This window comes from Phoenix dactylifera, chromosome 3 (genome assembly GCF_051530095.1).
Source record: "Phoenix dactylifera cultivar Ajwa chromosome 3, Ajwa_hap1_PhDact_Kaust_v1.1, whole genome shotgun sequence".
Taxonomy (NCBI): domain Eukaryota; kingdom Viridiplantae; phylum Streptophyta; class Magnoliopsida; order Arecales; family Arecaceae; genus Phoenix; species Phoenix dactylifera.
This window is the reverse complement of record NC_143192.1, coordinates 6,886,270-7,005,702: the sequence shown is the minus strand read 5'-3', so window position 1 is coordinate 7,005,702 and position 119,433 is coordinate 6,886,270. Positions and strand designations below refer to the sequence as shown.

At 37.2% G+C, this 119,433-nt stretch overlaps 7 protein-coding genes, 2 long non-coding RNA genes and 1 pseudogene across 21 annotated transcripts; 5 read left to right on the top strand and 5 right to left on the bottom strand.

Annotated features, from left to right (window-relative positions):
* Positions 1 to 5,495: 5,495 nt before the first annotated feature.
* LOC103704926 (putative protein phosphatase 2C 47) lies at positions 5,496 to 8,931 on the top strand. Of its 2 annotated transcripts, none has more exons than XM_008788441.5 (4): positions 5,496 to 6,650; positions 6,759 to 6,950; positions 7,207 to 7,412; positions 8,181 to 8,931. In XM_008788441.5, the coding sequence occupies exons 1-4, from the start codon at positions 6,447 to 6,449 to the stop codon at positions 8,740 to 8,742; spliced, it is 1,164 nt and encodes a 387-aa protein (XP_008786663.2). In that variant the 5' UTR covers positions 5,496 to 6,446; the 3' UTR covers positions 8,743 to 8,931. The 2 variants fall into 2 exon arrangements, with proteins under 2 accessions (XP_008786663.2, XP_008786664.2); XM_008788442.5 differs by having other exon boundaries at positions 5,633 to 6,614.
* Positions 8,932 to 12,282: 3,351 nt separating this feature from the next.
* Positions 12,283 to 38,313, bottom strand: EMB2762 (CCAAT-binding factor). 6 transcript variants are annotated; one of them, XM_088717609.1, is made up of 15 exons: positions 37,736 to 38,313; positions 37,291 to 37,383; positions 36,050 to 36,123; positions 33,360 to 33,421; positions 33,224 to 33,284; positions 29,334 to 29,431; positions 24,699 to 24,787; positions 23,426 to 23,527; positions 22,733 to 22,791; positions 22,467 to 22,641; positions 20,320 to 20,493; positions 17,033 to 17,192; positions 13,696 to 13,753; positions 13,331 to 13,436; positions 12,283 to 12,685 (listed from the first exon to the last, which is right to left on the bottom strand). In XM_088717609.1, exons 1-15 carry the CDS (start codon positions 38,159 to 38,161, stop codon positions 12,479 to 12,481), a joined length of 1,944 nt encoding a protein of 647 aa, XP_088573735.1. In that variant the 5' UTR covers positions 38,162 to 38,313; the 3' UTR covers positions 12,283 to 12,478. The 6 variants fall into 6 exon arrangements, with proteins under 6 accessions (XP_088573735.1, XP_088573736.1, XP_088573737.1 ...); XM_088717610.2 differs by having other exon boundaries at positions 29,334 to 29,434; positions 33,224 to 33,272; positions 37,736 to 38,230; XM_088717611.2 differs by having other exon boundaries at positions 33,224 to 33,272; positions 37,736 to 38,229.
* Positions 38,314 to 40,854: 2,541 nt separating this feature from the next.
* Positions 40,855 to 49,444, bottom strand: LOC103721738 (serine hydroxymethyltransferase, mitochondrial). The gene is made up of 16 exons (XM_008812056.5): positions 49,063 to 49,444; positions 48,899 to 48,949; positions 48,629 to 48,715; positions 48,229 to 48,350; positions 47,953 to 48,029; positions 46,944 to 47,068; positions 45,888 to 45,980; positions 45,432 to 45,524; positions 45,119 to 45,316; positions 44,892 to 44,996; positions 42,709 to 42,774; positions 42,360 to 42,437; positions 41,992 to 42,103; positions 41,800 to 41,910; positions 41,516 to 41,690; positions 40,855 to 41,050 (listed from the first exon to the last, which is right to left on the bottom strand). The coding sequence occupies exons 1-15, from the start codon at positions 49,147 to 49,149 to the stop codon at positions 41,539 to 41,541; spliced, it is 1,557 nt and encodes a 518-aa protein (XP_008810278.1). The 5' UTR covers positions 49,150 to 49,444; the 3' UTR covers positions 40,855 to 41,050; positions 41,516 to 41,538.
* Positions 49,445 to 51,695: 2,251 nt separating this feature from the next.
* LOC103721743 (Pentatricopeptide repeat (PPR) superfamily protein) lies at positions 51,696 to 57,164 on the top strand. 3 transcript variants are annotated; one of them, XR_003388457.3, is made up of 2 exons: positions 51,696 to 52,326; positions 56,394 to 57,164. XR_003388457.3 is itself a non-coding variant. In XM_088717599.1 (2 exons), the coding sequence occupies exon 1, from the start codon at positions 53,040 to 53,042 to the stop codon at positions 55,038 to 55,040; it is 2,001 nt and encodes a 666-aa protein (XP_088573725.1). In that variant the 5' UTR covers positions 52,991 to 53,039; the 3' UTR covers positions 55,041 to 55,562; positions 56,394 to 57,164. The 3 variants fall into 3 exon arrangements, 1 of the variants encoding a protein (XP_088573725.1); XR_015976081.1 differs by having other exon boundaries at positions 56,324 to 57,164; XM_088717599.1 differs by lacking the exon at positions 51,696 to 52,326 and adding an exon at positions 52,991 to 55,562.
* A 5,992-nt stretch (positions 57,165 to 63,156) lies between these two features.
* On the top strand, positions 63,157 to 64,664 carry LOC103721737 (uncharacterized). The gene is made up of 2 exons (XR_606347.5): positions 63,157 to 63,541; positions 64,052 to 64,664. It is a non-coding gene; the product is annotated as an uncharacterized LOC103721737 (long non-coding RNA).
* LOC103721742 (uncharacterized protein At4g15970-like) lies at positions 63,382 to 81,447 on the bottom strand. 3 transcript variants are annotated; one of them, XR_015976080.2, is made up of 5 exons: positions 81,184 to 81,447; positions 76,102 to 76,467; positions 68,200 to 68,681; positions 67,943 to 68,046; positions 63,382 to 67,311 (listed from the first exon to the last, which is right to left on the bottom strand). XR_015976080.2 is itself a non-coding variant. In XM_088717598.2 (3 exons), the coding sequence occupies exons 1-3, from the start codon at positions 78,170 to 78,172 to the stop codon at positions 68,196 to 68,198; spliced, it is 1,170 nt and encodes a 389-aa protein (XP_088573724.1). In that variant the 5' UTR covers positions 78,173 to 78,298. The 3 variants fall into 3 exon arrangements, 1 of the variants encoding a protein (XP_088573724.1); XR_015976079.2 differs by lacking the exon at positions 81,184 to 81,447 and adding an exon at positions 77,855 to 78,559; XM_088717598.2 differs by lacking the exons at positions 63,382 to 67,311; positions 67,943 to 68,046; positions 81,184 to 81,447 and adding an exon at positions 77,855 to 78,298 and having other exon boundaries at positions 68,196 to 68,681.
* A 1,087-nt stretch (positions 81,448 to 82,534) lies between these two features.
* On the bottom strand, positions 82,535 to 84,331 carry LOC148714219 (uncharacterized). Its single transcript, XR_015976078.2, has 3 exons — positions 83,859 to 84,331; positions 83,667 to 83,755; positions 82,535 to 83,140 (listed from the first exon to the last, which is right to left on the bottom strand). It is a non-coding gene; the product is annotated as an uncharacterized LOC148714219 (long non-coding RNA).
* Positions 84,332 to 84,698: 367 nt separating this feature from the next.
* On the bottom strand, positions 84,699 to 86,912 carry LOC120112593 (zinc finger BED domain-containing protein RICESLEEPER 2-like). The gene is made up of 4 exons (XM_089929365.1): positions 86,853 to 86,912; positions 85,212 to 86,564; positions 84,871 to 85,120; positions 84,699 to 84,772 (listed from the first exon to the last, which is right to left on the bottom strand). The coding sequence occupies exons 1-4, from the start codon at positions 86,910 to 86,912 to the stop codon at positions 84,699 to 84,701; spliced, it is 1,737 nt and encodes a 578-aa protein (XP_089785491.1).
* Positions 86,913 to 89,113: 2,201 nt separating this feature from the next.
* LOC148714218 (uncharacterized) lies at positions 89,114 to 90,310 on the top strand (annotated as a pseudogene).
* A 4,027-nt stretch (positions 90,311 to 94,337) lies between these two features.
* On the top strand, positions 94,338 to 112,177 carry LOC103718148 (uncharacterized). Of its 3 annotated transcripts, none has more exons than XR_015976076.2 (8): positions 94,338 to 94,636; positions 98,257 to 98,303; positions 103,031 to 103,187; positions 103,351 to 103,549; positions 107,852 to 107,981; positions 110,675 to 110,851; positions 111,243 to 111,600; positions 111,910 to 112,177. XR_015976076.2 is itself a non-coding variant. In XM_008806829.5 (8 exons), exons 1-7 carry the CDS (start codon positions 94,435 to 94,437, stop codon positions 111,399 to 111,401), a joined length of 1,071 nt encoding a protein of 356 aa, XP_008805051.3. In that variant the 5' UTR covers positions 94,338 to 94,434; the 3' UTR covers positions 111,402 to 111,405; positions 111,910 to 112,045. The 3 variants fall into 3 exon arrangements, 2 of the variants coding, with proteins under 2 accessions (XP_008805051.3, XP_008805048.3); XM_008806829.5 differs by having other exon boundaries at positions 111,243 to 111,405; positions 111,910 to 112,045; XM_008806826.5 differs by lacking the exon at positions 111,910 to 112,177 and having other exon boundaries at positions 111,243 to 111,809.
* The last annotated feature ends 7,256 nt before the right edge of the window (positions 112,178 to 119,433 follow it).

Here is a 119,433-nt window from a genome sequence, read left to right as displayed (position 1 = left end):
TTTTTTCAGCCAGATATGAGTACTCCTATACGTTAGATAAATAATTAAATTTAATTGTTATTCCATGAAAAGATAGAAACAGGATAAATATATTTTTGACAATTAAAATTGTATTTTAGATTTATAAATGAAAAAATAAACTAGAAGATCCCAATGATCTTACGCTACCTCTCACAACTAGAGTGCATATATTTCAAGAATATTGTGAGAACAATCATATGTTACCACATGCAAAGGCTAGTTAAAATACTAGATCTTAGCATGTAAATTATATAAAATGAAATATATAGTAAATGGTTGTGATGTAACATTACGGGAGTGGGATTCTTGCACTAGAGAGGTAACACGAAAAGCTTGATATTGAATCGAGGCATTGCAAGTATAATGTATAACAATAATAACTTTCCTTCAGGAAAAAAAAAAAAAGTATTCTAATGTACAAGTCTTCTGTGTATAAAACCTTAAAACCTCTCTCCCCCTATAAAGAAATTGTTTTCATATTCCGAAATCTATGATATCTACGGTCTGCTGAAACCGACGGTGAGAGCCAAAACCAGCCCTAAATAGCTTAGAATCGGTCCAAACAAGCCAGTTTCGTGCGGAACCGATTCTCCCTACCTTCTTCTCTTTTCACGTGGTGGAAAGGTCCTAAGCCTTTTCAAGCCTTTCTTCACCATTTCTTCAAACCCCCCTTGGGCCAAAACACACGTTGATTTTGACGATTCAAAGAGAATTCAATCACAAACAAAGTATGCTTCTCCGCCCCTAGTTCATTTCCTCTTTTTTTTCAACACCGAAAAATTTTGGGAGTTTGGCATGATTTCATGATATGTTTTAAATTTCTACACAATCCCACTATTTTTTTTAATTTTTAGATTATATAATTTTAAATTAAAAATATATTTTTGAATCAAAAATTTAAAAAAATAAAATAAAATTTGAAAAATACTATAAAATTAGAAGCTTATATATGGGCATTTAAATTTAATATCCATTATTTAAATTTTGATACGATCATATACATAGTAGTCTAGATCTAAATTTAAAAAGAATTAAGAAATAAATAGCATTTAATGCATATCCATAGGCTTAAAAAAATATATATATAGCATCCATGGTAGGTTTCTATATGAAACTAAGCTCAAATTAATTTTTTAAAATATTTGTATTAAAAACTATTTTTAAATTTAAAAAATAATTAAAAATATATACTTAATTCAAAAAATATGAAAAAGTTAGTAGTATGTATTATATATTTCAAAAGTATTTTTTGAAGTAAAAAATATTTTTTTTCTGAATTTATAATATTTTAATATATTTTTAAATTTAAAAATATTAAAATTATATAAATAAATAAAAAAATATGAAAAAATTTATACTATGTACTAGATAAGTCAAATGTTAAATTTTCTAAAGTAAAAAAATTTTATCATAACAAAATTTTACTATTTTTAAATAATTATAAAGTGACATGCTTGATAAATCTGCCAAAATGGAACCATTGAGAAAAAAGGACCCATCGAGGAAAGCACTGGTTAGAATCATGGGCAAATGTACTTGGGTCGGTACCACTGGAAGTACAACTGGTGCAACACAGATTTCAAAGAAAAAGAGTAATCAAGTTGAAGTCGTATATAGCTGGTGGTTATTTTGACATATTTGTGTGTAGAAAATGCCCACAGAAAATCCGACAGCTGATGAAGAAATACTTCACTGATTTTAGAGCAGCAAAAGAGAGAGTTACCAAGAAGAAGGTGGAGGTAGACCGTCGAGCAGCAGGGCCACCTTTCTATCACTCTAGAGAGTTAGAAGAGGTGTTCGATCCAGATGACGAGGAGGCACAAATCAGGGCTACCATTCAGGCGAGCTTGGATAATCAGTAGCAGAATGATGAGATGGGTAGGCATAGGGCTCAATTTGGGCCCACACATTATGAGTCAAGCTTTGGTTCTGTGACCAGCACGACAGATCTAGAGTTCATAAAGATATATTCAGTTAGGGAGGTTATTAATAGAGGTGGTAACTGTATTGCATCTATGCTAAAAGCTTTTGGTAGCCAAAAGAAGTCCTACAAGGAGATTCTATCATGAGCCACCATCCATGATTTGAATCAACATATCTTCTCCAGCAAAGATTCGAAGCAGTAAAGGGTTGACACCATGCTGAAAAAAGAATAAGAAAAAGGATATGTAGCGAGCTATTAGATTCTGGTTTTACTTCAGCCACATCTTGGTTTCACTTTAGCCACATACTATAGGTTTGTCATTTCCTCCATACAGGGTACCGATCTTGGTGTAGATCTTCCAGGACCGAAGGACATCTATAGTGAACTTCTTGACAACAATAAGAAGAAGCTACATAATTGGATTGCCTCATGCAAAAGCAAGTGGCCCACATATTGACTGATAGTGATATGCGATGGTTGGACTAGTCTTACTAGGCGGAGCATTATCAACTTCTTGACATACTGTAATACGAAGATTTTCTTTCAGAAGTCATTTGATGCTTCCAATCAGGTGCACACACCGTGTATGTCTTTAGATTGATGGAGAAGGTGATTAATCAGGTAGAGAGGAGAATATCGTGCATGCCATTACTAATAATGGACCACAATATAAGGCCACTGGAGAGAACTTGATGGAGTGGCGGCCACATATTTTTTGGATCTTATGTGCTCCATAGTGTATCGACCTCATGTTCATAGACATTGCAAAGATTCATAGGTTGCAGTAGATAGTAGAGACAACCCAAACCATCACGAGATATATTTATAACCATACATATGTCCTATCACTGATGAGGATGTATGTAGGAGAAGAGATCTTGAGGCTAGGTTCGAGACGGTTTGTTACTAACTACGTTGTACTTGATAGCCTCCTTGAGAGGAAAGCAGCCCTACGTTATATGTTTGTTAGTACTGAGTGGCAAAAAATAGATTTGTGAGAGCCAGTATTGAGGAAAGCATTGTGGATGACTTGGTGACGAGGCAAAAATTCTAGCAACGGGTCAAGAAGATAATGAAGGATATTAAGCCATTGTACTAAGTTTTTCAGGTCGTGGACAGTGAGAGGTACCCCCAAATGGGCTTTTTGTATCATATGATGAAGAGGATAAAGAATCAAATCAGGGAGACAGATTTGGCACATGCCCAGGAGTATATCGATATCATTGAGCGGTTGTGGGACTACTAGATGAGTAGAGGTTATATCTAGTAGGTAAGTAAGAACATTAAAAATTAGATTGTTTCTGTACTTGTACATTTTACTAAAATAATTATGAACTCTATTTGCAGCTTACTACCCGAACTCGAGGTTCTAGTATACTATACCAGAAATCGATATGGATGACGAACTTCTGGTCGTTCTATGTAATGTGATTTACAAGGTGGAGCCTGACCCAGAAGTTGTGGCTCGAGTTCTAGAAGAGATAAGTTAGCTTAAGTGACATGTATAAGTTAACTTGTATCTTCAATGATTAACATATTACAACACGGTTCTTCTAACATATGAAAATATTTAGAGAGGACACTAATAACTTTGGAGTTTCGGCAACTATCATAAATAAGAAAAGTATGAATCTAGGTATATTACATATCAACGATAACTATTATCTAACGTTAGATAGTTACTAATTTGATACTATCTTATATATAATTTTTTCAATATTTTTTGTAGTTGAATGGTGAATTCATTTTGGTTGTATGTGAGAAATCTTAAACAGTTAGCTATCCAGATTCTCTTCCAAGCAGTCATCTCAGGTAGATGTGAGTGCAACTGGTCCACCTTCGCCCTTATCTACAGTAAGCAGCGAAACCATCTGACACAGAAGCATCTCAACAACCTTATATATGTTCACTACAATCTGAGGTTAAGGCTGAACTGTATTCAGGAAGAAGTGAAAATGAAGTACATGGATATGATCCACAATACTTTTGTTAATAATGAGGATGATCCTATGATCAAATAGCTTATCGGCCAGCAGTAGAGGCCAGAGCTTGATGAGCTAGGATCGCCTCCGCGACTAGCCAGTTTGTAACTAGTGAGGCTAGGATGGATGAAGGGCAATAGAAAGATCGCAACATTCCACTCATCTTTCCAACTTATCAACCATAGCCACAGGGGTCACTGGGTAGCCAGTCATCACATGAGTCCTTGTCTGGGACGTCCTCCTAAAGATATGATCGAGAGTTACTTAACGAGGCCAACCACGCTACTCAATCGACTCAGGCAAGAGAGCGACATCTATCTTTCAGCATAGCCAAACTAAGAGAGGCACGAAGGGTAAACAAGCAGCTACTCAATATAGCAAAAAGAAAAAAAAAAAAGATAGTTGCATCCCTAATGAAGAGTGTGAAGGAGAAGTCAGTTTACTTAGATTTGGACACTAGAAAGAGCAACGATGACACTTCCGGTGGTCATACTGGACTTGAAGGGAGTAGAGGATATAAGGCCACTGTTTATGTTGAGCTGAAAGTTGAGAATAAAAATATCTCTCAATCTAGTAAAAAAAAATCATATATCAATATACCATAATATATTATATCAATATTATATATCTATTATATTATATTGATATTGTATATTTTATATTTATGATATATATTATATTATAATATATTATTAATTATATTATTGTCATATTCTTATTTAATAATAATTTTAAATTATAGTAAAAATATATTATTTCTCTTTTATATTTATATAATGAAAGTATTTAATATATTACTTCTATTTGATTTATTTTCCTAATCAAAATAATTATTAATATTAAGAATAATATATTATTTGTATAAATAAAAAAATATTATTTATTTAATAATAATTAATATATTTTTATAGAATTGATAATTTATAGGACTAATAAATATATTTTTTGAGAATATATCAGGGGTAGTTTTGATATTATATGGTGAGTGATCTTAGATTTTCATGAAATACCAAACCAGTTACTCGTGGATATCTAGAAATGTTTAATCACTGGAGCATAGCATACCAAACATGATGATCTTAAATCATGAAAGATCAAATTACATCGAAATAAGGATTATGGTGATCTAGGATCACCTCGGTAATCCTATTTGGGTCATCAAATACTACCTAAATTTTAGCCCAAGATTACTGCTCTGGATGATCTTGGATACGATATTATTCCATTATTAGGTTTGGTGGTAATTTGAGAAGTAAGGATGATTTGGGATTGCTGTAGGATCATCATTGTATAATCAAATATGGTGATCTTATTATCTTTATTCATATCAATCTTAATTTTACGGCTCTAAAAGTTTTTTTCTTTTTCTATCTACCACTTCGAGCAATATCATCATGTCATCCTCCCGGGCCTCTCCAAACGACCGCAACCTCAAATTTGCCCAAAGAGGATAAACGGAAATATCCAAACCGTCCAAATCCCCCGACAATGATGCGATCCGACGGCTGGGGATCCCCAGCGGCACAAATCCGCGAAGCCTAACCGTCATCCAGTCAACAACCCCCATCGAGCCACTACCCGATCGAAACGTGTCCCTTCCCCGATCCTCCCTCCGAGGGAGCGAACCAGGGGACCTGCGATCGCTTGTCGCCTACGCCCTGTTATAAATAGCAGGCAGTTTCCTCCCTCTTTCCCTCTTTTCCTTGGAAGTTGTGGCAATTTTTGGCCCCTTCTCCGATTCTTTTGGGGATTTTCTTTCTCCTCTCCAGATTCAGAAGTATTTTAGGAAAACGGGACTAAGGCAAGTGCTATGTATTGTTGATTCTTTTGGAACGAGAGAGCTTTTGCCGTTTAATTGGAATTATTAGGGTTTGCTTTCAAGAATTTGTGAAAAATTCGGATTTTGTAGGTTCTGTTTTGAATTACCTAGGTTATGCTGTTTAGATCCGTCAATGCTTTACATTTGCGCAAAAGAGTTGGGATTTTGGTGAACTCTGTTGTAATATTTATAGGATTGTAGAGGAATTGGGTTGGGGGTCTTGTTAAGGGAATGTTGGTAGTCTTTTGGGAAGCAGATTTCATCTGAGGTGTTGGGTGTTTGGTGAAAGATCCAATCTTTCGTTCCTTGGAAACATTGAGATCTTTTGGGGCTTGGGTATTATGGGATTTCTTGAAGGTTGGTGAGAGGTGGAGGATTGTAGAGGGTTAAGAACCGTCTAATTTAGTTGCGTTTTGTTGGGATTTGGATCTTGATACCCTAGAAGAACCAGAGTATTTATGACTTTGTAGCTTGCAAAGAATTCGTGCGACGCAGATTGCTTCATTTGTTTGGATTAAGTTTCTTTGGAACATTTCATTTTCTGGAACCTTGTGCGTGTTGGTTGGATTTAAGATTCTGAAGCTTGGCACATTATTGGGGGATAGTAAATAAACTTGTGGAACGGTTTCTTGAGGAAGGATTGAATTACGCTGTAGGTTTTGATAGCCAAGGGTGGTGGATTGATGTTTTGGGAAGGAAGATGGCGGCCAGCGCTGAATTCTCACTGACTTTCGCAATGTTAGAAGGAAGGTATGGAAGCAAGGAAAATGGATCTTCTGCAGGTGCTGAAGATCCTGAGACTGTGGAGGGCATGAAGGAATCGAAAGCTGGAAAACCACCTAGACATCTTTCAGCTATCCGGCATTGTGTGAGCACCACCCGCCTCGCTGATTCCTCTGATTTCGTATGTTTTCTTGATGGTTTTTATGCCATTCGAATGTTCTGCTTATATATGTATATATGCATCTTCTTGTGGTATTGAGAATTACTATGAACTCTTTTATTGTTGTAGGATTTGGTGGCGAGGCTGGGCTTGACATCTCCACCACAAGGGCAGTCTGGTTTCTTGCCTGTGTTTCGGTCTGGAAGCTGCTCTGAGATGGGGCCGAAATCATACATGGAGGATGAGCACATCTGCATAGATAATTTAGTTGAGCATCTTGGAGACCCTCCAGATTTCCCATCACCGGGTGCTTTTTATGGGGTGCGGTACTTTCTTGTGGAATTCAAGTTTATACAATATCAAATATTATATGCTTTTTGATACATATGATGAGTTAGTCAAAGCTTGCTGAATGCTGGCATTGGGTTTATTATTCTGTAATTGTTATATAGAAGTAAAATATATTATCCTTTCTTGTGAATAATTGCGTCTAAGGATGCTTACGACTAATACAAGTTTATGATTTGAGAGAGAGAGATTTGGTCCGTTGCTGAGATAAAGCTGCTAATATATGCAGGTATTTGATGGCCATGGTGGTACGGATGCAGCATCATTTGTTCGAAAGAACCTTCTCAAATTTATAATTGAGGACAATCATTTCCCCACTTTTGTGGAAAAGGCAGTAAAGAGCGCATTTATGAGAGCTGATCATGCATTTGCTGATTCCTGTTCTCTTGATCACTCCTCTGGAACCACAGCTTTGACAGCCCTTATTTTTGGAAGGTTAAATTGTCAATTTCTTCATACTACCTTCTAATTTTTGTTTTTTGCTGCTAAGATTTATTGAAGTCGACATATATGGAGAAATGTGTTCATGATTTCACCTTTATTATTTTATAAAGGTGTTACTCTTAATTAAACTGAAGCTGCATTATTTTTCATTATTTTTCGGTGTGATAGTTAATTGTCGCTTTTATCATATTAGATTTGTGAAGGAGCTACTCCGGTAACCTTCCTTAATTGTTCATCATTTATCTGAAAAGAAGGAAAAAGATGTTTAAGAGATCAATGCATGGGAAGATACAAAATTGGCTAATGATTCATACTTCTATTGAGAAAAGCTAAAAATCTGAAAGATATCAAACCCATCAGAACCCAGAAATACAAATAATGTAAATGTAGTCATCTTTTATAGTTATTTGTTAGGACACTTATGTTGATAGCTAATGTTATCTATGCTACTTAATAATTATATCCAAGTAGTCAGTTTTCTAAGGAATCATAGTTAATTGAAGGTCAGAAAGTTGAAAGGTTCTGCAATCTGTATCAGAGATCAGGGCATTCCAGTTTTCTTTATCAGCAATCTAATTTGCATACAACAATGAATTCTTAATTTGAGTGCAGGTTAGAATAAAATTGTTGCATTGCTTATTGCTGCAACCAGCAACTTAAGCTTAATACTTCATTGCTTTAAATTCATTAATTCACTTAAAATTCTTAAATGAAGACACTAAGTTGTCTTTAAAATTCATAATATTATTTGCTCTGCAGGACTATGCTTATTGCAAATGCAGGTGACTGCCGGGCTGTATTAGGGAAGCGTGGACGAGCAGTTGAACTTTCCAGGGATCATAAACCCAACTGCAACAGCGAAAGACTTAGAATCGAGAGACTTGGTGGCATGATCTATGATGGGTATTTGAATGGTCAGCTATCTGTAGCGAGGGCTCTTGGTGATTGGCACATGAAGGGGTCAAAAGGTTCTGCCTCTGCCTGCCCCTTGAGCGCTGAACCGGAGCTGCAGGAGACAACCCTCACCGAGGAAGATGAATTCGTAATACTGGGCTGTGATGGTCTTTGGGACGTGATGAGCAGTCAGTGTGCAGTCACGATGGCCAGGAAAGAGCTCATGATCCACAATGATCCTGAGAGGTGTTCAAGAGAGCTAGTTCGGGAGGCACTCAAGCGCAACAGTTGTGACAATCTAACTGTGGTGGTTGTTTGCTTTTCATCCGATCCGCCCCCTCGCATTGAAATCCCCAGATCACGAGTACGGAGAAGCATATCATTGGAGGGACTGCATGTCCTCAAGGGGGCTTTGGATAGCAATTGATGTCAGGTTCATTATTTGGAGATCTGTAGCTTGTAAACAAGTTGGGGTCTTAAAAAATTTTGGCTGGAAAATAAATTGCAATAGGTAGAAGCAATTTTTCTTCTTTTCTGAGGGTGTAGGTCAGTCTTGTACATTTGAGATTAAATTATTTGTTCCAATGGGAAACATTTGATTGTTTCTTGTGTAGCTCATCAGATTTTTCTTTAACATTCCAAAATTTACAGCTGTTTGAGTGCTTCATACCCTAACCTCTCATGTCAGTATCTACTTTTGTGTGCTCACACTGGAAGAAGCCAATAGCTGAAAGAGCCAAACTATTATGCTTTAGTCATATGAAGCATCCAGATTACCTTCCCTTCTGCGTACATGTGGTTCCACTAGACTGGGACGTCGCCCCTCGGATCGCGACCCAGGTCAGGCGGGGCCGCCCGCCATGCTTCTCTTCTTTTCGAGATTTGGCTGTTGAGCCATCTAAACTTGAAAGGACCAATGATCAGATAGAAAGATTTGCAGTCTTTTTCACTTCATAGCAGACTTCAGAGACAGCCATATCTTTTAAAAGATAGGATGCCACCTGAAAGGGGCCTGAGCCTTTCTTTCAATCAAGCTAGTTCAACAATGGGTCATCTTACCTCTAGCATTGGATTATCTCCAGTGCCCTGAGTTGGTTCGAGTGATTTTGTTATACAAATTAGGTTAGTGGAAATTTTATATATGAATCAACATTCTTCCATCAATTTCATATGACTCAAATTCTCATGTGGTGTAAGATGCTGAAGTTCTGAAATCAATCACAATTTTTCACTTTATTGTATCTATTCTGTGTTCTATTTGGCATGGATGCAGTGGTAATGCATGTTATTCAAAGCCAATTAAAGGAATGGGTTAATACAAGCGAGTTCTCTTAATCATTAATAAAACAAAACAAAGTTCAGCCATCCACTTGTGTCCAAAGCTTGAAAAGCAGGAGCAATTACTTAAACAAGTACACCTAATTTTTCCCCCTTTCCAAAGGTGGGTAATTGATTGAACCATGACTCCAAGAAAACGACCTCAATTAGTTTCATCGGGAGAACTCTCATCCTAAGCCAACTGCTGCTGGTAGAAATTTATATTTGCAAGTGGCAATTTCGAGGCATATATAAACTATACAAACCTCCAAACAGGTGAAGACTAAAAGAGGCTAGGTTTGACTAATTCATTCCATTGCAATTAATAATTATACTTTGATAAAAGACAAGGAAATAATGACAACAAGCCACTAATCTCTAATGCTGGTAGGGAAATAATGGAGCTTTTCATTTTTACGTAGTCTTTGAAGATATATTGGGTTGATAAGTTTTGGATTCAGCATTGAACCGTGTCCATGAACTCAATTATATGGCGGTGATTGTGTGCATTATCAATTTTGAAGAGGCTAGAAAAGTTAGAGCAGTTGAAGGAAGAATCCTATCAGCCACGCATTGCTTTAACATGGTTCAGATGCACTAAAAACATTGAAAGTATAACCATATGGGCATATTTCAGATTTAGCCTTGAGGTTACGCTCATGCACCTATAATTGTGGATAAGATATGCATTACAAGATAGTTAATTATGTCTTATGTTCTTATATATATATATATATATATAGTCCAGAGCAGCCACGGTTGCTGTAGCTTATCCGCTCAACCGAAGGGGGAGAAGAAACAAAGGATCACGATCCCTATTCTCTGTTTCGATCCCTTTATCGTGCTTTGGATCAAAGACTGAAGTCAATTGGGCTTGGCGGCTTTAATTTAAGATAGGCTTAATTAGGCTGGTCTCACACTTTTATTCTTAGGGCACTACAAGACCTGTTATAAGATTATAATGCCAATAAAATAGAGGTCCTTCTAAATGTCCCCCCCCCCCCCCCCCCCCCCCCCAAAAAAAAAAAAAAACAGAATTACGCCCGAGCTTTTTTATATCCTGGTAGGTGTGGGTTGTTCATGATATTTTTTTCTTGGGTTGTGCATGCATAGCCCTTCAGCTCAACGAGAAACAACTCGGTGCCTCTAGATGAGGCGTGGTTGATTGAACCTAGTTTTCTTTTTGTTCCGTGCTGGAAAGGAAAAGGAATATAATTAGAATGTTTGCACCATGAGCCCGTTTGACAGTACTGCAGGTCGCAGGGGTATTATCTTTCAAACTTTTCTTGGTATAATCTTTAATAAAAAATTACTTATTATTTGATAATTGTATTTCAGAACCAAATCAAAAAAAAAAGCTTTTAGTATAAAATAATAATAATAATAATAGATATTACTTAATACTTTTAATTTATAAAGTATTCTTAATATATACATTATTAATTTTAAATAATAAATAATAAATTTATTTTAAAATTATAAAATATTTATAATATTATATAGTAATAATATTAGTATTATACAATAATAAAATATTGCTATTTTACCATATTATAAAAGTACTATATTATAATGTTACTATAGTATAATAACCTTATAGTGTTATAGTTTGATTTTTATAATTAACAATGTCGGATGATTAAAATATAATATTATCATAAAACATCATAGAAAATAATATAATTGTATAAATATCATTATATTATATTATATTATAAAATCAAAAACTGTTATTATAAAGTTTTTAGCTTATAAAATTATTTTTTAAAGAATGTTGTTGCCTGGAGTTAAACTCGTATTTCAAATAGAGCTACTGCCAAAGCTACAAATTAAAGCTGTCTTAATAGACGACTTCTTTTTTTTTTCTTTTTTTTTAGCTTTTCAGAAAGCTAAAGGGCTGTTTCAAAATTTTTACTGAATATATCAAAATCACCCAATAGAGCCCTTGACCCTGTGAGATGCATTTTTCCAATCCTCCAAAAACAACACCAAACAGGGTAGGCGTACAAGGAGGATCATCACTGGTGCTGGTCGGTAGCATATTAGTAAACATGTTGCTATAGAAGCATAAATAAATCCTTCTAACCTACAGTTCCTCCTAACAGGTCAGTCCACTCTGGGAAAGGTTTTCTTTATCACCTTTCAGAGTTCTTCACCTTTGAGTTCCACCATCCCTCCCAAATTCCCTACCCTGCCCATTTAGGCTCTCAGCCAAACCCACCCCATGCCTGAGGAACCTTGATATTTTTATCAGGGATAATTAAGGAGCCAAGCATACCTAGAGATGCCGCTGCTCATTTTCAGACCCCTTACCTCTCATTCAAATGCAAGACCTAGCTTATATGATGTATCATGTAATTTCAGGCGTCTGGGAGTTCCTTCTTGTTTCAATCACTTACATGAGCTCCTCTTTTGCTACTCTTGTTGTCACTATGAGTGGGTTTTCCTGTTTATATAATGTAACTATCATACTGTGTAATGTTCCTTTGTATGCAATATGGCTTCAACTAATTTTCACCCCAAAAAAAAAAAAAAAATTGCGAGACCAATCTTGGTTTTTCATTGTGAAGTGAGCCATATTTCGCTTATTTTCGTGCCCAAAAAAACGAAGAAAGAAACTGCTTTCTTTTTATACCAAAAGAATAAAGGCTGGAAAAACATGACTGAATAAAATTATAATTGGCGATATTTAGCTACAAAATTTAATGGTAACTCAGATTTGTAGCCTCAATTACAAGACTAAAAACCAAAAAATTATAAAATCAAAGTGTATGCTCATAAACTCCATTTACGCTTGATACCTCTCAAATTGAATTCGCTTAAAAATGACGAGACTTCTATCTGAATCATGGGCTTTCTATCCTTGGCCTCTTCACATGCTCGCGGTCATCCTTCTCGACTATGTTTGACCCCCCAATTTCTTTAGTTTCACTTTCTAGTTTCTCATTATGCTGATCTCCAAATGTCCATCCTGCAAAATCTGAATCCCAAAACAGGGAGGTTGGAGTAGCTTTATAGAATGCAAGCGGGACCTGTTTTATCCGTCGCCGGACCTGCAGGTTACAAAAGTTTGGTAGATTTGAGACTGATAGTCCTTTCCACTCAAGATTAGAAAATTCCAAAATAACTGCAATCAAGAAAAATAATTGGCCGAGATATTTCACTAGACATTTTCTGAAAAACATTTAGTCTTGCTGGCTCTATAGTAATTTGAAATATAGAGTTGATTTGAGGTATTTCAAATCTACATGCAATATGCAAGAAATGTTTCAAAAAGTATTGACTAATTAAATGACTGAGATCCCTCGTAGTGCCTAACTGATATGCAGTTACTTCATGCTTAGAAATATGTAATAAAGCTCATAAAAACAAACATTTTAAAATTAAAGGTAGCTCACTAGAAATTCCATTAAAAAAAAAAATGAGAATGAAGCAGAAAGCCAGGTATCCAGGGCTTCAGGCTTTTTTGGGGGCCTCTTGGTTATGCATCATGTGGTCCCATATAAGGTGGGCCTGGTAAATTCACAATAACAAACATACATTTTAAAATTAAAGGTAGCTCATTAGAAATTCCAAAAGAAAAATATAATAGAGAAGGTTGAGAAGGAGGCAGAAAGCCAGGGATCCGGGCAGGCCCTGTCCTTAAATTGGAAGCAAGAAAATAAACAACTATACTTTTCCACGCATGAGCAGCTGACCTCATCTCTAAATACTGTAGCATAGGAACCAGAACTGAAATCTGCCACTGTGACCTCAGAAGTTTTGGCCCTCACTGTCAGATCATTCTCAAGCGATGCAACAAACCTGTTGACAAAGTTAATATCAAAAACCAGTTAATATTTGAGCATATGACAGGTAGCGAAAGAAGAGAGTAATGCTTAAGGGTCTTTCGGTGTCATCCATTGCAGTGTGGCTCTTTTCCACTGGCTAGGGCTTAACCAGTCCCTAACCTGAAAAGTGGGCCCTGTCATGACTGGCCAATAGGTAGGTGCCACATCCTCCAATGCGAATGTGACCGCAGAATGCAACAAGTATTTTCATAAAGAAGATAAGGCTTCTTTACCTGGAGACTGCTGGGGAGTAATGATGGCGGAGAGTTTCAATTTCCCACAAAGAACTTCCTGCAGCATATGGAAATCTCAAGTCCATCATATGATACAAAATTACAAATATGGTGTAAAAAGAACACAATCAATGCATCTTGAGTTTTCTGGGAGGAAGAAATATTATGACAGCCATGTTGAAACTGAATCTGCTAGAGAAAAGATGCCTAATGAACTGTACTCTTCAGACAGTGCATTTAAATAGGGTTTGTGTTTAACAGAAATTCAATGAGCTGATTCTGATGGTCATCATCAGAAAAGAAATGCCTAGTTGCAAAGTAGGTCAACTGAGTATGAAACAGCCAAAGCAATTTAAATTATAATGTCCAACAAAAACAATTTACAAAGGTGAGTCAAATTTTTGAAGGCATTACTTCCTGTTAAAACCATTGAAAATAGAAACCTTCAACTTTTTGTAGGTAACATGAAATTTTTTTCATATCGATAAATCTGTCAGCTGCATGACATGAGTAACCTGCACATGATTTCTTTTGGAGGTTCTTTTAGAAAGTATTCATTCAGAATATCTATGAAACGACACCATAAGAAGAAAACAGTTAAACAGTGCTACTCTTAAAAAAGCAGGCATTTACTAAATTTCTAGGGAGGCAAGGATCCTTAGACCAAAAACACAAGAATGCAAAATGTCATTTGTTTTAAAGGCTAACATATAAAGGAAAGAAAATTCCCTCCCCCTCATTTTTTGAGGTGTTGAAGAAGTATCATGAGTTTTCTCGAGAAGGTGGTGCGAGAGGCTATAGATGACTACCAAAACTTAAGAATAGAGAAGTATAGGAAAGCTATAAGATGGCTAACAATGAAGTTAAAAAGGCAGTGCAAGAGGCTAGATTCAAAGCATATAAAGAGTTATATTGCAAGTTAAAAACTAAGATGGAAGAAAGATATCTACAAGATTGCAGGACTAAGAAAGGAAAATTAGAGACTTGACTCATATTAAATGCATCAAAAATGAAAATCAAAAAATTTTAGTTAAGAAGGACAAGATCAAGGAAGACGGCGGAGTTATGTTGATAACATATTCAATGAAAATTATGTAAACATTTTAGGATGCCTTACTAGTTCAATTGAGAATAGAAATGTTAAATACATGTAGAATTACAGTATGTGGTAATGGAGGCTATGAAAAAAGATGAAAATCGAAAAAGCAGTTGGACTGATAGAATCTATATTGAGGTTTGGAAGTTTTTAGGTGATGTAGAGTAACTTGGTTGACTAATTTGTTTAATAAGACCAAAAAAATATCCAATGAATAAAGAGCACTATAGTACTGATTTATAAGAATAAATGATTGAGCACAAATTATGGTGTGACAAAAATATTAGAGAATCAATTCGATATTAAGCCAGAAAGGTTGACTATGGAAGCCATTTTTCTCCTTCAAAAATTAATAAAGAAATATAGAGAAAACAGACAAGATCTTCATATGGTTTTTATTGACTTAGAGAAAACATATCATATAGTCTATAGAGAAGTCTTATGGTGGGTATTAGAAAAAATGAGTATCCGTTAGTTATATTAATGTGACTGATGAACATGTATAATGGAATGATTACTAAGTGAGAACTATCAAACATAATACTAGCAAGTTTTCAATCATGATAGGTTTTATAACCAAGATCTGCTCTAAATTATTGTTTTTTTTGCACTAGTTATGAATAAGTTCACTAGGCATATTCAGGATGGTATTCCTTAGTGCAAGCTATTTACAGATGATATTATCTTAGTGGATGAAACTAATGTTAGGTTAATCGTAAGTTAGAACTATGGAGGAGTGCATCAGAATCTAAAGGTTTTAGGTTAAGTAGGAGAAAGACAAAATACATGGAGTACAGTTTTAGTAAAATTAAAATTTGAGATGAAGGTAGAGTATAGTTGAGGATCATGAAGTTCCTAAAAGTGCTCATTTTTTTATATTTAGAATCAATTATTTATAAGAGGAGATTGAAGATGATGTTATCCAGAGGATTAAAGCAAGGCAGGTAAAATGGAGAAGTGCGACTAAGATATTAAGTGATCATATGATACATGCCAAGTTAAAAAGAAAATTTTATAGGATAGACATACAAGCAGCTATACTTTATGGTACAGATTGCTAGGCAAATGGAAAACATGTGCGCAGATGAGTGTGGTTGGAATGACAATGTTTAGATGGATGTGGTAATAAAAGAAAAGATAATAATAAGAAATAAAGTCATTTGTAAAAAGGTCGATGTAGCACCGAGGACAAACTGAGAGGACGACTTAGCTGGTTTGGACATGTACAATGTACGTCGAAGGAGACACCAATATGAAAAAATGATTTAATACATGTAAAAAAACAAGACGGTAGAGGTAGACCCAAAATCATAAAAGATGTAGTAAGGAAGGACTTGATATCGCTACATCTTTCAGAAAGTATGCTCCTAAATAGAGCGAAATAGAGGAAAAGAATTCATATAGCCAAGCCCAACAAGTTTGGGGTTAAGGCTTAGTTGAGTTGTGTTGAAGCAAGGTTCGCCGTACCAGTACCGAACCCCGTACCGGTGCCACACTAGCATAGGCGTACCGAGTGTCAGTACGGTACGGTATGCGGTACGCTAGACGTACCGACACTAGCGTACTGATACCGGTATCCATCGGTACAGGTATGGTACGCCCGGTACTGACCGGTACAGCATACCATAGTGTTGAGGACTTGAGGTATTGTAGCAATCATAGTCATGCATTTTACACGTTAATAGGGCATATGTATTTCGTGCTTTTATAGAAGGAACTAATTATAAGTATTTGTTATTGATGGTTACAATGCCTAACATGGACAAAATATATTATATTGCAAGTTTCCATATGAATAAAAAAGTAAGTTGTTAAGGTTGACAAGCACATAACCATGCAATACTCTGGTCTAAATCTGAGAAAGGAACTAAATCAAAAAAAAGATGAGGCTTCAGAATTTTTTATGAAGTTTGGCCAGTGAAAAAAGATTCTGGTAAAGTGTCATGTTCATACAAAATAAGTAGCCAAAAAGGAACTAAAAGAGGCTCCAGAATATCTATCTCGAAGGTCAACTTCTTTCTTTTTTTGCCCCTTAAAAATGTCATATTTAACACAGAGTTTTGACACATGCTTCATAGCTGTACATTAAAACATAACCTACCATTGGATTTCATAGTATAAGGATCATTGCATTTTGTTAAGTTTTGCTACTAAAAGATGAATTATCTATTAATTAACTTAATGAGACGTATACATTCCCTTAACCAATATATGCATCAGTATCCCGAGGAAGAAACTTACGCATGGCATTAGACTTGGCAGGGTCACTCTCTTCGCTCTTAAATGGATCAACACCAAGTTTCTTGTTGTGCATAGCAGCACCAGCATCAGACTCCTTTGCATCATCACCTGACTGCGTACCTCCCACAGAAGTATCTCTGTCAGTTACATCATCAACCAACTGCATGAACACCAAAGTAAACTTGTACTTAGGAAAAAGGATTAGAAAGCTTCGCTAGATTGAAAAGGTAAAATGATAAATTTTGGGTATATTTTTATGCATTACTTAGGATATAAATACATAAGTTGGAACAATAAAAGCTGTAAGTATTTAACAAGTCATCAAATCTTCAGCCCAAAGCATTCTAGAGAGTGCAACCATGCTCAAATAATCCATGTAATGATGCAGATGCATAAACTGCAAGTTATATGTGCTGAAACATGTGTATTTTGTTTCCTCATTTTGCAGTTTACTAGAAACCACAAATTGATATGTTAGTATATGGACAAGCTAGAGGACAGCTGTATGGCACTATCATAGATTTTAAGAACTTTATGAATAAGATTGTGTTAGCACAATTCATCTATCTTCTACTTTTTGCATAGTTGCGGATTAACAGCCCAGAAGGTCAGTAATGCCAACGAGGTCCAAAATAGAATGATGCAGATTGTAAATTTTGTTTCTTATAAGAAAGACTGCACCACTTGTTAATTATTAAGGAATTCAGACAAGGAGTTTCAATAAGGAGAGATGTGCAATTAAGTAGCAATTGTTAGTAACTTTCATATTCTTTTCATTGGAAAATATAACAAAAAAAAACATCTTCCAGCAAGCAAATATAGATACCAACCTACAAGAAACAAGGATTTAATATTGTTTTCACATGATTTCATATCTTTTGACCACAATACATGTGTTACAGCTGCTAATGGCTTTTATTTTCTTTTTCTCCTTTTACCCTACATAAAACATTAATGTTGAAATGTTAAAAGTTTGAGCCTTTGTTTGTTAATAAACTCTTTTAATAAATTCAATGAGTGCTTTCCTTTCACCATACTTAATTGAATATCAAAAGCAGAATATGTTATACTGTTATAAGGCTTCTAAAACTCTGTTCTGATAGATCTTATCCATGTCACACATACATGGAAAGGTAAACTAAAGGTTGACTTGTTTTCCGTCAGGGGACTCAAATGAAAAATTACCAAGGAGCACCATTCTTAAAATTTGTTTCAAGAGTGTTACTTACTATTTCCTACAATCTTGCTCATTCAAATGGGGCTAGTAAGACAAAGCAAACAAATGATTAAACTTGTAGATCATATTAGTCAAGTAGTGCTACCAACACATAATCTACGATCTCCCATGGGTTTGTTTGTGATTTACCAGTAAAAGCCACTTCTGCGAAGAATGGAAGGGTTTCATTTGGCTAACAGATACGTGCAACATCATATAAACCATCAGTTACAAACCAACATTGGTGTATCTAGATACAATGGCCCGGATGTTGGCAAAATTTAGCTCAATCCATCACACAAGTTTTGAAAGAGGTTATTGTCCACATTATTCCATAGCTAAGCAAGCAGATGGAGCACAACATGAGAAAGTATTTCCACAAAATTATGAAAATACGAAGTATATCGTTTTTCTGAACAATTTATATATGCATGGAGCTATATTGCTCAACAAGACCAACTTACAAATCTGTCCTATCAGAAACGTTGACTTAAAGACCCCAACATATGCATAGTCAAGAGGTCTCCAAAACATATAATTTTCTTGTGTATAGGCATTTTACTCGTGGAAGATTATATCAATGGCTTAGGTTCCCAGTTTGTAACCTATTTTGAGTTTGAAATTGTGTAAAATCCTTCTCCCACCGTGTCTATGTATAATAAGCCCCAAATGAAGTATTTAATTTTTCAGTCTACCTAATCAACTTAGGTGTTCTTTCGTCCTATTTCAGGAAAATTCAGCTATTTCATACAAAAACTGGTTTAACTACAAATTTTTACTTTCATCCCGAAAAATTAACTACTTTGTTTTCTTTTCGCCCGACATCTATACATTTTAAAATAATTATTTTGGTTGCTTTCTGAGAACATTGGATTTTGACTAATGAAAGAGCTATGAAACAGATTTTGAGGTTAAAGAAATGCCAACAACTTCCTTATCTGTTACCTTAGATTTTCATGCTTATCACACTTTTATCAATACTTGCATTTTTCCTTCACTTCAATGATTTATACTTTTAACTAATTCAAACTTATAATGATAGAAACTCTATGGATGGACAAAACCTATTGTAAAAGGCTGTTCATATGGACAAAAGTCACAAAACCATATGATTATGGTCCCCAACCAAAGAAGATTCAGAGGTATGGTACAATTGTTTATTCACCATGCCTATCATACTTAAAATTATGGTCCCCTATCAACAAAATTTAGTTTTTATCAATATAAACTTAAAATGTTGAAAGTTGAAACTATATGAATGGTCAAAGCATGGTCTGTTGTGCCAGTACCGAACACCGGACCGGTTGTCTGGCGACATGGGTCGGTACGGGCCCGCGCCATGCTGTGTCGGGCCTGTACCGACACAATAGAGGAGGCGGGGGAGAGGGCGAACGGGAGAGAGGAAAAGAGAGATAGAGAGAAGAGGGTGAAGGTGGCAAAGCCGGCAGAGGCCGGCGGAGGCCGACGCCCAGGAAGGAGGAGGTCGCAGATCGGTCCCATGTTTCGAATGAAACAGAGGTCCTGCCGCTTTTTAATTTCACAATTTTTAAGTGAAGTCAGCAAGCGATTTGCTGACTTCACTTAAAAATTGCAAAAAATTTTAGCTTTCGGACCCCTGTTTCGAACAAAACAGCAGAACGGCCGTGGGCTTCGCCTACTGCCCGAAAGCCGGCCTCCGCCACCCTCCCTCCCTCCCCTGCTCACTCTCTTTTCCTCTTTTTCCTTCTCCTTTTCTCCCTTTGACAACGAGTTTCGTTTCTGTTGCCGGAACTATCCCGGTCCACCGCCATAACGACTCGGTACGACTAAAACTACCCGGTTCGAGATAGTTCTGCCGACCCTAAGTCAAAGCCTACCAGACAAGGTATTTATATGGAGAAAACCCACTAGGTTATGGTCCCAATCAGACGTAAGTTCTGTAAAAAGCAATCTTATACTTTTATTTGAATCAAAGCACGATAATACACAATAACAAAACTTTCAGAAAAAAATAATATAAGAAAAATCGAGGATGAAAATGTTTTTGCTGGAGTAGGGGAGTTCGAGAGGGTAAGATTTCAGCAAGAGGTACCTGATGAACTAGAAAGTTAATGGAAGGATGCCTTCTCAGTAGATTGTGAATTACAGCAATAATAATTAGTGCTCCTGATGGTGGCACTGAAAGAGACAATCTACTCAATTTCTTCACAAATGCAGCAGCAATATATGCTGGAAGATATGCGGACTTCAAACAAGTATCAAGGAGCTACAAAGATTAACAAGTACCAGGTTAGAAAAAGATACTAACAGAATGCCACATAACATTGCAAAAGAATGAAACAGTAATTAAGGAAACAGTTAGATCTCTATCTGTAATTCTAGAAAACTATCCAAATTTATTTTACTAAGAACTACACTCATATATACAAAAAAGAATAACATGGTTATCAAAACTTTGATTGGATTTTCAAAGATTTTGCCATTAAAATGGCTTGGTCAAATAACTGATATATCTAGGTCATGATCATATCGCCGTAACCACAAAATTCCCTACTCTCAACAAATTTTAACTCCAAATTATCGGACTGGAACCTTGCCAGTCTCTTTAACAAATTCAGTAATGTAGCATATTGTCCTCATGGTTAGTCAAATAGCTTGATAAAAAATGGTACCAAAATTTAAGAACTACCTAGAAAGAGGTATAATGATGAAATGATTATCTTTTACATATCATTGGAGAAATGTTAGGAGACGGAGATCATGGAGGCTCATGGACCCAATGTTGGCGGGTTTTAAAAATTAAAAGACCTCGAGAGGTCTTGTTTTCAATCTATCAGGAATTGGGCAACAATCACCTGCCTTCTCCCTCTCACACTCAATCTCTCTATCTCTCCCCCTCCTGCACTATCTTCTCCATCGATTCCACTAAATCCGGCAAGAACTTCCAAAACAAGCCCTAAGTGTTTTCTTATTCAAAATTGTTTTCTTTTAAGAGACCCGCTTCCCATATTAGCAACCAAATCCACTCCCACACTTGCATCCACTTCAGGTATCAAAGGTTTGGATTGTGAAGCATAAAAAAGATACCTGATTTTGATGCTAATACTTGATTTTGATACTAAGGCTTGCAAAGTTTGCTGTCTCGGTATCAGACTATATTGGTATCATCCTGATAGAGTGTCAATATGTCCGACATGGGGGTCGGTTCGGTATATTGAAACTCAATACGCCCCCTAGTCTTGGTTCAATATTAGTATGGAATGATACATCCAGTACGGGATGGTACGCACTGGCATAGCAAACCTTGAAGGCTAGTGAATAAAAACAGGAAATGAAAACCATACCAAGATATTGCATTATTGGTGTATTGAGATTCAATACCCCCCCCCCCCCCCCCCTCATATCGACCCCAGTATGGTCCGGCCAATTCACACCAAGTTTAAACCAGCCGGTTCTGGCTAGTTCCAGGCCGTTTCGCACCAGCAAGGTCTGGTTCGGACCTTTTTCAGGCGGTTCGGGACCGATTCCGGCCGATTCGAAACCGAATCCAAAGGCTGAACTGACCCGGGTCGCCATTAGGTCGACTTGGTACAGGCAGTTCGGCATTCCTTGATATATGTATGAATGTATGTATGTGTGTGTATATATATATATATGTATGTATGTATGTACGTATGTATTGTATGTATATATGTATGTATGTATACATATATGTATCTATAGATATATGTATATATATATATATGTATGTATGTATATACATATATCTATGTATGCGTATATATGTATAAATGTGTATATGTGTATATATGTGTGTGTGTATATATCTATATATCTGTGTATATATATATATAGATAGACACACACACACATATATATATACATATGTATATGTATATCTATATATATAATTGCCAAATGTCAGCCAATTCTTATTAGATTAAGAGAAAATTTTCCTCTAAAATTCTTGTTTCAATAACTCCAACAAATTATAAATCCATCAAAAGTGAAATAGCTAAACCTACTGCTAACATCTATAGAAGTAATCAAACATGCGAATATGCAAACTAAGAAAACACCCTACTATGTGTCAACTAGAAAGAAAAAATTCTCTCTGGTGAGACGGAAAATAATATTTTAACAAATCACTAGAGAAATGAGCTCCTTAAAAGTGATTTTAAGACATTTATCATTGTAAGATAAGTGCTATCAATACTGTGGTGCTTTGATGTAACTTACTTGGAAAAACACTGCCCGATGCTTTGCCATAAAAACAGCTGGTGTCAATAACGCATAAAGCTTTTCATAAAATTTGGGATACTCCAAACCATGTTGTGTCATAAGAATAAAGAGACCGCTTAGTGCCATTACACTAATAACACCCCCTATGTCGTATGACCTAGTTAAAAAATCACTGAACATAGTTGGAAAATACAAGGTCAGGCTCCTATCAAGTATGCAAACTGATTTACTTAACTGAAAACGAGGGCTTCAGCACTACTTACCTTAGTATAGCAGGATTTGTCATATAAGGTATTACGATCTGATGAAGTGAAACAAGAACCTGAATATATAGATATGGAGGTTAAATGAGGAAACTAAAGTTACAAGAGAAAAATGAACTGAGAAAATATAAATTTAAGAAGTCCATGAGCAAATATTATAACAAAAGACCATTTTAAGCTCAACAAAATCAGAGTAACATTGACAAAAGATAGTAGAAGAACAAACATGTTCTTGCTTCAAACAGATCCAACCGGAATCTAAACCCAAATAACCTAACCTAATCTACAATATATCAAGCAAGTTGAATCCATGAGTTTGCCATTTTTTCTAGCAAAACTGCCATTTGTTTTTAAGTAGAACTTATGTGAAGAAAGAAAAACCATGTCCAATTGTTGAACTACCTCTAACAAATTTAGTTTTTAGTATTTACATCTTCCAAACTATATCGCACCAGACTCACTTAACTTGTCAATAATTTTAAATAATTTGTTTCTCAACATGCATTTGCATGTGATCATGTACCAGTAGTTAAAAAAGGTCCTGGTTACACTTTCTATATTAGAATCAATCACCTAGTTTCATAATTTACCCTGGCAGTAAATGACTAAAATGATAAGAAAAGATCATACAGATTATAGAATAATGAAAATGACATTAAAGAGCAAAGTGACATGAATTTAATAAAAGAATACCTCCTTGTACACATCGAGAGGAAGCTCTAGTTTAAGAAAGGATATCCATGCTTTGGTGAATTTTAACTTGAGTTTTTTGGTGATATGACTTGTAGATGAGACCTGAAAAACATTAAAGCAATAGCCAATTAGAAAAATGGGCAGGACTGGTAAGCACCAAACATAGAACTTATGAGGGAGATCCGAAGCATTTAAGAAACTTTAGCAATGATCAGAAGATAAAAGAATCACATGCAAAATATATGTTGCATGCAGTTATACAATTCTTTTATTTCTCTCCTTTTACTTAGGCATCTAACTTCTTAGGGAACCACCGTCCCAAGAATCGAACCTAGAACCACCTCCATGTGGCTTGGGGAGGAGCATGACCACTTGGTAATTGCCCAATTTGCAAATTGTTAATTTACTTAGTAGCATGTAATCCTCAATCTCTCAAGGACATATTTCAAATTCATATGAGTCATGTTTCTGTTTGTTGATATGGCAGAACAAAGGTTAGTTAAAAGGTGCTCCTAGAAACTAAGGTGAACAAAGTAAAGGGACCTGTGGGTGAACCTTTCATGGTTTCAAATTTAACCAAACATCCCTGATAACTTAACATTTTACAAACAATATTTGAAAAATAATTAACAGAAAAATGGTGATAAACCTAAGTACCTAACCAACATTCACAAAACTGTTCATCACAGTGACTTGAGAAGATCAATGACCACAGGATGCTCATAATGTAATTACATTTAACTTTTTACTCAAGCTTTTCAAAACAAGCTTAAGTGTTCTCATCATTAATAATATCTAGATTAATGAGAACAATGTATTTCTAGTAGCTAGAGATATCTAGATAGATAAAATATGATACTATAGACATAACTAATCCATAGCAAGGACATTGTTTGGCTTTACTTTGCTATTTGTGGTAAGGATCAGATTTAAGGAACATAACAAAATGCAACCATTTTTGTTTGTGGGTGTGAGAGAGGAGAACAAAGAAAATTTTTGCTGTGATTCTTGAAAAAAATGAATCTGTCTTTCATTATACTTTGTGCTTATATATTTAATATGCACATCAAAAATAGTCTATATCATCAATTGTTTTCTTAATGTCAAAATGGTAAACAACAAACATGTAGTGGTATCCTTGTACAAAAATTTTTCAAGTCTTCTTGTTTGTTCTACCAAAATAAAGGTATCTCTATAAATGTAAAAACCACAGACATAATTTAAGATTTAACAAGATTTTGAGATAGATATGGAGTAAACATAACAAACTTACCTCATTATTTGTGTTCTCTGAGTTTCGGCATTTTGCATCCACAACCATTTCATAGGAAGACACCTTTCCTGCTTCCTTTGATGAAAGACCTACAATTATGTCAAAAGTTGGAAAGGTCATCAAGAGACATAACTTAAACTAATCCTACAAAAGTAGCAAACTCAATAAAAGCACACATATGAATGTTCAATGTAGCGTTTGGATGCAAGTTCTTAGTCTGTTTGATTCCTTTGTTTTACGCAAATAAGATTTTATAAAACTTAGATCACTATTCTTTTCTTTAAATTGTATGTTCGGCTAGATGGTAAATCAAATATTAAGTCAAACAAGTGTCTTATTAGCCCAATTTTGGGGTTTTTGGGATATCTCCAAACTTCCATCCCCTCCTCTCCACTTCATCCACCCCTCCTCTCCCATCTCTTCTTCCTCCCCCTCCTTGTGTGCCTCTTCCCATCAGTCTTGCTCCCCATTCCCCACCCTAAACAATCCTCTTTTCCACCATTCTCACCCTAATATTCCTCTCCTCCCACATTTTTACCTAGCTCTTCCATCTGTCCTCTCATCTTCTTTCACTTCCTCTTGTTCTAGTCCTCCCATCAATAACATATAAACAAAAGTCTTTGAAAACCTAATTTTTCATATCAAACAGGTTTTCAAAATTAATTTTCATAAACTGACATCAAAGCAGACCCTACAATTTGGATGTTAGACTAGATTTTGAGATTACAATACTTAAGCACCAAAACCAAACAATTACAAAAGAACCATAGACATAAGACTATTTACAGAAGAACTAACTATAGTCTATAGGCACAACAATTAGAATCAATTACAAGAATATCCATAGAAGTTTCAATCAAACTATATATGATTTCTTTATTCTAAACATAAGAGGAATGATAAATAAATACCAACGTAAGTAGCCACTGAAAACAAGCTGAGTTTGTGTCCCAAGTCCAACATAAGGTTTTACCATTTCAGCTAGGATTTATAACCCATTAAGTTAGGATGCACCTAGCCCAAGCTAATACCTTAGTTTAGCTGGTAGAGAAGTTCTAAAGGATCAAATTATAACACTTTAGTACCTGGAGGTGAAACCTAAATCTTCAAGGAAAGGGAAGAAAAAGTAGAAAGAAAGATGAGAGCAAGGATAGAGAAGGAAAAGCCTATTTTCACTCAATTTTCACCATCAAATCACCACATCAGTTTGTATTACTTTTCATGACATAGCCATCCTACTTTGAGCTCAAGAAATAAGCAACCGAAGGACTAATAAGATAAGCAGAGACAGAGACATGACCCAGGCAGCTGGATACATTTTATTCACTTTCTTCTATCTTCTACGTTTGCACTTCTTTTTTAATCTTTTCTCCTTATTTTTCTCTCTTCTTCTTCTTTTCCTCGCCTCCTATCATTACAGCCTAGCGTGACCAATAAGATAAGCAGAGACAGAGACATGACCCAGGCAGCTGGACTACACTGTTACATTTTATTCCTTTTCTTCTATCTTCTACTTTTGCACTTCCTTTTAAATTATTTCTCCTCATCTTTCTCTCATCTTCTTCTTTTCCTCACCTCCTATCATTACAGCCTAGCGTTCCAAACCACACAGCATAACTGTACATTGTCGGCACTTAATGTTACGTAACATTGAATAATATATTACAGAAAGAGCTACAATATTCCTCTTTCTCTAATTAATACTGGCACTCATTGTCTGCATATGTTCCACTCTCCAATATTTGGATACCTTTCTTCGCATTCACAAAATGAATTTACCTAATGTTGCATTTGTCCTTGACATACATAAATTTGTTCGTCTAATGAGCAATTCAACCAATCTTTTTTCACTGTCATAAGGAAGAATAAGTAAAGTTAGAACTGCCAGCCAAACGATGATGAGAATGTGGCATGACAGATGAAACTGCTGGATAGCTAAAAGACCTTACCCCTATAAATACCATTTCGAACACTGGCTACCTAGCCTCCCTAGTAAAGGATTTCCCTCACATTATTTTAGATACAAACCTACAACAACTACAAGAGGCAAGGCTGATAGTTGTCATCCGAACAGAGGCTTCCTAGAGAGCATAAAAAAGGACATCCCAGTGCACGAGACTTCCCCTACTATGTTGGAGACAGTCATATGTACGCAGCCTTATGCTTGCATGCGGAGAGATTGTTTTCATGCTTCAAACCAGTGATACCTAGGTCACAATAGAGCAACCTTACCGTTGCACCAAGACCCACTCTCAGCTTTCCTAGAGAGCTTCAATTGTCCTTCCAGAAAAACTGCTAGTTCCCTACGTGAGTCCATATTTCAGTTTTATGCACGCTTAAAAATATGAATATGATATTCTCCTTTTGTATGTAAAACATCCACCAAAGGGCACTGACATGGCTTAAGATTCAAACCGACCGTCCAGGATAAAGCTAACAAAGTTACTTGGATACAGCAAAGATGGCTCTCTTGATCCTGAGGATTCTGCAATAGAATCATCCCACAATTTTCATCTGATGGGGAACAAATATGAACCAGCAAATCTTTTCTCATATCTAAAAGCCAGACAACTAGGAGAGAACCACTAGTTGTTCTGAAAGCAATTCATCTTTCCTGATGCAACATACAACTCTCAGTAAGTGACCTACCTTCAGTCTAAACTTGGATACAGAAGCAATCTTTCATTCCTCAACTTGCAAAGTGAACTAAGATTTAAGAACAGAAACATGAGCGTACTATTGCAGAGAAGTATGCTAGCATGCAAATGCTCCTTCCTGCATGCTGATGTATTTGTGTTTATAGTATGTGCAATGCTAATTAGGATTAAAAGCTGAAACATATGAGTTAATGATACCATATCACACAGAACCACAAATTATGATCAGGTGAAATCATGTAGATCACATTCCACAATAGCAGGAGATGCTACAATAATAATTTTTGGTTAGCTAAATCAGTATCAAGAGAAGATCAACTTAAGCATCTACAGAAGCAAACTGAGTACTATTTGACATGATATTCAGAAAAAGTCAACAATCATTCTAAAGAATATTGTGGATACCTATACTTTAGCTTTCTATCCAAAGGAAAGCTTGACAAGCTTATTAGTTTCGGTGCTACCACAAATCCTAATCCTAACGATAATAAAAGCAGCTATATTTCCCAACTTTTCAAATCCCATAATAACCCTAATTAGGTTTCTCCTTTAGAAATTTAAATCATGATATATGTTTATACAAAAGGATCCTAACCTGGCTGCACTCTATGTAGCAGTCCAAGAAGGAAACTATCCTTAATTGGGATTTCCATGACACCATACATAGTAAGATTCCAATGTCCACCAAAATCCAAAATCATAAAGATTATTGGTCATACCAAAACTTAAGCCAATTGGATCAAGAACTTCAATATACCATATAAACCTTAAACAATTTCATGACAAAGGCATATTTGCACCGCCTATATGTTGAAATCATTTTAAAATTTATTCTGTATCCAAAATCTTTAGTAGTAGCCACATGCATTTTAACTATTTACCAAGAAAAGAACCAGAGTTCTTCCAAGAAAATGGAGAACATGAAACACTGAAATCTTAAGCCTGTAGAACAAATGATTCCAAAGTAAGTAATAATTCTTGCATGAACACTTCAGATGAAAATGGAAATGGAAAAATAAAAACTTCATGGTTCAACAAAGAAAAGGCAACTTGTATAGAACAGATCTGTTTTATCTTTAGATCCACATAACAGCCTCCATTGTAGAACATGTTAATGGTAAAATAATATTCCTTTTTTGACACTTATAAAATTTGTAGCATTTGAGTTATCTAGAATACACCAAATGCATAAGTGGTTGTACATATAAGAGAAATAACATAATTACAAAAGGGGGCAGCACACCTTATAACAACTACTAGGTTAATCTTTTATATCTTCTCTGCCATTAATAAATAGGATTTGAAAATAACCAAAAATAATAACGAAAGCAAATATTTATCTTTGCTGCTTCCCAAATAATAAATGAATAAAATCTAATACCCGGTAGGCAGCCAAATATCAAGGCAACCCAAAAACAATAAACTCTACAATCTAATAAATATAAGGAGACATTTCAGAAAAGTAGTTCTACATAAAAAAAGGTATCCCAATGCATCTCCTTCCAATGTGGGTCTAGAAGAGTCAGATGTACACTGACTTAATTAGCATACAGAGAGGTTGTTTCCATGTTTTGAACCCATGATACCCAAGTCATCATGGAGTAACTTTACCATGGTGCCAAGACCCACCTCAAAAAGTTGTAGATATCATGCAAAAATGAAACATGCCATATCAACTAATATATTTAAGTAATCATTTAACAATATTCGTACTAATACATAAATCAATCTCGATCTGCTAATTTATCCATGATAAAAAAGATTAAGATGAGTGCCTAGACAAGCCCAGCAACATGGGTACGGCAGTCTTCTTTTAAAACATCAAACTTCAAAATATGAAATTGTTCAGTAGAAAGTATAAATTGTGCCTTCTGAATTTAATAGAAAAAAGTAGAGTATATAAAATCCTAGCATGAGGAACTTAAAATGATTACACTACCAATACTCTAAAATAAAATAAAGAGAAGTTAATGCTCACCTGACTGACTCCACATCTCGTAACCTGGTTCTTTATCAACTTCTAAAGGAGGGACACTCAATAAAATGTTGTACATAATGTGAATAGCAACATCTGTTCTGCTACACAAAAGTAATAATGAGAAAACGAGAGTATTAGGAATTGGGAACTGGAGCATGCAATATGTCAATGGCTTCTGCCTAATACATTAAACAATATCAACAGTTCCTTATCTGAAATCATGAAAGAGCAGATACAAAATAGAAGCAATATGCAAAACATAAGCAGCTTGTTAATCAGTCAATTTACACATTATATGTGAAAACTCTCCACATGCGGTTTGTTGCAGACTGACTCTAACACTTCAAAGCAACCAAATATCAAACATTAAATCGGAAGAATCACAATGCCCTCCTCAAATAGAAAGCTTCCCTTTACCCTTTGATGTGCAAAACTGCGAACAATCATCAATTTAGAACAGTACATGGTCACAGCCACCAACCAAATGCCAGCAGGTGCAGTCAAAAGGATATAATAAGAACCATTCATGAGTGGTTGAATGAGGATCGCCATATCTGAAACACCCAGCGTATTATCCTAAGTCTGCTATATCTAAATTCTGAGACTCTAGGCCCTTGACAATGGTAAGAAAAGGAAAACTTCTGCCGGCCTTAAAGGCGCAACCAGGTAACCTAAAATGTTGTAATTTCAGATCTGAGCTACTTAAAGGGGAAAAGATCATACACACTAAAACAAGGGAAAGAGATAGGAGAAGGAAGAGAAAAGAGAAAGAGAAGTCGCAAAATAAGAGAAGCCAAGCAACCCCTGCTCAATTTAATGTTATTAATATAAACATATCAAACGTATTGAAGGGATGTCTAGACCAGTCCACAGAAGTATGTCATTAGGATTAGTATCACTATATTTTAAGAATCATACTAGGGTTATTTTTGGGTGCCAAATTTCAGCAATTAAATGAATGGTTAAGGGATGAAGAAAGGAATTGAACATATTAGATTGGATTTTCTGGACTCAATGCCATTGAAAGGCCCCCTATCTGCCACATGTATAAACCAGGAAACGAAATATCCAAAAGGAGGTCTTATACAGATAACTTATATGATGGACCATCAAAGCTCAAAAAGGCTGATGCACCAAAAGCTATATTGGAGTAAGCCTGATAGAAGATACCTCAAGCATTATGTGAAGATCAACAGGTGTAATGGAACACACTTTGCATGACCATCATACCACCAATATCATCCTATAGAGGCATATAAGGTGACACTTGACTTAAGTGTCCAACAGACTCAAATTTTGAAGGTTATGACAAGCCACGGTGAAAAAAGCAGTTTTGTGCACATTAGTCCAAAAGGAAACTTCATAAGCATCAACACAAATAGAATTTTCAGATGAAACTACTTCCATTGCATCTGGCATTGAGCTAGCTTTCAAAACATCTTGAATCTCCCAAATCAAAGGTTTGATGAGGAAGTTTTGACTGATTTATGAAAAGCTATCAAAGTTGACAGTTCCAAATATTTTACAAAATGTCATTCCATGAATCATTAACTAAAAGAAAATTTTCCAATATTTTTAGAAATTTTTTTGAATTTATCGCTTCTACAAATTCTTGTTAGATAAGTTAGAAGTCCTAGAAGACCTAGAATACTATTTTTTTTATACTTTCTCTTTATTTTCTTAGATTGGTTGTATCCTATGATTACTAAGAAAGCCATGTAATCCCTCACTCAGGAACCAATCATTGAAATTAATAAAATTTTCTTTGAGACTCTTCTAAATTCTTGTAGAGGCGAGAACATGGTATGTGGTACCAATACTGGCACACATATTGGTTGGCGGGCAGTACCGAATAGTACTGTGTCATGCCGATCCGTGGCAAATCGATAATGGGGGAGCCAACGAGGGAGAGGGAGAGGGAAAAAGAGAGAGGTAGGGAGAGGGGGAAAAGGAGGGGGGAGAGAGAGAGGTGGAGGGAGGTGGAAAGACGGCTGAAAGCCCTTGGTTCCCCTATTTCGAATGAAACAGGGGCAGGGGGCCATTTTCTATTTTCTGGTTTTTGATAGGAAGAGAGAGAGAGAGAGAGAGAGAGCGCGAGGGAGGCGGAGAGAGAGGGAGGGGGAGAGAGGGAGGGAGTGTGAAGGGAGGGAGAGAGGGAGAAGTGTGAAGGGAGGGAGAGGGAGAGGGAAGGGGGGAGAGACGCGAAGAGAGGTAAGCGAAGGGCCAGAAGCCCCCGATTTCCCCTGTTTTGAACAAAACAAGGGTCGGGGACCCTTTTTTTTATTTTTTTGGTTTCAAAATGGAGTCAGCAAGTGCTTCCGGGATCCGAGGGCTTCTAGTCCTGCATCCACTTCTCTCTCTCTCCTCCCTCTCCCTCTCTCTCCCTCCCTTCCTCCCTCTCCCTCCCTCTCTCCCCCTCACTCTTTTTTCCTCTCTCTTCCCTTTCCCCTGTTTCGCCAAATTTCTCAAACCGAGGGGTAAAACCATACTAGTTCGCCCCTAATATAGCTCGTTACGCCCAAACCGGATGGTTTAGGGTGGTATAGCATTCCTTGGGTGAGAGGCTAAGAAGCCATAGTGTGAAGCCATGGTTCGAGATGAGATACTAGTGCTGGTCTGGATTCCTCTATTGACCATGAAAAGATTGAGGTGAGAGGCCAAAAGTTCAGCAGGAAGAGAAGATGCGAGGTCTTCTAGTTACCTTTAGTCTTTAGATTAATCAATTCTTTTGCTTCTATTTTTGGCCACAACGCGGCACGTTGTGGCATTTTTGGCAACCGGTTCGGTCCGGTCCGAACCGGACCAGGCGCCGACCGGTACGGCCCCGGTACCAGTTCAGTGATCTTTGTACAGTACTAAACCGATAAGGTACCAATGTTGGTACTTTATACCTTGAACAAAAGTTTTATAAGTGGTTATTTTCTCACCAATGTCACTAGGCAACTGAATTGGAGAAGAAGCAAGATAATGGTAACTTTCTTTTGAGATAGAAGGATAAATAAGCATTAATAAGCCAATAATAAGATAGTCAATCGAATACTTGGAAAGAATTTCAATGAAGGAAAGAGATAGCTTTAAATGAAAGGAGTTGTATTCATCTCTAGCCCATAAATAAGCAAAAAAGTTATATGAAAAGGCACCCTATTGTCCAAAAGTAGTCTACTCTGTAGTTAAGAACACCTGCCTTTGATTTCTATGGTTTTGAAGGATAATTTGATCTAACAATAGACAGATACCTCGTATTGTAATTTTAACTCGACTGATGGTGACATAATTTTCTTATTATTTTTACCCGCAATGGTACATTAGGTGGTTATTATGGTCAAAAATGTCAATTCAGTTATTAGAAGAATAGTTAAAAGTTCTCAGGTGATCATATGTTTGGTCATTTTTCCTAGACAATCACATTCTTATATAATTCATATCACATGGTACAAGAGTGTCCAATTCATCATCTGCCCTATAACACTCCATATACCATCTGATAAAGAAGGAAAAGATCAATCATTAAAAGCACCAAACACAGCAATTCTGTTTGTAGCTTTAACTCTTAAATAAGCATCAACTAGAGAATTATAAGGCTGATCACACACACTTAGAGAAACCACATTGTAAACATGAAACAAATGTCCATACCCCTCAGAAAAGAACATAACCATTAAAAAATGAATCAACATTCATAGGTTGGCAAAGAACACCAAGTGCATAAAATTCAAATTAAGCCAGCTTTAAGTTCAAAATTTAACATTTGATCATAGATAAAACTGATCGGTGATTTAGACTATAATTATTATGTGCAGAGATGCATGAAAACAGCAATAATATGAGAGACATGCAGTTAACACATTATCCAAAGCTATCTAATCCCCTCTTTAAAGTTTGAAGCTTACCTTGCTCTTGATAGCTCTTCATCATTGTTCAAATTCATTTTTCCAGACTCTTTTAAAAGTTCTAATACAAAAAGTTAATCAGAACGAATCTTAAGAAAATAACTAATTGCAAAAAATAATAAGGTCAAATAATTACCGAATGAATTTTTTGACACAAAGTTCTTGGCAATCTTATCCAAGCTTGTATAGGTGAAGTAACTGCAATGGAAGAAAAAAAAAAGAAATACTAAGATGACAAGAAATCACCTTCATCACATAGATTAACAACATGATAGGAGATGCAAGTGGCACTGCATAGTGCATAGGCTTTACAAAAAGGGAAAAACAGAAGTTGAAGATCTTGACTTTGTACATCTATATGTATTTAGGTTGGAAACATGATATCAAATGACAAGATCAAAAGAAATATTAATATGAGCACTTCAAAAGGACAACTTATCAAAATCTTACAGTTTCAGATGTCAAATAAAAAAGAAAGAAGAATTACCTAAAAATGCATGAGCTACAAAATCTCACAAAAATGAAATAATAGCCATAGTTGTCAAAAAGCCTAGGTAACCCCAGGTGCCTCCAACACCCTAGGCGATAATACAGGAAATTAGGCAATTGCCCAATTGACAGACATTGCACAAAATTCACAAAATAAATGTATTTCTTATTGATCAAAAACTTGCACTGCCTTCAAGAAACTACCCATATTACATGACACAAGGATGACCATTAAGAAAGCTTTTTCATCATAGTTTAGTATTATTACTTGTGCAAAACTTATAAAATAAAACACTGTTTTGCAGATGATAGAGCACACATTCTCTATTGGATGTGGATATGGGTTCAAATCCCATAGAAAACACTACAAAATGAAAATCAATCAAGTGCAACTAAGTACACATTATGAAAAGCAAATGCCTAAAATAGTCAATGTTTCCACCAAAAATAGTCTTTTATTCATCTCTTTGTATCTACAAAAGGCGAGCAAAGAAACATCCGAGCCTTTGGATTGACTTGGATGACCTGGCACCATGACAGAAGCTTCGCACATATCATTGAGCATCATTGGAGTTTGTCGAGTTTTGGGTCTAAGTATCATTGTTTTTTTAATTATAGTTTCTGTTTCAGTCCATGGCTGAATTTAATGACTAGTTTAGTCGCGTCTTATTAAAGAGTCAAGAAGGCATTTTAGGAATTAAATAACGGGTGGATTAGCAGCATATCATGATCAATAAAGCTAAAGTACATGCCTTTTAAGGTTTCTTTATTTTAGGGTTTTAATAAGCATTGTATACAAAACTTTTTCATCAACAAATTCAAGGTTCTTTTACTTTTCTCGGCCTGTGAGGCATGAAATGTGGGTGTCAGGCCCTAGGGAGTGATTCCATATCATACTGGTGTGAGATTTACTTTCTCTTCTTCTTCCTTCTCAATAATGTTCCTTTTAAAACTTCTTTGTTTTAGGGTTTTTATGGACATGGTACGCAGAATTTTTCATCCATGAAATCAAGGTTCTCTTTCTCCTTTCTCTACAGGTGAGGCATGAAATATGGGTGTGAGGCTCTAAGGAGTGATTCCCTACTGAACAGGTGTGATATTGGTTTGTTTTCTCTTCTTCCTTCTCAATAATATCTCCTCGTTGTATTTCTTTTTTTTTTCTTTTCTTCATTTTCTCCATATTACAACAAAAAGCAATCACCCTTCTAGTCTTGCTGTCATTCCCTTATAGCAATCACTTTGCAACTATCAATCAACACCTACTTCAGACTTTGATCAGTCCAAAACCTGATCTATGTGTTCCAATCAGATCTGCAACTTCTGAAGACCTGACAGCCCTCCTTCTTTGGTTATGGAAAAACTTGCAGTAAATCAGCAAATCATAAGCCTAGTCCTTGGAGTGCATCAATTCTGGCTATAACTAAAAAGAAAGTCTTGAATCTTGGGCTGTTGTACGCAATCTACGAGCAAGAAACAGAAACAGACTGGATCTAGACAGCGATTGCAGCATATTCACCTATGCGACCAAAGATTCATTGCTTTGCATCCTTCAAAGAATTCTGTAACTTTCAACAGTTTTGTAGCAAGATCATATACTTTAATTGAGAAAAGCAATTGTTCGAATCTGATTTCAGCAAGTGGCATTTAGGCATCTATATCAAGCATCTTCTTTGCATTAAAATAGGTTGTAATTAGTGTCATAAGCATAGTAGTTTCTTAATTTTAATTTCAGATTGCTGTTTAGTGTCGCATAGTATCATATTTTCAGACATTGACAAGGTTTGCAATCTCAATAACGGATCCTATACCATTACCATCTTAGTACAGTATTGGTATGCCTAGTATGGAGGTCGGTTCAGCGTACTAATACTCAGTACATCCCCATACTGCGTACTAAATCAATACAGTATGCCTGCCAGGCCTGGTACAGTGTACCATGTCCACAGAATTTAAATTTACATAAGTTTGGGTTAGTGTTTATCACATTTGTTTGGCATCATTTATTTGGTTCCCTAAGGTTGTCCTATGTCAATTAGCCACCACCATTATCATTAGCTACTGTATCTGTTGATAACACTTAAGTTTCCATGTAACATATTCAATGAAAATTTCCACAAAACAAATATTTGGCAAAAGCCATTCAATTCAATTTTTGTAAGGGAAATAGACTACTGCGTCTGTATTTGGTGACTACATTGCACTAATTCGTACCTAACTACAATCTTCTAAAAATGTCCAAATGAATTATGATAGAATAAAGCAAGTTAAAGCCCGCATTCTATACACGATCCACTAATACAAAATCTAGCAATACTGCAAAAAGAAAATATAACATACCGTACATCTATGTACTTGAAATACTTGGCTGCAAGCAATTCTAGCAATGGATCAACAGGAGATGTAGCATAAACCTACAATCAAATGAAAATATAAGAATTTAAAATGAGAAAAAACTTATCGGTAAGCTAACTGAACAATCAATGAATTGAGCAATATAGGACAGATCAAAATATGCAAACAAAATGATTCTACTATTTTACCACATGATTGTAAACTTAAAATAAGCACAAAGTTTTTGATTATTACATTCTACATGACATCCACTAGCTCTTGGGAATCATTCCAATTGACTACAATTTGATATTTATTCCCTTTAGAGTAAAGCTTACTCCTACTTGTTGATTTCAATGGCCATTTTATATTAAGTACCTGACGGACTTGCACACAATTGTGTAGAAAATAGAAATAAGTTTGTACTAAAAAAGGCAGAGCTATGTGGAAAACACTGGCTTAAGATACATTACTGGAGAGATAGTATCCCGTTATTGATTTTGAACTCGAGAGAAGTAGATACTCTTTCCTCATAAGAGGTGATTATGTGAAATATATACACACACATATATAAATACATATATATATACACATATATATTCACTTCAATCAAATATCCCAATTGGAAGGTAATGGTAACCAATAATATTGCATGAAACAATAGGGAACTAAAGATACAAAAAAGTACGCTTTTTCTACTTAGTGTGCAGCCGGAAATCTGGGGTGAGAGCGCAAGCACAATTGGGGAATAGAAATATATGGCTAACACAAGATGCTCCTAGGACCATATAGTAATGAAAAGGTAAATATTCAGATCAGTTAGTATTTTTCAACCATAAAATTAATACCATTCTATTGACACAGATTTTAAAGCAAAGCATGTATGAGTGTTCAACTTTTCAGTATATAGTTCGTCCAGCTCTTTAAAAAGAATTGTTCTTGTGAGTGTGATGGTCAATGTCATTTTGTCATATATTTGAAAATGGGTAACTCTATGTACACAGGTACGAGGTTAACGGTTGGTTTATCACATACAACAATCCAACACAGCTCTTGCAATCTAATCCATGCAACACTTAAAAGAACGATACGCGAGCTAGAGACCTTCATGTTACTTTAGAAATTTAGTGACAGAAAACCATCCATGTAACTAGGAGAACATTCATCAGATAATTACAACAATTCATCAATATGTGCACCATAATCATTAACATATATAGTAGAACAATGAGCGGCAAAAAACTTACAATGTTATTAAGAAACCTATGGTAAATAGCAGACTGAAACCTCCCCTCCTTTCCCAGCTTCACAAAATCCATTATTGCATCCAAAGCAACATCCTGAAATGCATACATCCGTCAAAACACTATCAACTCTCATGATTCACTGCTCCTAAAAGAACAGATATACCAACATTATTTTGCTTTCCAATAAACTACCATTGACGATGTTTTAAAAAAAAAAGAAAAAGTTAGAAAGGTGAAAAAATAATCATAACAGCGATCAATCTGTGGCCCTAATATGTTCCAAATTGACATGACAGCTCAAAATTAATTGACATGCACAAGGTTAGTAATAAACAGCCGCAATTTTATTCGTTTTCTTTCAAGTAGAAGTAACACTTCTCCATAACATAGAATCAACAGGCCACTAAGGGTGCAAACTTTATAAAATCCAGGCAAAAGGACTTACTTTGAGAGCATCCGCAGATTGGTCCGAGACGGCAATCTCGATCAGGGAGTTCACGAACTCATCAAACCTTTCTCGTAGCCACGTCCTGAACACCGACTCCGTATCCTTGTCCTCCCCAACACCTCCAGAAGCAACCGTCTTCGAACGAGATATAGCAGAAGAGGAAGGGATTTCGGGGAGGAGAGGGACGAAGAAGGATTGGAGGGAAATGAGGGACTCCAGGGAGAAATCGAGGGAGGAGGAAGTTGTGAGGAAGGAGAGGAGGATGGGGAGGTTGTTGATGTGGGCTCTGGAGGAGAGCAGCTGGTGGCCGAGGGTTTTGAGGTCCTCAAGGGTTAGGGCATCTCCCGTCTCCTTTCTCTTCTTCTCCTTCTTCTTCGCCTTCTGTTGGCTTTGCTGCGGCTTCTTCGCCGGAAGAGAAGCCATGGCCGGAGGGCGCGTGCAAGTTCTCAAGGGCTGGAGAAGAGAGAGGGAAGAAAGACGGAGGCTTTCAGCTCGTTATTTATAGGGTAGAGGGAGAGGGTTTTGCTGCGAGGGTTGTGACTTGTGAGGCAAACGAATTAAAATAGTTCGAGCCCGATCGAGTCTTGGTCCGGCTCGAAATCTCTTCAAGCTCAGTTCATTTAGTTTCAAATCGAGCCTGAACCGAGCTTAAACGGAGCTGAGCTCGATGGACAGCCTTGGCTATCTAAATTCTTATTTGATGGACTTAGGATCTTTAAGTGACTATTATAGCTCATGAGCCATTAGATCCTCATCTGACGGTTGAAATATAAATTTACCCTGAGAAAAGCAACATGGCATTGTTATAGTTTGTCTTATTATAAAATGCGTTCAAAAAAATATAAACAATAGACAAAGTTATACATAAATAATCAATATATATTGTATTTTTGTTTTTATTGATATATTAATTATTTATAATTTAGTCTACTGATTTTTTTTATTGAGCTTAATCAAGCCAAACATGATTTAATAGGGCATAGTTTACATGTTGCTAATGTTAATTGATGGTTTCTAGAATTTGCCAATAATTATATAAAATAATGATTTTAAAAATTAATAACAAGATAAATTAGAAAAATAAATAGAAAGGAGGGCGCACCAAGAACGGGGCGTATGGAAATAATATTTTAAGAATGAATTTTGTTTTGTTGTACAAGTTCACTACAAGATTGTCTCTGAGGTACAATGAATCCGACGCAACCCAAAGTCTCCTTTGATGAGCATGACCATATAGAAGGCCGATATAATGGACTCCATAGATTTGTTCGAGAAAGAGAGTAAGAAAGGCTTAAGAAAAAATTGAAAAGGAGAAAGGAAATAGAATGAAAAAATAAACCAAGAAAAAGCTAGTGGAGGCCTATCCCTCGGCATGGTAGCACAAGGCTTATTTCAAATATGTTGCGTTTGAGACCTAGCACCTAGAACCTTTTATAGGCTCAGTCCAGGTAACCATCGAAGAGATCCATAAAAGTACTCATTATATATATATATATATATATATATATATATATATATATATATATATATATATATATATATATATATATATATATATGTATGTATGTATGTATGTATTATATTGTTGTAGTTCAAATTTGGCCCGAGGGTGACCACGCCGGAGGAGTCGGAGGAGCCGTCGGTGGTTGAAAAAAGAAGACGAGGGCCACTTCCTGCGCGACGGCGGCGAATCTGCACAAAGTCTCACCGATGTTTCCGGTGAGGGCCCTCCGATGATCAAGTTAGAGTGGGATAAATTTGGTCCAGCCAAAAAGTTCCTTAGAAGTTACCTAATCGAGCTATTTATAGTCCCGGTGGAGAGGCCCAGGTATGGCCGGAGTAGTCATAGTACCGTCCTTTGACTGTTGAGAGCCAACTATCGAAGCGTAGCATAGTGGTGCTATAATGTACGGCCACGTAGGAGGGCGCACGCACGCACATGGGTGCGGTTGTTGGTGAGGTCGAGCCCGTTGAGAGGTCACATCATGCGTTTGGTGAGGTCGGCTAGACGGATGTGGGGGTAGCTCGGCTCCCTGGGTTCCGAGGTATGCTCAGTGAAGTGCCTCGAACTCGAGGATCGAGGCGCACTACTAAGTAGGCGCCCCGAGCTTGGTTAGGACGAGTCGGCGAATATTGGAAGCATCCCGAATTTGGTCGGGAGAGTCGACAAATATCTGAAGCTGATGGAGCTTTTAGCGGAGTCCGAAACTGAGCTGGTTCTGGGCCGGCTGAGGATTCAACCGAACGGTATTGGCGTTTATTGGGCCAAAACTGGGCGGCCTTTTAGCTGTGTGCTGGACGATTCACTTCGCCCCCCATCATATATATTATGAGTACTTTCTTTGTCAAAAAGTGGAAAATCTTCCTGTCCGTTCCTTATTGATGGTAACACATGAAAATTTACCTTAACCTATTTCCAACTAAGAATCCCGACGACTCTAATCCCCCCGCATCTGTTCTCACACCGTACTGATAATATCTCAATGGATGAAGAAAGCTTGATGGGTGTTCCCATTGTTTCATCAAAAAGCCTGCAGCAATAACGTATGCATCAATTGCTCCTTTACGATCATGTAAATATTGTACGTCCACTGCCACAACATCTAGATGACGAAAGAACAGGTCCCTGTTTCCAGGGATCTTGGTAGCATTCAAACTCAAGATGCAGAGTAATTCAAAAATCTTTGTTCCAACATTAGTGATAATAATTGAAAACATAAGGCTATGCACTTTCTATGCTCATAATCTTATGACACAACCCAGCTTTAAAAATGAGAAAAAGAGGACAAGCCTACCTGACACCACAATGAGAACCTCTTACAGCTTTTTTTCAGTGTGAAGAACGTTTATAGTTGACTCTTAAATTAATATATCTATCTTCTTTACAGTGATATAATTAACGGCAAGATTGCGTTATCACCACACATTATAATAATTATACATCTAGCAAGAACTTCACAACAAAGGAAAAAAGAGAAGAAAAACCTAGGTTGAGACTGTGCAGTTGGCTACCTCATGATAGCTCATCATTCCAGACTCGGATGCTATTGACTATTCAATAGAATCACAAGTGGAGACTGATAAAAAGAAAATCAGCAAGGGAGCCACATGCCTACTTGAGCAAGAATGCATGGTAATTCTTCCAGATCAGCGCATCAGGCAATATATAATATACACTTAAACAAGAGTCAATGCCAAGGTCTCACAATCTTATAAAATGGAAGCTGCAGTTTTCATACATCTGATATTTCTTTATAAGTATCATCTCATTGACCTCCATACTTAACTCCAAGCCTCAGCAGCTACTGTTTCCTGCACAAAGAGCACAATTACATCTCATGTAAGTCCTATACATATACTAGATTATGTTTTAGATCAAAGCTTTCATGTCTATGCAGTAAGGCAGGAGTTCTGACGAGAGAGAACAGAGCAAAGTAGAAGCTATTGAACTCCTGATACATAAAGAACTAGATACTTTGACCTTAAGATGCCTGACAAGTTTTCTTGTCTAACAAGCAGGTATATGAAACAAAAGGCTTGATGATTCACAATATAATGGTTTCAACATTTGAAACATATTTCTTTTGAGGAAGCAATTGATGCATATTATATATTCAAGCATGAGAAATATAATCGTGATGGAGGCAAAGGGTACCAGGGTAAGATGCTTAGCAAAGTTCCACTAAACGTAATACTGAGATGCCGTAAAAACAGATGAGAGGGGAAACGAAATGGTGTTGCAATTTGACAGTTCAAATATGGTTCCAATAATTGTACCTCTTCACTATAATTGGTCTTCCTTAGCCCTTGTACTTCATTGTCTCTTTCTCAAATCCAATTGTTGGGAACTGCTTCGCATACTCCTCCACCTCATGGCGGAGCTTTGCAATCTCGGACTGGACATTAGCATCTGTCTGAATGGTGGCTAGGAAGTCCTTTAGCTTTGACCCACCTAATTTGGAAAAAAAACGCATGATATATGCTCCAGACATCAGTAAATTCTCAAGAAAGACACAGAATTATCCAAAACATACTGAAAGAAAAAGAAAAGATTGATGAACCTTTGGTTTCAGCCTTAATCTTTAGTGCTATTTTAACAGCAGTATCAAAAAAGTCAGCGACTTTCGCAAAGTCCTCTTCAACAAATCCTCTTGATGTCAGGGCTGGTGTTCCTGAACCAGAAGAAAGGGGCTCATCAGAAAATATCAACCGACCTAGCATCATGAGAATATACATAGTGATAAAGCCTGTACCCATCCTGATGCCTCCAGGAACCATGGCAGATACATCACCAGGAACTGTGTTTTTATTAGCTGCAATATGAACCAATTCCAACACCTTTTCAACTCTAGACCCATCAATTCCCTGTAGAAATACTTTAGAAGTTAAAATGATTGTTTGTTCACAATTAATAGTTATGGCTGGCCCACAGTTAAGCATCAAGTAGTGTGAGAAAGTAGTATATTCACCACTAGTGAATCAAAGGAAAATGACCCTTTTAAATATAAACAACACGATGTATAATCAGACATATCAGAAGAAGTCTGAAATTCTAAATACAGTATGTGTTGGAATGCTGATAAAATATGCAGTGGAAGAAACAAATATATTTCCTTGTTACCTTGTTCTTCAGATTTACCAACACTAAATGGTTTTCTGTTCCACCAGAGACAAGCTCATATCCTTTCTCAACCAAGCACTGCAAGATCATGTCACTTCGCTAGTTAGATATAGCCTTAAAAGATAATTAAATTGGAGTCCCGATACGAACTCTGATAGTTAAGAAAATGTCATGAACATGAAACAATGCTTTTTGAAAATAAATCAAGGTTAATGTAAAACTTAGTTCCGAACCATAAATTTATGAATAAAACATTCCTAGCATGAGTGACAGCCAAGCTATCATGAGTCACATGTAGGAAACAGCTTGAAACTAAGGTTAGAAAATAACAAAAAAATGGAAGCTATACCTGAGCAAATTTTGAACAGTTACTGAGGACTTGCTCTTGATAGGCTCTGTACTCTGGAGTCATTGCCTGCAGTTGTTCAAGTGAAAAAAAAAGGAACAGACAAAGTTCAAGAAAAGTAGAAGTGGATACATAACTAGTTTATTATCTCTCATGTCACCGATAAGAAACTGAAACACATAATGAGAAGACATACTCTGCTCATTAATAAACTACCAATGAACTCAATATAACACTAAAACATGTTCTAATTTACATATTCTTGACATCTTCCCAGTTCATTCCAAGTCTAGGGCAACAGCCAGTGCTTTCCCTTTTGCATGAGATTTAAACTGTGTAACCAAGAACTGCAAACTGGCCCTTAAGTTTCATGCAGAGTCCCTCTCTTTCTAAAAGTTATCTTGAGCAAGTAATTGACACCCATTCTGAGAGGGTTGAAATCGAGTTGAAATAGTAAAATGATCCGAAACTTTAGGACGACACTTTGACAATCCCATGGTGAAGGGAAGAGGATGATTCTTTAGGTTAATGCTTCTTGTTAAAGGTTAATCTGTAAAGACTCTCAGACATATGAACCACCTAAAACACAATCTAGGTGTCTGATTTCGCGAAAAATATTTACTGTATTGCACTTTTTCCTTGATTTTTCTTTTCTCTTCAGATCTGATGACTCAGATTCCCCAGGAAGGTCTAACCTTTTTCAGCATTCATGCAAGTACCAGCTTTTGGTTCCTCGCAGGTAATAATAAGCTTCTTGCCCTTGCAGACATAAATAGCTGAAACACCAAATTTTCATAAATAAAACTTTGCTCCCCCAGGAGTTCTGCTTAGCAGCGTCTTAAAATGTGGCACATACTATTGCATATGCACCCACATATGCATATGCAGTCCTTTGACGGCACCGTATTGCCCATATGAAGTACTATATGCAATCATACTGCATATGGACTAAAAAGGCAGCGCACTTAGCCTTGCACAATCATTTATGTGGCCTGCTTAATATCGTGCCGCTTCATATTGGAGCCCAATTAGCATTCTAGAGCTACATATACAACCCACTCTTATGAGGGCAGTGGGCCCATGTAGGTGAAGCAGATTTAAGTTGATGGATGGGTTTGATATGGTCTTAGATAAGCCTGATACAGTACTAGTAGTGCTAAGATGCCATAATATAATTAATGCTATGTGTTAATTGTTATTGTTGTTGACATTGCTATTATCCATCCATAAAAATTACTGTCAACATTATTGTTTTCATTATACATAATGTATTATATTATTTTTAAATATTTTAAAAAAAGTAACTGCATATGCATTATGCGGTCCTTTGACTGCCCTGCATACACCAGCCGCTTCTTAAAACACCATTCTTTAGTGAATCTAGGATTTTTTAAGCGAGTCTTATTATAACATAAGGTGCATGCCAGATTTCTGGATCATATTCTTGACATATGTGCATGAGTTTACATACCTTTCAAGTGAGATGGATCATATAAATGAGGTGTAAAAAAATTTGACCTAGGATGGTTATCTAAAGAAATCTGGTTGGATCATGCTCCAGTAAATTACAAATGGCAACAACAGGTAACTTTCGGAAGACTGTAATTCAGGGAAGCCCACAAATTTGATGGACGTTAAAAGACATGTAGTTCTTACTGGATGTCTGAGGAAATCATATCACCTGACCAGTTTAAAAAAAAAAAGTATTTGATGTGAAGTATAATGGTCAACCTTGGTAAAGAGTTAACCTAAAAATAATGCTTAAATAGTTAAACTTACATAGTTAACCAAGTCGTACATCTTTATTTACGAGAGTGATCCCAAAGAGAGAAATGCTAAAATGGCTCATTTAGAGACTTGAGTAACAAGTCTTAATGCTAGTCATGTGTTATGATGACTTGCTCGGCATGACAATGATTTAAGGCAAGTATAATTGGACAGCTTTCAGAAAATGCCAATTATATCTGAAACTTTATCATAAAATATAGTGTGACAAAGAAAGACATAAATTTTGACATCAACATGCTGGCTGATTGCCAACAAATAGTAAGTCAACAAGGAAACTTTCACGATGAGCTAACCAACTAAAATATAATATTACTGATTCTTTTTGCTCTCTTTTATGTTTGTACTGAAGACCTTAAACTAAACTAAATGAAAGAAAAGTTTTCATCAAGTATGCTAACCTGTTTGAGTGCAACAGCTAAGCCAGTAATTGTATGATTGTGTGGGCCACCTTGAAGTCCAGGGAAGACAGCTGCATTGATTTTATCTTCGAAATCATACAAAACCTAGAAAATACAGTCATAAAAATTATCATGGTTATTCCACCTCTAACTTGAGGAGCATCCATAACAGTTATAGTGAAGAAGGAACAGCTTCCAAAAAGTGTCTGCTATTGAATTTTACTTACCTCTTGCCCTTGTTTGTTTATCTCTTTCACCCCCTTCCTGAAAAAGATCATGGCTCCACGTGGTCCACGGAGTGACTTGTGAGTGGTAGTAGTCACTACATCTGCATACTCAAAAGGAGATGGAATAACACCACCTGCAACAAGCCCGCTGATGTGGGCCATATCAGCCAAAAGGATAGCTTTCTGCTTATTGCATATCTGTTAATTCCACCAATTAAAACCACCATGAAATTACAGCAACCCACATCAGGAGAAAGACTACATCTACTCAAGTCTTATTGACAGGTGAGAGAGGGAGAGGATAAGAACTTGCCTTTCGGATGCGTGCGTAATCATAGAGGCGTGCATATGCACTAGCTCCAGCAACAATTAATTTTGGCCTAAAGAGAGCAGCACTTTTCTCCAACTGCAGGAATATATATATATATATATGAGCAGATACTTATTGTATCAAATGGAAATCTTAAAAGAAATCTGCATTTTAAGAGGCTTTACAAAACCTAACTTCACTTCAAGCAACTGAATGTCAGATGTAACTAAACAGAGTAACTACTGATAGAATCATTTTGAAAGTTGTCTAGCACAAGTAGCAAAATGCAAAATGGCTATAATTTCAAGCTTTTAACTAAGATAACTTTATTAGGAAGAAATTTATTTCTGCACTAGGACAAGTCCATGCAATTAATACAGCCAGAATTCAATTCAAAAAGCAAGAGTTGGGTAAGGAAATGGTGAAAATGAGTTAGAAGAAGAAACCTAAAGCAGTCACCTGATCATAGTCAATGTATCCAGTGCTCTCATTCAACCTATATGGCATTGTCTCAAAGAAAATTGATACAGCAGATATCTTCTTGGTATCAGTCTGCATAAATTTAACAAATAGATTGAATAGAAGGTTCTAAAATATTTTAAAATAAAATAGAACTCAGACTGGCTCAGATCTTTAATACACAATCAGAAGAAAAGAATCCAGTTGTTTAAATACATTTCCTGGTGCTAACACACCACATAACTAAAATTTTGCAAAAACAAAAGCTTGCAGATATCATTGCATCTATGAATCATATATAGCGAGCAAACCAGAGAACATTCATTCAGATGTTCATGAAAAGCAACGCATAATTAGCTGTCTAGGGGTAATTAATATAGCTCCATGTCATTAGCCTAGAGACAGGTGATAGTTTGCATGATAGGTTCACTTTCAAGAGCATCCAAAGTTCCAAACACTCAAGCGTACATCATACGTTTCATTCAAACTGTAGTTGACATGCAGCACATTCTTCCCAGTTTTCATGTTATTTAGAATACCTGTATAATTTTTTTGGGTTATGCCACACACTCCTTATAACAGGATTTCAAAAAGACGTTATTTTCATCCTTCATATTCATGTGCAGGTTCAACAAACACATTCTTGCCAAGGAAATACATTTCCACATAAATGCACATAATCACACTCAAAAAACAATGCATTACTTCTGGTTTAGATAAACACAAACCCATGCCTATATGAGGAATGATGATGTGGCATTCTTTCCCCTGCAACAGGATCCTCACAAATACATTGATCGAAAGAGTAATCATGCTAGGACATTTTACATCTTATCCTCTTTTTGCTAATGCATACGACCCAATAAACATATGTCAAAAACATCATGCTACAAAACAGAATTTTTTATCAACTACCAGAACATCCACCAGATTGTGAACACATGCAATATGATGTGAAAAATTAGAATGAACTTACTGCTCAGTAATGACCAAGCAAGGGTAAGTGGTACCAATAATAGTAGCTGAAAGAAGATTTTGCAATAGAGTTCAATAAACCTGGTAGCCATGTGAAAGATGTCCGCCATGAGGAAGATCCAGTGCCATTATTCTCTCATGTGGCTTCAAAAGTGCAGTATATACTTGAAAGTTAGAAGGAGACCCAGAGAGGGACTGCACATTTACTGCAAGATGCAAGGGAACAACATAATGTGCAGACTGAATAAAAGTATGCCAAAAGCAGAATCAAGATTTTCTTTCTTCTTTTTCATTACAAAAAGCTTTCCAAAAGACAATATTAGAAGGCAACCTAACATCTCTTCATTGGAACCAGGGTTGCAAAAGGATACAAGGACAAATTACAAGTACTATGAACTGGGCAGTGCTCTAGTGGTCACAACAATTCTTCCCTGGGGGAGTTTTTGAGCCTTGAATGTGCATCACCAAACATCTTGACCAAGTTAATTTACTTTAAACAGTCTTCCCTCCATAGTTCAGTGACAAAGTAATAATAGGATATGACTTTGTATTGTATAGTTCCAGATATAAGAGCAATTGACTTAATTTCTACAATTAAACAATACAACTATGACAAAAACTAAAATGAGAACAAAGTCTGTATCATGATATTCTCATCAGTTTTTAACCATCGGATAGATTTTCATTAGGCAAAGAGGACAAAGCAGCAATGTACTCTTTCTAACTTACTCTGGTTTTCATCAAAGAGATAAAATAACAGCACATAATTGCAAGCTAAGAGACCTTCACATATGGACGAAATGCAATCATATATGAAAGAGAGGCAAATTATGCGTATACATGAAAGTGCAACCACATATAGTACAGTAAGTAATGAGATTCCAAAAGTACATAAAAAAATTAAAGTTAGGAGATGGAACTAATCAGTGGTCATTGCATGCAGCTGTATGGAATCCAGCCTCAATCTTTGGCAACAGCTATAAAAGTGACTCCCATTTGAAAATATGGATGGTTGCATGTTGCAATAATGCAAGATATAAAATATTAAATTCTTTGAGCGAAAGTAGCAATAGATTAACATGGATGTTACCTCCCCATTTTGCTGGGTCTAAACCGAAAACTTCCAGGGCACGTTTCTGACACAGTGATTCTGCCATGTCGATGTATCTGGAATGATGCGAGCAAAGTAATTCTATCAGAGAGAGTGAAAAAGAATCAAAAAGCAGACTAGGCTTTTCTTTATTGCTCTTCCTTTTTTTTTGAGATATATATATATATATACACACACACACACTTGTGAAACGATAGAAAGATGAAATAGCGTTTTAATAAAGAGTGCTGAGAGGAAAACAGAACCAAATCTTACTCGTTTCCACCATAGTATCTTGCTCCAGGATACCCCTCACTGTATTTGTTAGTCATGACAGATCCTACTGCTTGCATCACCGACACCGATGTGAAATTCTCAGAAGGGATGAGCTCAAGCCCCTTTTGACAACATTGAAATTTTAAAATCATCCGTAAGTTGCTGCGATCCAGACTAATAATGGCCAAATCAAGTTCTCGCAAAAGAGACAAACTATACGTGCTATAATTAGTGTCTTATTTTTTCTTTCTTTCAATTTTGCAGAAAAGAAAAGCACAAACATAACTCTTTAATTTTCTATTGCCAGTGCATCTCATTGTACAAGAAAATGACACCAAGAAGAGAAAAAAAAAAGGGAAAGGGGAAGGGAGCGAGCCAGAGAGAGGGGGGGTAAGAGTACCTTCCACTGCCTGGCTTTCTCGAGCTCGATGATATTGAAAACATCCGGATCGACAGCCTCCAGTGGAGCATTCAGCTGCTTCGGCCACTGCAGATCCAAAAAAAAAATAAACTTAGGAATCAAATAACAGATCGGAAGGGGGAATTGGATGAATCCCAACGAGAAAGATCCAAACCAAAGACGAGATCCCCTCCCTTATTAGTTATAACTCTCCCAAAACCAAATAAATCATCTATCAGACTAGAGGCTCCTAGATGCATAGATTCGTACCGTGACGCGGGATCTCTCCTTGTCGTAGACATCCTCGCTCGGCAGCGTCGACTGATTTCCAAAAGAAAAGCGAATTAGTAGCACCGAGATAGAAAGACAGAGCTCACAATCCGTTTGACGAATGAACGGATTGAGAAATGGGATCGGAAAGGAGGAGTACCGACCATGTAGTAAAGCGAGCTCCGCGCGAGAGAAGGCTGCCTCCTCACGGCGGAGGAAGACAGCCGCCGGAGCGCCGTCGCCATTGCCATCTCCTTCTCCTCTTCCTCCTCTTTTCTCCGCCTCGAGAGGGATGGGGGTGGGTGGCTCCTTCTCTTCGCTCGCTCGAATAAGCCGGGCCTCCTTTTCGAAGAAAGACCGCGGGCGGTTGGTGGGCGAGGAAATGGGAGGCGAACCTAAACCAATATAATAGTAATTAATTAATTAAAGGAATGAAGTTAAAAAGGAGATGGGAGGCTGGCGATCTCTGTGGTCAGGGACGAGATAGGGTGCGAGTGGAGCGGCTGCGATGTGGATGAGACACCACATCCCAAAGTCGCAGTCCCCGCCTCATATATTGCAAGCTGCTGCAGTTTTATTTATTTATCTCCCTCAGTGATGATATTATTAATTTATGATGCAACTGGGACCATACGTCGGTTACCGAGTCCACGTCGCTAACTACTTGGATTTGGTGGCATCGCATGGTGCCTTTTTTTTTTTTTTTTTTTTTTTTTTTTTTGTTGCTAATGCGAGAGGGGGTAGGGGGGAGGAAGGGACAAGCCCACCCCCGCGTAGCAGCCCCCACTGGGCCCCCGCCCCGCCAGGAGAATGTTCGATGCGGGCAGAAATGGCCGTATGTTGGGCACCCCGACCGGTTTTACTCATACCCTCCCCACCCGTGGGCCCGGCTCAGCTACTCCTCTGAGCTCTGGCTCGAGTCCCACGTGTGAGTACGTCACACCCGGCACCACCCCGGCTACTAGCGGTTCAAGAGCGGTCCTACACCACAAGTCCAAGCAGTGGCCAAAGTAGTGAGCTTCGGTCCACAATTTAATCGTCGCCGCAGCGATTCGAACTTGAGACCTTGTGGTTAGAATTGCTGCCCAGTACCACTAGGCTACCACCTTCTTTCGCGGCATCAACGGTGATCGCTTGAAGGTCCATGCGCAGGGATTGCTTTAAGAGCTGTGCTAAATATGATCCAACGGTTAAAATCTAAGCTTTCGATTTGTCCGATAGATGTTGTTCACTGGACATTATCATTTCCATGTGAGGTTTCTGCAATGAGGGATTCATTGCATCAACGGTTGTGAGTAGATTACTTAAGCTATGTTTAGGATTGCTATTAGAAGTAGAGTTTTTGAAAAATAGCGCTTTTAAGAGTAGATTTTTATTGAAAATTATTTGTTATTTGATAGCTATATTTGTAAAGAGTTATCAAACTTTAAAATATCTTTAGTAACCAAAATAAGAAGTGCTTTTGATATGAAAGACTAATAAAGGATATAACATAGTATTGCATAGTAGAGTATAATATAATATAATATTATACACTATTATATATTAAAATATTATTATTTTGTATATTATTATTATAATATAGTATAATATAATATTGAATACTACACCATAATAATATAACATAATATGACATGATATAGTAATATAGTATTAATAGTACAAAATTAGTACAATGTAATATAATATTATTATAATTATAACATATAATATAATATAATGATATTGTAATATAATACAACAATATAATATAATATAATATAACAGATTAGAATCTAATCTAATAATAGATTATATTATATTATTATTACATATTATTATATATACTTAATAGTAATATAATATAATATAATATAATATATTATCATTTATATTATTAATCGTATATTATAATATCATTATAATAAAATAAAATTATGATTGTAATAATAGATATACGTCCATATATATATATATATATATAAATGTACAAATACACACACACACACACACACACATATATATATATATGGACACACACATATATAAATATTATTACTATTATTAGTGTTATTAGTATTATTATTTTTAGTATTATTAATATTATTAGCCATATTACTATTATTAGTATTATTAATATTATTGCTATTATTAGTATTATTACTACTTTTAGTATTATTACTATTATTAGTATTATTACTGTTATTAATATTATTGCTATTATTAGTATTATTACTACTTTTAGTATTATTACTATTATTAGTATTATTACTATTATTAGTATTATGACGATTATTAATATTTTTACTATTTTTAGTATTGTTACTATTTTTAGTTTTAAGATTATTAATATAATTACTATTTATAGTATTATGACTATTTTTAGTATTATTACTATTTTTAATAATTTTACTATTTTTAGTATTATTACTATTATTAGTACTATTATTATTATTATTTGTATTATTACAATAATTAGTACTACTACTATTATTAGTATTATTAATATTTTAAAATTATTACTATTATTATTATTATTATTTATATTATTATTATTATTACTATTAGTATTATTAATGTTATTAGTACTGTTACTATTATTAGTACTATTATTATTATTTATACATCATGGATGTTTGAAGTTTTAGATTTTTTGAAAGATAGAAAATATATATCTACAATTTCCATTACACCAAGGCTAAAACAATTAAACAGATCTAAATGAAATTACAACTTGCCCATGTACAAACAACATGAAATGGCTTAAAACTAATAAGACCGCAAATGGCTCGGTTGTCTCGTGACTCGACCTGACCCGTTTTTAAGGACCTATAGGACCAAGTCAAGATCTCAAATTGGACGCGTTCCATTTTTTGGTTCAGGTCTAGGTTTACTAAATCTCGACCTGATCGGATCCGACCTATTATTTTTTGGGTCGATTTTGGATTGTTTACCCAACGATTCGATCCGACCTAATCCAAACCCGGATTCGACTAATCATAGTCTGTGCTCGATCTGCCGGTTCACTAGGAATCAGATGGCTTGGATCTCGTGTCCTCAGTCGAAGAGCTGAATAGGGGGGAATGAGACAACTCCTCTCATCCGGTTCTTCCAGGAAGAGCTGCTTCTCCTTCTCCTCCTTCGCCCCTGCTATCTCCCTTTCAACCACAACTTCTGGCTTGGGAAAGGTGAGATCCCTCTCCTAACTTTTTGATTGATTAATTTATCTCCCTGACCGCCTGCTCTGTCACAACCACCCTTCGCCGCCATGATTCTCTCTCCTCGATCCCACCTCCTTGGCTTGAATGTACTCCGAGATGCTTGCTGCTCGCCGAAGACTCCCGGTCGCCGCCAACTCCCTCTACAATAAGCTTCCTTGGTAACAACGACGACTCTCCTCCAACAGTACGCTTAGGGTTTCGGCAGCACGACGGCGATCAGCTTCTTTGGTAATGCCCTGCCAATTCCTTCTTGTCGAATTACTTGTAGATTTGTACTTCTTTTTTTCCTATGTTTGTTCCTCGAATTCGATTTGCCTGCTTTTCTTGCTTTCGCTTCTCAAAAAATGTGGGACTTCTTGTGATTTGTATTTAATGTGATGGTTGCGGTTTGTGCCATTGGCCATGGGACAAAAGGTTATCAGATATTACCATACTTTGGGTGGAAAGATAAAGTCTTGCCAATAACAGCTGCTTGCATTTTTATTTTGATTTGGTGCTATACTTGAATTCCTATGGCATTGTAGCTATCTGGAAGTTAGTTTGCAGCACTTCCGACCTGGACCCGAACGAGGCCCGAATTTTTTGAATTGGGTCTGGATTATATATGAATCTGATCCGACTCGAATGATTTATTGGGTCAAAAATTGTAGCTATGGATCCAATCCGATCCGACTCGATCTTCTATTAAATTGGGGGTCTAAAATTAGGATCCGAATAAGAAATTAGGTTAGGTTGGAGTTACTCTGATTCGTGATTCGGTCCGATCCGACCTATTTGCACCTTACTAACTATATATATATATATATATATATATATATATATATATATATATATATATATATATATATATATATATATATATATATATATATATATATATATATATATATATAAAAGTTTCTGGGATACACCCACATTTTAGGGAGAAATAAGCCTTCTTGATGGCTGCTCACGTGCATTTTCACGTGGCAAATACTGGCTTCATCTCACGACTTTGTTACAAGCCGGCGTCAACTCTTGGAGTTCTCTTACCCTCTCCCATGCTCATCTTTCCCAACCCCTCAAAATCTCCTCTTTCCCCAGCCCATATCCGCCGTCTCTTCCCAGCCTTCCTCCCCTCTAAACCCTTCTCCTCCTCCTCCTCCTCTTCTTTCCCCACTCCAACCACAGCCCCAACTCCCACCCCCGAAGAAGACCTCGCCGGTCTCATCCTCCAACAGAAGACCCCCTCCGCCGCCCTCCGCATCTTCCGATGGGCCGCCCGCATCCCCTCCTTCCCCGCCGCCTCCCCCGCCGCCTCCACCGCCCTCCTCCGCTCCTTCCTCTCCTCCGGTCGCCCCGCTGCCGCCCTCCGCCTCCTCTCCGCCCTCCCCTCCCCTCCTGACGACACCACGCTCGTCTCCCTCATCCGCGCCCTCTCCCGCGCCGGCAACCCCCGCGGCGCCTTCCGCGTCCCCGACCTCCTCCGCCCCCACCGCTCCCCCTCCCTCCGCCTCCTCAACTCCGTCCTCGACGCCCTCGTCCAGCACGACATCGATCTCGCCCGCCACTTCTTCCGCCGAAAAATGGCAGCTTTCGGCGTCCGCGGCGATGAGCGCACCTTCGGCATCCTGATGAAGGGCCTCTGCCGCACGAATCGGATCGCCGAGGCGTTTAAGCTCTTGAAACTCATGAAAGACAGCGGCTTGACGCCAAACCCGGTGATCTACAACACTTTGATCCATGCCCTCTGCCGCAATGGGAAGGTGGGGACGGCAAGGAGCTTGATGAGGGAAATGAATACCCCGAGCGACATTACCTTCAACATTCTGATCTCGGCCTTCTGCGGGGATGGCAGTGTGGTTCAGGCCTTGGTAATGCTGGAGAAATGTTTCGATCTTGGCTTCGTTCCGGATGCCATTTCAGTCACCAAGATAGTAGAGCTTCTCTGCAACCACAGCCGGGCTATGGAGGCAGTGGAGCTTTTGGAAAGAGTCGAGAATAAGGGCGGTGTGGTCGATACTGTGGCTTATACCACTCTGATTAAAGGGCTTTGTAAGATGAAAAAGCCGCAGGTGGGGCGGCGGGTGTTGAAGGAGATGGAGAGTAAAGGAGTTCTTCCCAATGTGCACACCTACAATTCCTTGATCTCTGGGTTCTGTGATTCGGGGAAGCTCGGCTTGGCTATGGAGCTCTTTGAAGAGATGAGGATGGATGGCATCAGTCCAAATTTTAAAACTTTTGATACATTGATTCGAGGATTGTGCTTCGGAGGGAGGATCACAGATGGGTTGAAGGTTGTGAGCTTGATGGAAGAGGAGAGAGGAGGACATGGAGACAGCATTAGTCCTTATAATAGTGTTCTATACGGGCTTTACAAGGAAGGCAGCATGGAAGAAGCCTTTGAGTTTCTTAACAGGATGGCAAGCTCTTTTCCTAGAGCTGTTGACAGAAGCTTGAGGATATTGAGATTCTGCCAGGAGAATAAGGTTGGGGAGGCCAAGATGGTTTATGATCAGATGGTTGGGGAGGGGGACATTCCCAGTGTGCTGATTTATGAAAGCTTAATTGAAGGCTTGTGCAAGGAAGGGAATGTTCGTGAAGCATTTGATTTGATGAATTTGATGGTGGAGAAGGATCTTTTCCCTGAGGTTTCGACTTTCAATGCATTGATTCATGGGTTTTGTAGGGAAGGGAAATTTAGAAGTGCCTCGAAGCTGCTTGACGAGATGGTTAAGAGGGGTTGCAATCCTAATTCTGATAGTTACAGTTCCTTGATTTGTGGTCTTTGCAAGCAAGGTGATTTGGACAAAGCGTTTGGTTTCTTGGTGCAAATGGTGGAGGCGGATGTCATACCTGATCAGGACACTTGGAACTCCTTGCTAACGAGTGAACAACCATGGTTGAAATGTGAAAATGGCAATCAAATTAATGATGTTTTAGGCAGTTCTAGAGAGAACTGAGTTGCTGAAATTATTTAAAAAAGCATTCATCACAATTGATCTAAGAGGGGCATAATTATCCAGTAAGCTGGCTTGGAGTTGTAGGCCTTTCGTTGGTGTTTGAACTGAGCAATGTCTTGTTGCAGAGGCCACCAGTGATGGGGAATGGGTGATGAAGAGTCATAATGGATTTAGATGGTTTCACATCTCACTGGGACTGGCTGACAGGCTGAGGCTATTTTTGTTGAGATGATCAGCATGACATGATCTGCTTCTAGTTAAAAGAATGACAATGGATGGTATAATACATATGTTTGAGACATCTAAATGCAATTTTGGTTTTTATCTTGTGGAACAATTCAAGGCAATGAAGAACATAGAGGGGGCACAAGGACATGATCGGTCCTTAAAAATAATATTTCATATGGACTCTTCACGAGAGCAAATTGGAAGAAGGCTTCTGAGTTTTGTTACATGATGTGGAGCTTTTGGTTGGAGCTCTTGACAGATGCTTGACTATGTTGCAATCTTGCCTGGAACAAGGTACATTTAGGGAAGTTATGTTGGGTTATGATCAGATGTATGTTAATTTGATCACACTAAACTGAAAACAGTTGTGCAAAGAATGCAGGTCAAGCTAGCAGCATTTGCTTATCTGAATCAATAGTTCAGACAATTTTTTTTCTAATACTTTGAACATCTGATGTTTTGATTTATCCTTTTTTGCAAACATGGCAATTACAAAAATGCTTCAAATCAGCTGGAGGAAATAGGATTCGCTGACCTCCTAATCTTGGTTTTTGAAAAGAAAGACGAGCAAAGCCCATTGAAATTCCATTAATTCTATGAAATATAAGGAAGACAGGATTTGGGTCTTGGTCTCTTGGATCAATACACTCCACAAGGCTTTACCAGCCTGACAAGATGGCGCCCTTGTTCTCCTATCACTGGTAGACCTAGCCCTTTAGCAGTGGTTTTTGTGGGCAGGGTTCTGAATAACTCTGTGTGTTCCTAATGGGTGTCCTTATTACATGGTGTAATGAGATGCTTTCCTGGATCATTTCGTACCTTGAGTCTTTGCTTCAAAGTGAGTATGGATGGAAAGCAGTCAGCTAAAATATTGCTAGATGATGTTACATCTTGTAATAGTTGTATTGATGAATACTAATTTCTTCTACTCAGTGTAGAATTTCCATAGCCATTTAATTTAAAGAGATAAAGTTTGTTTAGTGATTGTCCTTGAAGGTCTTTGCTCTGGTATATTATCTGTGATTTATGTTAGTATGGATATTGCATGAGGACAGATTGTCATTTAATATGGATTTGTGATCATTTCTGATGGCACGGCATCGGTCCCTTGGTGCTGAGGAGCAGGATGTTTTCTCAAGGAATAAAGGGTGGTGCTGGATGGCTGCTGAAAAATCTGTCTTCCCTTGAATTCGAGACCCTGAATCTTCTGATTATGTCTGATATCGAGTAGTTATTGTACCAAAACAGTGTGTCAAGTATAAATCCATGTGGATCTGTGATGCATCGTCATCTTTTTCCTCAATCACTATTGGTCATGTATTCCACTTGTGAATCTAGAAGAAGAAATGTATTCCACCCATGGAAGAATCAAGTGCATGACTCTTTGGTTGTGTTACAAAAGCCATCTTTCTACCAGCATTTCTCAATTAACAGATGTTGTATCTGTCAATTGTAATTGTTCTAGATGACAGAATAAATATGACTTTGTTATGATCAATCCAAAGCACCAAATGACATTGTTCCGATGATGTATCCAACTGAACCTGAATCTATGGCTTCATAATGGAGTGAGATGGGTGCTAACCTATATAAAAAGAGTGCAGATGGAGGACTGGTGGTGGAAGCTAGTGGTTTTCTTTTTGAACAGAAATGCACTTAAAAATGGGGCTTATTCAGGGTGCTCGTACTCAGAGATAGGAGTTTGCAGGTGCTTTTCAGTGAGATGATTTTACATGTAAGTTCCAGGATTTTGTTTACTGCCAAGCACCTGTAGTCTTGTCTTGCTCTACCAAAAATTCCATTTTGTTGTCAACATCTAAACAATTTTGCTCACCATATATAATTTGGTGGAAGGGAAATGAACTGGCTATGTAATGCATTGTTTATTTTGCTAAATTTGTTAAAAGTTGGCTATTCATAACTATGTTTCATGTCTATTTATCATTTTTGTTTGGATGTACTACAAAGCAGTTTAATGCTGAGGGAAATCTAGTTACAGTAACACCCAAGTGGAACTTCTTATACAGAGAGCATATGAATTAGTTGGCATGGGATGTTAAAAGCTTTTCTTTGAATTCTTTGGCCTTTTACTTCGATATAATATCATAATTTCAACATTTGTATATCACCCAATGAGAAGTTTAACAACCGAAAATAGTAGAACATTTGTCGTTCCAACATATCGAAATAAAAAAAGGGAATGACATCAATGTGGCATGTCCTAATTCATATGTCCTTGGGCTTTCCCAGACGATGGATCGTCAATTCACTTTTCAAAGACATTTTTGCTCAATATTATTATTTGTTTTTATCGTAAAGATAAAATTAGAGTCGCTTGGAAGGGCAATATGTTAAATAACGATATAAAACCCTAGTTATAGATTGAAGTTGTTAAGAGTACCTTAGCAAATTTCCAAAGAAATATCTCTCCACCTATTTAGGTAACAAATCTAAGGAGTCAAAATTAACCATTATCCATATGATACCCAAATAGGAAAGATCCCCATCTCCCATCCCCTCCCTTATGTAAACCCAATGCCCTCATACCCTTGATTCCTAGTTCTATCCCTGGAAGGAGTCCCATAAATTCTAGAAATATAAATAAAAAACAAACCACACTTTCTCTCCCAAAACCTCTTGAGATCAAGGAAAAAGAGAGAGAGAGATAGATAGCATCTCTGGAGTGTAAGAAGCTAGCCGGCAAGAGCACAAGGCCCCCTCGCCAAGGCCCTCTCCTGCATCTTCTCTGATGGTAGGTTAAACAGTAGTACCCCTCTAAGAGTGACATGAATCGAGAAACTTACTATTGAGGGTAAACTTCCACCTAGTGTACATCGGCTCAAGTTCTTTATCCGAGAAGGCCGCCACCTCTTTGAATCTCTCTTGGAGGGTAATTATCTCGTCTGCCGTAGCTTGCAGCATCTTTTAGTGAAAGTGACGTGCTCCCTGTACTATCTATGACCATAAAGGCTCAGAATCCATAGATTTGGATCCGAGTTGAGTAGCAACACTCCTCGGAGGTGAATTCACCCCTATTTTCACTAATTTTGCCTTTTCTCCCCACTTTTTGCCCCCCGAAAAGGGTGATGTCAAAACTCTAGCTTCTTTCGCTTTTCCTTTCTCAGACAACACTTTGATTAGTTTGGTTGCAATTTGCATTATAACTCTATAAACTCTTTGATAGGCATCACTTAAACTGTACTTCAAAATTATGTTTGGGCACAAGTTATTAGTTTTTATCGTTAGTTGTATAACTTAAAGCAATGCTTATCACATGATTGCTCGAAAGGTTCATGCCTTTTATCATCTACATGCTAAAAGGATGACGGCCAAGTTCTATAAAATAGTTTATATATATATAATAATGGATACTATTTTGCAACTATAAGTCAAAGGATTTACTAGTAGTATAAGAACAAAACATTTTCATAATACAATATTTTTGCAATATAATAAGCCATTTTTAACATGTTTCTTAGCACCAAAAGTATAGAAAAAAGATATAAAGACCAACTATTTATTGATATGAACAAGTGAGATTTTAGACAAAATCAAAATTTTAATATCAAATTAACCATTTTTGCCCATCATTATAAAAATATTTCATAACAATTTTTTTTGAGATTTGTGTATTTATATCAAAATTGGTAGATATAAGTTTTACAATTATTTAAAACCTAATTTATCAATACAAAACGACAACAACACATAAGATAAAGCAGAAATGCTATATACAGAAGAGGCCGATTCAAATAGGTTGCACACTATTGGAATGCTGCTAATGTTAGAGATATTAGAGATAAGGACAGTGTTGGAGTTATTTGATAAAGATATGTATAGCAACTTGGGAACAGAGTAATTAGTCATTCTGTTGAAGGTGCTGAGTCAACTATAATATTCTTCAATTGATTACTACATGTTATAGTTGACTAAGAATAATGATTGCCAATCTAAGAAGAAAGATCATGAATGTTTTATAGGTCCTACGAAATGAAATTCTCCTTGGCTTTTATAGTCATACCCAAGCAAATTTCTCCTTGGCTTTTATAGTCATACCCAAGCAAATTTTGAGGTTAAGATCAATTAATACAGACATGAGCAAAACCAGTCCGCGATGCAGTTGTCGTCCCTCGTCCAAAAATAAAACAGTTTCGGCAACTTCAGCAGTGCGTAAATTTTTTTGTTTCTCCCAAAGTTCGATGGGAAAATTGGGCATCCTTATCCATGCCGCCATACGGGTGATGGAAACCCTCTCAGGTTTGACGTTAGGCCTCCATCTTTGGAGTGTAAGTAGCTAGCCGGCAAGAGCACAAGGCCCCCTCGCCAAGGCCCTACTTACACCTTCTCTAATGGTAGGTTAAACAGCAGTACTCCCTCTAAGAGTGACATGACTTGGAGTTTCTTTTCCAGGTCCCATTGAGCCCTCAGCTCTTTCTAGATGAAATTAAAGAGAAGACCACGATTGAGAAACTTACTCATGAGGGTAAACTTCCATCTAGTGTACACCAGCTCATGTTCCTCATCGAAGAAGGCTACCACCTCTTTGAATCCCTCTTGGAGGGAAATTATCTTGCCTGTCATAGCTTGTGGCATCTTCGAATAAAGCGACAAGTTCCCTGTACTATCTATGACCATGAACACTCATAATCCATTGATTTGGATATGGGTTGAGCAACAACACTCCTCGGAGGTGAATTCGCCTCCGTTTCTACTAATTTTGCCTTCCCTCTTGGCTCACGCTTTGATGAGTTGAGGTCTATGGTAGTCTTCGAGCCCCCCTTTTTGTCCTTCGAAGAGGGTGATGTCAAAACCCTAGTTTCTTTTGATTTTTCTTTCTCAGACAACACTTTGATTAGTTTTCGTTGCAATTTGTACTATAACTCTATAAACTCTTTGATTGGCATCACTTAAACTTTACTTCAAAATTATGTTAGGGTACAAGTTATTAGTTTTATCGTTGGTTGTATAAGTTAAAGCGATGCTTATCACACGGTTGCTTGAAAGGTTCATGCCTTTTATCATCTACATGTTAAAAGGATGATGGCCAAGTTCTATAAAATAATTTTATATATATATATATATATATATATATATATATATATATATATATATATATATATATATATATATATATATATATAATAATAATGGACATTATTTTGTAAATGTAGGTGAAAAGATTTACTAGTAGTGTAAGAACAAAACATTTTCATAATACAATATTTGCAATATAATAAGCGATTTTTAACATGTTTCTTAACACCAAAAGTATAGAAAAAGATAAATAGATCAACTATTTATTGATATGAACAAGTGAGAATTTAGTGAAAATCAATATTTTCATATCAAATTAACCATTTTTGCCCGTCATTATAAAAATATTTCATAATAGTGTTATGATAGTTTTTGTTGAGATTTGTGTATTTATGTCAAAATTTGGTAGATATAAGTTTTCCAATTATTGAAAACTTAATTTATAAATACAAAATGACAACAACACATAAGTTAAAGCAGAAATATTGTATACAGAAGAGGCCGATTCAAATAGGTTGCACACCATTGGAATATTGCAAATGTTAGAGATATTAGAGATAAGGACAATGTTAGAGTTATTTGACAAAGATATGTATAGCAACTTGGGAACAGAGTAATTAGTCATTCTGTTGAAGGTGCTGAGTCAACTATAATATTCTTCAATTGCTTACTACAAGTTATAGTTAACTAAGAATAATGATTGCCAATCTAAAAAAAAAGATCATGAATGTTTTATAGTTTGAGTTGATGAACTATTTTCAATTTTAGTTGGTGGTGTGGAGAGGGATGTGGAGAGTAGTTAAGATTGAGAGAGGCATGCAAGGACAAATAATTTTAAACTCTCTCCTCAGTCAAAACACCACAAAACGAGACCAATCTAGTGAAGTTTGGTCATACTAGTTCATGTCATGTTAAAAGTTTTTTGTACGATGGCTCAAAGAATTCTAATCATTTATTCTTTGATTTAAGGGTTATATGTCTTTTTTAGGAGGAGCACCTAGCTCTTCTGGTTTATTATTTTTTTGAAAACCAATTCTTTTACTTATGATTATTTGATCACACGTAAGCTTGTGATTGATGGTACATATTATAAATATTGTCACTAGTGATTGTTTTGAAAACTTGAGTTGTTTGAAAACTTTCATATTTTCTTCATCGGCCATAATTCTTTTAAACATTTGAAGTACAAACACATGTTTTCTTCATTGTAAGCAAGGTTGTAGATCAAAGGAAAGTGAATCAACAGAGTTTCCCCTGATTTCCAAGTGAGTAGTAACTTGATTACCGAAATTTTATAATACACATAAGGAGAAGAATGGGATCTCCTCTTTGAAAAATAAGATGAATGGCATCTTCTAGAGTCTCTTCAGACCAAAATCATGGCCTCCTACCCAATCTAATGATGCTAAAAATATACTTTTATTGGTAGGCTCCAACAACCAGGCTAAGAAAATTCAGAATTTTAATGGGTTCTAATGAATAATCTAAAAAATATAAATTTGACCCACTAGTCTCCTATTCACATTCCTCAATAATTTCCAGTGTTGCTTATAATTAAGGATAAGATAATAAAAAAATCAAGGAGAACACACAACATTTTACCGAATTAGTCCTAAACTAGATTCTTCCATAGCTGTAATGCTAAGAGATATATTATGAAGCAAATAATACAAATAATAACTCTATTTTGTTTCCTCATATAAGCAAAATCCCTGGTCTAACCCACCAGCCACGCACAAGAAGGTCTTATCATAGCATGACAAGTCTTGGGTGCGTCCTCATGCACAAGATTATATGCATACAATTTAATTGGTGCATAGAGATTTGAATTGTAAAGGCTAGTGCATGAAGATATATTGATACAAAAAAGTATTTAGCTAGACGCTCATAGGGTTGGTAGCCGGGCAGAGTTTTCTGGATATCCAATCCATTCAGGATCCTAATAAGATTTAGCAAAACCTTATAGAATTTGAGAAGGATTTAGAATTTGACCCTCCTATACCTACTACCAGATCGATCGATCGATCGATCTGTCTGTCTCTCTGTCTCTCTCTCTATCTGTCTGTCTGTCTCTCTCTCTGTCTGTCTCTCTGTCTGTCTATCTTTGGATACTTAATAGATTTACTGATTTTTGATGTGATGGATTTGAAATTTTTATACTAATTTATAATTAGACTTGAGATAGATTCTAGATATAGGATTTTTGATGACAGTAGGGCTAGCACACCTATTGCTATTTCTAGACGCTTATGATATGCTTGATACAAAGTAAGGAGGGTGAACAAGCAAGAATGAGCCCCTAGTGATCATGCTTCAAGGATTTTAGCCCTTTGCGAACAAACTGAGTGCGCCAAAAAAGCAATGAAGATTGACTATGGCTGGTCTTCCAGCTTGAGTTTGTTATATTTAATCAAGGGCCTAATACATGGGATTGAGAATTATCTAGTTAATTTAGACTACTGTAGTTTCTATATCTTCTGAAGTGATCTTGTTTGAGCCTTTCCCATGTCTAATTTCATGCAATGATGCCAACTTTTTTCTGTAATTCTGGAATGATGTCATATCCACAGAGTGAATTGGTGAATGAGAGATGGATGGCTGTGCACTGGAAAAATGTGTTAGCCTCATAGACCCTTCACCACCTTTACCCCAACTCTTGAGAGGCCAATCAAGTACATGCACATCAACTTATAAAATTAGATCCTTTTTTATATGAGGCATTTAGATAGATCCGTTTTGTTCATCGTGATAGCTATTAGCAAGTCTCTCCTTCAAAACTAACAAAGTATATTCTAACAGTCAGGCCCACACATGTAAAGCTGCAGCCTCTGCATAACACTATTCTTCTGACCCTGTTTTGGTCCAGTTTATGTTTTGGGAGCCAAAAAGTGGGTAAACAGCAGCAGTACATGCAGTACCACCAAAGAAAGTACAACCAAACAACTATCATAGAATCATAGCCTTGCCAACTGTACTGCCCACCTGTACTGCTCTCTTGCCTATATATATATATATAAAAGCACAGAAGCAGGAGGGGGGACACAGAGAGAGAGAGAGAGATTGGGATGTAGCAGTAGCAGTGGAAGGGACATGCAGAGGAAAGGCCAAGAAAGAGAGGAGGCAAAAATGGTTCTCATCTCAATGCTTCTTCTCAAGGCAGATTCCTGTGCATGCCTCCTCCACCCCTGCTGCTACCATTCCCCTCCCCTTCTGAAGTGGCTGCTCTGTCTTTCTTGAAGGTAAAAGTTATTGTATTTGATCTACTGTGCTGGATTATGAGCAACTTGCACAACTGGCTAAAAAGAATGATCATAACAAGATAAAGATGTTAGTTGACACATAATTGTTCATGAATTAAATGTTATATACTTTTGGCTTAGTATCACTGTAAATTAAGATTGTGTTACAATCTGTGACATCTGCTATGACAGCTTCTGAGCATCCAGTGAATGGATGTTTAACTGTAGTAGTGTCTGTTGTATAACCAGAATCATGGCGGCTATTTAGCATTTTTTTTGTTTAATTAATAATATCAAATTACATTATCATACCGATTAGTAAAATCTTTCTCTGATTTGGTAAATTGTGATTTCAGTAGAGATATCATCATTTTTTCATTAATTTTTGATTAACTAGGCAAATAACAGCTGCTATCTTAAATTCACACACTAGATAGTTTTGGTCAAGAAATGGCCATTATTCCGATTGCCATAATTGTAACACAGGTGATTTGTTGTTTGACTTGCCAGGATTATTGGAACCTTGCTGTATATATACATATGCATATGCATAGTGTAAATGTATGGATGCGTATGTGTGTATGTATGCGTACATACGTATGAATGTATGTATGCGTCTATGAAAAAAAAACCGTCTACGAATCTCACTGAACATCTGGTTAACCACCTCAAATGAAGCTGAATCTGAGTTGGTCAAACTAAAGATGGATGGGGGAAGAAGGAATGGCTGCTGGATCAGGTATGTGTTTTGTGTAAAGGCAGTTCTGAATCCATTAATGACTTTCTCCTCCATTGCCCTTTTGCAAAGCATATCTAGGGCAAGCTGAGGACTTCAAAGGCAGAGACTGGCTTCCCTGTTTTCAGGCTGGACCTGCTGGAGGAAAAAGAGGGTGAAATGAGCAATAAGAAGAGTTTGGAGTCAGCTGCTACTAGCTCCATGCTGGCATCTAAGGAACATAAGGCTAGGGCTTTTCTCAAGCATAAATATCCCCAATGCAGTTGATCCCTCATCAGCCACTAAACTCTTCAAGCTTAGCAACTCCCATGTATTTTAGGCTCTTAATCTCGCATGGTACTTGCTATGAATAAATAGTGGGGGCTGTTCTGCATCCCACTGTTCTCAGATCAGATCCTATAAGAAGAGTAACAACTTATGCTAGGTCATTTCTCTGAAAAAAAAAACAAAACAAAAAAAAAAGACACAACTGGAAAGGGGGGATTTCAAGCAGTTTGAACTGTTGGGAAACCAACAAGATCATTTGAGAAATATGAATTAATTAGTTCCACATTTTCTAGCTTGACTTGATTTCCCTTTTGACATCTGCATCAATCAACCTTCATCAGGGTAACTTTGGAATCTTCCACAGGATCATTTATCTTAATGGGCTCACCAGAATAGCTTGCCTTTTTTGGGTTTATTAGATTGAAAACCACAGAAGTTCAGAAATGTAACACAAGTATCCTGTTCAGAAAAAAAAAAAATACTAGCCATACCCCAATCCAAAATTTCCTGCTTCCATAGAGGGCAAGCAGTGAACAAGTTGAATCTGCATACCGAATAACTTGAGTGAGAAAGTTTGGAGAATGGTTGCAAATGAATATTTAGTCATGGATCTTTTCCTTGTAATATGTGATATTCCATCACCTTTACCAATGGATAATGCAAATTAACTCAATCCTTGGTTCTATATGTTCGAGAACCCGAACAAGTTCTTCTCATATTCAATGGACGATTACCAAACACTACATAAAGGTAAAAGAAGCACATTGACAAATATTTGACACCCAGCTTAAGTTCCATTTTCAGACTCCTAAAAATCTCAACCTTGGGAAAGCTAGGTTAAAAATAGGATAAAACACATCAAGGGCACCATATGAGGATATATTTGCTTATTAAATATGATTAAGTATTACATAAGATAGGATGCTGTTAAGAAGGCATCTGCACAAAATCAAAATTAAAACTAAAGAAGAAAAAGAAGCAAAACATATAGGAGTCAAAAAGTCCACGACTTCTGTATAACAGGATGATACTATATAGTAAGCCAGTATCTTGAACTTAACAGACATTTCAAAATATGCATAAGGAACAATGTGAAGCTACTAAAGCCATCATTTCCAGTTTCGGGCATGAAATTTTTGCTGAGCTATTAATATGATCAAGAAGTCAGAAGTGCACTGGCTACATTCCAGCTGCAAGGTTAATTTAACCTCATGGCTAAGATGACAAGATTTTTAGATCTTAGCAGGAACGATATCCCCACACTCTGGACATTTCTTGGATTGTCATTGGCTCTCAAGCTCTTGGTTCCTGATCGTCTGAAGAAGAAATTGTCATATCAAATCTATCCAGCTTAACCACACCCAAGAGAGAAAAAACTCAGGGGTGCTAGTGTACGTTTCAATTTGTCCACAATATTAGAATCATTTCCAATACAACTAACATGCTGCAAACAATGGTATGCCATATCATACCGATCCGGATGGTACGGAGTGTACCATACCGTACCGGTTCAGTACTGGTATATGGTACGTTAAATGTACTAATACTTAGTACACTGAACCGTCTCCATATCGGGCATACCGATATAGTGATAGGATGGCACCGATATGGGATACGATATGGAGATGGCATACCTTGCTGCAAACAATGCATGCTTTACATATAGGTAGTCCATATGAGGCCAATGGTTCAGAAAAAGGATGATCGTGAACTGTTACTAAACCTAATTAACACTCTCCAAATTAGAGGTGGGCATTGGGCCGAGCCGCCCATGGCTCGGCACGAAGCGGGCCGTGCCCGCTTGCTACAGTAACGGGCCGTGCTAGGCACGGCTCATAAAAGGGGACCGGGCTGGATTAAGGATTTCTGGCCCGCGGGCCGAGCCCGGCACGGCCCATAAGGGCCTGGGCTGGCACGATTCATGGGCCAAGCACGGCACGGCCCGCAGGCTAGCTCGGAACGGCTATTTTTATGGTCACAAAAATAGCCGTTTTATGGCTGTTGGGAGGGTAAAATGGGTAAAAAGCCACAAATAGCCGTTATGGGCCAAAAAAATAGCCGTTATGGGCCACCCATAACGATTATTTTTTTTTTGGACAGACGGGTCGTGCCCATAGCCGTTTTATGGCTGTTGGGAGGGTAAAAAGGGTAAAAAGCCACAAATAGCCGTTATGGGCCAAAAAAATAGCCGTTATGGGCCACCCATAACGGTAATTTTTTTTTGGACAGACGGGCCGTGCCAGGCACGGCCCGTGCCAGGCCCGGCATGGCCCGCCACCCCACGGGCCTAGGGTCGTGCCAGGCTTAGCCTTTAGGTTAAGCCGGCCGTGCCACGCACGGCCCGTTTGGTCTGTGGCCCGATGGGCCTAGGCCGGGCCTGGCACGGCCCGATGCCCATCTCTACTCCAAATTCAAATATAATCATAAATGATAATCGAACAACAAACAGGAATAGCAACACTAGAAAAAAGAAAAGCATAATTATATAAAATTCAATCAGCTATAACTGATGTATAAAATTCTACCGATATAAAAAATAGCAAGGAGTACAAGTCTGATCGGCAATTGTAAGTTCAAAAGAGAACTTCCTCATGTATGCTCAAGTTGTTAGATTCAGTATTTTCCCTTTTCCCTTTTCTTAGTTTAATAATTCTCCGGTCTCAATTTTCGCCGATCAAGTATTCACGTATGCTAAGACCAAGGAAATATGTAATCTCGCAAAATTCGCAGAAAAAGTGGTGTCTTGCCACCATGTTGTCAATGAAGGCTGCATATCATAAAATATTGTGATCAGGTGAGAGAAAACCATACTGAAAAGAGAAGTACAAGAAAACACACGAACAAGAAGATAAAGGAGGACTCAAGGCACAGTATAAGTCTCCAAAACAGAAAGCATTTAGATTTAGGTATCATGAACAACATATTTGTTTATTGGGAACTCTTAAGGAGTTTCTAGTCTAGTATTTACTGGAAAATTAACTACCTCAACCATTTTTCACAGATTAATCAATATATCAAGATACTATCATAAATCATTTAGATTCATATATATTTCCTGACTCCAAGATTGTCATCAGCATAGCTTATGTGAAAGCTTAAGAAAGCTTAACATGTCTCCAATACAAAACCCCTGTTGACCTATTGGTAACATGTAACAAAGACAATAAACTTACTGCTCAGAAAAAATCAATAAGGCATCTGGTAGTCCCATGGCTAGACTTTACTGCACAGCCATATTCATGTAAAGCACCTCAAAAGAGACACAGATGTACTGGAACTAATTATAAGATATATGAAAATACTTAACTGGAACATGCATGAACCCCGTTTTACTGATGTAATATAAATAATACATGCATTAATTTAAGAAATACAGAACCATCTGATATAGGACTAACCTCTTTTAAAGTAATTCACTGGAATATGCACAAATCATTTACAGCTGCACATCATCTATCAATCTACTCCAAGAAAATTTGTTCATGACTGTAGTTCAGCAAGACTGAGAAAATGAGCATGTGACCCCATCAGAAAAAAATAGAAACAAGAAATGAGTAAACCAATGCACAGAGAAATGTAACTCTCAATTATACAATATAGAATAACATAATAAAGCCTTCTATATTTATGTTTTAATCTAAAATGTCCATTTTACCTGCAATTTTGTGGTACCCTCCATGAATACAGACCAGATCTCTTTATGTTTGGGGGCAGTGCCATATAGTTTCTCCAATCATCAAGCATAACTCTTAAATCATGAATCTTCCTTCCCAAACCAATACAACAGTTTGCATGCATTGTACAAACTTTACTGAAATCTCTGCTTGGTTCACAAATCCCACCAAAATAAGTGGTACTCAAAAATCTAATCCTTACTCCTATTTCTGCAAGCAATGGGTCATATTTAATAAAATTAAGCACATCCTGGTCATGCAACCCTGGATGTTTCTCTCGTGATGAGTACCAAAACTTATAAAATTCTATACTTCGGTTGTTAGACTTTACATAGTTGAATCCCCCATTAGGCCTGTTTCCTAAATCAGTGGCACTGCCCAAGTACTGGTCGCAAGCTATCTGAAAATCTCCATCTGGATAAAAATGTGGTAGTGGATCCCGGAACCACATGATATCTGCATCCTGCAATTAAACCAACGATACAGACATTCAGGAAAGTCCGGTAATCTACAAATATATGTGCATAAATGAAACGGTCTGAAACTATAAAAACCATCACAGAAACATGACAAGCTTTTTTAAATTTTTCTTTATTCTGCCGAAAAATGAAAATCACCAAAAAGAATTGTTCAACAGCACTACAATATTTATCTATATTTTGAAACACATAACCTCCTAAGCAAACATGCACACACACACACACACACAGAGAGAGAGAGAGAGGAGAGAGGGGGGGGGGGAGGAGATTATTGCCCTGCACCTGCCTTCAACAGACAGAAACAAGTCTCCTGAAAGAAGATACAAGCAATTAACAGTGTGACATGTCAAACATCCTTGACAACTCAGCAATTGGACATCAATCAGAGCACTTATTTTGAATCAATTTGCTGTTTCTTTCCAAATTCAGGATTAAAGATATTTGATAACCAATTATTGCCTGAACAAGTTATTAAGCAAGAGATCAGTTTGCAATCACGACAATAATGCTGCAATGATGACAAACAAATGCAAAACATGGTCTCTTTTTTTCTCAGAAACAGGATTCCATTATTTTATGAGTTGTCACTGTTCTGCATGGTAGCTTACAACCACTAAGATGACAAAATGACCAGTAACAGATCTATGTCGAAAAGTCACCTTAAAAATTTTCATTGTGAAGTACAAAATATTCATGGCAACTACCTATAAAGAATCCTACTCCTACACCTATATCAAAGGTTCTACATGAGCTCCTGACATTTCCATAAGGTTCTTTTCGCCTGTATTATGATGAGCAACTCAAACTACAGATCTGCGAGATCTCCATTTAGTTATAAGAAGGGCCATGTCAACATCAACAGGCAAATGAAAAAACAAAAGCCGAGAACAAAGGATTGTATTCCTGGGTGGTCAATGTTATGAAAAGGCCAAACAGTTATGGTGGGAGAATTTATCCCTCGCATCAACAGGAAAATCAGCTTGCTGTACAAGAAAGGAATTGTTAGTTCCAGCGTTGATTGACCACTCCTCATGAAGAATTCAAATAAAGAGTTCCTAAAAGAAATTCCAAGAACATTTCTAATAAACTTTTGCTATAAAGAGAATTTCAAAGTCTTGAACATTCACTTTGAAATTCCCTTTTATATAAATCCAAGATTTTGGAAAACATCCATTAGACTTGTCTAACAGATAAGCAATTTTTGAACCTAGCGAATTTAATTTACAAATCACAACTATTATAAATATTTTAAGAGCCTATTGCATTTGGAAGGTACTTAGGATAAGATTAAATGGCCAAAATCTGGACATGATCATAATAAATAGATAAATTATACTATTGTTACTTAAAGAATGGGATCACAGAGAGAAAAAAAGTTCAGACATAAAAATGGCGGTGAAACATGTAAAAGAATGGCAAAAACAGACCTTCAAGGGTTCAAACAATTCCTCATCCTCATAGATCTTTTTGGAGATCACTACATGAATTTCTTGGAAAATATAATAAGATATCTCAGCCTCATCTTTAAAACTGAAAATTATGTTTATTTCACCAATTTAAAACATGATAAGAACCCAGTTCTTTAATAGCTTGATAACATTCCACTTCCCAAGTGGCAGAGAAGACAAATCAAGATTCACATCTCAATGGTATTGATTTGAGATTAGCTGTACAATAATCTGTTTTCTGTGTAGAACTTCGTAGGAACATGAAACTCTGATGATCCGATCATTCTTAAACTATGGGATTAAGCACATCGAGTTGCTACAAAAACTAAGGTTTTAACTGTAACTCACAATGAACACAAAAATGAAAAAAAAAAAAACACAGCGAGTTCAGATAAAAATAAAAATTTCATAATAGATCGACAAGATTTTTAAGTAAAGAAGATTGATCTACAAGATCCATGAGTGAAGATCATGAAATATACCTAAAACTTCTTGGTTTTTAAGGTTTTAACTGTAACTCACAATGAACACAAAAATGAAAAAAAAAAACACAGCGAGTTCAGATAAAAATAAAAATTTCATAATAGACCGACAAGATTTTTAACTAAAGAAGATTGATCTACAAGATCCATGAGTGAAGATCATGAAATATACCTAAAACTTCTTGGTTTTTGAGCTTGTCACCCTAGAAAGGAAATTTGAACTCAATTTTTAATAATCTACACTTAAATCGAGCCCATTCACTCTTTGACAGCTTCGCTCTACAAATGTCACATCCTTTGGAATCCCTGAAAATCTGTCAACCAAAAATAAGCCCTTTGAAACTTGATAAGGTTTATGTTTATCTTTCTCTTAAATTTCTCATAACCAAAATCATAGCCACCAAGCTTTGTCTTAATTGCTGGTAATCAGCTTTATGAGTCCACATTTCACAATTATTTAGTTAAGACACATTTCACAGCTTGAGTTATTTTTAAGATTGGTTGCCAACCATGTTTTGAAAGTTCATCTCAAACTTGTATTGAAAACGATCTGAAACTAGACTAAATGTGGAGCTTTGGCCGAAACTAATGTATGAGGCCAAATTTATCTATAAATGGGTTGTTTATGCTATAGTTTCACCATTTTTAGCTTTCAAAGTGTTAGGAACCATTTTCTATATATTAAACTTAGATTCCATGTTTTGAGAAGAATTGGAAGCATAGTTAATATGAAATGTTGTATCATTTGAGGAATCCGGCGAAACAAGGGAGAGGGAGGAGAGAGGGAAAAATAGAGAGAGAGGGAGAGGGAGAGGGAGAGGGAGAAATCCACCCATGTTTTCATGTGGCCGGAGAAGGAGCACGAAAACCTTCTCTCCCTCTCTCAGCCTCTCTCTCTCTCCACCTCCCTCTCCCTCTCCCTCCCTTCCTCCTTCTCCCTCCTCTTTTCCACCCTATAGCGGCGCTTGCTTGATGAGTTGACCGTTCTGTTCTCTTTGAATTGGCCGATCCCTTCATGATTGCATCTGACCCCGTCTCCCTTCCTTTGCGCTAGCTGGTTTCCCGACCTTTTTTTTATGGATACCCTTGTGAATGCCTTGCTGTTGAAGGAGAGACTCTATGTCTTTGAATCACCGTTCAACGAAGAGAGGCCAATAGCCGTACCAGAAAGCTGTCCCCGGAAAAACCGAGACCCATGCTGACTCTATTAGATGAGTGGTTGATGAAGGTCTGATTTCGCCCCTCTCCCTCTCTTTCCTACTCCCTCTCCTCCTCCCTTGCTGGCTGTGGCTGCGTCGGCACGGGCCTGAAAAAAAAAAAATACGGTACCATACCATACTGTCGCGCAACCGATACGGATCCCTATATCGATACAGCATACTTTGATTGTTATATTAAATTTCAGAGATCTAGAGCAAAAAAGGTAATAATTCTTAAACAATCTTTGCTATCCTATTACCGATGAGGAGGTATGCAGGGGAGGAGATCTTGAGATCAGGTATGACATGGTTTGCTACTAACTACATTGCACTTGATAGCCTTCTTTAAAAAAAAAAAAAGACTTGCATCAGATGTTTGTCATTTGCCGAGTGGCAGCAGAGCAGATTTAGGGTCTGCACTAAGAGGAGTAATGTGGAGAACTTGGTGACGAGGCAGACATTTTAGTAGTGGGCCCAGAAGATAGTGAAGTCTATTAAGCCACTATACGAAGCCCACATCAAATTCGTGAGAAAGGACTGGAGCTGTTGGTTAAGAAAATAAGAGAAATGCAATGCTTCAAGCCGTGGACATCGAGAGATACCCTCAAATGAGATTTCTAGATCATATAATGGAGAGGGCAAAAAATTAGATCAGAGAGGTAGACACGAAGCATGCCCAAGGGTACATCAACATCGTTGAGTAGCGATAGATGAGTAGGGACTTGCATCTAGCAGGTATGCAAAAAGATGAAAATTTGACTGCTCATGTACTTGAACAATTTTAATAAAATAATTACGAACTCTATATGCAACTTACTATCTGAACACGAGGTTCCACAACACGAAGAGCAAATGTCTGATAAAAAGGCGCCTCAACGGCCTCGTATATGTTTACTACAAACTAAGATTGAGGCTGAAGTGCATTCAAAAGGAAGTAGATCGATCCGATCCACAATGCCTTTGTTCAAGATGAGGATGATTTCATGATCGGATGGCTTATGGGCTAGCAGTAGAAGCCAGAACTTGATGAGTCAGGATCGCTTCTATGACCGGCCAGTTTCGTAGCTAATGAGGTTGGGGGAGAGCCACTACCAATATTTCACATCTGCTTCCAACTGATCAACCACTGCCACAATGATCACTGGGGAGTCCATCATCATGGTTCATTGTCCAAGACATCCTTCTAGAGATATGACCAAGGTTGCTTAGACGAAGCCACCATGCTACCCGATCGATTCGGTCAGAAGGGCGATATCCATTCTCCTAGCATAGCCAAGCAGAGGGGCACAAAGATAAAGAAGGTAGTTGCTCAGCGCAACCTGAAAGAAAAAGAAAAAAAATAGTTACAGCCCCAATGGAGAGAGTGAAGGAGTCAGTTTACTCAGATACAGAGATCAGTGAGTGTAACGATGATAATTCTGGTGATCATAGATCTAGTGGCCAGAGAGAAAGTGGAGAATATGAGACCACCATTTATGAGAGACAGCCATAGAATGGCCTTTAATTCACCGGTAAGTCCAATTTACGTATGCCATATAGGATAGGAACCAAGGTGCACGAGCTACTAGAGCCTATTGCAGCTGCTATGATATTAATGCCCTCCTCTGTTAAGGTGTTGTATAAGAAACCAGTATAAGCAAGAAGATCGTTATATTCTAATCAAATGGTGATGTATGCTTTCATCTTAGATGCGTGTGTGAACATTTGCACCTCGAGACACATGCTGATTATTAAGCATAAGAAATTTACACCAAGCAATGAGGATTTTACTTATTGATTGTTGGATCAGCATCTGCAATTGCTCGCAAGCATAAATTATATTGCTAGATTTTCTTACTGGTATAAATCCATTAATAGACAACATTTTATCATATAATGCTATATTCTCATGTTTTTCTACTTTTAGGATCAAATCATAGATTCCCAAATTATTTTCCCACTTCAGAAAGTGGGAAACTATACTTTTTAGAAAATTTTAGTCTCAAATCGTCTATGATCTTGTCCTGATTATTCTTCCCAGTACTGAGATCTCATCCACCATAGCAACATATCCTCTTCCAATTAGTCATTCGCATGCATGTTTCAAATGGAACGTTCATTTTTCTCTTGATAAGTAATCACCGGACATCATACCAAAGATGAGTAAGAATCACATGTGAAGTGAGACTATACAAGGCTTCCAAACTAAAGATTCATAAGAGGGCAGAAAGTTGGATCAGTCAGAAGGGCCTTGCCAGATGGAAGCTGGATAAGGCCTTCCTTCTCCCCACTCAGAAGCTCCCATTTAGCCCATATTCAAGGAAAGTAAGGTACCCAATTAACCCATCTCATGTAGCCTAGCCCATTTGACAAAAGCCCATTTAGCCCAGCTCTATTCAACCCAATAAACTGAATTGAACCAAAGCAAAATTTTCGGATCGGTTTGAACCAAGGTTCGCCGTACCGGTACCGATAGACGTACCGGCCGCCTATCGGACCGGCACGATTCAGACCGGTACCGAACCGAAACATTCTTCCCCATCGGAGCCAGGGAAGAAGAAGAGAATGAGAGAGCGAGCGAGGGGGGAAGGGAGGGAGGAGAGGAGAGGCCGCCTGCGGAGGACCGCGGGGGGGCGGCGGAGGCCATGGGGGGCAGCCAGCGGGGGCGCGGTGGAGGCCGCCTAATAGGGGACGCGACCGCGGCCTCCGCCGCGCCCCCGCGGGCTCCCCCCCCCACCGCCCCTCGGCCCCCCGCGGCCCTCCACAGGCGGCGGAGGCCTCTCCTCCCTCCCTCTCTTTCCTGCTCTCTCTCTCCTTCTCTTCGTCTTTTCCGGCTTCGGCTGGGTTCGGCCCGTACCGGTTTTCACTGCTCTGGCGTATTGGTTACAGGCCGGACCGGTCCGAATCGGCTGGTACAAGCCGGTTTGTCAGACCATGGTTTGAACCAAATTTTTTAGAAGGTCGGTTAGTTTCGGTTTCAATTTTAAAAAATCAATTTAAATTAGTTCGGCTTCAAATATAACACTAAATCGACCTAACTCAAACCATGCACACCCCTAGTTGAACAGATTCCTAAAAGCTATATCCAGTGCTGAGCAACCTTTCACTTCCTTCTCTTTTAGCCAAGGCCATCTTATATTGAGAGCTACAAAGCTTATCGGCCTTCACATTGGAGTATGAAATTCAGCCATATGAAGCGGCTATAAGTAGTATATCACCTCTTGAAGCTCAAAACCATCAGTATCCAACTCCTACCATCTTATGCAAACATTGCTCTTGAATGGAAAAAAGCGATACACAAGCATATTCTATAGTAGCCCAGAAAAGGAGTATAAAGAAGTAACTAGGTTCAAATGCAATAGTATCACTATTGGAGTCTATAATTAGTAAATGAAAACTTGTTAAATAAAAAATTCACCTAAATAAATGTTTGATGTATCACCAAGAACCGTCTAGTTCGGGACGTACCAACTTGTACTGGTCAGAACCAGCATGACAACACCATTCGGGTTGGGGACAACTCCAAATTGGCCCATACCGAGCTGAACAATACCTTACTGCCTGATACCACCCACAACCAGGATGCATGCTATACTGCACTGATTCGTGCCACCCGATTTCAGATGATACCATGATAAAAAATGAGAAAAAGGACTCAGGAGCTATCTCATACCATATTGTACTAGGTCATACTAATCATACCATACCGAAATGGTAAAATACTAGTATGGTACTCGGTATCGAGATTGCGGACCTTGGTTAAAACAAATAGAAATATTAAAAATAAATTTTTCTCACTTTTAGCATGTGTGCATTAACTGATAAAGTTCTTAAATATGGGCATGTATCAAAATAAATTGATATGTAAGATTTAAGTATTCTAGAGTACAAATCGAGAACATAAGGAGCATCATAAGCTTGCAAAATAAACGAAGTTGGCAAGTTAAAACATGGAACACACCAATCCAAAACTTTTTCTAATATGCATTTCATAATATTTAAGGGAAAATATTAGATAGCCATGAGTTTCCGTCCAATAAGAATAGATCAAACTTAGTTTCTTGGCAATAGACATATAACAAGAATCATAAATAAACAAGTTCAAGATTAAATGAATAATAATTGATACCATGTTCAGCATAACAATATGTCAGGCATGCATTTGCATACATGTTTTAAGAGATATTTCAAAAAAACGATTATGCTATGAAAAAAATAAATATCGTTGTCCATATTTCTTCGCTATGAATGGGTAAGTAGTTAAAAGCTTAGACACATGAATGGAGATAAACGTACTGAGAAAATGAAGTTGTATCCCTTTTCAAGGACTACCCGTAAAAATTCTATCCTTCTCCACATCATCTTCAAATATCCAGCAGACATAAAATGCTTCTCTTGCGAGAAATCCACTCCCGTAGTAGTAAGGGCAAAGCAATGGAAGTGTATGGACATGCATCGCATGTATGCCTTCCGGTCCAATGTAATTATCACCAAGTGGTTCAGAAGCTTACATGTACCATCACCAAACCGGAAACTCTCAATAAAGAGATCAATAATTGATCCTGGAGAAGCCCATGCGGCATTCAAGGTGGTCAAGATTACTGTTTTATCTTCCATGGCTGCCTCTTTTAGAACTTTCTCAAGCCTAGCATCCTCATTATCCTACAAATGGAATGTATATTGGATGATGTCCAAAATTAAGATGCAAGGAAAAAATCATATTGCTCAATGAAAAAATTCAATGGTTTATAGTTCAAAGGATCATGATGCAGAAAAATGAAAAGAATCCAACTTTCTTTCATTCCAATGTCAGAAATACATGATGCATGGTTCAGGTAAAGTCATCATGGAATGGGCAAATGGTACCCAGAATTTGAGACTGTTGATCAATCCAACACTTATAATGAAATGTTTCTAAGCTAAAAATTTAGAAACTCATTTTTAAATTGCATGGTACTAAAATATACAATTGTTGTTATTAGGTATTAAACAGTGACATCAGGATCTCATAAAATCTTCCATATTCAAATATATTAATTTAATTCCACTAACATCAATAGGAAATGGAGATAATAAAAATATAAAATAAACACTATTGTGTCTGTTATCTAATACCATTATATCAATTATACATAACACTTAATTTCTCTAAGGCTGTGTTTGGCTGCTGAACAACTAACTAGTGTGTAGATAGATTTAACCATTTGGTAAACACCTACAATTAGCTAACCACCGAATAAAATTATCCACCATTTGGTTGACAAGGGTTAGGCGATAAGTTGTGGAAAAAGTGAAAGTAAAGAGAGAGAAATGAGATATGTGATGGTTAGCTTTATCTCATTTTCCCTCGCAAATTAAATTAACAAGGTTAAGTGGCTTTTGGAGGCGTTGACAGAATAAGACCAACCCAAGCTTTTTGACATGTGTTTGGCTGGTTAAGCTGCCGACCCGTCCTTGATTAGCAGATCACCAGCAACCAAACACACCCCAATTGCACAGACAGATTCCTGAGATATAATTTTATTGCCACAAACATAGTCAATAATTCCTTCATAGATATCTCCTCGGCCCATAGAATGTATGGGTAGCCATGAACTACCTTAAACCCAAATTTTTAAACCCAAAAATTTCATCTTGTGGAGGATCCAAGATCTCAATGCCGCCATTATCATAGTTCAAAATTTCAGGATCACCAACATAGTTAAGCAATTCTAAGCATAACGCCAGCCTGACAACTTTCTATCTTTTTTCCCTGTTTTAAGTCTCTTAAAACCGAACAGATCCAAGTCAACCCAAATGCACCGTACTGGTCCAAACAAACCGGAACCCATAAGCTACTGGGGCCAGGTCTAGCCCTGAGTCACGTGGTCACGCGGACAACGTTAACTCAACTACGAACAATTGTTTCGTCTTCTTTTACGGATTGAGAAGAAAACAAAAGAAGACGATGACGACGAGGTATTGATTGAAAAAAGAAAGAAGTGAAAACGATAGCGATTTAATAGAAAAGAAATCATTTTGAAAACCCCAAACTGGGGTTCGAGCTCACCAAATCGACGGCGTCGATGGGCTCGTCGACGGTGGGGATGAGGAGGGCGGGGGCAGGCTCCCACCGGACGGAGGGCAGGCGGGGCACGATGGGGGCGGCGGCGCGGTAGAGGACGGCGCAGGGGAAGGCGACGGCGGCGAGGACGAGGAGGGGGGTCAGGCAGCGGCGGACAGCGTCGATATCGTCCGCCGGAGGGGATGCGGCGGCGGTGGCGGAGGGGGAGGAGGAGGAGGAGGAGGAGGAGGAGGAGGCGGGGGAGGCGGGGTGCATTGCGAACCTCCCTGCGCGACCCCCGCTTAAACGTGGGGGCTTTCTCATATAGAGCCAAAGAAGGGGGCGGTAATAAGGTGGAGAGGAAGAGAGAGAGAGGGGATGTGGAGTTAAACGTGAGGGAGAAATAGAGACCGGATGTGGAGTTATTCGAGAAAAGAGAGAGAGAGAGAGAGAGAGAGGGAGGTGAAGGGTTGCCGACGTCTCTTGAGAACTACTGGTTTTTTTTTTTTTTTGGCACGCGACTTCTGAACCGAGGTTTCTTGGGGAGAGTATTCGAGCAAAATGTGAGCACGTAGGTGGAGGCACGTGAGGAATTATGAATGGCTTGTGAAGCGGTGACAAAATTGGGCTTTTTGATAGCCGTAATTAAAGTTGCTAATTGTGACCGTATATACAGCAAATCACAGCCGTTCATTTCATATAAATATATTTATTATATTTATTTCGGTGCATATGTAATTAAGCTCAAATGAGGCTCAACACCGATTTAATCTAACAAAAGTTCAACCTAATTAAATATGAAATTGCTCCATAAGTCTGATGTGTATATATATATATATATATATATATATATATATATATATATATAATGTATACTATTATATGGAAGCTTTGATTCGGGGCTTACTTAGAATGTTATATTTTATGGCATCATAATATGTGCTTTGTAGAGTACTTTTCTAGAATTAAATTTTATAATTAAATATGATTTGTTTTTGAGTTTATTTGTTCGAACCAATTAAATGTTATTCAAGCTTAAAGAAAGATCCAATTCATGCTTGAAATGAGCTTGATTCAAGCTAGATATGAAGTTGAATCAATTTCACCTCAATATTTTGTAATGAAGCTGATCAAGTAGACTCATATTAAACTCTTTTCAAACTAACTAGAATTAAGTTTTATGAAATAATTAATAAATCAAATTTGACCTCCAAATTCAAGCTCTTTCTAGCTTGGCTCAATTACACGTGCAAATAAATTTTAATAAATTTTAATAAATTCTTTCTATTCTTCAGGTCTCTATAGCCACACAGCTGCAACCATTGATAATTATTTGTTTATTTTTATAGAAAGATTTTGGTGGATTGAGAAAATTACAATATTTTGATAATAATTTAATTTGTTGTTAGACCGAAGACCATGCAATAAGTGTGGAATCTTTGTGTAACCATTCTAGACATCTGGTAATCCTTCCTATTAATCTTTTAGGAAATGATTGTACAAATTTTCCAAAGAAACAAGAGAAAGGAGTAAAGTAGATTGGGTGGTCAATCAAGCAATGTGGAATGGAGCTTTTTCTCTTCTTTAAAACTAACAATTCATGTTGTTTCCTTTTTCTTTTTTTTTTCTTTTTTTTTTGTCAAATACACATGCAGAACATATGTATGCATGATCTCCAACATGATGAGCTATCTTAATAATTAGTAAATGGGATGAGTCTTGAATCTTGCAATAGTTTCTCCCTTGCTTGAGAATTGTTTAACTTGCTCATGTTCATCTCAATTTTGTTTAATATTTGAATAAACACATGTATATTATGCATATCATTTTCAGTTTTCAAATGAATTAGAGTGGTTTGTTTTCAAATATGGATCATTGATGTACCACATGATGGTCCTCATTGAGCAAGGTACTATGACCTTTGATATCTCTTCCTCCCTAGGCCCTGTTTAATGAAAGTCATGGTGATAATTCAACGATAGTTTGTGATAGAGGACCAAAACTCTCTAGTTCAATCATAGAGTAGAGTGGATCCCAACTTTTATATTTCTTGATATGTTTTGATATTTGAAGATGCCAACTGATGGAGGACCACTGTAGGAAGAAGAAAGAAAGAGGAAGAAGAAGAGAAGGAGGAGAAAGAAGAAATTATAGAGACGCGGGAAAAAGAAAAGAGGAGGAAGAAAGAGGAAAAAGCAGAAAGGAGGCTAGGATTTTCTATTCGATCATTCAATGTCTAATTCATAAGAGGGGTGGCCTTTATATAGGCCTTACATGAGGTCAAACAATTAACGACATACCAAAATCGATCCAATCACTCGACCTAATTACACAACTTAACAGCTAATCCAATTAACTTGACTAAAACAAAAGCAAATAACCACATCGACTCGACCAATAACAAAAGCAACTAACTAAATTGATTCGACCAAAAATAAAAGCAACTAATTGACTCCATCATCCGAATGAGGGGCTCTGATATCCCCATCACCAACTTACCAAGTTAGTACAGCCCTTGGTGTGTGGACCAAGTGACCTATGACCAAATCCCACGGTGTTAGGGTTATGAAAATAGTTTGCATCACCACATATGGCAATTAAAATACATGGATGGATGGTTGATTAATGGATGTTCTATCTCAGCAAATGATCCTAAGTATTGCATCCTTTCCCAATTGCATTCAGGGAAGAGTTCAATAACATAAGGAGGCATTGGACCTCAATCTACCATCCGCCGCATACGTGGCAACATAAATCGGTTCCTAGGGTTGTTTGAGAGGAGGGTACCCCATTGTGCAGCTCATTGTCTAGGGATCCTTCTATCCAAAAGGAAGAGAAATCTACATAAATCCATTCATACAACTAGATCATGAGTACTCCTACTGATTGTCCATCAGATCAACACCCAGTCTAATCTAGTTTTTTCCATTATATCAAATTGTACAATTCTTAAATTTCCTCAAACTCTTAGATTAATCTGACTTAGACATCATGGCTTGAGGTTAGTCTGATTACTCGAGTAACCTCATATTGCTTTTCATCAAACAACTTCGTGAATAAAACGAGTTCAGCTCAGCATAGATCCTTCAATGCTGGTCTTTGCCTCTGCAAGTCAAGCACAAGTTACTAACTGATAATAATTCAAACTGAGCTTGAACATGGCCGGACTCAAGCTCAGCTTGATCATTCCCTTCAGCTCAGTTCATTCTTAAACTAGAGCCAAAGATAATATTACCAAATTATTTCCAACAAAAAAAAATGGAGAGCCAAGGACAATATTACCGTTGTATCCATCGAACCAAAATAAGAGAATAAAAAAAAAAAATGACACTCACCGATTCCACGGCCGAGATCACAACGGGAGTGCTGCCGGAGTCCCACCGAGCGAAGGACGGGAGGGCTGCGATCGGGGCCGCGGCGCGGTAGAGCACGGCGCAGGGGAACGCGACGGCGGCCAGGAAGAGGAGAAAGGTGAGGCTGCGGCGGGCCCCTCCGCCGGATTCCGGCGGCCGAGAGGCAGGGCCGCCGACGGTCGGTTGCACTGCAAACATAGCTGAAAGACTACGTGTGGTCGTTAGTCCAACTCAGCGTGCAGCAAGTTACAGCTAAATATCCTTAATCTGTATGACAAGAATTTAAATTAAATTTGTGTTCAATGTCATATGATGCGATCTTTCCAAGATCTTTAAGACTACGACCTCGTCATCTCCAACTAGTAGTAGACGTATTCAATGCAGAGGAGAGATTCAGACTAAATTTTCTTTTTGTTTATTTACTGCATGCGGTGGATCTGACTGCCCCACTAAAATATCTTTATATTTGTTCGAATTCATTGGTGAATTAATTTTTTACTACTATAATTTTGTATGATATTCCTCCTGTCTCTTGGTTTCAAAGTCTTCAATGAAGGCCTCGTGGGCAGTACTCTTGGCCCTGGTTTCTCACACTGTAGACTCCATGGCTGTTTTCGTAAACAGTGGGTTATTATTTTAGGCATGCGTCATTGTTGCCCTCTTGGTGGCCATATTACAAACTAAATTGCTTTCTTAGGGATCTGGAAGATTTGAGTTGGTCATGCTTTCATCATAGTTAGTGAAGTGTTGAGAAATCAAAAAGCTTATGTCTTATGTATAAAAAAATGGTTCAGTTGTGTGGAATTCTGTGCAGATGATCCCACCCCAGTTACAAGTTGTGCGTGACACTGAAGCTATGGGTTGTATCTACCCAAGGACCATCTAATCAAAAATAGTTTTTATCTTATGGATAAAAATGATGTGCAAAGAAAGTCATGACTAACTTGGACAACTGGATATGGCACGTATTATATTAACAATTTCCAACTGAAGTGCCAATCAAACCTTTTAAATTACTGTCTACATTTTTCTTTTTTCTGGAGTTTACTTGAGCTCTACGGGACTAGGTAGGGCTGCAAATGGGTCGGGTTGGGTCGGGTCCTAGGTGACCCCGATCCGACCCGGTTGCATGTTCGGGTCCTAATTTTGGACCCAGACCCGACCCGGTTGAAAAACGGATCGGGTCGGGTCGGGTCCATACCTACCCCGATGGGTCATTCGGGTCGGGTCGGGTCCGGATCTGGTCGGGTCCGGGTCGGGTCCGGATCGGGTCCGGGTCGGATTTGCATTTTTAATTCAATATTTTGTCAACTCCAATACTCCATCACCGATTCACCAATTCACCATCAGGTGAAGCCTTTTGCAAGCTCAACAATTCCTCCTGAAAGGCTGGAAGCGTGAAAATAAAGGCTGCAAGCTCAACAATTCAATATCTGTTACATTCAAAACCGGTTCAGAATACGTTTCACCAAAAAAATTGAAGGCAAACTGATCAACCAGGTTTAGATCTAGCTTATTCAAAACACATTTATCCATCTGTTACATTCAAAATAGGTTCAGATCTAAAACAAAATCAACTTGTCCAACATTGAGACTGCAAGTACCTGCATCTAAAACATTTGAACAGGTGCAACTTTCCATCTAAAACATAAACATTTGAACAGTTGCAACTTGGAATTGCTATTCATAAAGAATCAAAGCTGGTTACAGTATTAGCATCAAAGGATTTTTCAAAGCAAAATTCAACCCCATATGACAAAGGACAATCCAAACAACAGCATTACAACCTGGGTCACAGTTTTAGGATCACAACATTACAATTTACTACATCACAGCAAAATTCTACCCCATATGACAATCCAAAAGGATGCATCACAACATCAACATCATGTTCAGTGAAGATGACTTGTCCCATTAGTTAAGATAGATTACCACCATCCTGCATAAAGCAAAGAAGCAACATCAGTTTACGATCATTATACTATAAAATTATAAAGTTTAAGCATCAATGAGTACACTTTTATGTTTGTGCAGGAGCTTTGAAGTTATGCTGTCTTTGCTGGTTATGTAAACAGGTTTGTCATGCAATGTATACATCCTTCTAACTTGAACACATGGAATCATAAATTTCTCTTTGCTTGCACCTACATCTGATAGCAACATATATAATGATGCAAGTAGGTGGTCATTTGGAACACTAAATTTTGAACATGAACTTCATGAATTCTACTAATTCAACTCAGTGCCTTCTGTTAACTTGATTCATCATAAATTCCCAACTGTATTTAGATACCTATCTCTTTTCAGCAGACTTCAGTCCACTTCGAGTTGATGTTGCGAAGATTAAAATTTAAGCACAATTTTCTTACTTCATAACGAGCAATAAAAAAAGCATTTTGCAGTCAGCATATAATAAGATAATAATCAACAACAAGATAGTCTCAATGCAAGAGATGAGATGATACCTTTCCACAGAACTCACAGAAATACTTGGCATGCTGGGAGACTTCCATTTTCTTGATTTGCTTTCGCAAACTAGCACCATATCTGGTACCTGGATCCCAAGACATGACAATAAATCGGAGAAAATAGGCAACAGCTACTGCAATGGTAGAAATAGACAAGCAAAGGAAAACAGCTATGAAGAATTTGGTTACCATATTTGCCAACAATTCCAGCCTTCTTGGTTCACTTCGTCTGCATCAAGAAAAGAAGAAACAAAAAACACACTTGTCAGGAGGAGTCAAACACCTAAAGAATTATAACAACTTCTTTCTCAAACCATTCCAATTATTGATATCCACTAGTAAACATGAGACATACAGGACAAAGGCCAATAGACACTTCAATTCCACCACCTATGCACTAAGATGTAAGTTTATAATCAAAGCTGGTTACAGTATTAGCATCACAGGATTTTTCAAAGTAAAATTCAACCCCATATGACAAAGGACAATCCAAACAACAACATTACAACCTGGGTCACAGTTTTAGGATCACAACATTACAATTTACTACATCACAGCAAAATTCTACCCCATATGACAATCCAAAAGGATGCATCACAACATCAACATCATGCAATTAACATCAACATCAACATCAACATCAACATCATGTTCAGTGAAGATGACTTGTCCTATTAGTTAAGATAGATTACCACCATCCTGCATAAAGCAAAGAAGCCACATCAGTTTACAATCATTATACTATAAAATTATAAAGTTTAAGCATCAATGAGTACACTTTTATGTTTGTGCAGGAGCTTTGAAGTTATGCTGTCTTTGCTGGTTATGTAAACAGGTTTGTCATGCAATGTATACATCCTTCTAACTTGAACACATGGAATCATAAATTTCTCTTTGCTTGCACCTACATCTGATAGCAACATATATAATGATGCAAGTAGGTGGTCATGTCACATGAAATGATGCAAATCGGAGAATTCAAATGTAAGCATAATAATGAAGATGAACTCTACTACTTACCAGCATAAGTTAATCATCGATATTAATATCAACAACAGTTTCGTAATCTTCAATCTTGTATTTTGTATGAGAAGGTGGATCATCTACAAATGAAGAAAATATGAAATTAAAAATCTCAAAGTTTTAAAGCACTAGTACAACTGATGCATGATAAAATTTATGAATGTTATAGAAATTGAACCTGCAAGATGAGGCAAGCTGTCTCGAAGCCAATCCTGTGTGCACACCAATACCTCAACCGTATTCGGAGATAGACTACTACGAAAATCATCCAAAACCCTGCCAGCAGTGCTAAAGGCAGACTCAGATGCAACGGTAGAAATGGGAATTGCCAAGATATCACGTACCATCCTAGACAATATTGGATATTTTGATTCATTGAATTTCCAATACTGTAGAATGTCAAAATTTTGATCTTCTAATGGATGAATCTGCTCCAAAAAATTAAATGGCATGTCATTTTTATTAGTATTATTGACTAATATTTTAATGTAAGCATCCAAATTAGAGATCGTAAAATACCTTCTCTTCCAAATAAGTCTCTAATTCTGACTTAGATGGTTGGGTAACTTGTACTCCATGGATGAATTCTTTATAGCCATGCATAAAACGATTCTCATCTCTTCCACCATGGGATGTAGACACCCTCTCATCCACTTGATTAAGAGAGACATTTGTGCCATATAAAATTGCATAATTATCATACAAAGTTTGAAGAACATCATGCACTTTGTTGATCTCAAATGAAGCACGATCATCATTACCATGGATTGTCTGAAAGCAATATCTAATAAGATTCATCTTATGTCTTGGATCAAGGACAACCCCTACAGCAAGAATGTGAGAGCATTCCTTCCAATACTTGTCAAATTTTTCTTGTATCTTTAAAGCCATCATCATCACAACTGCATTTGAACTCCTAGATTCTTCAATCAAGAGCATATTTATTCTCCAAATCTCATAGAAATACAAATTTGCAGTTGGATTTTTTGTTTGTGAAAAAACTTCAGTTATAAGATGAAAAACCTTTAAGAAGTCACAAATAATGATGCCTTGAGACCAATCTTCCTCAGTTGGCGCACCTTCAAAATTAGGATCCCGGGCCACAAGTCGCATAAATACATCCTTGAATTGTATAGCATCATTTAACATGAGATATGTAGAATTCCAACGAGTAGGTACATCTAAGCATATCCGTTTTTTACCATTCATCTTGAATTGTTTCACAATTCCCATAAATAATTCCAACCTTCCTTGAGATGATTTTATATATTTAACAGCCTTGCGGATCCTATGAATAGCACCCTCCGCTACCTTCAACCCATCCTTCACAATCAAATTAAGAATATGTGCACAGCAACGCACATGAAAGAATTTACCATCCAAAAGTAAATCTTTTTTAAATTGTTTTTGAAGTTCTGTTGCTACAACTGTATTTGCTGACAAATTATCAAGAGTGATTGAACCCAACCTTTTCTCAATATTCCAAGATAAAATACAGTTAGCTATAGCATCACTAATGACTAAGCCTGTATGTGGTGAAGGAACCAACTTAAAATTGATAATATGCTTTTTCAGTTTCCAATCATTAGTGATATAATGTGCAGTGAGACACATGTATCCCAATGTTTGATTTGATGTCCACATGTCCGATGTTAAGCTGATTCTTCCACAGTTCATCTTGAACAAATCTTCAAGTCTTCGTTTTTCCTTTTCATAAATTTTAAAGCAATCAGAAGACAATGTTGTCCTTGAAACAATATGAAATTCTGGTCTAAGGTTCCTAACAAAGGTCTGAAATGCTGGATGTTCAACTGTTGTAAATGGCATCTCTTGTAGAATTACCATCTTTGCAAGGTCCTCACGACTTCTTTCCTGATCAAATGAATAGGAAACTAACTCGTTCAATGGAACACCATCTTTTGAAGTCACGGTGCCTATTAATATTTTCTGTTTCTTATCATTATATTTTTTTGCCTTACAAATATTTGCATGTTTGTGAAGATGGCTTGTCCCATTTTTAGGATCAGCTGAAAAAATAAAATGACAATAATTGCATCTAGCCTTGTCTTTTTGATTTTCTACCTCACAATAATGATTCCATATCTCCGACCTCCTTTTTCTGTTCGTTTTAGAGCTATCTGTATTAGAAGGCTCCATTACTTGAGAACCACTACAACGAAGTACACTTGAAACTTCAGCCATGTTTTCATTGCTATCCATCTCGGACATTAACCTATTTTGCATGCAAGCATTAAATAAACATGTATGAGCATAAAATGCAACTTTATACAATGAAAACAAAAAAAATTAACGGCTTAATAACGATGTATATCTATGACAAATAACTGAATAAGTAACAAATATTTTAAATTTATATAAGGACAAAAATTTGCCACCAAAAATATAAATAAATAAATTCCTTCTTCAGAGTAGAAACTTCAACTTGAGAGTACAGATTTCAATTGAATAGTTACACACTTACACTGTTACACAGTTACACTAGCAGGAGCTAATTAATATACAGGCATACGGACAATCTAAACTTATTGTGAGCTAATTAATATACAGGAGCTAATTAATATACAGGCATACGGACATTAACCTATTTCATAGGCTTATAGCGTATTCATTGAATTTCATTCTCCACCATCCATGTTTTTTCATAATTTACAGCATGCAAAGCCAACTATAGAAATCCCTACTATATGGATCCTCCAGTCAAGACCCAAGCAGAGAAAGTAGATCGAGGAAGACCACAGCACTGTTCAAAACCTCTTGCAGAATATCACAAGTTATGCAAAAAAAAACAAAAACCACAGCACTGTTCAAAACCAGATCAAGGAAGACTTTAGCAGAGAGAATGTCGTGCATATAAAATCTTGAAAACTATGATTAAATCTCAAAAAAATTGTGCAAACTAGGTTAGATCTCACAGATTGGTAGAAAATAAAACAAGTAGGCCGAAATGATGCTCCCCAAGTGTGGCACGCCCCTCCTCCAAATCTTCCGACTATCCTTGAGGACCCCGACGACCCCCACCTCTCCCTCTCCCTCTCCCTCAAGTCCGGCGTCGTTGCCCTGTTACAAGATAAGCCCCCTTCGCCGGAACCATCTCCCGGCCTATGCTAAAAAAAATACGGAGGACTGGAGGAGGGACATACCTTGGGACGCCGAAGAATGGAAAGAGGGAGATCCGCGGAATGGGGAGTCGGAAGTCGAAAGATCTAGGGCACCGAGCACGGAAGCGGGCTACTCTTCTCCAAATGATCCTCCGCCGCAGCTCAAGATCTAGGGCACAGCCGCACGGGAGATCTAGGGCACCGAGCACGGAAGCGGTCTACTCCTCGACGTCCTCGTCTCCTCCAGATGATCCTCCGCCGCACGGGAGATCTAGGGCTAGGGCACAGCCGTTGCGCCGCACGGGAGAGAAAAAGGGAGGAAGGGGTCCAACAGGTGAAGCGGTCCAGCGGATGATTTATATATCATCCGTTGCGGGCTGCGGGCAAAGCACAGAGCACAGTAGTCAGTAGCACTGCGGGCCTGCGGCCCAATGGGCTGCATGTCTTAAAAAAATGGTCCAAAAAATTGGGTCGGGTCGGGTCGGGGTGCGGGTCGAAATTGGGCAGACCCGACCCGACCCGAAAAATAGAACGGGTCCAAATTTAGGACCCGACCCGGCCCCGCGGGTCCTAAAATGCGGGTCGGGTCGGGTCTTAAGCGGGTTGGGTCGGGTCGGGTCACGGGTCGACCCAACCCATTTGCAGCCCTAGGACTAGGGCATTATAGCTTAATAGTTTTTCTCAACCTACAAATCAACTCATGGCAGTTCAAAAACCAAGGGCAAAGTCTCAAGTAGTTTGTATTATAATTATAGAGACATTTTTATTTAATTGCAAAGCAATTTTTCAATCCATTGGAGTAGTACTTCATGAATTCCAATCCTTCTAAGATGGAAAACCAAAGATTGTTAATATCTTGAAGGCTTGCATTTCAAAATGATAAAGAGTGAAGCTTGAAGCATATTGGCAACAATGTTTAAAATTAGTGATAAGTATATAAGGCTCCATTTGAAATAGGTGGGGTATTTTTGCGGATAAGGAAAAGTTCTAGGTGGGGTGGGTTGATACCAAGTTTCGTGGGGATAACACTTACTATCATTTGGAGTAAATGTTGTTATCTTAAGTAATTATTGAACCTTTGTTATTTTTCTGTTTGTATGCTCAGCCCTCGAAAGGTCGGAGGCACTTGAGGAGAAGTAGGGTGAACGACCTTTTATATAGATGTCACAAGTTGCTAGGAATTTGACTCTTCAAGCTCCTCCTCGGTCCTCCGAAAGTTCCCCATTCTAGAGATAGTCGACTAAAGGGTCGATCCATCTCAGTTCAAGATCAGCTTGCATGATCGAGCCGGATTCTTCCTCTATGTCGGGCTTCTCAAGGATTTCAAGGTCGGTCATCTTCCCAAAATCTGCATATTTCGAGGTGGCAAGCTTTGAGAGTAGATCAACTCAATCATTCTCAGATCTTGGGATCTACTGTACTTTGAACTTATCAAAGGATGATGAAATATCCTAGACTTTTTGGAGGTACTTGTTCATCATGGCTCCTCTTGCCTCTTCCTAGACATACCTGACGATCAATTGGGAATCATTGAAGGCCTTTAAATGTCAAACTTCAAGCTCTTTTGCAAGCTTGAAGCTAGTAATAAGGGCCTCGTACTCGGCTTCATTGTTGGGGACTTCAAAGCACCCTAGTTTCAAAAATTTTTTATTTTATCTTTATTTTTTTTGGAGAGATTCGTATTAAGCAGGTTGAGCGAGTTGAGCATCACTGGTGATCACTACCAAGCTCTTAAGCATCAATCTCAAGATATTCTCAATGCTATGAATTTGGTCTCTACCACTAAAAAACGTTCGAGTTGAGAGATAATGGTTCGACTTCACTATATGAAAATGCAACATCTTTCAGCAAGAATCATGCCATAAACATTCCTGGTGTGGAAGCTAACATTCATAGTGTGGAAGCTTACTACGCTATTGGTCAAGGTTGGATGGAGAATCAACAAAATTAGTTCACCGTAGAGCACCATTTTCTGGTAGATATAGTTGCTACTGCAACTGACTCACGATTGCAAGAATTAAACAATAGATTTAGTGAAAAACACAATGGAACTTCTTATCTTAACTTGGCTTCTGATCCCATAGATGGTTATGGAATGTTAAAATTGATGATATTTGTAGATTGGCTGAAAAATTTTATCCTAAAGATTTCACTAAACAAGAAAAAAAATCACCTAAGATTTCAATTACAACACTAAGAACATAATGTGCCACAACATTCAGAATTGAAAAATGTATCATCTATTAGCGAACTCGATCATGGATTGGTGAAGTCAAGAAAATTAGAGATTTACTCACTCACAGATCATTTACATAGACTCATATTGAGTCTTTCAATTTCAACATTAACTACAAAGCATGCATTGTTAACCATGAATACATGAAAACAAGACATTGGAATAAAATGGATATATCTCTTAATTATTTGATTGTACATATAGAGAACGAAACTACCAAAACCTTTAGTACAGTCTATTATAAATGTTTTTTATTGTACTGAAGAACATCGAGCACAACTTAAATAATTTTTTCTTATCTATAAAATTTATTGTTTCATAATAATTTATTTAATTTTCAACAATATGTTCGGACCCCAATGGAAAATCCTAGTGCCACCTCTATTTGTAATGTTCTTGCTCTTACAAACTTGTTGATACTATAAATTCACTAAACATTGGGTGTGATCCTTGAGATTTTATTTCTAGTGTTGCTCCTCCTCCCCCCTTCGCTTCTTCTTCTTTACAACCTTGTTTGCTGGAAACCCCCCAACTAGGGTTTGTTAAGGTGAATTTTGATGGTTTGATTTAGGGCCACGAAGTGGGTGAGGATTTAATATAAGAGAGCATAGAGGTCGTCCTCTGGCTGGTGCAATGCCTATCTAGAACTCTTCTATGCCTTATGTCGAGCTACGTGGAGCTTGGGAGGGCATCCAAGTTATCGTGAATTGCCTGTAAGGAACAAGGATTCTAATTGAAGGACAATCATTCACGCCAAGGTTATAGAGTCGGATACAATTAGTCATCCCTCCCTTTGGAGTATTAAAACAATTCTTCCTCCCTCCAGGTGTTCCAATTTAAAAATATCTCTTTTTTTTGGTACAACGGCGCCTCACACAAAACGTGCATGAGTGCAGCTAACAAAATCAAAAAGAAGAAGCTAGAGAAAAAAAAAAGAAATAGTAACTTGGTTCTCCCAAAAAAACCCTTTGGAATGATGAGCCGCAAAGAAGGTCACCCAGTCAGCCACACTGTTTGCCTCCGAGTAAACATGGGTGGCCCGAAAAGAGTCACACCCTCTCGATAGTCTTCAAGTGTCGTGGAGCAGCGTGTGCCAGCCTGCATCACTGTGCCGACCTTGAACCTACTCGATCACCGTAAACGAGTCTCCTTCGAGGTTAATGCAGATCGCAACCAGAACATGCCTTGCATAGGAGATGCCCTTCCTTGCAGCTCTAAGCTCAGCTCCAATGACAGAAGTATCGAAGATCTGTCGGCGCCCAGCTGCCACAAGTTTGGCATTGTGGTCTCTGATAGATTGGCAATCAATATGCTGATAGATTGGCAAACCTGGCACCCCACCTTCCTTGTTCTTCCCGGTGGATATCTCTTACCTCTGGTCTACCTCTTCTTTGGTCCATCTACCCTTCGTATTTTTTTACTAAGATTGTAAGGTGTTTCCTATGAATCCCAAAGAAATGATCCTAGATGCATAACAAACTTTGTAACTATTACGCCCAAACTCGAAGCGCGACAGACGCTACACACCTGTACGACGGACCGTACAGGCATGCACGGCTACAGATCATATCAAAGCAATGACAAACTTTTAAAATTTATTTAAGTATTAATTTATTCAAATAGTTCTTACAATAGTTTCAAAGTAACATATACTAACATAAATCAAATAATCTAACTAATCCAACTAAAATGCCAATAACTGAAGAATCTTTAAGAATCTAGCGTACTCTCTAAGCCCCGTGCGATCATGCATCTGGATCTAAAAAAAGAAAAACTATCATAATGAGCTACACTAGCCCAGTAAGCAATATAATACCCCATAGTGGGGTCAAAGCATACCGGATATTTAATTAAAACACAAATAATGACTCAAAAATAAAACACGAATAATACATATTTTGTTTTTGAAATTTATTATCATTTTCATAAAAAAATCCGATACCAGAATTTCAATATCAATAGGTTATGGCCACGTAACCCAATGGCATGGGTCGCACAAAGTGCCAAAAAATACTATTATTAACCACCGGTGGCAATGGTGTCCAAATACCACTATTCTAATCGCCAGTAGTTTGGTGTCGAAACTAGTTTCTTACAGATTAAAAGTCGACAGGGCCAACGAATAATCTCCATTGGCGGGACCAGATCATAGCTATGTTGAGAATACATATATACAAACTAGATTTCTGCCCAATCACATTTTTCAGATCTTATAGCATGTAACATAATTTTTAGAATGATTATTAACATGACTAACTTATTTTACTAAGTTCAAAATAAATATCAGAATTTAGTCAACTAATAATTATTTTACTAAATAATTTAGAAAATACACTTTGAAGCATTATGTTACTTACCTCCTTTTTGCTTTAAATCTCACTTCATGCAAATATGTCAGATATACTTGTTTAATATCATTAAAATATTATTAATTTTAACATAATTTTAGAAGTCAAAATTAAATTCTACGGTCTCATGCCTCTATATTAGTTCGGTCGGGTGATAGTGCCCGACTCCTCAGGTCGGTTTGAACTAATAGGATTCAATGGGTCAGGTAAAGATCATAAGTGGTCAAATTTAGCTAAGGCTGAAGTATTGGCCGGTCTACCGCCCGGGTACTGGGGCGGTTCAGGGCGTCCACCCAAGAATCAACTTGGATTTGAGCAAAAGGGAAGCCAAGGCTTTGAACTAAGATCCCTAGTCTGGCTTAGAGAGAGAATCTCGGTCCAAGTCTTGGTTTGATTCTGATCATGGGTCCGGTCTAAGTGGTTCGTGCCGACCATTAGGAGAAAGGTCTAAATGTAATCAGAATGTGGGCTTGCTTAGAGAGAGAAAAAGATACACGATCTAAGGATAGTTTTCTTTCTTTTTTTTTCTCTTGGCCCAAAATGGGGATGAACACGATCTGAAATGGTTGGACTCGGCCCACAATGGATGGACAAAGCCCAAAATAAATAGACTCGATCCTCAATAGATGATCAGGGCTCCAAATGAATACAACTCACAATGGATGAATAGGGCCAAGACGACCCAAAATGAATATGGCTCCAAAATGAATAGAGCCCAAAATGAATGAACACGACCTAAAATGAACACGGCCCACGATGGATGGATAAGGCCCAAAATGAATAGACAAGGCCTAAAATGAACACGACCCACAATGATCACAGCCTACAACAGATAAATAGGGCCAAAAATGAATGAATCCGACCCAAATGTACACAACCCACAATGATCATAGCCCAATAGGATGAACAGGGCCCGAACTTAGTCCACAATGGACACAGCCCAAAAGAAATACAACCCACAATGGTTACGGCCCAACAGAATGAACAAGGCCCGAACTTGGCCCACAATGGGCACAACCTAACAGGATGAACTGGACCAACAAGGTCCAAAAGAAATACGACTCACAATGGGCACGACGCAACAAGACCCAAAGTGACTGAGCTGGGCTCAAAATTGGCCCACAATGGGCATGACCCAACATGGCCCAAATGACTGAATTGGGTCCAAATTTGGCCCACAATGGGAACGGCCCAACGGGGGCAAAATGACTAAAGTGAGCCCAAATTTGAACAGGGCCCAAATAGACGATCAAGACCCAACACAACCCAAAACAGGGGGTTCTTCATCCCGTTGAGAAAACAAGGAGGAAGGAGGAAAAGAAGGATGAGAGGGAGGAGGGAGGGAGCTCTGATGGTGGTCGGGCCTAGGTGGCCGGAGGTCGACGATCAGCGACCGTAGTGGCAGCTGGCAGCCGCTGTGGGGGCCAGCGAGGAGGAAGACTTAAAGAGCTCTCGGTTTGGGTCTGGAACAAGGGAAGAAATGCTTCGGTTTGACTAGAAATGGAAGAAAAGAGAGAAGGGTGGCTCACTGGCACGTCGATGGAGGGGAGGATCTCGGCCGAGGGTGGCGCCACGCTTTCGGCTGCTAAATTGATCTCAGAACAGAGGAAAAACAGGAGAGAGCTGCGTGGCTTCCGCGGACCGGCCGTGGCGCCTCCACTCCCATCTCGCCCGAAGAAGGCGAAGAGGATCGCAATCCTCTGTTCTAGCTCTTCAAAAGGGCCTTGGGCTGGCATTATTCTCACAGTAATGCAATAGTATTTAAGATTAACATGAAAATTAATATTTACATGGCCTTTTCACTGAAGAATGAATAAGTACATGAGCATATTTGGATGGCATCAATGCAAAATTTTATAATAAATAAGGAAATAGAAAGAAATTTCTTTTGGGGGAAGCACGTGTATTGCACATGAGCGAATATAAACTATGGATGTTTTCCTACGGAAGAAAAATACAAAAACAACCAGGGATGGTACGTAGCACGAGCCCCTCTAGGGTTTAAGAAATAGACGTACTTGAAGAAGAAGAAGACAACAATGGCGGAAGCGGAGGAACAACAAGGCTTAGGTCCATTCAAGGAGGAGGAGGAGAAGGAGAAAGAGCATGGAGAGAAGGCAGAGGGCCTGACGCCATGGGAGCAGCACTCGGCGGTGATCAGCCTCCCCCGCTACGACTACACGGCCCCCTCTTCGCTTCTCGAGCGCTCCCATTCCGGGTTTCTCATCACCTGCCCCATCAGTTAAACCTCCCTCTTTATCTCTCTCTCGATTATTGTCTGGAAATCTATGGATGAAATTTTAAGGAGGTCTCGTTTCTGCCTATGGGTTATTCCACACGAGTATGATTGGTTGAATTCGGAAATTTTGTATTTTCTACTTATTTATATGATCTGTGTTCTGTTTTTTATGGAATGTTTATAGGACTGTAGAGCTTAGTGTAGTTTGATTATGATATTTCCTTCACATCGAGTGTATTCAGTGCTAACATTTGCATGGTGAAATCAGTTGAATGAAATTAGAACTGACTGATGCGTTTATAATGATTTAGATAGCTGGGATAGATGCTGCTGTGCTGGTGAATTGCTTATCCATAATCATCTAAAATAAAAAATTCCAAACCAAGACTTTTGGTCATATTAAAAATGACAGATATGATAGATTTCAATAGGAAGATGATGAATAGAGATGCATAGACAACAACCATAATTTATTTTCTCTTTAATTCCACTCTCTGCCTGTACAACCACATAACTGCTTATGTTTATCTAATAACATTCTCCACCAAGACTTTGTCGATAAACTCTCAATTTTATTAGCCAAACATGACATTTTGAACTACTTTTGATTTTCTTGTCATGTTTGGTCAAGCCTATTTAGTTTGTTTTTGCTCATACAAGATCATTAGCCAAGTTGGAGAGCAGGATGAGGTTTATGACCCAGAGCTGACCAGCATATCTATTTTTAGTGGATGGATTTGGTCAAGAATGAGTAATGTTGGAACCGGATTTAGGTCCTCATTAGTGCAGGGATACAACCAATACAAATAGATTTAAGTGGAGATATTTCCTAATTTGATGGGACGCAAAATGGAGAACTCATGTAATGCAAGATGTAGAACTCATCACCTGCAAGCAGCTTTGGTTGGATTCAGGTTGGTGGAATATGACCCATCAAGTCTTGACATACTCCGCCTACAAGACTTAAAATATGATCGTAGATATACGACTCTCATGTAAATTTAGTTCCTAGATCTCTCAGCTCTGAAATAAATGGGAACAAGCCTTCAAGTTTAGTTATTATTCTTAAGAGCTGCCACTCTCTTGTCATCTTCGCCCAAACTCATCAGTCTCATCTCTCCTCATCTCCTGTTTCTCCAACCTCTTCTACATCTCCAACTTTCTAACCTCTCCTCTTTTTTGTTGCCATCCCCCTCATCCGCAATATCCTCAACCACTCCTCTCCTCTCCCTATCCTCTCATTTTTATTCCTCCAATCCTTTTTCTCCTCTCTTTGTTTGTTTGACATTGGTAGACCTCTTGCACCTAATTATCCAGTGGCTGATGGCCATTGCTGCCTTGCCATCACGGCACATTCACCACTCCGTGGGAGCATCCATGCTCTTCCATGGAATACTTGGTTCAAGCCTCACTAATGGGATGGACCATAGTTACTACCACTTGACCATCAGGATGCCATTAGCTATACTCCCTGTATCATTTGAGTTGCACATTGATTGCATCAAAAGCTTTTACCAACTCTTTCTCCTTTAAGTTGTTCAATCCTCAATTGTCTTTGGGTAAAAAGAAGTTAGGTTTTTTGAGTCTCCAACTAGTTCTCGTCAATTTTGTCCGATCCACTTGTTGGTCAAGTTTGGGTTCAGGTCAAGATCTCTTTGGCTTGACACCAGAGCTCGACCCAACTTGAATTCAACATGATTCATTCTGTTGTTGCCCCTCGCCTGGATTCATTTTGAGAGGAATTTAATGGTCTCAAACCAGTTGTAAAAGTTACGTTAGCAAGAAGATTTGGATTTCTTTATCAGTTGCATGAATTTGCAGCTTTTCAGATTTTTGAGTCTTTCCATAATACAAGGGAAAAGACATTAAATAGAAAGAGTAATGAAGAAAGGAAAAAAATGGAGGGGTTTATTTTTATTTTTTTGATCAAAAGGTGGGAATCTTTATTTGAGATCAGGCATTGTCTTCTACGAAAAATCCTCAATGGGAGATTATCTTCCATAAAGTGGCTGGCCTTTCTTTTTCTCCCCCTTTTCATGGCATTTCCATTTTGCTTCTTGAGATGGTTTGTCATCCATTGAACAAGATTTGAATATTGGCCTTTATGACTTTCTTCCTTCAAAGAGTTAAGGTGCTGCCATGTGCTAATTTATTAAATTTGCAAAATGCCCAACCAATATAATCGTTATGATCTGGTCCTCAGGTGACTTAAAAGAAACTTGGTAGGCAGGAACCTCATGCACTGAGCCACCCCTTTTCAAAAATCTAGAAAATTTTGTGATCCAGCAAGCTCCAGAATTGCTGAAGATGCACCTGTTGTCAGTTCACTGTGATTGGGTTGCAGACATTTCTTCTTGTGCCTAGTGTAAGCATGCAAGGCCTCCTGCTGGTCATGGTATCCTTGTCTATTTGACAATGATGTGGAATGATGCTATGAATGCAAGTTATTATGAATAGAGAGGCAATGTAACTTTGATAATGGAAGTTTATGAATTAATCTTGTCAAAATGATTAGGAGTAAAATTGTTGGATTCACAGATAAGCACCCAAGATATGCAATATAAATGATAAATTTTGTTTTGGAAAATGGATGATTCTCAACCTTGAGATATTCTTTTTATGCCAACTTCTAATTTAAATGTTAGAGTTTAGGTATGTATTGCTCTCACAAGGGAGATGATCACCTTTTGACTAGCTTGTGGATTGCCTGTACAGGGAAGATAATCAGTTTATGGCAAACTTTGAAATTGAGGGTGGCCACTTCCTCTTGGATGCATTTTTGAGAACAAAAGAGGAGTTATTTAATCGTCAACTTCTATGTTGCAGCTTTGCATGGGAGTTCTAGATTGCTTGTACTTGTGATGTGGTTTATTTTGTGTAATGCTAGTTCTTGAGTTTAGTAAATGATCATACAGGATTTCAGTGTTGCTTCAGTGAAGGAAAACTATGAAAAAATCATAATTTAATAAAAATAACAAAATTTTGATTAATAATTTAGCAAAGCTTAGAAAACTTGGAGAATTTCTTATATTTATGCAACATATTTTGAATTATCTTTAAAGCTCACAAAAGGTTTAAAATTAAGTTGTAGTCGGTCACATTAAGTCATGTGAATTTAAAGAAAAAGCTTTAGGTAAAAGTTTAAGAACAATTTATTAGGTTTTGAGAATAAGTTATTAGTTCATTGTTAAAAGAATCTTGTTGCTGGATTTTGGATTGTTAAAAGCTGGGGAACGGGAGGTTGTAGATCCGAGGATTAATGTTCTGTAGAATGGCACCAATTGAATTTGTGGTTAATTATTCTCATAGGACAAAAATCAATTTCATAAGAGAAGTCATAGTATGTCTTTATTGCACATAAACTTGTGCACCCTCTCCATTTTCATACATGTAAAGATTAGGTTTTTTTGGCAGATATACCCCTTCAAATATGTATTGCAACCTCTTACTTATCATTCAGGATCTTTGGCTTTTAATATTCCTGCATGCTTTTGTTATTTTAATCTTCCTGAGTCATGGGCCCTTCATGCTAGATGTTTGATGAACAAATTATTCCATTGTTTATTATCACTTTTCTTTTGCTCATTATTTTAAGAAGATAATCTATTCCGTTTCTTTCCAGAACGTGAGAAAAGTGCAACAAAGGAAGCTATCTCCCTTCTTGAAGAGGTTATAACTAGAACTCCTTACCTCTTTTATGCATTAGATTATTGCCTATGCTTGTTGTACAGTGGATCAGTGATAACATGCTATACATGTGGAAAATAAAACAAAGCTCTGGACTTGAGAATTGATTATAATATTTTGTGATTGCTAGCATTTATTGATGAAAGATTTAGTCCTGCAGTTAGAGCAAAATCTGCTGAAAAGTTAAAGGTATGTTTTGTATTTACAAAATCAAACTACTACCAAAATATAAGAAATTCATAATAATTTAAATTTGAATCAGATTGTCTATACAAAGGCTTCCCAGTATGGTTTGCCGAACCAGGCTGAACTGCCTAGTTCACCCCGTATCGTACCGTCCCGCCGGAGAACTGGTACGGGGTCCGGTACCGGTTCCTCCGACCTTGCCTTAGTCACAACTTAGATATTGTCTACTGACAACAAAATATGAAATGATGTTTAACCATTGTTAGGTCCCAAAAGTGTGAGAATTAACTGAAACTCCTCCTTCCTTCCATGACATTTATTTGCAGTTTATTGCCTCCTTTTTTAATTCCCAAAAGGGTCCTCAGGATGATTGATCAATATATAAACCTTAACCATTATGATTTGCAGATGCGAGGACCCTAAATCGGATGATGCAGCTATTAGAAACAAAATTTTTGTATCAAAAGACTTTCACAAATGATTTATATAAAGTAAACGTGACTATTGCATTTCAAACCATGATAGAACACATGAATGATACCTAGATCCGTATTTTACACCTCTAATCATGTTTTTTGTGGAACATATTTAACCAAAACCAACTAGTCATAAAACCTGAAAAATGAATCTTATGAAAAGCAGGTCTCCTCTGGTTTTTTCGTAAAACCTATTTTGTAGTTAATTGTGTAAAAATGATTATCTATTTTAGAGAAACTTACAAGCAACCAGACAGTCCTTATCTACATCAAAACTTTGCCTTTTTTGAACTATGGAGCTTAGCTGTGTGGCTAGTAGTTATGTTGGTTAAGAAAGCCTTTTGTATTGTTTATTGAAGCTAGTTTTGAGTCCATTTGTTTTTGTAGCCTAAGTTGTTTTTTTGTTATCTGACGATAGATTTGCAAATTCTTCTTTCTTGCAAACTCTGTATAAATGCATGATCTTAAATTCTAGGGTACAAAACTACTGTCTAAATGAAGGTCTGACCTTTTATAGTTGTTTCTTTTATGATTGTGGTATATGATTTGTCCATCTCTTCTCTCTTTTCTTATCTTTCTTCTTTTCCACCCCATGTGAGGCAATTGCTTCATGGTTAACTTGGTGTTGGGAATTCCTAGCCAAAAAATGGTATTAGGAATAAAAGGTCACTTCTTTTTTCAGTCTGCTCCCCGAAGGAAGCAATTCTTAATCCACTCAACTCAGACATCTCAAAGAGAATAAAAGAAAACAAGAGAATTGCCAAAGTAAGGTTTTTTTATTAATTCTATGATAGAATTGATTATAATACCCTTTTTATACTAATGAGGTCTGCCTATATAAAATCCAAGTTGGATTCCTTTTCTAGTTAGAAGAGGTTATTGTTTGCTCAAAATAGGCATGACCGGTGAAAATACTCATAAAAAGGTTAAAATTCTCCTAGAGCTCGATCTTGATTACTTTATCAATTTGGTTGTCAATTGCTTTTCCTAAGTCTTCCTAGATTATAAATTATACTTGATTCAAGTTTTTCCAAAAATGAAAATTTTACTTTGACCTAGCCATTTGAAGGCCTAAATATCATTCTATGCTATGATCTCTGCGTGTATCGAACCTTCTTGTAGATCTTGAAAAGTTACCAGTTTTAAAACAAAGAGCACCTCAATCAGATGTCTTATAGGAATTTATTGCCTTCAGAAGTTTAGATGTGCAGTTCAGCTTATGATGTAATTGATCTTGCTTCCAAACCTTGCCGAGACATACTTAAAGTGGCTGCAGTGGCACAATGAGTCTAGCAATCCTCTTGGACCATAGTCCATGACTAAATGGGATGATGGCCGGTAAGTATTTGCTATTCCAATCAATTGGCCACCAATAGAACAATTGGAGGGAAAAAGGCTACATCCCAAAAATAAATAAAGTTAGCGCACACACATCCTAGGCCACAACTAGGCCCATGCTTGTGCTGCGCATGTGGAGGCATCATCGTCTGACTTGAGCCACGTGTGCAGAGGTGAGCTAAGGGTCCTGCAAGGAACCCGAGAACCAAATAGCAAAGAAAAGGGGAGGAAGGTATGCGAAGCAACCTTATTGTCCTTTTTGGTTCAATGTGGGACCATAAAGTGAAATACTTGATATTTAAAGTTCCCTCCCTCCCCTTTGCACATTGTCTAGCATACACTCAAAAAGGGAAATATCTAAACTAAAACAAAACGGTAAAATTTTTGGAAAAATCATAGTAAATATAGAGAAATCTAATTTATCCAAAATATGAGACATACTATAGGCAAAATATGTGACATGAGCTCAATGATTTCCAAGTGTTCCTTCTACATTTTCCAAAAGATTTTCTTATATTTTGCATTATGCAAATACTACATTATCTTTTCTTATTCCCATTTCATGTAAGGGTTTGTAGTTTCCTACATTTATTTCTCAGTTTGCTGGCTAGTCTCACAGCTTTTGATGTTAGGGTACCAACCAAATTGTCTCTTTGTATAACACAAACTTAGAGGAGGGGGATTCTATCAATTTCCTTTAGCTTTCTTCTTTTTTTCCTTGCCACTATATATGGAACTTTCTTTATTTATTGGAGTGATTCACCAAACTCCTTAGTGGGCCCCAACACAAGTTAGCCCCACCTCATGTTATTAAAGCCATCCAAACAAATAGGATCAAGGTCTGCCGAGCTGTCTAGTTCGGGCGAAACTGGGTCGGTTCGTTAATAATATTCGGTTCTGGCCCCTACCAGTCGGAACCGATATTGGATTAGCCGGAATCAGTCCTTTACCGCCTTGAATCAGCCAGAACCGGCCGGTTCGCACCGAGTCAACTCGATTTTGAACCGAGTTAGGTATGGGCCACCTGCCACTGCTACCCGATGCCTTTTAAAGGCATCCGGTGGCGTTGGAAAGGCTTAAGAAGGCCTTTCCAACATAATTTGAAAGTCCGAAGGTGCTTTTCCTTCTCAAAAAATTTACAAACAATACCAATTCAAGCAATCAGAAGGAAGATCCAAAGCTAAATAAGGTGTGCTTTCTTTCTCCTATTATTTTTCCTCTTTTTTGGGGGTGCTTGGAAAAATAACTCAAAAATTGCAAAATAAGAGAAGATTATGCCAAAATGTTTGATTTGGGCTTGATTTTTTTATAGGTTGTAAATCTATGGACGATGTACATGCTGACATAAAATTTTTTAATTTTTAGATTATAGATATTTTTAAAAAATAAAAATATATTTTTAGATTAAAAGGGATAAATTTTTTTAAAAAATAAATAAAAAATGTAAAATTAGAAACATATTTAGGGGCATGCAAGCTGCTCTCCATAAAAATTTGGTGTTCATTTATTCAAGTTTTGATGTGATCATAGAAATATCAAAAAAACATCAAATTAGACTTAAATTCACTGAAAAAGTTCGAAAAGAGTGATTACCAATTAATTTTATTTGAGAACTCGAATAAAAAATTAGGATGTGCCGGTCTGTGAACCGGCATGCCCTACCGGTTCAGTTCGGCACCAAACCGTACCAAGCATTGACCAGTACGAGTCCTGGTACCGGTTCGCGGATCTTGAGCAGGATGGTACAGAAAGCAATTGTTCATTTCAGATATTCGTGCCTCTTGGTTGCATCACATGTGCAGAACTCTAGTATAGTTAATGCCTATTATTTGAGTAGATCAGTTAACCTTCTCCAATATTTCAACACATAAGAGTAATCTAGCCTATGTGACATCCTAAAATACTCCTCTATGTCATAAGAGGGTTGAATTAGGCTGCTTCAGAGTTAATTTATAAATTTACAGGATGTCTTGGATGCTGAAGTTCTTTATGCCTTTAGATTGTTTGTTTAAGGGTTTCTTAGAGAAAATCACATAAAGAAAGATCTGGCTTAGAAGTATCCATGAAGTATCCATGTCCATACCTGGTGTCCAAGTATCCCACAGCACACCAAGCTACCCATAAATACGTTATTCTGGCCTAGAACAGTATAAACACAGGCTGTTTTCTAAAGTTCAGTAAGTGAATAATTTACTTTGCACGACAAAGCAATAAAATTCATCAATTTGGCATGAGTATGCGGCAAAATTTTGATTAAGGACAAAGAAGAATACACTGTGGCAAGATTTGGCTAAAAAAACTTATAAGAGTTGTTGATTAAGTATCATGATCTGCAAAGATGTCATCAAAACTAATATGAAGCGAATTTAATCATTACACGAACCTCCACCAATAAAGAGATAATCTCCATTTATCTGTCAGTTTAAGATGCCAATCTGATGCAGAGTAAAGAAACACACAAAGAAATACAACCTGATGGAAGTGCAGAAGTAATAATTATTTATTAAGTTTAACAATTATAAAAATTCACAGCTTGTTCTCCTGATCTGGTTTTTTGATTTAAACTCCTTTACAGATGATCAATTACAAGTTTAGCTCTTGGATTTCTTCCTTGATATTTTATTTGCTTTTACACTTCTTGTGATCTAAGGCATTGTATTGTTTTGTATTTTTATTACAATGACATGCATTCTTATCACTCTTGTGCAGTATGTCGGTTATACATGTAGCAAAGGCTGTGAAAGTTTACAGCCTTGTGATGCAAATGTTCCAGCAAAGAAGAGGAAAATATGTTCTTCCGAAATATGTCCAAGAAATGGTGAAGATGCAGAGAGAAATGGGGATATCAATATATTGGAAGTTTCTGGTAAGGGTTTATAGTAATTTAGTACAATATCTCTTGAGTAGATGCTACATTTCTTGTAAACTGAACATCTGATAGCAAGAGCCGACCAATGATGGCTTCTTTTTTATCATTATTATTTTATCTTTTAAATGAGATAGCATGTCTTTTTATTCTCTTGAAACAGGTAAACTGGAAGAAGAAGCTAGGTTAGGATCTTCAGAGACAACTGAGAATGTAAAAGACAGGCCTGATCTCTCTCTGGTTAAGCTAACAGGGAGCGGGTTACTTCTCTTTACTTTTCCTAGTAATAGCTTCCGTCATGTTGTTGATATATTGTCAGATATGTTTCTCTCTTTGCGATCTGGAAAGCTAAAGCCGCCTCTGTAAGTTGCATGTTTCTACTATTCATACATAATAAGATTTTCATTTTTTTTCATATGATTTACATTTCTTATCAACTAGCTTTAGGTATAAATACATCAGTAAGGAATCCCCTTAAAATTCATGTGATTTCAAACTGCAGTCCACTGAGATTTATGATCTGAAAGTTGTTTCTGCCACTGTGTTTTGCAGCAAATCTATGTTCCATCTCTAATTATTGGAGAGCAAAACATGGCCTGATTGACACTCACATGTAGGAAGTCATGATACCATACGATCTGCTATACTTGCACTCGTTAACTTAGAATCTTATGCTCTAGGCTTTTCAGGTTTACATTTATCAAATTTGACTTGTAATTATAGATCTCTTATTTATGTATATAAAAAATAATTTTGAATTATGATCACTAATCTCAACTTTTCTTTTAGACTAGTGAAAATAAACAATTGGAAACAAAAACAAGGAAGAAAATTATCAACGATTTCAAATACAATTTTTTCCTATGGTTTTTTTTTTTCAAAATTTACAATAACTTAGTTTATATTTTTATTCTCATTAGAAAAGCTGGAAAAACCTTTTGTTGAACATGAAACAAAATCTCAATGATTGGAAGAATTTTGCTATTAGTGTTATGAAAGAGGAAGAGCCATTAATATTTTGCAGGGATGGCAATGGGTTGGGTATGTTTCAGGTAGGTCATTACCCGTATCATCCCCATGCTTGCCTTGGGGCAGGGTGGGGCGGGGCGGGTTTTTTTTTTTTTTTTTTGCATACAAATCTTCTTTTTTTGCCTCGGGGAAGGGACATGTGAAGAGTATACATCTAGGTTAGGTGTGGGCCATGTTTTACCATTACCTGCACCTGCCCTGGATCTACTGTGGGTCAGGTAAAACCCACCTATTAGCGTTGGGTCGGGTCGGGTATCTAATAGGGCAGAGTAAATTGCCACCCCTAATATTTTGGTGTTTGGTATATGTGTTAATGCTTGCAAGGCCTTGCAATACCTCTATTGCATTTCTATAATTTGCAGATTTTATGGATTATGAACAATAGAGTGACAAGGTGGTAGTTATCCTTATTCTCATTATAATTAAAATTAATTAAGGTTTGTTGCCATGGATATTCAAACTTGTTATCAAATTCTTTTGCATTCTCCATATTGAAAGAGAAATGTTAATGAAGATGAAACATAGAGTTTTTTATGGAAACTTTTAATTAAAATCAGCATGAACTATATTTTAAGCCAGAAATAGTACACAAGTATGTGACTAAATTGGCAAGATAAGAATATATTATACTTTAATCATAATCATCTACGATCTTAGCATTTATAGCAACATGTGTGTCAAATCTTGACCTTTTCTACAATTTTTGAGTGTACGTCATAAGAAAAATGGATAAACATAGTAATACACATTAAAGACACCCCTTATGCTTTTCAAAATAGTGGTCTAAAGTGGTTCCTCCATTCCTGTATGTAGCAGAAGATACTGCATATACCTAGGTGTTAGCCATGTGCTTAGGCAGTCCCTTAAGATTTTGGTACATTAAATGATACTGACAGAGGTACATGCAATGCACTTTTCATAAATTAATGATAATAAAGTTAAGAATGGTTTGCTAAACCAATATCGGAGGTCGTACGTACCAACGACTAGTTCAGTACAGGACAGGTCTGTATCATGCCATTTCAGACCGTACCAAAGATATAAAGAGGGAGAAAAGGAGGGAGGAAGGGAGAGGGTCAAGAGAAACCCTACCCCTAGTAGAGTGAGAGAGAAGAGATGGAGGGACTTACCGGGAACCCTCGAAGGCGGGGTGGAGGGGGGTGTGGGGATGGACTCATTACGTGGGGGGTTTAATAAGCACAAGCCGAAGGTGTTTAACCCAAGCTAGCCCCATGTCAAAAATAAAGATTGAACCATGCTGGTCTCGACCAATCTGGTTTGGTATGTCCCAAATCGGTCAGTTCAGCACGGTTCAACCATCCTTGGTTAAGATAATATATTGTTTCTTAATTTTATTTGTTTTATGTAAGGTTTTCCATGTTGGTTGGTACCATACCAAAAATATCGTTGCATATTGATACTAAACTGGTATCGGGTCTTGTATCATACCGACACTCGATACGCTACAACGTCTCGTACTATACTGGGTACCGACACTATAATAGCATGGTACCGATATGAGGGTTGATACCGAAATGGTGAATCTTGATTTTATCTTTAGCTGAAATGAATACATATATAGCATATTTAGATAAATTGAAGATTAAAAAGGATCAAATATAGAAATAGAAGTGAAGAAAGAAACCAAAGTAAAATAAATTATGATGTAAAGTAAAAATTAAAATAAGAAAAAATATAGCAGTGAAAAGAGGATTGCTTGTCAAATATAACAAATAATTTGAAATAAAATACTATAAAATAAACTAAAACCATAAGGAAAAAATGAAAATTAAAAATCGGTAAAAACAAAATCATAGTGAAACTAAAAGTACAAAACAGTCTGCAAATGAGCAAATAAATAACACATCAAAGTAGAAGAATTCAAATTTAAAATGTACAAATAATATAATAGAGTACAACTAAAACAAAACCAAAGATACAAAAAATGGAAATAAGAATGAATTAAAATTAGAAAGAAATTAGTTAAATAGAAGGGAATGATAAAAAAATAAGAATATTAATTAATTTATACAATAATCAGAAATATGAAAGATGATATACTTATAAGAGTTTGATTATTTGGAATTGTAAAACTAAATATACAAAATGTTAATAAAATATATATTGGATTGTAAATTAAAAATTTTGAACAAAATTAAAAAATAAAAGAAAACAAAAAATATATAAAGATGGGTCAAATATAAAATATAACAGATAGCTAGAATGAAAATAACAATTAAATATATTAAAAATAAAAATATAAATTAGAAAAAATAAATTTAAAAGCAAAATCAAAAGGTACAAACATTTTTAATAAAAGTTAAACATATATAAAATTTTCAAAATTAGGAATATATAATAGATATATAAATATATGTACAATTTCAGAAAATATAAACACTTAATGAGATAATAAACCACAGTAAGTATGGAACTATGGATAGAAAGAAACTAAATATATTAAAAAAATAAAAATAATATAATGCACTAAAAATAAAAAATAATTAAAATAATAAATATTTTAAAAAATATTGTAAGGCTTGTAAAGGAGAGATGGGCATTGGGGTAACTGCAATAATTATCAAGCGTTAGCCCAAGTTGTTGGGGCTAGCGTGTTGATTATTGTAGCTGTCACAAGCTAGATATGAATTGGGTAAAAATGAGTTATATTCGAATTTTGATGGAGTAATATACGTAAGCAACATCCTTGATAGAATACTATAAGTTATAGATTTTGAATTATGTGTTATATTTTGGTACTTAATTTAAATTATGTTTAGAACTTGGTGATGAAAGAAAAATAAAATGCTTAATTGTTTATGGTCTTGTAGAAAATAACCTCTTTTATGTTTAACTGTTGCTATCTTCTTAGCTTTCTAGTTTCAAAGATTTTATTTTATCTTTCGTGGGATCATTCTCCCTTTCAGCATATCAAATGAATGTTTATAGAAATGAACCTTTATTACCATTCAACTGCACATGTTGCCTTGAGATATTCAATAACTCTATTTGTGCATTCTTTTCTAGCGGCTTACACTTGCAAACATGTTCCGACAAAATCAAAAACAATGTTTTTGCATTATTTATGTTCGCTGTATTTTCAGTTCTATGTCTGACATGTATTTGTCTTCTGATTACCTAATCTACTAGTAAGTTATTTGTATATGTAAAATGGGCCAAATTCCTTTTTGCTATTGGGATAATCTTATTATGTTTATTTAAAAATTGCATCCTTTACAAGGATTGTAATCTTAGGACTAGGTATCGTACCGACTTGTTATCAATTCGATATGGTAAAGTATGCGCCCCATACCAAGACAACTTTTGACCCCTTTTTTTCTCACTTTTTATTATGGTTCTGCCTGAAACTGGGTGGTATGGGTCGGTATGGTATGGTTGGTACCCTGCTCTCGGGCAGTACCAAGTGGTACTAGGCAGTTATGCCTGGTTCGATTCATACCAAACTGAACCTTGATACATACCAGTACATTATCAATATGATTGGTACAGATTGATACGAGTCGGTATCGTAGATCTTGTATCAAACATACTTTCTACACCATGCTTTAGTATGTCAGCTGGTTTCGTGTCTTTAAATAATGTATCATCTAAGTGCTAGTCATTTCAATGAACAGTTGGTGCCATCGTATATTTCCTATTCAAGAAACTTGCCTTCTGACGGAGAAGAACCTAAAAGTAGTTATTTCAAAGCTTGTCCAAGAATATTTGAGCAATAAACAAGACAGACTTGATGGACCTTTCAAGGTAGTATTTTTATCCGTGCATGATTCATTATATAAACTTTTTGAAATTACCTCATAAAGATCTCTATTATTTTGTTTCTGTTTTAAGCCTTTTTACCTCAGCTTATTCCTATGGATAATTTTATAACTGAGAGTATGTATTCTTATTCACATCTTGAGATGAAGTTCCTTTATAGTTACATTGCTTTCGTGCTGTTGGATTTTTTTCCCTTGATTTAATGGCCTTTTCCTTTTGGGAGTATTGGTGGGAGCAATACTAGTTGGCAATTTAGAGTTGCTTGGATCAAACACTTAAGGAAACAACCCTAACAATGTTTGAACCCAGAACTTCCTCCTACATGAAGGACTCCAACAATTGGGTTATAGCTAGCAGTGTAAATGAGCTGAACAAAAGCAAGCTATGCCTAGCACAAGCTCGGCCAGTTTTGTATTCGAGCTAGCTCATTCAATTTGGAGCCAAATTTGAGTTATTCACAAAAAGCTTTGTTACAAAGAATTGTGAGATTTCAACATATTCCAAGTCTTCTATTTATATAGTTTAGGCTAAGGTCTGCCGTACCAGTACCGGTGGCGGCCCGGACTGGTACGTACCGGTTCCGTATCGGTCCATACCGGTCCCGTATGGGTACAGCAGTCGTACCGGCTGGTTTTTCAATGAAAACTTCCGGTATCGGATCCTACGCTGATTCGGTACCGGTCCCTGCTCAGACCGGTTCGTACGGGCCCGTACCGGCCGGTACGGCATATCCTGAAATTTAGGCTAATTATCCAAATTGTATTTTAGTATTATAATTTAATACATTATATTTTATATAATATATATTAGTTTGTAATAATGATACAAAAAATTTTATTTAGGAAATATTAGTTAAAATAAGAGTAGAGCTATTATACTTATGACTTGATTCCAGAATCTATCAGGTTGAATTCCAAGCCGTAGGTTCTCATCAAGATCCGTGTCACCATCCAGCCAATAAAGGGATGGCATCTCCTGCCGGTTCCATCCAGTTCCTTCTCGTTAACATTGTTCAATACCATCTCCTTAATGCTCGACTAGATTCCATCTGGGGCCACCCATCTCGTCAAATGCCACCCACATCCCCCCCCTCTCTCTCTATGGAGACTACATTGATGGAATCGATCCTTTTTCTTTCTATAAGGAGAGGAAGCATGGGCCCAATGGAGACTTAGTATATTTTTTAATAGACTGGAGGAATCTGAATAGAGCTCCTGTTTTTCGGGGTCGAGGGATTTTTTTTGCAGGAAAGCTGATCATTTTACATGGAAATATTTCTTTATATGCTTGATGGCTGGTTATTTTGTTTTTTGAGGTGTGACAAATGAAGCAAACTAGGGTTTTTTCAGGAGGGCTTTTGATTGGTTTTGTGGGAGTTTTCAGTTACCAATTTGGTTGGGATTGATGAGAGTTTTTTCTTTGGAATTGATCAGGAAATTGTCTTTTGGGTTGATCAGAGATGTTGAGGAAGAGGGAGAGAAAGGTGAGAGGTAGAAAGAGGGTTTTGCCTTCGCTGAAAGAACTATTCGCTCTCCTTCTCTATCTTGATCAATCTAGATAGCTGTATAGGGATGGGACAGGTAGCCGGAGACTAAACCGTGTAGAGCATTGAGTAGATGGAACTGAGCAAAGATGCCATCTCTTTATTGGCTGGTTGGTGATGCAGATCTCTTGGTGATCCTATGGCTTGGGATGCGACCTGATAGGGCCAGAATTAGGTTGCAAGTGTAATAACTCATACTTATATTTCGAGCCAAGCTCAAGTGAGCTAAGCCTAGCTCTACCTAGGCTCGTTTACTAAGCATGCACGCCAAACTCGTGCTGGCTCACTAACGGCTTGATCATTTGACAGCCCCAGTTAATAGCCCAGTTTAAAGAACATATTGCTTTCTTGATATGTTTAACATAAATGTCCATGCTCCCTTGTTCAGTTTGTCTATTTTCAAGGGTACAAACACTTTACTGGTTGTTATTCACTTACCTGTTACTAGTTGTTGTTGCTCTTCCATGAGAAAGATATATGCATCTATTTTTGTTTAACTAGTAGCATACTTCTCTACTGAATATGGCCTGGATCAACTGATATGATGCCTCAAAAAATAATTATCCAATGTTCATTCTCCTCTGTTCAGTCTGTCTATTTGCATGTGTACATACTCGTTACTGGTTGTTATTCACTTACCCATTACTATATGTTGTTGCTCTTCCATGTGGAAGGTATATGTATCTATTTTTGTTTAACTAGCAGCATACTTCTCTATGGAATATGGCCAGGATCAGCCAATATGATATCTCAAAAAATAATTGTCTAATGTTGATAACCCAGATAGTAAGCAGCTATCTCATAGCTGCTTGTATCAAATAAATAAATAAAGAATGCTCTGTCATAGACCACTGCATGAATTACAACCGAGGAAGCAGCAAACTTTGTTGATTTATTGTGTGAATAAGTACCTGAATCTCATAATTTTCATTTTCTTATTGAAATGTCTCCATCTATTTATCTCTTTATTTTGTTTTCTACATTTGATTGTGCTGGGATGATTATGTTTCATCTTGTTCCTGGAAGCTTAAAAATGCTAGTTTCCATATATTATTCTTGGTAACCACCTGCTCATTATTGTTCACCAAATGCCACTTGCTCTACTGCAGTATAATGTTCTTAATCACCTCTATAGTTTGCAGCTGGATATAACAGGAGAGGCATTGATGAGACAGAGATGAAGGTTCAGAAAAACACTCTAGAAGACTCGGAGGGGTTGACTTTGTTGGATCGAGACACATGTTTCAAGGTGGTGGCTGGAGCAGTCAAAGCTGTTGCTAAAAATGCCGTCGTGGATCTTAAATCTCCTGAGGTAACTTTTATCTCATTTCTATGTGTCTATTTGAAGCATAACAAGAAACGAATTATTAGTCCAGCTGCAGTATTCCATCGTTCATGGGTGGAAATACCCACCATCCTATCCTTTGTGCATTTCAAACTGTTGCTTGAATGCTGCCAGAGACTAAACCAGCAATAAAGCTCCAGTGTTTTTTTTTCGCTCTTGCAGAAAAAGGAGTTTTGCTGCTGGGTTTAGTCTCTGGCGACAAAGCTCCATTGTTATAGTAAACCAGTTACTACTTGACAGGGTTCTAATTAGTCTGAGCAATTGGTTCACATATTTCCTGAGTATGCAGAATCACCACTTTCATATCTTCATCCTGATATGAATGCATGTACTGATTGATTAAGTTAATTATCCCCAGGTAGCCGTGCTTGTGGAGTTACTGCCACTTTCAGGGGTGCCGCATGGAACATTAGTGGTTGGAGTATCTGTTCTTCCAGTAGTACTTGTGACTACCAAGCCACGGCTGTGTGTCAAGTCTCTGGTTGCTGATACAAAGGTGGCAAAGAAAAGGGGCTAAACAGGTTGAGAGATCTTCCTAAATCTTTCCCTCTTGTGCAAATATTCTCTGCTGTCCATTGTTTCCACAGTAAATAACTTGACCCTGCTATAAGATTCAGAGAAGAGAACAAGGAAGACAAAATAGTGAAGATTATTCTCAACATTTCATTCTAATTTGAGAATCGAAAGGAAATATTTCATTTTGCACTTGACGCCGGGTAAAATTTTGATCTTGTCACTGTTCAGGACTTGTGCGTGTTTGCCTTTGGCATTTCGGTTATGATCATTTAACTTTATGGATGTTTGATAATCCAGAAAGTAAGGGTTATTTTTTTTACATAAATTAACAAAAGGGTGAGCAATGATTGTACTTAAAGTTGAAAATGTTTTTGTCTGTGAAAGTTGGTGCTTTAGTATGATTGGAATTGCCTCTGGTTTTTGTGTTGTGGTCTTAGAAAAAGTTGAGAGCTGATAGATTCTCTCTCTCTTCTCCTGCATGTGCGTGTACGTGACCTTGCTTTCTTCAGTGACATGAAAAATTGCTGCTGTTGCTCTCCAACTTATTGAGGATGACAAAAGGTTGAGACCTGTCTTTCGAAATGGAATGGTGCTATTGTACACTACTCAGCTCCCCACATCTGTGGCCACAAGAGTTTGAGGACTTGTATTTAGGCATGATTTTCCATTCAGATGGATAACCATCATGTATCCACACTTGTTTTCACTGTTGTTCTCCCAACTCCCTGAACAATACTGTTTGATTTTGATGGAAAAAATTAATTTCATAGCATATAATTGAAATCTTAACATGGATTTTTCCATGTGTGCCAGAAATGCTTATTTGCTTGTTTAGCCCCTCCAAAATGAAATGTGCAAACCTATGCTGAAAACTTGCATATATGCTCCAGCTAAATCTAAAATGTGCAAGCATGCTCCTCCAAATTTTTTTTTTAAAAAAAAATCAAAAAAAAGAAAAGCTGAACTGCAATTAAATTTGACCTCCTGCATGGAGGTCAATCAGAAAAAGAGGAAAGAAAGAAATGTTACTTGACCAAAGGTTCAACTTATCACCATTTTAAGTAACCTAGGATTCGATGACATCTTCCAATATAACTTGGTCATAATATTTAACCCATTTATCTCGTTGAGGGTTTTCTGCATTTATACTCTTAATAGGTGCTTAATTGCTTGTTCGTTTATTGCAAATAAAAGCGCATATATAATATTGATGTTGGCATGAGATTTCAAAAATCTCCTAATTTCTTAAATATTTTATGCAATAAAAGATGAAAAGCCCATGGACAAGATGGATTACCTTTTAAGCTATCCAAACTAATTTTGGACTAATGAAGTTTAACGCAACAAGATTTGAAGGATGTAACTACAAGTTTCAAACCTTTAGATAGACACACATTCGCTTAGTTTTGAAGAGTAAATGTGTAAATAAGATACTTTTTCGGTGCATATAAGCGAAAGTCCCTATAAAAAAATTTTAGCATCAAAAGGATTTTGCATGCCACCCTAATGTATATTGAATTTATTAAAAATGACCTCCTATAAGTATAGAGTGAAAATCCCCAAATGCAACTTTAAGCTTTCACCTCCATCCCTCCAAGTGAATAATTACAGATACTAATATATTTTGAGTATATGAATGAATATCTTTTCTTAAATGTTTGCCTTGCCAATTAAAACTGCTTTTGCAAATGGTCTCTAAATTTCAAATTTAGATAAGGCCAAACTCTCTTTCATATTGTTTTCAGGAAAACTTCAATATAGAAGTGCTCTTCTAAATAAATTTAACAATCTGCAGTTATAACTAATTAACAATAAAATGCAAACCAATCCAATTATTTCTTTTTGAAAAATCCTCTCTTGATTCATTAAAAATCCAAAAATACCACTTTTGAGCAAAAGGTAACTACAAAAATGAGAGTTTTGTCCTTGCACCCAAAAACACCGTGTTGTTAGTACAATATAATCTTGAGATAGGAATAAAAAAGTTTTATCCAAACGAAAAAAAGAAAAAATCATATCCCAGCTTATCCTGGAATCAAATATACCTACTGGCATAGTAATGATTGATCTAAATTGGCTATTTAATTTCCAAACTAGGCCTAAGACTTTAGCTCCCTTGCAAATTGAGTGTCTAAAGAAATCAAATTACCTTCACATGGGCAGCCAAATTTTACAAGATGCTATTTGTTTGTTTAGCCGATTTATGCACTCTCCTCACAATTGATGGCAGTTGTCAAATAAAAGATCCACCTAGGGTAACTGTACTTTTATTGGAGGAAATCTAGTGATATGGAAAACAAAAAAGGAAGGAGCGGTTGCTAGATAAGTAGTAAGCTGAGTATAGAGCAATGGTGCGCACAACTTATGAGCTCATATGGGGGGAGAGGAACGAGTGATTTTTATCGCAACTGTTTAGTTAAGAAAGAGTTTCATTTCCATTCCGATTCCAAAAATAAATAGGAGTGCCTCAATCCTTCAAAACCGATTTCTAATTCTCCCTTGATATTCAAATCCGGTTCCAATTTCGATTCTGATTCTAATTATAAATCAAATGCGTCGAAGTAGCCATGCTAATTCCCATTCTAATCCATTTTGATTCCAATTTCGATCGCAAACCAAATGTCTCCTGAGTTTTGTAGTTACTAATTCAACGAAGACATAATGTAATAACTAAATAGCAATTCATATTGCATGTAATCTTGTCTTCTATAAGAGAACAAAACACATTGAAGTAGGCAATCATTTTATCAAAGCAAAGTGGAGGACAAAAAATAGTTACAACATTTGTTAAGACAAGCAATCAATTTGCTGGTATTCTGAAAATGTCTTCTAGATGCTAAGCATCGCACTATTTGTTTCAAGCTGGGCATGGGAGGTATATATGCTCTAGCTTGTGGGGAAATGTTGAATACTACTCATTATTGGTTTGGGCTTTCTTTTATGATCTTTATCATTGTAGTCCTCATTTGTGGGTCTTAGTCATATAGGATTGCTTGTATTTGACTGGGATGATTCTGAAATGTTGCAAAGTGAACTTGCCCTCCATCAAAAAAAGTTCTGATTATGAGACTTCCCTTTTTCCAGTTTTCTTTTGCTTCCTTTCTTTCTTTCTTCTGCTAGGCTTGATCAGCAGCTATCAACGTGGAATGCTTTGAAAGGGTGTGAAATTTTAACTAGATGTCACCTTCTAAAATAATTTTATACAAAGAGATTTGCAGCTCGTCTTATATTCTCCAGCAAATCCTCACCATAAGAGCCAAAATAAACTTGAAAGGTTCTAAAAAGAATTTAGTCATAGGATTACTAATGTTCATTTTTTTTTTCTAGGCTTGTTTCCTAACAAATATTTTAGTTAGTAGTGTATTAATTAGTTAAGGAACAATTTGTGTAAATCTAAATGATAAATTAAGTGTCACCAGGGATTTTATGTAGAAGATTAGTATAAGCACCTAAGGGGATGTTTGGTATGGGGTGATGACTCCAAGATATAGGAAGATGTGGGCGGAGGCGACAAGATCACCATATTTGGTTACATTCTAGTGATCCCAAATCACCCGTATTTCTAAAATAACCAATCAACTTGGTGATCAACTCATCGAGAACGGGTTTTGAAGATCACCCTAAGGCCATGATCTTAGACTAAATTTGGGGATAAAATTACCTCTCAGGAGAAAAAATAGTATATCAATATATCATTAATATATTATATCAATATTATATATATTATATTATATTGATATTACATATATAGTATTTATGATATATATTATATTATAAAATATTAATAATTATAATATTATCATATTATTATTCAATGTTGTTGTTATAATTATAATAGAAAAATATTATTGTACCTTATATTTATGTTATGAAATTATTTAATATATTACTTCTATTTGTCTTATTTTTCTAATCAAAATAATTATTAGTGTTAAAATAGTAATATAATATAAGTACAAATGAAGATATCAATTCTATAAGTATAAATAATATACTTTCTAGGAAGTCAAAATTATAACTATCTTGTTCAAACAATTCTACATGTAACTTTCATGGATCTACTTCTAGCCATTCATGTGTATTTTACTATAATTTATTTGAGAAATTTGTTTACATAGTTGCAAAATATATTGAATATATCAAGGATAATTTTAATATTATATGGTCAATGATTTGAAAGTTTGTGAATAATTGGGGGTCTTTATTCACTAGAATATAGTATGCCAAACACAGTGATCTTAATTTATCAGTGATCAGATTATTTGGGATGGAGATCATCGGTGACCTATAATCACCATAATGATCCCATTTTAATTACCAAATTCCACCAAGAATGCTCGTAGTCATAGTTGTTAAATTTTCACTATTTGAGTTTTTTATTATATTTGCATTTTATATTTTCCCTATGTCAATTGAATTACGTTTTACCCATGTGAAAGCAGGTATCATAATTCCTTTTCCGGATTCTTAATTTACAAACATGGAATTAAAAGATCTAACAGAGAACCCAATTATGGGGCTTCTAGAGAGCATTTTTGTCATAAGGAACAGCAAAGTCTTACACCAAGGACACAAAGTTCAGCATTTCAACACCTAACCAACTAATATCTTTTTTTCTGAAGAGTGAACGTCCTTAAAGTCTTCTGAATAGTTAATTACTGTTGCCACCATCAATTTGTCCTGGAAAGTTCAAAACTTTTCCATAAAATTAACTTTTCACCATCAATTCTAAAATCAATGATGCTCAAACAGATGCATGCAACTCATCACTTAAATCCTTGTTTGAATTGTTATAGTAAAAAAGATCCTTCAAACTGGATAACCTTCTCCTAGGTTAGGATTAATTTGGCCTCTTAGCAGCTATGCATTACCATTTTGGTGTATGAGGGTTTAGTGATTTGCCAATACTAAGCACAATATTGAAGATAGGCTGCTAAACTTGAATGTAGAGAAGCCACACTCCAAGGTCTTTTTTCACTCCCTCTTGCATGTATGTGCTTCCACAGGCCAACAGGCTGTTAGAAGCTACATGGAAACTTTTATTGACTTCAGCTGCAAGTTCTAAAATAGAATCAAAGCTAATAACCATCAGATTAAAAGTAATTAAGTTTGGAACTTCTAAACTTTGAAACCTCTTGCAGTTTTAGCTTTGACAAAGCTGAAACTTGCTAGCTGTTGCTAAAGCTTCAGGTAGGAGCCATCTTGTTAACTTCAACAATACTACACCACAATTTAGATTTCTAACATTCATGAGAAATTCATCGACTTCACCCATATTTAGTAAATACTAAGCATCAGCTTTTGTTGTAGCATTTCATAAGCCTCATAACTGCAACATAGCCATTAAAAAACAGGTATAAACAACTAGTTGTTTCGACCGTCGAATTAGCTCGCCAGGCATAATTATTCCATGGAAACATTGTCATAAGCTATTTGTGGCATACGGTCAATTATTTCTACCTCTTTTTTCTTTTATTATGGACTAAACATTCTCAGTCAAAAAATTATTCCAGAAATTGTAGCCGACCAAATATGAGGATAACTAGAGGCATAGTTATTCCAGCATGCACACTTTTTCCAATTCCATTTTTGATTCCTTGACAAAAATGTCTATATATTGTTATTTTTGGATAATTCAAGTGAGCCAATTGTTCAATGAATGTGATTTGTGGATTAGAATTTAGCCACTATATTGAGCATCACAATCATGTCGCTAACAATTCATGTGTTATATAGTTTAGCAAATGTGTAGATCATGGCATGTCATATATGAACATTTTGAGATACAATATTTTGAAATATCCAAACACCGTATTTCTTATCTATCTATGGCTTTATTAGATTTCAACAGATGCTCCTTATGTGGATCGTCCAATTTTAGTATACAACATTTTAAATGGATCCGCCGGTTCACCAATCATTGACGGTTCTAGAACCGCTAAGCCTACATTACATGCGATAGTACCTAGAATTACTACTAGACCGGTTAACATCACTAAAGTAGAGGTTAAAATGTTCAACACCTGTAACAACCTAAGTCTTCACTCAAAAAGACTAGTCATGAAGATGTCACTTATATTCTTTGATCCTTTATAAATACCCAAGATGTCTCCAGTGCATAATGGATATGGGACTAAATACTGACCTGGACGTCCTCACACACTCTCCTTATTTAAGTAGCATCCTTGCCAAACTAAAAGTCCAAGTTAAGCCAATCACAAATACTATGGTTGACTCATGGTTACTCCAAAAGAGTCCGTGTTATGATGTCCTTCAGTCCATATGTGCTATGGATCAGATTCACTCTAGTATCATTTGTAACAATCCATAATTTCACCCCAAAAGACAAGCGAGAATATTTTTTTGGATTTCTTAACTCTGTATAAGTATGCAAGATCAGTCCAGCATATAACCAATTTTGGACTAAATACATGCCCATTGAGATCCACACAATACCGGGTTCTTTTGCAGGTCAAAAATTAAGTTGTTTCTGAATCATAGAAATATTGTTAGGTGTCTCGACTTCAAACTACAAAGGAAAACTATATAAAAATAAATCTACACCAAAAATCAAATATTTTAGTGAAGCAATATTCTAAGTATTGTTGTGTATAATAACCAAGGGATCCGTTTCACTTCGCAATATACCATTATGATACAATATCTCTTGTTTTTACCAATACTAAACAGCTGGAATACAGTGATAATGGCAATGCAGTACTTTGCAGCACTAGGCAAGGCTTTTTTTTTTTTTTTGACTGGATATAAAGTGAGGAGAGAGAGAGAGGGAGGAGAGAGAGAGAGCCGCATCAAAAAGTGTGCGGTCAGTGGGGTATTCTCTCGAACGGGAGCTGGGAGTGTGTATGGACGACAAGAAGGCGCAGGAGAGGGAGACAAGGAAGGCCGGTAGGGTCGAGGGGCTAGGGCATCTCCCTCCCCGGGCCGAGATGAAGGAGGCGACATGGGCGGCGGTGGCGAAGGGCACGGCAAAGCAGGGAAGCTGGACTTGCCACCGGATAACTGAGCGGGAGTTGGGGAATTTGCAGAATCGGTTCTCTGAGGTTCTGGAGGTCCCCGAGGAGCGGCTGGAGATGACCAGAAGGGAATGGCAGTCCACAACGGTCTTTATGCAGAGCGTAGGACGGAAGGTCCCGGTCGACTGGGTAGTGAGGGAGTTGAGACGGGCGGGGAATATGGACTATAATGCTGAGGTATTTACCATGGCAGAGGATGTGTTGGCGGTCCGCTTTGCTTCCGAAAGAGATCGGGAGGCGATGATGATGAGGGGTCCGTTCCTGGTGGCTGGTCAGCTATTCACCATGGAACGTTGGCGGCCGAACTTCGTTCCGGGCTCCGGCGGCGCCAGCCGAGTCGTAGCATGGCTGCGTCTCCCACGGTTGCCTCTGGATTTTTGGGCCAGGGAGACTATTTTGCAAATTGCTGCGACGGCCAGAAGACCGCTTGCCTTGGATGCAGCTACTGATCAGGGGACGAAACGGGGCTTTGCGAGGGTTAAGGTGGAACTTGATATCAAAATTCCTCTGCGGCCCGGAATATTCATGAAAGGGGTTGAGGAAGGCATTGAAAGGAAGTTTTGGCAAAGCTTCGTTTATGAGAACCTACCTGACTACTGCTACAGGTGTGGTCGCATCGGCCATGGGGAGGCGGCATGTGATTTCTCCCCTCCGATGACGGCAGGAAAGGAGCTGGGGGCTGACAGCTCTGCAGGACGGACGGAGACAGGGAAGGAGCCTCGGGATGAAGAAGAACATTTGGTGTATGGCCCATGGCTGTCTACGAATTGGATAAATGGCCCCAAGGATCCTAAAGGGGGAAGCCGGAAGCTGAAGTCGGGTGGGGCGAGCACGAGCTCTGCTCCGGCTCCGGTGGCCAAGGCCGCATCCCTGGGTCACGACGAAGGGGGACCGAGGATGCCTATTTCCCCGCCGGACCTGGAGGGTTGGCAAAAGCCAACCAAAGTAGCCCGGCGGAAATCGCCGGAGCTGATGAAATCGGGATACCCAACTGAACGG

Excerpts from the sequence above, each read along its gene's own strand:
- LOC103721742 (XM_088717598.2), bottom strand. The coding sequence starts at position 78,172 with ATGAGAAAGCCCCCACGTTTAAGCGGGGGTCGCGCAGGGAGGTTCGCA. Across the intron at positions 76,468-77,854 it reads CCATCGACGCCGTCGATTTG|GATAATGAGGATGCTAGGCT; the intron begins GTGAGCTCGAAC and ends TTCCATTTGTAG. Across the intron at positions 68,682-76,101 it reads GATACAACTTCATTTTCTCA|GATGCAGATATCATGTGGTT; the intron begins GTACGTTTATCT and ends GTTTAATTGCAG.
- LOC120112593 (XM_089929365.1), bottom strand. The coding sequence starts at position 86,912 with ATGGATAGCAATGAAAACATGGCTGAAGTTTCAAGTGTACTTCGTTGT. Across the intron at positions 85,121-85,211 it reads AGACTTATTTGGAAGAGAAG|ATTCATCCATTAGAAGATCA; the intron begins GTATTTTACGAT and ends TTTTTGGAGCAG. Across the intron at positions 84,773-84,870 it reads CAGCTTGCCTCATCTTGCAG|ATGATCCACCTTCTCATACA; the intron begins GTTCAATTTCTA and ends CTTCATTTGTAG.
- EMB2762 (XM_088717608.1), bottom strand. The coding sequence starts at position 38,161 with ATGGCTTCTCTTCCGGCGAAGAAGCCGCAGCAAAGCCAACAGAAGGCG. Across the intron at positions 22,792-23,425 it reads CTCTCGATGTGTACAAGGAG|GTTCTTGTTTCACTTCATCA; the intron begins GTATTCTTTTAT and ends CTATATATTCAG. Across the intron at positions 22,642-22,732 it reads ACAAATCCTGCTATACTAAG|TGATTTTTTAACTAGGTCAT; the intron begins GTAAGTAGTGCT and ends AACTATGTTCAG.
- LOC103721738 (XM_008812056.5), bottom strand. The coding sequence starts at position 49,149 with ATGGCAATGGCGACGGCGCTCCGGCGGCTGTCTTCCTCCGCCGTGAGG. Across the intron at positions 44,997-45,118 it reads TAAACAAACAAGGGCAAGAG|GTTTTGTATGATTTCGAAGA; the intron begins GTAAGTAAAATT and ends TGTATTTTCTAG. Across the intron at positions 42,775-44,891 it reads TAGCTGTTGCACTCAAACAG|GCAATGACTCCAGAGTACAG; the intron begins GTTAGCATACTT and ends GAACAACTGCAG.
- LOC103721743 (XM_088717599.1), top strand. The coding sequence starts at position 53,040 with ATGGCTGCTCACGTGCATTTTCACGTGGCAAATACTGGCTTCATCTCA.
- LOC103718148 (XM_008806829.5), top strand. The coding sequence starts at position 94,435 with ATGGCGGAAGCGGAGGAACAACAAGGCTTAGGTCCATTCAAGGAGGAG. Across the intron at positions 98,304-103,030 it reads CTATCTCCCTTCTTGAAGAG|TATGTCGGTTATACATGTAG; the intron begins GTTATAACTAGA and ends ACTCTTGTGCAG. Across the intron at positions 107,982-110,674 it reads GACTTGATGGACCTTTCAAG|TTTGCAGCTGGATATAACAG; the intron begins GTAGTATTTTTA and ends TCACCTCTATAG.
- LOC103704926 (XM_008788441.5), top strand. The coding sequence starts at position 6,447 with ATGGCGGCCAGCGCTGAATTCTCACTGACTTTCGCAATGTTAGAAGGA. Across the intron at positions 6,951-7,206 it reads CACCGGGTGCTTTTTATGGG|GTATTTGATGGCCATGGTGG; the intron begins GTGCGGTACTTT and ends TAATATATGCAG. Across the intron at positions 7,413-8,180 it reads ACAGCCCTTATTTTTGGAAG|GACTATGCTTATTGCAAATG; the intron begins GTTAAATTGTCA and ends TTTGCTCTGCAG.